This window comes from Eschrichtius robustus, chromosome 4 (assembly GCF_028021215.1).
Source record: "Eschrichtius robustus isolate mEscRob2 chromosome 4, mEscRob2.pri, whole genome shotgun sequence".
In the NCBI taxonomy this organism is placed as follows: domain Eukaryota; kingdom Metazoa; phylum Chordata; class Mammalia; order Artiodactyla; family Eschrichtiidae; genus Eschrichtius; species Eschrichtius robustus.
Window position 1 is genome coordinate 65474538 of NC_090827.1, and position 144179 is coordinate 65618716.

General features: G+C 35.7%; 1 protein-coding gene across 1 annotated transcript; it reads left to right on the plus strand.

Annotated features, from left to right (window-relative positions):
- The first annotated feature begins 55967 nt into the window (after window positions 1-55967).
- TMPRSS11F (transmembrane serine protease 11F) lies at window positions 55968-106576 on the plus strand. Its single transcript, XM_068541983.1, is given in 11 exon segments — window positions 55968-56458; window positions 72100-72251; window positions 82504-82622; window positions 89344-89411; window positions 91710-91873; window positions 93807-93832; window positions 96432-96631; window positions 100393-100563; window positions 100565-100650; window positions 102212-102354; window positions 106418-106576. Coding segments are annotated over 11 exon segments (1779 nt in total).
- The last annotated feature ends 37603 nt before the right edge of the window (window positions 106577-144179 follow it).

Here is a 144179-nt window from a genome sequence, read left to right on the forward strand (position 1 = left end):
CTAGAAAAGCTAACAGGTTGCTACAGAGTATTTTCTAGTTTTTTGTTAATTGGTTGCTTTTTATAATTTAGATTTTTATTTCTGGACCCATGCTATTATTTCTGAGGTCTAGAGGCCCTGTAAAGTCTCTGTGAAAGTTTCAGAAATTTGGAAAAAAATAATCAAAGTTCAGCAAAATTTTGCTTACTTTTTAAAAATAATCACTCATAAGAATACTACCATTTTTGTTCTCTAATAGTGTAACTAAAACCATATTTTCTAACTTGAATGTTTTTTAGAAATAATTTTAAAATCTGAATGCCATTATAGATTTTTAGAATAATGTACCTTACAACACAGATCCTAAATTAGCACTTGACAAACTGCAGTGGGCCCACAAAACTTAATAGATTTTCAAGTGAGTTCCTTTCCACGGACTCTCGGCTTTCCTCGAGTTCCAGAAGAAAGTTGTTGGTGGAGGCCATTTGCTTCATTTGATCATTAATTTCTTTGTTCCTTATTCACAAGCCTCTCCCTAATAATTTAAAGTCCTCTATGAAAAAAAAAAAAAAGGTTTACCTTTATATGATTTGAGGAATTTTGCTTTGGAATTTTTTTTAACACTCTTCACTGTATAACAGAAATCAGGTTAATCCAATTCAAATGGTTGGAAATGAAGTTTTAATAAATTAAAACTACTGTTTGTAATACTTTGCAGTTTAACTGCTAATGCAGTATCAGAATGTGGTTATAGGGAAGTCTAATCTAGGAAACGATACCTGGTATGGGCTGTAGGAGATAAATTAAAGTGAGATTGATGTTTCAAAATTGTGAATAATGTAGTTACCATCATTTTTTAACATTATTGTAATTTGATTAAGGTGAATGGTTGATTATACTAGAATAGCAATGAGCCCTTCTTTGAAGTAAATTCAATCCAAAAGTGAGTCAGGTATAGTTTAGTTAAGCATATGGAGTTGGTTAAATTCATTGAAGATTAATTTTTAACCTATTCTCTTTGTTAAATGAGGGGTTCATCCAAGAACTCAAATTCCTACCTTTAAAAAAAATTATGGCCAAACATTTTTTTGATAGACGAGAGAGTAAATTGTTTCGTGAATGGACTATTTTGGATATTTAGAACATGATTTTAACAATTTCAGCTATTATTAAAAAATAATAATCAATCTTTAGAGTCCATACATCATATTTACTAGAGGAGAGATTGAATAAATCATAAACTCTTGTGATCTTTTAGATATAAAAAATCTCCTTAATTGTTTTTGACGGGAAGAAATTCACAATGAAGGGGAAAAAGCAGTATCAGTGCTATAGTCAACAATATGTACTCTTTAGAACTCTCAAGAACATCTAAAAGGGGTCTTCCAAGAAAAGCATTTTATAAGCTGTAATATAGTGATTATTTGTATAGAAACCATCTCAGCTACTTTCTGTACTATGTACATAACTTAGGCTACATAGTGTTTGAGTCCCTCAAACTAATATTCATGTCTCAGAAAGACTAAGCTACCAGGCTAAGTTACAACCAGCTAATCCAAAGCAAATTTGAGACTTCACTATCACAGTAAATTTTTCTACTCATTAGAAGACACAAATGATCAGATATTAATAAGGTTATAAATATTGTTATTATTTACTTTAATTGTATACTCCTTTTAAAGTGTGATTTATCTAGTATAAGAGGATGAGATTAAACAAATGAATTCCAGTATAAAAGCATACATGGAATGTGGGGAGTTTCTTTGAAGAGCTTTGAGAATGTTGGCTCAGGGAAACATTAATTAACAAGTCATCAAAAGAGATAGAAGGAAGAGTAGGATTAAGAACTGAGAACAGAACAGAGAGGAATAAGACCGGGTGGAGTTGCACAGGTGTGGCATAGGTACTTATTACTCATTTTTAAAGGATCTTCTCTACCTAAAAGTTAATTAGTCCTGGAGGGATAAGAACAAAAATGTTCTCCTGCTCATAGGAAATATCTAATTTGCCAAATATATCCACTGCTTACAAACTCTTCTGTTTTGTAAGTTTTATTTAGGATAATGAAGAGATTGAAGAGATTGAAGACCTAGTTGAGGCTATTTTGAAACTTTAAATCAGATTTGTGTGTGTGTGTGTTACAGCTCTTCGTCCAAATGGACTATTTCATGACATCATGTATTTCAAGATATGAAGAATAACTAATATCCAAACCTTATAAAAATTAGACTAAGGGTGGCCATATGACCTAACCCTAACCCTAGACCACTCTATCTGTATGATGCCAAGTTACAATATTTTCTGATTATTTTTAATCTAATTCATTGGTTTTGATGATGAAACGTATCTGTTAAATTATGTTATACAAATAATCCTTGTTTATTGTCGAAACATTAGAATGTATAGTTAAAGAAAAAGTAAACAAAAAGAAAAAAGTCTACCCATAATCTTATAACATGGGAAAGTTGCAATTGACATCATGTTTTCTTACACATTTAATTAAACATATAAATGATGTTATATATTTGTGTTTATAAATCTATATATGTCCATGTAGATGATGTGGCTTTAGTTTGCAAGGATAAAATCAAATCACATGTAATGTTTCATAACTTTCTTTGGATAAATAAAAAAAGCAAATCAATTTCTCCTCATCAACATGAGTACAAAAACCATGCTATTTTGCTCACTGTTGTATCCCTAGCAGCTAACATAGTACTCCAGGATGATTTGTTAAATGAATGAGTATTAGGGTCTATCTTCTTTGACACATTTGAGGCTTCTATGTTTTAAGCTAATATAAAGACCTGATGTATAAGTTACAGATTGTGTTGTATGAGTTGGCAGAGAGACAGGTAGATTTAGAATATTTATCATCTGATTTGAGCCACTTTCCTCCTTTCGTAGGTACAACATATCTTCCCAGAGAAGATCTTGGCCACTGTGGATGACAATCCTTATTTTTCTTGGAGTGATGACAATCTTGGCAGTAACTTCGGTCTCCTTGTCCATTTTCTGGCAGTTGGTCAGTATTGACACTTCAATTTTCACCCTTACTACTAAATCTCTTTTAACTCTTAGAAATTGACAAGAAACAACAGAAATGTTAAATTTCTTTATGGAAACTTTCTCATCTACTTACTACTTTATTTCAACATAATAACTTTTTATATTATTTGACACCAAAGTTTATAATATTTTGGAATCAGATGCCTCTTTGATCCAGTCTATAAGTTATATCAACAGCTATGGGAGTATGGGCAAGACTGAAATGCTCAATACTTTGATGCCAATATTCATTGTCAATAAAAGTGCTTATATAGTAGGTTTGTAGTTAAGTTGTACATCTTTTAGTAAATATACCTCAAACTTTGGAGATCTCTACTCTTCTTGGCTCATTTCTGATATTGGTTGTTAAGATATAATTGATAAGCAGCAATGGATAATCCACTAATGGGTCTTCTAATAGTGGATAGTCAAGAGTAGTTAAATGGCTGAATGCTCATACTAACTTGATCTTATTTTTAATAACTTTTATTAACCCTACATCCAGAAAAGCATGTTTTTACAGCTTATTTTTACCTTTCAGAAAAGTAAACCCTTAAATCTGTGTAACCATTTAATGTTTTTAAAGAAATTTGATATCCATTATTCTGCTTGATCCTCATACTAATCCTTTGAGCCTGGGAGGGCAGGTTTTACTATTATCCTTATTCTCATATGCAAGAAACTGAGGCTCAGTAAAGCCAAGTGACTTCCTAGATATCACAGGCTTTTAAGTGGCATAGCTGAGCACAAACCCACATCTTAATACTTTAAGTGTATTATTCTATTGACTTTATCATGATTTTTCTGTTTTATTCCTCTGAAACATATCACCCTATACAATAATGCAATGTGGATACATTTTGCTTGATTCAATGAAAATTCCAGTTCTCTTCCAACCTAATCTCTTCTCCTTTGCTTCTTCCCAACCATCTTAGTTTCAAATTTAAAAACTTATCCTTCAGAAGCATAGTGGTTGCTCACAGTCTCTTGCCTGCCATGTCTACCCACAAACTCTCTGTAGTCTGAATCTTTCTATCCTCTTCTTGACTCTACTCATTAAAAACTAACTTTATTCACATAATTTCCTTATTGATAGTGCTCTGAGTTTTCCAAATCAAACTCTCATAAAGAAGCCCTGTCAGGATGTTAGTGAGGACCAGTAGCTTAACTAGCTATCCTTCCAAAATATAGTTTGCATTTAACATTGTTTCTTCTTCTGGAGAAACAATGACTTAGTGGAAAGGAGTGATGCAAAAGGGAGAACTACAGGAATCCTGGCTTGAGCAGGAAGTGTGTGGGATGAGAATTTACTCTTGAATTTCTCTATATGATCAACTACCTACAATTTCAGATACAAAGCTGGACGAGCTTATATTACCTGAAGTTAAATTAGTTGAACTGGGCTTCTTGAAGTAAAAATAGACACTCAAACTCTGTTGTAAAGGTTGTTTGAAGTCATTTTGGAAGATGGGTTTACTCTAGGATTCTGGCTTAGGAGCTAACACAATCTTTGTTAATATTGAGAGTAACTAGAGTTGGATGAGAGCTAGGGGAATCTCTCATTCAAGTGGTAGTAAATTAATTTCCCTGTCTGAGTATATCCATTGAATATTAATTTTGAGATAAAGATATGGAGGGACTTGAGGTCACTTCCTATTTTAAAATTTTCTAAGTATTTCCTTATTTCACAGGAAAGACTTACTATTACCAAGGTGATTTTCATATTTCTGGAGTCACATACAATGATAATTGTGAAAAAGCAGTTTCACAAGTCAGCACAGATCTGAGCAAATATATTGAGACTAAGGTAAGTCAGAGATTTATCTTACTAATTTTATTATAAATTTGATTGAAACATGTGGTGGCGTTCTTTGTTTTTTTCTCTTGACAGATGTCTGATGCATTTCAAAATTCTGGTGTATACAAAGAATATATCTACTCTCAAGTCATGTACCACAATGTTCATTGCAGCACTACTTACAATAGCCAGGACTTGGAAGCAACCTAAGTGTCCATCAACAGATGAATGGATAACAAAGATGTGGCACATATATACAATGGAATATTACTCAGCCATAAAAGGAAACAAAATTGAGTTATTTGTAGTAAGGTAGATGGACCTAGAGTCTGTTATACAGAGTGAAGTAAGTCAGAAAGAGAAAAACAAATACCATATGCTAACACATATACATGGAATCTAAAAAACAAAAACGAAACAAAAAATGGTCATGAAGAACCTACGGGCAAGACGGGAATAAATACACAGACCTACTAGAGAATGGACTTGAGGATACGGGGAGGGGGAAGGGTAAGCTGGGACAAAGTGAGAGGTGGCATGGACATATATACACTACCAAGTGTAAAATAGATAGCTAGTGGGAAGCAGCTGCATAGCACAGGGAGATCAGCTCGGTGCTTTGTGACCACCTAGAGGGGTGGGATAGGGAGGGTGGGAGGGAGACGCAAGAGGGAGAGATAGGGGGATATATGTATATATATAGCTGATTCACTTTGTTATAAAGCAGACAGTAACATACCATTGTAAAGCAATTATACTCCAATAAAGATGTTTAAAAAAAAAAAGGAACTTATAAATGAGTTGCATGAGGCCTGTGGGCTTGAGGGTGTTTATCTCTACTATAAACTCTTTTGTCTGCACTCTTGTAGTCAGCCTACTATGTTAGCTTTGCCAGATGCATATCCTTGATCTTAAATTATCTATAGCAGTGGTTCTCAAACTGTGAGCTCTTAGGATCGATTTATAGGCTTCAAAATTATTAAGAACCCCAAAGAGCTTTTGCTTATATAGGCTATAACTACTGATATTTATCATATTAAAAGTTAAAACAGAAAAATATTTAAAATATTTAATCCACTTAAAATAACGATAATAAACTCATTACATGTTAATATAACAGAATTTTTATTTAAAAAATAGCTAGATTTTCCAAGACAAAAATATGAGAAAAATGGCTTGCTTTATAGTTTTGCAAATGTCTTTAATATATAGCTTAATAGAAGACAGCTGGATTCTCATATCTGCTTTTCTATTAAATTTGTTGTTTTGGTTAAAGTATATGAAGAAAATCTGACATTTACACAGGTATGCAGTTGAAAAAGGGAAGAGTATGGCAATAATATTTCTAGATATTCTCCATTGAAAATATTACTCAACAAGTGGTAGTTTCTTCCAATGTGGAATTTAACCTTATCAATGAACTTCTGGTGCTGTTATATTAAAATCCATTAGAATACCTTGTATTTTGAATGAATCTTTTATCCATAAGTGATTTTGTTACAGCATTTATTAGTCATTTTGAGTTATTCATATGTTCCAAGTATTGACAGCTTTCATTATATAATACCAAAAAAATCATATTCATCAATATCAGAACCAACCTCATCATAAAGTCTTTCATTATCTGGGGGCTGCCAAGTTCACAGAGGCACATATACATTTACCACAATTCTAATTTTTCACAATAAATCTCAAATTTTATCATTAACAACAAATATTGTTGGTTGTTTTCCTTGTTTACTTTATACATTTACTTTACTTTATACATTTTCAAGATAATGTCTACCAAATACTGATTCTAAATAACCATAGTTTTCAGTCATTCTTTTCAAATAAAATGTTGTTGCATGACAAAAGTGGTGACTTCAGCTTATAAACTGTACAATTGCTCAAGTGCTTTCACTCAAGATAGCCGTTTTAATTTAGTATGCAGCAAAAGTGCTTATGTGTACTTCTCATTTTGTCATTTAGAATATTACAAAGACAGATATTGAGTGTCAAGATTTTATACAACTTATAATTTTTAATGTTTCATTCAGGGCATTCTTGATGAAACTTGATATTTTCCCCTGTGAATATGTGGCAGTGAAAATACTATGATACAATGACTCCTAGTATAGTTTGATTCCACTAACTTAATTTGTTAAAGTACTAGCAGTTTTAGTGGTTACTGCTTTCACACCATTGGTTTGATTTCACAGACCTCTTGAAAGGATCTTAGAGACACTCAGGGGTTACCAGACCACACTTTTAAAACCACTGATCTATGCTAATTGTTCTCAAGGGAAGTGTACATAACCAATTCCAAAATAATCTTATCAATCCATACAAAACCAAAAATCACTAATCTATATACTCATGTATGACAGAAGCATGTGGAAGAGGCAATTAACCCAGAAAGGGGGATGAGGGCAATCAAAGGTTTATCAGAGGAAGTGCCCCTGAGATGAACAAGAAGATGAACAAGAAAAATCCAGGAAAAGACTTCCTGGTAAAGGGGTGGAGGTGCTTGGGAATGGCACCCAAAACAGAGAAAACACATTGTCAAACACCGTGACTGGACATAGCATCATGTATTAGTCAAGATAGGCTAGATTATATTGTGCTAATACACACCTAAATCTCCATAGTTTAGCACATCAAAATTTATTTCTCCCTCATTGACTATTACCAGTAGGACAACTCTCTAAGGCAGCTGGATCAGCAACCCAGGCTTCTTTTGTGTTGTGGCTATGCCATGTGAACATGTGGCTCCAGAATCCACGGCAGAGGAGGAGAAAGCTGCTAATAATAGCTCCACTAATAGAACTGAACAAATATCCACTAATGCTCCTAGACCATTAGCCATAAGCCCTCAAATGTCCCCTTCTAACTTTAAGGAGGCTGAGAAATGTGAGAGAGGGCTTGGATATTTGGAGAGCCTTACATTTCTATGGCTTAACCTATTTCCTTAAAACAGATCCCTGGCACACATAATTTCTAAGAGTAAAGAGTTAAGGGCTCTGTTAATCAACCAGAATGATGACTAGTAGAAAGATCCACACTGCAGTTTCAGACCAAAAAGGAGTATAAGTAGAGGAGGGGAGATCAGATAAAAAGCGAGAGATTCTTTATGGTATAAAGATCAAAATCTCCCTCTGATATCGGAGAGCTAACTTTTTTCTTTAAATGGGTAAAAGAGGGAAAGAGAAACAGGTACTATGTAGAGAGAAGTCTAGAATTACACAAATTTATATCATAATGCTAATAAAAAAAGTTATACTAAACTACTATGTAGTTTGTCCCTACTGTGCAAAATATGCATAAAAAGACTAAAAGGAAATACAGGATGATTTCAACAATTAATTCTGGTGATATTTCTATTTTCCATAATGAGCATGTTTACATTATAACCAAGGGAAAAACTTAAGTTTCATTTTAAAAATGTCAATCTAAATGATACATTTTCTACAAATGAGTCTGATATTGAGATGAGATATTCATTAATACAGTGAACATACTTTCCCCCACCTTAAGTTGGGATGTGTGGCTTGATATAAATTTGACAAGATTGAAAATTTTGCATTAAACAGTCTTGGAAAATCATATGGCTGCATAGCCACAAAGAACTGAAAAGCTGTAATTATTCTTCTTTAAGCTCAAATGGGACATATTTCTATATATGTATATATACATAACATACATATAATGTATATATAGATATACATATGTATATATGTACATAATGTACATATATATATTTTAACATACATCCTTGCTCTCCACAGAGGTGTTACTGAAATTTGTGTTAATCCAATTTCTGTAAACTGAATTATGTTTTAAATTACCAAAATAGCTTGGTATTTAAATAATGCATTATTTTGAATTATTTTTCTGTAAAAGATATATATATATATGTATACACACACACACACACACACACACACATATTTGCTTAAAGGATAATAAGCATCTCATTTTTACCTCTGAAATCTGGGCTTTTTTTTTTTTTCTTTCTTTTGCAAACAGGAGAGAACACCTATGTTCTATCATTTCTCCCAGCAGAGCACTACAACCCAAGCATCATGCTTCACAAATTCAATCTTTATTTTGGGTAAACGAGGAATATAAGCTGAGATGATTTGTGCATATTCTTATCAATTTGTGTCAGATGTCAAGTGTGTGGAGACAGCTAACAGCCCAGAGGGCAAACAGTTTTTAATGAGGGTGTCATCACATCTAGGGAAGGTTAAAAATGGTTCTGGGAAGAAGCACAGGTTAAGTTCATTTTTTAAAATCCACTCTTGCAAAGGACAATATCAAGTTCCATGATAAATAAAGATATATCTATTACGTAACGGATTCTGTTCTAAAAAACTCATGATCTAGTGAAGATAAAGTATAAATACCCAGCAAACTCAGATGCAAGATAGCTGTAATAACTGCCAGTTTTAGACCTCTAAATACCATTTCATATCTCTGGACACCCCTGAGGCAGACGCCCCTGCAGGAGAAGACAGGGCACAGCGGTGCATGTTTCTTCTTGCACTTCATGCCCAGGGGACAGCAATTTTTGAGGAAGTCAGTGCAGATCTCTGCCTGAGGGACACGTAGACATGCCTATAGGGACAGTAGCTGTTACTGCAAATCCCCTGAGGCAGGGGCAGTGCTCTCCTCAGTTGCACCTGCCCAAGTGGATGTAATAAGTGCAATATTCCTCCTTCTTCTGTTGCTTCTGCCTGGCCTACCAGACGATGGCTGGCTGGCCTGGCTAGCCAGGGAGCAGCTGCAGGTGCTGGTAGGCTCCAACCCACCTGCGTGCAGGAAGGGCCTGCTGCCCCCAGTGCAGGTGGACCACCAAGTATTTTCTGAATTTCTATTTGTTCAGAACCATAAACATTGTTATTGAATCTGTTGAAGAAGTACAAAATATGTTTGCTGCCTACAAACTTGGGGAGTATAAACTAAATACTACATGAAATACCAGTGGACAAAGCAAGGCAGAACAAAGTTGGGAAGTGTACTTTCTGTAAGCATTCTAAGATGGTAAAATCATATCAAGATGGAATAGTTGTCCCAGAATGATTTAAAGCATGGATGTCAGAATCATCAGACCTGAACTGGAATTCTGTCCCTGCTGCCCAGCTGTATGAATTAGACAAGTTTCTTAAGCTCCACAAGTCCCCATGTCTTTGTCTACAAAGTAGGAATGATAATAGTACCAAGGCTCATAAATAACATAACAAATGTAAAGTATTTAACACAGTGCCTAGTGCCCCACCTTACGCGTACGCGCGCGCGCACACACACACACACCCGCCCCAAATGGTGATCTATTGTTAGAGAAGCTTTAGGGAAGTTTAGGCCTTGATGTAAAGGGAGAATCTGGACAGGTAGAAACTGTGGGAAAAGGCTGGCATTTTGGGTGAGGGGAATGATGAACTTGAACAAAGCAACGATGGTGGCACATTTGAGCACACTAGGAAAGAAATGCACATTAGGGACCATAGGGATGGGATCTGGCATATGGGGTTAATCTAGAGAAGTGCCTCTCAGTTTTGGAGCCCTAAAGGAGGGAGTGGGATGTGTAGCTATCATAAGGAATCCTCAAATCTATTAGTGCTCCAAACAATGCCTTAAAGTGAATAATATGTATTACTTCCCACTTTCAAATATGTATAGATGCTATTGAAATTCATAAAATATAAATTTATTTAAAAGAACTGTTGAATTAAGGCTATTTTAACATTTATCAAAGAATACCATTCTTCAGGTCTCAACTTAAATCTCACATCCCCAGAGATTTTTCTCCTCATTCCACTACTTGAAATAGTGCCCAGGCCCTCATCACTTTCTGCCCTCATTTGCTTTGTTTTTTAGCAACAAAACCAACCTGGAATGATGTGTTTATTTGTTTACTCCCTGTCTCCTCTCTTTGTAAGCTACCATGAAGGCAAGGACTTTGTCGTATTCACTACCAAAACACCAGCACCCAGAACAGTGCCTCTACATGGTGGGCCTCCAGTAAATATTTGCTGAATAAATGAACAAGTCTACAAAATACTAGATTCAAATGCATGCTACAAGGCAAATACATTATGTTATATGCATCATCTTTGTCTTCTCAATGAATAATTTAAATTAAAATAGCAGCAGAAGACTCTTCACTTCCTCTTTATAGTCATCATCAGCCCTTTGCATGAAATGACAATTTCTTATTAATATAAGAGATGTCACAGAAGAATTGGCCCAATTATGACACACATAAGAGGGAAATGAGTCTTTGTTCTAAGAGGCTGCAGCTTAATCATGTGAAAGAACATTGCTTTTGAGATATAAGTATATGACTTAACTATTCATTTCAGTGCTCAAATGATAAAGACATTAACCAGAGCTTCCCCTAACCTCAGACAGGTTAAACCTCTGCCTTATTTAAAATTAGGTAATATGTATTGTCACTTGGATGCCTAGTCGTCTATTACCAATACATTTTGAACTCCTGCAACCCCAGACACCTTAAGAAAATGATCGCATGTCATGATATTGTTTAAAGGCATGATAGAAACAAGATCTGTTATTATATATTAAACAAGCAGGTCATCAAAGGATATACTGAACATTTGATGAGAAATTTGGTGTGATCCAAAGTACTCAATATATAGTATTATGTCAGGAGGCATCTGAATTTTTAATATCAGTGTCATATTATTGTTCCCTGGTCATGTTTGTTCATTTCCCTGACCTTTATTCTGACATAATTAGATTACCGCTAATTGTAGGGCAAAAGTTGATAGTTCCATTAAAGTATTTTATGTTACTGAGCTTCCTCTCCCAAGAATTTGACAGGGTTGTTTTCACTTCATTGTCTTCCTATGAGAAGAATGTGAAAATAGTGGTCATGCTGTGCTCTTTTCTTCTCTCTAGTCTGATTTAAACACATTACATTAGCAAATTTGCTCTGGTTATTTGGCCACAAATGAACGGTATGCATTAGTATAAATCAAAAGAGTAATCAAATAAACAATTACACATGGGATAACCTGTTTATCTATATACTCACCTATTACTACATCAGAGTTTCTGATATGTCTGTCCCTAAAACATCCTAAACTCTACCTCTTGCAAATCAAGTAAGATTTTTTACAGTGCTAATGACTTGAATAGTTGCACGTATAACTCCCTTCCACCCACCAAACCATCTGTTAACCTATGAAATTTGTCATGGTTCTCCTAGTAGGTCAATCTCATCTACTTTCTTGGAGCCCAGTAAATATGATTCTTCTGTTCCTCTTCTATCTCTCAATAAATTAACTTTAGGTAAGTCCACAAAGATTCTGTTTCTGCAATTTAAAACTATTGCTGATCTTTTTTAATAAGGTGAATAGGACTTGACTCTAGGCAGAAACCCTAATCACAGGGGATCTTAGGATCACCAACTATCTTAGTCTGGATTTCTTAGAAAACAGAGCCTGAAGCAGAAAGCCTTACTTTGGGGTGTTTGCAATTCTAGGGAAGAAAGTGTGAGGGAAAGGGGCCAATGAGCAGGGAGGTATGGAAAGCAAATGCAATGAGGAAGATTACCAGTCTGGCTAGAGTTTTATATCAAGCTAATACAATATCTTCAGAATATCTATATGAGCTACTGTGTTTCTGCGTAGACTGACCAGGGAGAGAGAGGAAGAAGAGTTTATCCACCTTCTCCTATCTGCCTTTGAACAAAGTTCACCATATAGTGAATCAACAGTGACACACTTTTAGGTTGTACCACCTGGTCCTTCCAGTAGCCATGGGAAATCTAAATCCCAAGAGAGCAGTGACAGCATTCATAACACCAGCCACACTGCATGAGGTGAGCTAGTGAGCTGAAGCGAGTCAGTGATACTGCCTACCTGTCCATGTATAGGCTTCAATCTCACAGACGCAGCTGGGCAAGCCAGTGCACCTCCTGTGTGTCTCAGGCAAAGGAAGAGCCCAAATGGGAAGCATGAGGTGTAGTGTAAAGAATGAGACGACATGTTGTCAGTCTTGCTTGAGAATCCCATGAACGAGGGACTGGGAGCAGTCACCTCGATGTGACTACCTGGCCAAGCAAGCAGAATACCATGAAAACATGGCTCCCACCATAAAGACATCAGCAAGCTTTCCTCCAACAGAGTCTGAAATTCCTCTTCTATGGTCTATGCTAATGTGTAGGTGCCAGGAAATCTGGAGGATTATTAGGACCAACCAGAGAAAACTATGGTCTAGAATCCAAAGGTTGAACAAAAACTGGGTCTAGTCATAACCCAACAGAGCTGGAAGGGAGTGAGCTCATGAAAGAGTATTGCGGCCATTATAAGAAACCCCCCCCCCCACTATTTATGGAAATTAAGCTTGTAAAAGAAGTAGGGGAATAAGCCACTCTTAATTCTTACCTGTTCAAACTAAGTTCATTAAAGATATCCAACGATTTTACAGTATTCACTAAAATGAGGCAAAGTAAACCAAAGCAAGTAGTACCCCAAAGAATACATACAGATGGCCAACAGGCACATGAAAAAATGTTCAGCACCACTAATCAGAAGAGAAATGCAAATCAAAACCACAATGAGATATTACCTCACACCTGTCAGAATGGCTATCATCAAAAAGACCACAAATAATAAATGTTGGGGGGGATGTGAAGAAAGGGGAACCCTTGTACACTGTTGGTGCGAATGTAAATTGATGCAGCCACTGTGGAAAACAGTATGGAGGTTCCTCATAAAACTAAAAATAGAACCACCATATGATCCAGCAATTCCACTCCTGGGTATATATATCTGAAAAAAAATAAAAACATTAATTTGGAAGGATATATGTACCCCAGTGTTTATAACAATATTATTTATGATAGCCAAGATATGGAAGAAGCCTAGGTGTCCATCAACAGATGGATGGGTAAAGAAGATGTGGTATATATATATATATATATATATATATAGTATACTCACACACGTGTGTGTGTGCACACCCACCCACACCCACAATGGAATACTACTCAGCCATAAAAAAGAATGAAATTTTGCCATTTGAAACATCATGGATGGACTTGAAGGGTATTATGCTTAATAAAGTAAGTCAGACAGAGGAAGACAAGTACTGTAGGATATCATTTATATGTGAAATCTAAAAAATAAAACAAACTAGGGCATAGAGCAAAAAAAAAAAAAACCAGACTCACAGATATAGAGAAAAAACTAGTAGTTACGAGTGAGGAGAGGAAAGAGGGGAGGGGCAAGATAGGAGTTTGAGAGTATTGAGAGGTACACACTACTATGTATAAAATAAATGAGCTACAAAGAAATATTGTAAAGCACAGGGAATATAGCTAATATTTTATAATATCTATAAATGGAGTATAACCTTTAAAAATTGTGACTCACTATGTTGTACACCTGAAACTTATAGAATATTGTAAGTTAACTATACCTCAATAAAAAAGGAAACAGTACCTGCACCATGGGAAATGTGAGGCACTGTGAGGTAATGAAAAGAAAACTACTTGGAAGTAAGAAAAACTGGATTCCAGTCCCAATTTTGTTACTCATATTGTGGCTTGAGAAGTTTACTCAACTTCCCTGATCTCAGTTTGCTTTCCAGCTTTGTGCTGTACACTTCACAGTGATGTGAGGATTAAAGGAAACGAAGTACTGAAAATGTTCATTACAGCAAAAGGAAATCAGCAAATCTTGTTTAAATCAGAAACTGCTCTTGAACTATATTTTGTCACAACTTTTTTTCTTCTCCAATATTTAACTTCACATGCAACTATGTATACTAGTATCTCTCACCATCTATGTGACATTAATTGGTTGGATCTTGCTATGAATTAGTTATTTTGCTTTGAATTAGTGAATTAGTGAAAAATTCAACTGAGGTGTTACAAACATTCTCTGAAGAATGATTGTTCTCAGGCATCAATATCTGGGCACTGACAATTACTCCTCAATAACAGTACTTAACTATTTATTGGGCACTTCTTATGTAACAGGTGGCAACCTAAGTGCTTAATATAGGTAATCTCATTTAACTTCCTAGTAGCCCTATGGTAGAAACAGGTCAGCTACATAATTTGTAGGGCCTAATGAAATGTGAAAATTTGAGGTCCCTTAAGCTTTTTCCTCTGAAAACATCTTATTACTGATAAAACATAATAGGGATATTGGTGTTGCATGAGTAACCTTATAAAATAATAAATGGCAAAATATATAATTATTGCTATCACAATAAATAGCAACACTTTGTAATATAATTGTTATAAAAATTTGGGGTTTACTTTTATAAAAACTCATTTGTTAGCTTATTAAAATTTATACTTTTATCAATCTTGTTTTCAACTGGTATAATTAAAATTTATGTCAGTAGCTCTTGGCAAGATCACAATTTTTTTTCTTTTTTAAAAGGTAAAAAATTTAGTTAAAAGTTTATTTTAAATAAACGTAATTTTTGACAGTTGTAGGTTTACAGAAAAGTGCAGTGTCCGTGTCCTCACACAGTTCTATTGTTACCACCTTACATTAATATGGTTTATTTGTTATAATTATTGAACCAATATTAATACATTATTATTAGATAAAGTCCATACTTTACTCATATTTCTTCAGTTTTTTTTTCCCTAATGTCCCTTTTCTGTTCTTGGACCCCATCCCAGCTACCATAGTATATTTAATTGTCATGTCTCCTTAGGATCATTTTGCCTGTGACAGTTTCTCAAACTTACCTTATTTTGATGACCTTGATAATTTTGAAGAGTACTGGTCAGGTATTTTGTAGAATGTCCCTCAACTAGGGTTTGTCTAATGTTTTTCTCATGATTAGCTTGGGGTCACAGGTTTGGGGGAAGAATACCACAGAGGTACAATGTCATTTTCATTACATCATTATGTACCATTTACATGATTTATTACCGTTGATGTTGACCTTGTTCACCTGGCTGAGGTAGTGATCGTGTGGTTTCTCCACTGTAAAGTTACTCTTCCTCCTCACCTTCCCAAAGGGTACTCTTTGGAAGGAAGTCACTCTTTGCAGCCACCCTTAAGGAGTGGAGAGTTACATTCCACTTCCTTGAGAATGGAGTATCTACATAATTAGGAATTCTTCTACATGAGAGATTTGTCTCTTCTCCCTCACTTATTTTTTTTTTCCAAGCATTTACTTATATCAGTATACACTCATGGATATTTATTTTGTATGTTGAGTTATAATCCAATACTTTGTTGCTCAAATTGTTCCAAATTTAACTTTCGAAGCTCTTTTTTTTTTTTTTTAGTAAATTTATTTACTTATTTATTTATTTATTTATTTTTGGCTGTGTTGGGTCTTCGTTGCTGCGCACAGGCTTTCTTTAGTTGTGGCGAGTGGGGGCTACTCTTCATTGCCGTGCGCGGGCGTTTCATTGCGGTGGCTTCTCTTGTTGCGCAGCACGTGCTCTAGGCGCACGGGCTTCAGTAGTTGTGGCATGTGGGTTCAGTAGTTGTGGCTCGCAGGCTCTAGAGCGCAGGCTCAGTAGTTGTGGCGCACAGGCTTAGTTGCTTTGCGGCATGTGGGATCTTCCTGGACCAGGGCTTGAAACCGTGTCCCCTGCATTGGCAGGTGGATTCTTAATCACTGTGCCACCAGGGAAGTCCTAGAAGCTCTTTTAGTTGCCTCCTGTGTCCAAACTAGGTGACATACTACCATCACTGCTTTTGTTTTGTTTTTTGGGGGGGTTTGCTTGTTTGTTAGCACTTTCTTTCTGGAACTACAACGTATTGTAGGCTCATCTTATGTATTTTCCTGTCCCAGTTCTAAACTCAGCCATTTCTTCATGGAGCCCTGGTGCCTTTTATTGGAGAATGGTATTAGAAATCAAGATCTAAGGAGCTAAGTATGTCTGTGGCTACTGTGTTTCCTTGCTTCTAAATCCTCTCAGCTGAAAGGAGGAAATATGCCTACATATATACATACATAGTATATACATAGTAAATATATGTTTGTATACATATGTGATATACACTATGTATACATATTTACAAGCATAGTGTATACGTAGTAAATATATGGGTGTATATGTATATATATATCCAGTGTATATGTGTCTACAAATATCTCTCTGTGTAGCAATTTGTATCCATATTAAACTAAACATGAATTCATAAATCTAATCCATTACCACATGGATCATTCTAGTCTTAACATTTTTGAGAATTTTTAATTTTGAGAAGGCTCTTTTCACTGATGCGACTGCTACTGGACCTCTTAAGAGTATTTTATACAATCTGACATCATTTAGATAAATTTCTAATAAATTATTTAAAAATATATGTTTTAGTATCTCTAGAGCTGATGATTCTCACATAACTAAAAAGATTTTTCTAAAAAGAGTTAACTTTTCATAGAAATCAGTTCTGAGTAAGTCTGAAATTAATTTTAAATTCGAATTTATACAATGAAATTTTAATGTTTCTTCAGACATTTCTTGTAACTTGTGGAGGCCATACAAAAAATTGAAAGTGGCATCATGATTGTATATAATTCAAAGTGCCTATACAAAGAAAACTTAATTTTTAAAATTTTTTCATTAATAATCACTTCATTCAAAGTACCATGTGAAAATATAGTTTTCTTTTCCATTGAATGCAATGATCTTTAAAGATAATTTCTATTTCTAAGACTATAGGTATTTGTTTTGCAATGGTGGAGCAGTTTTCAAAATTGGAGACTCTATACTTTTTTAAGAATTCTAATAACTCCCTGATATACTTTATTGCAAGGTCCATGTGTATGACTTTATTTTGTAATAATTTACTGGGAAAGTTTATTGATTGAATGCTTGCAGTCCTTCTGACAAAGCTCAGGCTAGAGAGTTAATATTTGTGCAGACTTTGCAGGGAGAGCTCTGGAACAGAAAGATGAGCTGGTCTTCTACCACCGTCTCATCCCTGCGTCCATGTGAGGACCTTTCTTGGGCAATGGCCACTACCACTGCTACTGCTACCTCTATTGCTGCTGCCACAATTGTCACTACCAACCTGAACCAAGGTCCCATTCTGGCAGCCCACTCAGACAGGCACATGTGCTCCAGACAGTGAGGCCCACAGCTTGTCACCTATACTGCCTGTGGTGCCTTGGGACTTGAGCCTACAGATGTGGACACTACTGCTTGATCACAATCATATGTGCTCACTGTTACCCAGTGTATTGACTCTGCTCATGCACATGTTCACAGTTAAAATAACTAAGAATTTCAAGATGGCACAGTAGAACATTAAACCAATTGGGAGCCCTTCTGGTAGGAAGTCTCCTGTAAGACTATACAAGTTGTACTCTCATGAACCTGTCAGTAGGATAGAGACTCTTAGTAGCCTTATTAAAAAAAATTAGAAAACTAAGGTTTGAAAAGTCACCTGCCCAAGGTTATATAGCTAGTAAACAGCAGAGCTAGGGATTAAACCCAAATATATCTAATCCAAAAATTAAATTCTTAGTTATGTGCTGAGCCATATAGAAAAGCTCACTCCGTCTTAAACTTCTGGTTGGTCACAGAAACTGCTGATGGCTTATTCTGTTGAAGCAGTAGCACTGTCTTTCTATAGGGTAATGTCTTATTCCTAATTCCAAATAAAAATAAAAATTAAAAAAATAGGTCTGTGGTACTGACATCTTTAGTAGAGTAAATGTTATAAAATGAATGAATGGTTGTGGATGTGGCTTATTCCTTCGATTACAGTGGTGGAGGAACCATATAACCCACACTCCAGGGGTGCACTAATCAGATTTGAATCCCAGTGCGGCCACTAACTTACTAGGTGACCTTGGGCAAGTTGCTTAATTTCTCTTTGCCTTTTTCTCCCACCTGTAAAATGGTAGGAAAAATAATACCTATCTCATAGGGTTTTCACTGAGAATTTAGTGAGTTAATTCCCATGAAGCACTTAGTAAGCTGCCTGGCATATATATTTAAGTACTTAATAAATGTTAGCATTTGTATATCTTTAAATTTTTATAATAACTTTATATTTGTAGGTATGAGGAGTGAAGAGAAAGAAAAATTCGGGCATAACTCAAAATTTTAACAGTGATTACCTCCAGGTGATGAGACTGTGGATATAAAAGTTTTCTTTATACTCTTATGTATTTTCAAAATTTTGTATAACATATATACCAATATTATTATAATACAAAGAAAAATAAATTCTATTTTAGAAACATAAAATAATATTTCTTACACCTACTCCACCTGGAGTCATCTACATTTCATCCCTGTCTCTCTCCACACAAGCACACACAAACACACACACACACATACTCATGACAATACACATCCAGAGAAATATATTCACAGATCAATCATACTCTGTTTAATTTGAATTTCAGTAAACAAAAAATAGTTTTTTAGTATAAGTATATTCCAACTATTGCTTGTCCTTGCAAATAAATGGCTCAGCTGGGTTTCAAACCTGGGCTGTGCAGCTGTGGAATGTGGGAGGATGTCAAATATGGCATAAAATATACTTACACTAAAAAAATTATTTATTGCTTATACGAATTTCAAATTTAACCGGGCTTCCTACATTTTATCTGTCAACTTAACTCCTAAGAGCCCACTGATAGACTAATGCTGATTTTCCTCCCTTTTTCTAACCAGATCTAAATATAACCAATGGAATGAATTTTTTCAAATCTTTTGATTAGAGTTGGCAGCTCAATATTACTCAACAAAAATAAAACAAAATGCTTCAAGATTCAAACATATAATTTTTGCTCCCCCTCCAGCCCTGAGTTCTTGTTCTATCATATACACAAAACACGCAAAACCACACACTCAGGAACATTTCCCTCCTTCTCCACCACCTCATCTCTTCCTCATCATAATGACCCACCATTTCCATTCTTGTGGTCTATAATATTTTTTTAAGGGAGTGAAGGAAACAGAACTAAAACATCACACTAAGGAAGTAAAGTAAAATAGTTTGAATCAGAGGAACATATCCTGTTTTTCTTGTCCCTTGTGTCTGTGAGGTGTTTTTTTCAATTACTTTGTGAGTCATGGTCCTTCCTATGCTTTGTTGAATCACAAATAGTCCTTAAGTAAATGCTCTAGTGTCAGTTGTTATACTGATAAAGAACTTTTTTTTTTTTTTGAGAGCTAAATGAGCCCTGAGCTGAGTTCTTCATTCCTTTGCTGCTTGCTTCCTTGCTTATCATTTTCACTGGTTTCTTTTCAGTTGAAGATTCAGACAACTTGGTTAGTTAAGACTGTGACTTGCAACTTACCCCAGCTGTTCAAACTATTTATCTTGGTTGTATTTCCTTTTAAATTGGTCAACAACTATTTGCCATTTGGGTTTCTACACTATCTTCTTCCCAACCCCATCTTTCTGTGGCATTCCCTCTTTTTAGACAAGAGAGTCATTTGAATTTTCAAAAACTGCCCTTCAGAAATGCTGACATGAGTCAGTCATTTCCATCAGGAAGTCACCAGATAGACCTGTGAGGTCCCCTATTTACTGGCTGGGATTTGACAGTTCTTACACCTGTGGAAGTAGACGCATAGGCGAGAGAGATAAGCAGTCACAAATACCACCTCTTCACAGCCCTTGCTTAAATTATGGAAAAGAAGCATATAGAAAACTTTAGTAGAGAAGAGACCAACATCTATCAAGATCTCTCCTCAAATTAATAGCTGACATAGCACAATGGATAAAGCAAATGTTTATAAGTTAAAATCTTGGCTCTACCACTTACTATCTGTGTGACTTTGAGTTTATTAACCTCTCTGAGCATTGATTTCTTCAACTTTTAAACGAGGATAGTAATACTTACCTCCAAGTGCTCTTGTATGGACTAGAAATGATATAAAAAAGCCCATGACACATGATAGAAACTCAATAAATAGCTTTTATCTTGATTATTATGGTCTCCTAATCAGAAATTTAAGGTTGAAAGTTGTTAATATAATATTTTCTTATATAAGTGGAGATACCATTGCATCTGTGAATTTCAACGTTTTCATGATTTGAATGTGTTCAATATAACTGTTCTATGAGAAAATGAGAGTAACAGTGATGTGTCATTTAACTATTCCAAAAGGGCTATAAGCCATATGTAATTTCATCACAAGAGAAGAATCTTTCAGTGTTACTTACAATCTTAGTCAGGAAAAAACCCAAAGGTACTATAAATGTCAGTCTTGTTTTGTTCTCTCATACTGATCTTCCCTGTAGCCTGACTAAGATATAAATTAAATACATTCATATTGTGGTGGCTGTCTCATACCGTAATTACTTAATGACGTTCTACGTGTATGATTTTTGACTGCAGACTTATAATTTTATAAATCTAATAATTACATTATTGCCTTTAAGAGAGGAAAGCAAATGAGAGTTTATTATCCAAGAAAAAATCCTGAGAGTTTCAGAAGCAAGATCTTTATACTAGAACACTCTATTTCCAGTAAATTTCTTGATTAGAATTCCCTGTGACTACAATGATATATCAAAGGGTAAATCACACTTGAACATGGAAGCCTGGATTCAAGGAGGTCAAAAGAATGTCCAGTTGAGGGTCTAGATGGGAGTGGGGGTAGCAAAAAAAAGGAAAATAAAACAAGTGACTAGAAAATCTAGTGGTTTCCACACTTTATGAAAAATAGGAGATAGTATTACTCTCCAGAAGAGTCGACTCAGTATACTATAAAAAGCACAGTATTGTGGGATGTCAAGGTTGGTAAAGTACATATAATAATATTTTTAAAATTACATTACAGTGCTTTTATCTTTTGTATTCTTTTGTGCATGAACAACCCCCTATCCTTGGAGCTGGAATTTTTACAGTGAAAATTTTGTTAAAGAAAGATGCACCTTTTAAAATCCATAGTAGGATTTGTTTTAGTTGCGAGAAAACAATAATTTTGAAAGCCAAGCTTTGTAAAGGAAGAAAAGTATTTTCCAAATTCTTTTAGCTCCAATTATGACTTTTAGAGCCAGGCCTGGACAAGATCATTAAATTACTTCCACAGGGTAGACAGGATATTTCTTCCTTCTTTAAACCAAACTTTGAGGCTTACTGCCTCAGGGAAGGAAGTTATGAAGCAAGGTGATTCTACATTGGAGAAAAGGAGGAAGTGAACACTCCATTCTTTCTGATTGGGTAAATTGTGTGTGGAGGAGGTAAGAAACAGAGTTGGGGAAGAGAGGTTAGATACACATGTTTTCCTGTTCCTTCTTGAGGTAGAATTCCATGAAGAGTGGAGAAGCAAGTAAAAGTAGGAATGGGTGAGCCCAGGAATGCTGGGACTGTAATAGCAAGGGGAAGCTATGAAGGTCTAGGAGAAGCCATGTATGTGGCTTTGCTGAGCTTGATAAAGGAGCGATGTTGCACACTGACAGAGCAAGGTAAGTCTATAGATAAACCTGAGGCTTGGGACTTCCCTGGTGGCACAGTGGTTAAGAATCCGCCTGCCAATGCAGGGGACACGGGTTCGAGCCCTGGCCCGGGAAGATCCCACATGCCACGGAGCAACTAAGCCCGTGCACCACAACTACTGAGCCTGTGCTCTAGAGCCCATGAGCCACAACTACTGAGCCCGCGTGCCACAACTACTGAAGCCCGTGCGCCTAGAGCCCGTGCTCCGCAACAAGAGAAGCCACCACAAGAGATGCCCGCTCACCACAACGAAGAGTAGGCCCCGCTCACCACAAGTAGAAAAAGCCCCCACGCAGCAACGAAGACCCAACACAGCCAAAAATAAATAAATAAATAAAATTATATTTTAAAAAAAAACCTGAGACTTATTCCCCATGGCTTATTCAGGGTACAAGGGGAAAAGTTGTTCCCATGTATGCCAGTGATGAAATGTGGAGATACTGAGACCTGGACTCAAAGTGGCTACAGAAAGAAGGGAGTCAGAGACCTGGAGCAAATGGTCAGGACCAGACTACAGTGGTGGGTGCCATCATGCTATCCCCAAGGCTAGCTGGGCAAGAAAACCTCACAGTTGACCAGTCCATGGACCAGACCAGAGAAGAGAAAGGGTCAAGAGAATGCCCATGACCCTGAGGTCCCCACTGCTCAGCTGCCTTAAGTCACAAACACTATTTACTCATATATCAATATATTTGGAGAGAAGCAGGGGAGGAGTAAGAAACCAAGAAATAAAAATAGAGTAAAAATGAACATTTACCTGAAGATCAATCTTTAAACCAGCCTAATAGGAAGTTGAACTTTGAATTCAAGAAACTAAGCCATCCCAGTTAGGGCGTAAAAAGTAGAAAGAATTTAAGTGAAAAGACATAGGTATTTCAGTCTCACAGCACACTGCCCAGGGCAAAGGAGCATCTGGGGAAAGATGGCATCTTTGACAGAAAAAGAAAATTAACCATATTTCTTTGCATATCTGAGTGTAGTAAGTAGTGTGGATCTCAGTACATCTTCTAAAATAAATAAATGAAGAATGGAGGAAAATACCTAGAGCTGAATCTCAAGCTACAGTCCCTCCTTGTACCTACCATCTCTATTGTATGATATTTATGACATATCTCCAAGTTAACTTTGCACCATATAAAAAGAAATCAAGGGCAATAATGAATAGATCCCCACAAACTTAATCTTTTACAAGCATCATTTCTCAATGGGGAGAAATGGGGACTCAATCAAGTCCAAACCATTTGATCATGAATGCAGAAAAAACAAACAGCAGGAAAGAAGGTCAGATCTAACAAAGCAAGCATCTAAAACATGAATTAATAAAGAGGAAATAGTGAACACTTGACCCATTCCTAATTTTTAATTTGATTTTACATGAACATTAAAATAATGATAACTATATCACTTGATCATCAATTGTTTTCTTCATAAACGTAAAAGTCTTGAGATAGCCATTTTACAAAAAAAACTCTATTTCTTAAACAGGAATTTTTATATACTTAGAAAATGCACAATTAATATTTGATTTAGACAAATTATCAAACATTTTAGAATCTGTTTTATAGGTTATAGAGTCTAAATTATTAAAGAAATATGGAAGACCACTGATTTGACAGGATGTAAGCAAAACTGAAACTTTTCAAACTTGCAGCTCCAAGTTCTAGAAATTTAATACAGTTACATAACTCAATTATACTTATCTGTTAGTATTAACATAACCATAATTATCCAGGAATGTTTATTGTGTTCTAATAGACACAAAATTGTACCAACTGCTTTTTAAAGTTAATTTGAAAAGATACAATTTCAACAAACTCAGCCAAGTTGATTCCTTTCCCTGAACTTTAGACGATTATCTTTCCTTCTTTTCTGTTATGGAAAATAACGTGAAGACTGTGGTTTTCTTTTTGGTGTCATCTTCATTAGGGTTTTCTCTTTCTTTTTCTTCTTTTTTAAAAAATAGTTTCAAAGTTAGAGAAAGTTGCAAGAATATTACAAGAAATTTATTTTCTCTGCACCATTTGTAACATGCAGTCATCATGTTCAATTACTCCAGTGTAGGTTCTGTAGGGTGTATTTCCTACAAAGTAGTGCATTGTTCTAGAACAGTAAAATCACCAAAATCAGGAAACTAACATAAATACATTACTACCTTCCAATCCAAACACCCCATTCAAGTGTCATCAATTATCCCAACCACATTCATTATAGCCAAGGGACCCAGAATCACATGTTGCATTTAGTTGTTTAGACTCATTCAATCTAGAAGAGTTCTCCAGTCTTTCTTTGACTTTCATGATTTTGAGATTTTTGAAGACTATAGGTCATCTTTTCTAAAGGCTATTTCTCCAGGTGAGTTTTTGCATTTTTGGCAGAAATGTCACAGAAATGATGTTGCCGTGTTCTTGTTACATTGTATTAAGTAGAATACAATTTCATTTTGTCCCATTGCTGGTCACATTAATTTTGATCACTTGACTAAGAACGTGCCTTTCAGGCTTCTCCACTGTAATAATTTTTTTAACTAATAGATAAATTTTGGGAAATACGTTTAGTCTATGCAAATATTCTGTCCTTCATCAACCTTTACTTACTAGATTTTGTATCCACTTATGTTTTTTTGCCTGAATCAATCATTGCTATGATCGTTGCCAAGAGATGATTTTTATAATTAAATCATTCTTCTCACATTCATTGATGGATATTCCACTATAATGTACAACTATTTCTTTTCTCTGTTTCTAATAAAGAAACATGAATGTAACATTTAGTTATTTATAACAGTATTGCTTTGTAGCTTCCTATTTTACTTAATGGATTATAATCTGTTACTATAATCATTTATTTTGATACTACAATTATCTTAGATTTGACCAGAAGGGACCCCTTCACTCTGGCTTTTGTGCCTTTTTGACATGTTCCTGTAATTTAGTACTTCCATAATTTCTGGCAGGACAAAATGTTCCAAGCTCATCTTGTACTTTATGTGAGTCAGCCTTGGAGTCAGTTGTTTCTCTAAAGATCCCTGGTTACCAGAGTGGAGAATGGTATTTAGAAACCAAGATCTGAATGCTAGATGTGATCATTACTATTTGGTTTTTGTTTCTACCAAGCCCTCTTAGTGGACAGAGCTAAAGAACATATGTATATCTATAACTATCTATGTATATGTATATACATATTTACATCTATATTTCTTTATCAATATATTAAAAAGTATGAATTCATTGCAATACCTCCAACTTCAATCTAAAATTGCAAGGTTCACTCAAGCTTTCTCCCTTTTAATAGTTGTAACTCCTTTCTCCTACTGTGAGAAAGCTAGCTCCTATTATCCTCGGTATTAGTCAAGCTACTATTGAGTAACCAATTACCTGACTCCTGGACAGGCTGCTGCTTCTGCTTACTACTTTCCACTCCTGAGCCCCCCTGTGAATACACTCTGCTGGGCTCCAAACTTGAGCCAGGCTGCTGTCACTGGCACCTCCCTGTATGGATGCCCTCATCCCAGTTGAGCTCTTTTTAAGCCTCCACATATGGACACCTACTTTACCCAGACCCATTTAATGGATTTGGAAGTGAATTATTAAAGGAAGAAGGAAGGAAACAACCAAGGAAGGAAAGAGGAAAGCAAGGAAGTAAGGAAGGAAGGGAGAAGCACATGCTTAATAGATTTTTAAATCAAGATCATGTTAACATTTAGAAAGACTTGAGGAAAAAGTTTGTACTTCCCCCAGCAGTATATGAGACTGTCTTCTCCCCATATCTGTGCTAAGATCTGATATTAAAGAGATTTTTAAATGCTCATTTAATGGATACAAATGATATATCTCTAAATTTAGAATTCCCTGATTTCTATGGAGATTACATATTTTCCCATGTTTATTGGTCATTTTTGTTTCCTTTTTTTCTTGTATTTTTAATTTACTAGAAAATAACAATTCTTTATAGAAATTTTGCTCTAAAGCAAAGTAGAGAAATAAGGCAATGGCTTGGGGCGGGGGGTCCAAGGATTTTCTTTCTTTCTTAAAAATGGGTTTACCCAACATGTTTGTATGCTAAAAGGAACAATCCAGTACAAAGTAGAAAAATTTCTTACGCAGGAGAGCAAGGCCATAAATTGCTAGAGTGATATCCTCTGATAGACTAGTGGAGATCAGCTCTAGGGTCCAAGAGGAAGAGCCTCAGATAAGAACAATTGATCCATGCATCCACAGAAGGGGGAAGAGGGCAGAATGTGTGGATTCAGATGAAAGCAGATCACAAGATGAGAGTGGAAAATTCACTTATATTTCTTCAGTAAATTAATAAGGTTATAAGCTGACAGAGAATGAGGAGGAGCTATTAGAAAAGAATAGAAGGTCTGAAATAATTATCTAGGAGTGTGAGTAGGAATTGAATAGAGACATATAGTATGATTATTAAGCAGCACTCTGGGGCCCCTTGAAGTTAGCATCATGAACTTAAAGACAGAAGAGAGTTGAGAGTGTATATAGGGAAGTTTTTATAAAGAAGGACCATGCAACCTCAGCTGGGCAACAAAGGAAATGAGGACTTGATATGCGTGAGAGTCTGTTGTAGCTATTTATCAATAGCAATACCTGGAGGTATTCTTTTTTTTTTATTGATAACAACTTTATTATTTATTTATTTGTTTATTTTATACAGCAGGTTCTTATTAGTTATCTATTTTATACATATTAGTGTATATATGTCAATCCTTATCTCCCAATCCATCCCACCACCACCCCCCACCTCACAGCTTTCCCCCCTTGATGTCCACACATTTGTTCTCTACATCTGTGTCTCTATTTCTGCCTTGCACACTGGAGGTATTGTTAAGAGACTTTTTAAGGCAAAAAAATACTAAATGAGACTATTTCAAAAATAATTACTATAAAATATTTTTTACAATGTATAATGAATTACATTTAACTTATTAAAAGTTACCTAGTTAGAGGTTCAAAATACAAATAGGCAATGGCCAGAACATATATAAACATGTAACTCTGACCCTTTGCCTTCAGCAACCAGCCCCAAAAGCCAAACCATTATCTGCAACAACCAGTCCACGAGGCCAAACAACAAGCAATCAGCCCCAAATAACTTGGACTTGATTAATAATTTGATTAATAACTGATAACTTTCCTAATATTTTCCCTCACTTCCAACTTAGGACTAACCAGAGAAAGCTAAATATTCACTCCTTATCTGATTAAATACAATGCTTCACTTCTAGTTAGCCCTCCTATAGTTTTCCCATGCTAACAGCCTCCAATCAGGGCATATTTGAAAACTTTTTTATTTTTTTTAATACTATAAAGCTTCCCGCACTGTGCTTACTTTTGAGTTTCTGCCAAACACAAATGATGGTGGCTGATTCCCTTTCTATAGCATGCTTTGAATAAATAGCATTTACTTGTTTTCATTTAGTTGGTCTTTGTTTATTTCTATACTACAGCTACATATATATGTATTTTTTTAATTTAAAAAATATTATGTAGTGTAGTTCCAGCAGTAAGTTCCAGTGTTTCATTATTAAAGAATTGTTTAAACATTGGCCACTAAGTAAAGCTAGTGGATCTGTCTCAAAAATTAGATATTATATATAGTGTTTATGTACAAGTCCATATGAATGAGTAATTGATTAATCCATTATTTCAACAATATTCACAGCTATGTGCTAAGCAATGTTGTAAGCACTGGAGAGGAAACAATCCATGTTTTCATTCTATTAATAAATTGATAAATTAATATACATGTATATACACACATATATATTATACATATGTATGATATATGCACAGAGGGAGTACAGTAACAAACTATAAATGCTAAGTAAAAGAAGTAAGCAGAGGTTGAGGATAGAAAGTGATGGGATCACTATTTTAGACAACATGGTCAGAGAAGTTCCTTTGATGAGGTAACATCTGAGCAGATGTGAAAGAAGTGAAAGAGCAAGACTTGAAAGTATTTGAAGCAAGAGTTTCAAAGGAGAGAGAATAGAAATTACAAAGACTGAGGACAACATGTCTGGAACTGAGTGAAGATGAGGTTGGAAATATCAGAGAACAAGAAGGGAAAGACTGTGTATGAACTTGTATGTTAAGAAAAGACTTCAAATTTTGTTCTGATTGTGCTGAAAAAGCATCTGAGTGTTTTATTATGCAACTAACCTTATTATGCAAGGCAGCAACATAACCTGACCAATATTTCAATAATATCACTCTGATCATTGTATACAGAATAGACTGAATAGGGCCCATTATGGAAGCAGTGATGCCAGTTAGAAAGTAATGCAGTAATTCAGATGACTAATCATCAGATCATTGATTATGGTGGTATTGGTGAAGATGGTGACAAATGGTCAGATTTGAATACACATTTTGAAGGTAGAAACTCTAGGATTTTCTAACGGATTGGATGTGGAGAAGAGTCTAGGATGACTTCAACGTTTTTGTCATGACCAACTAGGTGGAGAATGGTGCAGTTTATAGAGATTAGGAAGAGTTGGAAGAAGCAGTTACGAAGGTTAGGGAGAATTAATTGTTAAATCTGGGACATATCAAGCATAAGATGCTTATGTAAAATACAAGTGAGTATGTTGAGTAGAGATTTAGATATGAAAGTCCGGAGTTCAGAGAAGAGATAAAGACTGGAAATGTAAGTTTAGGAATCATGAACATGGAGAGTATATTTGAAACAAAGGAAGTATCTGAGTCAGAAAGTAAGTGTGATAGATAAGATATCTGAAGGCTGAGCCCTGAGAACTTGTAAAATTTAGTAGCTGGGAAGGGGTAAAGGATTCAGCAAAAAGGTTCCGAGATGTTGCCCTATAATGAGCATTTGTTAAGGAGTCATATAACTCTTCGCTGATTCATGTTTCAAGTATTAGATACAATCTACTACTGTCAAAGGTGCACTAATAGCATAGTATATGGTAGTCTGAACATATCTCCTTTGTTAATTAGCAATAATTTAAAGCCAAAATGTAGCTACAGATTATTTCCTTGGGGTATTTACTCAATAACCTTTTGAATTAGGTATTTTAATCAGGCACTAAAGGTACTGTGAATAATTTATGTAATGATAACGTCCGCTGAATTCTTTAGTGCTTAAAAGTGTGTCTTGCAATAGTAGGGACTGAATAAATATTAGTTCCACGCTGTAATGTTTCATCAGCAGATATTTAATAATTACAAAGCCATTTTATGTACTAGCAAAGAACACTCTAAAAATTATTACTGTAGGGTATATTTTCCACTCATTTTCTTCAGGAGTGTAAAGGAATATGAGTGAGAAAAAAAGGTATTCCTTGAAATAAGAATTTTATACCCAAGTTCTTTCATCAACATTTTCACTTCTAATTTACTGTAAGGCTTTGGGTCAAGGCTTTGGTCAAGCTGCATAATCCTTGTATAGAGTAGGCATAATGTTTTCTTTCTATATGTTGGGAGCTGTGGGACCTGATGGGATATGTGCTGTCCTCAGAGCTCTCTGGAAGAAAGCCAGGGATAATAACTGTGGTGATTATAGGTGTATTAGAAAATGCCTCAGTTAGCCGGCTATTGTTTTTAGCATCACCTTATGATTGGCTAAAGAAAGATGGCATGTGAGCTTCAGATTGTCAAGAACCATTTTGAAACCATGGCCCATACTTGACTCAGATTTAAAGAGTCAGGTCCTGGTCAAGAAGGAGGTTAACTCTGTATTGTCTTTCATATATTTTCAGATTTCAGAGGAAAGATTCCAGAGTTTCATCCCAGGGTCATTTCCAACAGCTGCCAGCCAAAGAAGTAGATGCTATCTAATGTCAGAACCACTTCAAGATCATAAACTACAAGGTATGGAAAACAATATTTACTGGGATTAATGCATATTTCAAAATCTATTTCTTTTCCTCCTTATGCCCTGTTATGGCTTCCTATGGCATGATGTTTCCTAAATTTACTTCTATGTTTACATTTTAAAATCTGCCTTGTTCAAATTTTGTTTTCTCTACTTGAAACTTAAATGAATTATTAGGCATTTTCAATGTATTGCTTAGAAGTCAACTTTTAGTCAATTAAGAAAATATCTTGGGAGGTTTAAAATGGTATTTGTTCGGTTTGAAAAGTCTAATTCAGTGTTTCTTAAAATGGGTACCATGGACTCGGGTATCCCTGAGACTCTCATAGGCTGTTGACATCAAAACTAAAGTATTTGTGGTTGCTCTGTGCTGAAACTTGTACTGATAAAGTCAAAGCAATGATCGTTAAAACTGTTAGCATCTTAGCGCTAATCAAGGCAGTGGCACCAAACTGTGCCAGGAGTCATTATATGATTTGCTTTTAAGTATTCCAGAAAAAAAATTTCTAGTTTCACTTGAGAATGTTCTTGATGGAGCAATAAAAATTAATTTTATTAAATCTTGACCACTGAGTACAGATTTTCTTTAATATGCTAGGTAACAGTATGAAAAACATGCATAAATACTTCTGCTGTATTCTGAAGGACATTGGTTGTCTTGAGGAAAGTTCTTGGACATCTGAGTCGAAAGCTGAAGTGCCTGCTGTTTAACACATAGCACCGTTTTTACTTGAAAGAGCAACCGACAGACAAAACCATGGTTATTTAGACTTTTGTAGACAGTTTATTATAAATTAATAAAGTGAGCCTGTCACTTCAAGGGAAATAACTAGTAATGTGTTGTTTGTGATAAAATTCAAACTCTCAAGTGAAAATTAGAATTTTGGAAAACTAACATAATCCCCTGTAAATTGAGAGCTTTTATAATGAGGTTGGTGCTGATATTGTATAATGAAATGTGTCAGCATTTGGGAGATCTGCATGACTGTGTGAACTAAGTAAACCAATACTTTATAAATAGCCAATGCATGATATATTTTACAAAATCATACACATTAAAAGATCCACTCATAAACTGACGGAGATTGAGGGATTTTTAACATAACAAAGTACAACAATTTCATTGACGTGGCTTCGTATTCTACATTGCAACAACTAACCTCTAAGAAACTACCGCTTTTCAAGATTTTGTGTAGAATCAAAGAATATCCACAATCATTTGAAAAGGCTATCAAGATACTCTTTCTTTCCAACTATATCTCTTTGTGAGACAGAATTTTCCTAAAATACTTCAGTCAAAACAACACATTGCAATGAAGTGAGTTTAAAAGCAGATAGACATAAAATGAGATTCACAATTCTGTTTAAAATACAGTTTTTAAAAAAATAAAAATGTTATTTTTAAATGGCTGATTATTTTTATTTTAAATTAATAAATATTTAAAATTTTATAGTTTTAACTTTAATACAGTAAATATTGTTAGACAGCCCACATAAACCATAGCTGTTTAGCATTCTCAATAATTTTTAAGGGTATGTAGGGGTCATGAGAACAAAACATCTGAGTACCTTTGGTTTAATTCTTTGCAAGGGAGAAGGCAGCCATAACAGACATATATAAAGATAGGGTGTTAATTTATTAGCCTTGAAGCTAGATTTTTAAAATGTATAAGTCCATAAAAATGCTATCTGTTATTTTTTCATTTAGTGACTCTGTCCATCACATATTTAACACAGTGATTATACTGTGCAGATCAGAAGCTTTAAAAAAAAAAAAGCTTTAAAAAGTATAATGCTAGTGCTTCAGGTGGTATTTTTTGTTTGTTTGTTTGTTTTAATTCTTATCTCCTGGTCCCAGGCATTTAACACAATCATTTCCACAACCACACTGAGGATCTCTAAAATATACATACATTTTGATGACCAAAACTTTGTGTGACCCTAGTACAAGTCATCTTAGGTTTGTCATAGATCACATTATTAAAATCATGTAAGTATAATTATTTTGGAATAGAAAAAGACATCAGAGATGATGTAGTCCAAACTTTCTTTTGGCAGAGACAGAAATAGAGGTCCAGAGAGGGGCAGGTAACATATAAGGTTATTGCGTGACCAATTCTGAAACTGGAATCTGGTTTCCTAGTCGAATACTCTTTTCACTATATTGCTATTTATTCTCTCCAGATCTCCACCTTCTGATATGTGAAATCTTTGATCCTGAGTGCAAAATATTGAATTACAATGTTATAGCAATTCCATAGACCTAAACCAGTGATCTTCGAAACTTTTACCCACTCCTTCAGTCCACTAGGAGGGCCCAATTTTGTTAAGTTATTGTTTTGAGGCATTAAATTAGAGGTGGGAAGATTCAAGTTGAAAATAAAATTTGGAACTTTAGCTTAATTTTCCAGGTAGTTCTGTCCTAGCTGTTGCTACCATATCTGTTTTACAACAAAAAAATTTTTTTACTGTGGTTATTTGAGTAACATTGTTAAATTACAGCCTCTGAGAGATTATAGATAAGAAGCATTTGAAGAGTCATGATCTGAGGACATTCGGAAGTTTATACCTAAAGGAACATTTGAGCATTGTAATCTTCAGAATTTCCTCTGTTCCTTCTCTCATTTTCTTTCATTTTTAAATTGTTTTCTGCCCATTTTTTCTCTTCTCTACTCCTCCCCTTTCCCATCCTCAAACCTAAAATGAATTAACAATTTTTAAAATGTTACATTTATTCAATAATTGTATGTTGCCAGTTTTCATACATAAGAATCATCTTAGCCTTGTATAAATATGTCTATCTTTTGTAATATTTTTGTGCATATCTTTGCAGTATTTTTTTCTTCTTTTTAAAATGTGTATAGTTTTCTCTACATGGGTCTTGCACACTTCTTAGGGCTATTACTAGTTATATTGTATAATTTTTGTTTTTGTGAAGGAATTGATTTTGTTATTATTTATAGTTGGCTAATATTGATAAAGTTATTAAGTTTGGTATATTTATGTTTTGAATCAAGTCACTCTGAAATATTTTATTAGCTTAGTAGCTTTCCATTTACTTAACTTAGATTTTCTATGCAGAAATAGTATTTTTACCTACCAAACTTTCAATAGTTAAATGTCCCTTTACAATTTCCTGCCATATTGTATTATATCATGAACATACAGAAAACTGTTTAATAGTATTTAAATTCTTCATTTTAAGAATGAGAAAAGTCATGACTCAGAGGAAATGATAACCTATGTTAATACTGGCTGGTAAAAATAAATATGCATGTTAATCTGTAATCAATCCCTATTGAAATAGGCTTAAGGTCATCTTCTTACTTGCAACAAAATAACTGAGTGGTGGGCTTCCCTGGTGGCGCAGTGGTTGAGAATCTGTCAGCCAATGCAGGGCACATGGGTTCGAGCCCTGGTCTGGGAAAATCCCACATGCCGCGGAGCAACTAGGCCCGTGAGCCACAATTGCTGAGCCTGCGCGTCTGGAGCCTGTGCTCTGCAATGGGAGAGGCCGCGGTAGTGAGAGGCCCGCGCACCGCGATGAAGAGTGGCGCCCACTTGCCACAACTGGAGAAAGCCCTCGCACAGAAACGAAGACCCAACACAGCCAAAAATAAACAAATTAATAAATTAATTAATTAAAAAATAAATAAATAACTGAATGGCTACTCATGTAGAACTAAGAATAAATCACCTTCTTTTAAACTTTATCAATATGTTTGATAAAATTTCAGTTGTTTATAACAAACTTCTGGAAATTGTAAAATAATGATTAAATCCCTGTTTACAACTGGTCTCTTCCTAAACCAAAGAATGGATAAGAGAGAATAATTTGTAATCTTTGAGACGTGTCATTAAGCATAAATTTCTAATCTTGCAGTTAATGCGTGATCTAACTATAGCTTTCATGAGGAAATCCTGACCAGTCAACATTTGCATTATGACTGGTTTCTTTCATGAATTACGGGCATAAAGAAACTCCTCCAGTAAGAAGTACTTGAATTATGCATAGGTAGTGAGAACAATAACTAAGGGATCAGTACATTCACTAAGAGGAATGAAACAAAACACATGGTTTAGAAAGAGAGGGAGATTAATGAACTTTAGTGTTACGTGAATTTGGAGTGGAATAAGAAATTGGCCAGAGTTGAATGAGAATAATTAACACGTTATTAGATGAGGAGTAGAGTTGGGGGAGAAATTGAGAGATGGTGCTCAGGTCGGGCCAGACTTGGGAATAGAATCTTCAAAGAGCAAAGGTGGGGAGTCTTTGGGTGATATCCACCTCTCATCCTGGACATTGGCTTTGATATACTATTATTTCTGTAGTCTATGCCTATGAGTGTGGAGGTCAAAGAAAGTAAATCAGTTTCTTAAATTCTGTTTTTACCCCTCAATATCGGAAAGTCTAGTTTATTTCCAATTTTGTATTATATCTAATTCACAGGACCCCAGGGGAACTACTTAATTCATTCTAGAACAGTTTCTTGGTGGTTCTAATTTGGATGGCTAAGGATCAAATTAGAGAGATAGTTTTCAAAATCAGTGCCATTACCTGTTAGTAGTAAAGATGACTAGTGAAACATATATGTGTATCTGTGTGGGAACTTTGCTGCGATATAAAATGTATTTTTACTGTGGAACATAATAAAAATCTGGGGGGAAAAGCTGCACTAAGATGTATCAGAATCCTCATTATTGACCAGGAAAAATTTAATGCCCACAAGGATAACTTTAGAACATGATGTAGGAGGTAAGGTAGGCTGGGGACATTAGTGGGAGTAGTCAACCCCCAGCAGGAAGGAATATTTTATTAATGATGTTGTTTAGAATTGCTGGTGCATGGTGACAATAATAATTGCACCAACTTTAATCAGTTTTCTTTTGTTTTAAAATTCTTTACAGACAATGCACTCCCCTTATTTCCTATATGCAGAATAGGCAGCTTCTACAAGCCCTGACTCTAACCTTGGTGAACCACTGTTTTAGAGTGGCAATGGAAGTTCCAAGTTATTACATACCAGAGTCAGATTCTTATCAAGTTATCAATAAAGATTATAAGCCACTTATGAATAAGACACAAGCCACTGTAAAAACTAAATCAGCCACCAATAAAGGAAGAAAAGTGTTTACAGGAAATGGTTATCCTGACTTTCTATTAAGTATAACTTATTAGAAGATTTTTTTTTCTTAGCAGCTAAGGAAGACAAAGTTATTAAAGAGTCCTGGAAAGCTAACATTTTTCATATACAACATATTTTTTACTTCCACCTTCAAAGTAAAAAGAGGGAAAAGATCACAATTCCCACTTCCAGAAGTAATGCAGAAGGTAAAAAAGAGTTGTAGCTCAGAATGGAATGAGACGAATCAGCCAGTGAGTGTTAACTGGCCACCTACTATGGGTCTACACCAGACACTAGAAGACATCACAGAAGCAAAAGATCCAGTTTTCTGTCTTTAGGGGTTAATATTCAAAACATATAAACAGTTCATAAAACTCAATATAAAAAACAAACAACCCAATTAAAAAATGGGCAGAAGATCTCAATAGGCCTTTTTCCAAAGAAGACATACAGATGGCCAACAGGCACATGAAAATATGCTCAACATCACTAATCATAGAGAAACGCAAATCAAAAGCACAATGAGATATCATCTCACACCTGTCAGAATGGCTATCATCAAAAAGAACACAAATAACAAATGTTGGTGAGGGAAAGGGGGAGGAGCAAGTTAGGGGGAGGGGATTAAGAGGTACAAACTACTATGTATGAAATAAATAAGCTACAAGGATATATTGTACAGCACAGGGAATATAGTCACTATTTTATAATAACTTTAAATAGAATATAACCTATAAAAATATTGAATCACTCTGTTGTATATCTGAAACTAATATTTTAAATCAACTATACTACAATAAAAAATAAAATAATATAAAAGTTATGTGCTATTTTTCTTTTTCTTTTACATGATGAAGAAATTGAGGCACAGAAAGACTAAATGACTTAACCAAGGTCACAAAGTTAGTGGCAGAACAAGAATTTGAATCAAAGCATCGACACTCAGGAACTGCACTTTAAACTATCTTAAACAGTTAGAGATTTGATTAAGGAGGTAATAATTGAATTGGGCTTTTACGAAGTGTCATCTTTAAGTGGGAGAAAAGAATAAGGATAACACCCCAATGGGAAGGAGAAATTACAAAGTCATGATGTGATATATTATGGGAAATAAAGTTTGGATGAATCTGATTCTTAGAGGATTTTGAACTTCATTGAACAAATTCTTGATGAGGTGGAAAATAGTGAGCTAGTAAAAGATTATTTTAATAGTCACACGATGAAAGCCATGTTTATGGACAGTTAGTCTTTAATGAGCATGAAGGTGAATTGGAAGGAGAAAAGAATACGAGTCATGGAGTTCATCTGGAAAGCTGTTATAATATGTAAGCTTTTTTTCTGTTGCTGTTCATGAATTTGGCCATTCCTTGTTCACTGGCCATTCCAGTGATACAGGGCATTAGTTATCTAATCTTCATGATGATGGAGAAGTACATACTCTCTAGGAAGGCTTGGGGAAACCCTTCCTTGTATCACTCTTTGGCATAGTATTATTGGCCACCCTGTGATTTTGCCATTTGATTTTGATGCTATCACTATACTCATACAAATTTTTTTTCTCTCATAAATTTATTTATTTTTGGCTGTGTTGGGTCTTTGTTGCTGCACGTGGGCTTTCTCTAGCTATGGCGATCAGGGGCTACTCTTTGTTGCGGTGCACAGGCTTCTCATTGCGGTGGCTTCTCTTGTTGTGGAGCATGGGCTCTAGGCACGAGGGCTTCAGTAGTTGTGCACGTGGGCTCAGTAGTTGTGGCTCGGGCGCTCTAGAGCGCAGGCTCAGTTGTTGTGGTGCACGGGCTTTGTCGCACCGAGGTATGTGGGATCTTCCAGGAGGAGGGCTCGAATTCGTGTCCCCTGCATTGGCAGGTGGATTCTTAACCACTGCACCAACAGGGAAGTCCCCTCAGACAAATTTTTTAAAGAAAAGTTCTTTTGGTGGAAGAATTCTCAGCTTTAAGAAGTTTGTGTTATTTTAATTTTTTCCTTATAGGCTACCCTACTATCTAGCATTTGAACTGCTTATCAAGTTGCAGATTAGGCTCAAGTTTGTCTCTTTTTAAAGATGATAAGTGTTTGTCAGTCAGTAGATACAGACTGTTACCATATAATCCCAGGAACATACATTCTTAAACTTCCTTGTGAAAAAAGTTGACACAGCTCTTACAAAGTCATTTACCTATAAGACCAATTCTTTTTAAAGAACTACATTGAAAGTACCATAAACTGTAGATACACTAAAAGTATAACAAAAGAATTTCCAAAACTTTGACTTGAAGTTGATGTAGTATTCTAGTACAACTGAACCTACTAATATTTCGCCAGGAGTTAAACAATTTTCACTGAAAACATTTTCCAATAACATCACCCAAAGAGTGAAATTAAATGGCTATTTGATTATTAGAAACAGACTCTCAGTGCTATTGATATTAGTTAATTCACTTCAGTATAACCACTTGCATATCTATGTTCCCAACATTTAGGTAGATGATAGATCTCCAAGTATAAAAAGTGAACTCTACATATAAGAATGCAGAAATACATTTTACAATTACTTGTTAAATAACTCAAGTAGCAGTATTTTTGAATATAGAGAATGCTTAATTATAAAGAATAAAAACTGAAATTTTATAAGATTTTGTGACTTCAAAAATTTCTAGGATATAAAAATTGATATCTTCATCTTGGATGTTTACTTGATTCTACTATTCCATAGTTGGAAAATAAAAACCTCCAAAACCATGAGGAGACCATTTAAAGAACACTGTGTAAGTTAGTTTTTGAAGTCTCACTGTACTATTTAAAACTGATAATTTGTTTTAGCTACCAACACAGATATTTATTAGCAAGGACATTATTTTAGTACTTTATATTTGAATGATAATAGAATATGTCTACGACTTTAAGGTGGTTATAATGAAGTAATTAAACTATTTGTATTGAAGTACAATAATTTCTCTTATTTCTAAAGTATATATTTTACCTGAAAATAAAACTTTTTCTAAAGAAACAATTAGGTTATGAGAAAAAAATTACTGGCTTGAACATTGGTTTGAACAACTCCAAGATCTATTCTTTGAGATTTAAAAAATGCACATATATTATGTTTTGATCTTCTTGGTTCCAAAATTTAATAAGCAAATGAAATGATCCATGGAGATGAATTAATCTTAGAGTAAATGTTCCTCATTTTTCTTGCCTCAGTTGTCTGGACAAATAGTATCTTCTGATTCTTATGATATGTTAGAGAAAGACCTCTTAGCCTCTTTATCCTTAGGCCAGGGATGCATTTATTCTAACCCATAGTACATGTTTTTTTCCTTGAGGGCGGCCTCTTTCTTCCATGTTATCACTCTTGGCAAGGTGTGATCCTCCACTAAATCCCCATTATGTTCTTTCTTCAATGGCAAAGTAGTACATTGATTGCCTTAATAAGTGTAAGGTAAAACTTAAGGTCAGCATTCAAACCTTAGGCTATTAGTAAGTATGAGGTTAAATTATTTCTTTGTGATGACACTACTTATTATGTTCATAAATTTAATTTATTATAAAATCTGAATTTGCAGGGAAATGTACACAAACTTTTTATAGAATCTATTCTAAAAGGTGTGTTTTTCTATTCCTTTCTTTTATTTGGGGCACTGAAGAAACATAACATGATCAGTTTGGGAGTGTCTTAACTTTCCCCTTGATGTCCTGGTGTAATGTCATCCTATTGTTAACTTTTTCGCATTGATGCTTTGCATCATACACTCATAGCCTTTTTTTTTTTTTTTTAACATCTTTATTGGAGTATAATTTCTTTACAATGGTGTGTTAGTTTCTGCTTTATAACAGTGAATCAGCTATACATATACATATATCCCCATATCTCCTCCCTCTTGTGTCTCCCTCCCACCCTCCCTACTCCACCCCTCTAGGTGGTCACAAAGCACTTAGCTGATCTCCCTGTGCTATGTGGTTGCTTCCCACTAGCTATCTATTTTACATTTGGTAGTGTATATATGTCCATGCCACTCCCTCACTTCGTCCCAGCTTACCCTTCTCCCTCCCCCTCATAGCCTTTTGACTGATAATAAATCAATCAACAACACAGTAATAGAAACCAGTATGGCACCTGCCCACATGTGGCAATGTGTACTGAGAGCGTTGTGAACCAAGGAAATCAAATTCACCTGTAGTAATTTTACTTCTATAGTCACTACTAATGTCTGTCAACCTTCAGAATTAGCTGATAAAGTTATCCAACCTTATAAGGAATATTCATTTAAAAATCTTCACATGATACATTAATTAGAACCAAATACATCAGTGTCTTTATTTATTACAATTAAAGCAAGGAACTAGAGACACTATGTTGCTACAATGAGAGCCATACAGACAGAAGAGTTTAGAAAATACCCCTTTTGAAGTCTATTGAAAACAATTAGCAATATAGTACTACTCCCTGACAATAAAAATGGGAGTTGAGAGAAAATAAAGTACCTAATTTTTGAGGGCTTTATTATTATGGGCCAGACACTATGTTAAGTCCTTTACACTTAGTATCTCATTTCAACTATGAACAAGTACTATCCTCATTTTACAGAGAGAAACTGAGATGCAGAAAGGTTAAGAACATTCCCAAGTTCACACAGTTAGTTGATGACAGTGCCAGGAAGTAAACCCAGGCATACTGGTGTACTGCCCCCCACCATGGTAAAGACACTAATACGAAGAATAAAAATGAGTTATTTTACATATTCACTAAAAGCAGAAGGAGGGAAAAAATAAAAACAATCAAAGAAATAGAACTTACAATTATATTTACAAATATAAATAGCTGAGAATATTTTATGAATTTTAACAAATATCAATTATGAGACAATTTATTAATGAGAAATGTTAATATAAACATTAAAACCATTTTAAAAGCATATTTGTACAATGTTAATTTCAAGTTAGCACAGTATTACTATATAGAACATTAAAATAATAATGGGTTATAGTCATATACTAAAATTAACATAATTTTTCTATACCTTTTTTGTTAGGTTTTTATAATTATTTACTTTTGAAAAAAATCAAGTCTCCAGAGAACAAAAGTTGCTTTTGCTAAGTTAAACTATAATTTTCAATACAGTTAAGGTGATTTGGTTTTTGTCAACTACTTATTCAGAAATTTTTATTCCTTCTCAAAATTATATTGTCACGTCTCTTTGTCATATTGTTTATGATTGTACAAGCTGACAATCTACCTCAGTTTTTCCATTTGTAAAATGTCTTGGGAAATATATTTCATATTAATGTCTTAGTGGAATATTACAATGAAAGTGTTAAGATTAGATTCATATTGTATTTGTACTATTTTAGATAAAGGTACTCTGTATGAAAAACAAAGATTCATGTTTAAAGTCTTTTTTTTTTTTTCTTTAATAGTTCCTGGCTCTGAGCCTTTAAAAGCAGCTTTTAAAACTGTAATATTCATCCTGCAACTTCACTGATCTTCATTAGAAGTTCATGTATTCAGGCTAAAATCTCTGTGGATGAATGCAGTAATCTAAAGTGAGTATAAATACTGAGGTATTCACACACACTAAATGAACTAAACTATCCCTAATGATGAGAAAGGAGAAAAAGAGTTTGATTTTTTAAAATTTTCTTTTTTTGCCTTTTTTTGGGGTAAATAATTTCAATAAAATCTGTTATCTTTAGAGCTACAATGAACAGTATTAGAAAAAGCTAATACAGTCCTAACATTTTACTTATGAGGAAAATAAATCCCAATGAGCTAAGCAGCTAGCTCATTATCATACCACCAAGGTAGCAAAGACAAGCATCCTGGCCCATAGACCAGATCTTTTCCACACCACCACGTCTCGTGGTTGGGTCCCTCAAATGAGAGAAGATGTAACAATTCTAATGAAGAAGTATGAAGAACCGTCAATGTTCTCTAATGTTTTGTTGGTTTATTTTTTTTAAAACAAATTGAGCCCACACCTCATGCTGATCATACTTCCCCAACCAGAAAAGTGTAGCTCTCTGAATCATCGCCGGTTGACATTGTGTGCCCTCTACTGCTTGGAGCTTCTCTACGAAGGTATTGACAATTACTTCACAGTGTGGAGCCAGCTGGCACAAAATTCATCATGTTCTTATCAGGCTATTTCCAGGCTGCAGACCTCGGCCACTAAACCAGCCAGACTTGTTTCCTTTCTCGTTGCCAACGACTCTCATTATTTTCTACCTTCCCATCCCTGACTTGGATGATAAAGATCAGATGGTGACTGAATAGAAGCTGCCCCAGTCCTGGGTCATGATGTTAGGGTAAGTACTCAGCTTTCCTCCGTCAGGGTTATCACTGGGGACAGAGGTTTATGACTGACTCCTGAGACAGGCAGGACAGATGTTGGTTGGTGGAGAGTGCTTTTAAAATGAGTTTTTCATGTGTGTTATTGTACCTTGTGTTAAAGTTTTATTTTGTTGTTTTTAAATATAAGAATTTTTTTAAACAAAAGGAGCCAGTGTGGTCCTTTCCTTCTAAATGGTAGAAGTAGAAATGATATATAGTAATAAATTGTATTATATTTAAACATTTAGAAAAATCTATGCTTCAAAGAATAAAGTATTTAATATAGTTCATTTAATTACTTCAGTATGATTAATAGCTTGGTATAAATTTATGTCTTATGTTGCTTATTGAAGTATATTCTGGGAAAAGTTGAAATATAAATGTAAGACGAGAACCTATTGGAGTTTTTATTTCTTTAACTCTAAATAATAGAAAGTATGGTAGCAATAGGAGTACTGTATCTATCATATGAATGAAATGATGAAACTAAAATATTCATATGTAAAAAATTATCTAATTAACAAAATCTAGACTCTGTGACATTAATCATAATTGAACTCCAAAATAATTGATTAATTAATGAATTTAAGGTAAATAAATTTATATTTAGGTAACTTTAGCTATTGTTTTACAGGCTCATAAATGAATAACTGATATTTGATGAGAGTAATTTTGTTCAAACTCCTCCTTAGTCTAACCTTGCTTTTCAGAGGTTCTTAATCTCTCTATAGACACCAATTTGCCACATGTTCTGCATTGACTGTTTCAAACTTAATCGTGATTTTGTGATAATTATAATTGTACAATCATTTGATTTTGTCTTCAATTAAATATAATACTTTAAGCCTTTAGACTATGACACTTAAATAATAAGTAAGTATTCTTTCCCTCCCTAATTTACTGTCTATCAGCTTGATTCTCTTCTTCCCAATTTATGGCATCATCTCTACTCACTCACTTTTCCACTTTGAAAGTATTGTTACAGACATATGAGATTTCTATATTGAAGCCTCATCAGCTTTGATTCACAGTTTATAGTTCTGAGGATTTTAAGTATCTTTCTAATTGGATTCCAGATCAGTATTATTTTTAACACAGATATTCTGTCTAAAAATATGGATTGTGCCATAGAAATAAGATCAGATGATTAGGCAGTGGTTCATTTAATTCACTTCTAAAGGTATTTTTGCCCAAGGGATCTAGTCTCTCAAAGAGTGACTGAGTTAGATATGTGATGGCTTCTTAGCAGAAGTTGTTTCTCATTGGTGTAGTGGAAGGAATACTAGCATGAGCTTTAGATGTGTTCTAGATCCAGTTTTGGACAAGACACTTACCTCTCAAGACTTCACTTTTATCTGTAAAATATAGGGAGATTTTACAAGAAAATAAATGGGGGCTGGGGGGTGTTGTTGACATTAATGGGACTTGAAATATTTTTTGTGGATGAGCATGAAGATATTTTTGGTTTATTGGTTTATAATTTGGGTATTTTTATATTATTCATTTTGGTTTTTTCTTTGTTGTATTAAATAATAATGAAATAATATCTGACTTTAATATTGTTATGGTTTTACTATATTGTAAGTGGTAAGTGTATTATATTGTGGAACTGTAGTTTTAAATAGATGATTATGTATATGCACCACACTGTGATGTAGAACATTTCTTACCATGGGTCATGGTCAAAAATATTTTTTAAAACACTGCATTAGAAAGCCTTAAAGTTCTTTTGAATACTTAAATTCTATGATTTCTAAAGTGCTAATAGCTAGTTAATATGGAGAACATTAACTTCCTTAGGGCTTTAGAGAACCACTTAAATTATCCTAGAGTGTAGATTGTTTTTTCATTAGTCCCTATATCTGGTGCTCTCTACAAGTGAGGCACAGATAAGAGAGATGGTTACCAGAAAGTAGAGATCTTAGAGGCAAGAGGCAAATCAATAAGCCACACCCTGATGGCATGATCTGATAAATGTAAAAAAAATGTATAAACAAGGTGCTATGAGGGTGCTCAAAAAAAAATCTCATAAAAGTTTCTCTTAATATGTAATGATTGAGTTTAGTTTTAAAAAGCAAGTAGGAATTAGTTGGAGGAAAGAAGGTATTCTTGGGCTGAGAGAACATAGCCCTTGCAAAAGTCAAGAAACTTGAGATACATTCACAGACGTTGGAAATTATAAAAAGGAAACTGAAGTGATAGACTATGAAGGACCTTTTGTATCAGATTATCATCTTTGAACTTTATTTGAGAGTAGAGCAAAAATTTAAACAAGAGGAAGAAATGATGGAATTTGCAATTGAAAAATGTTAGGTACTGATGAACCTAGTGGCAGGGCAGGAATAAAGACGCAGACATAGAAAATGGACTTGAGGACACGGTGCGGGGGGAAGGGGAAGCTGGGGCAAAGTGAGATTAACATTAACATATATACACTACCAAATGTAAAATAGATAGCTAGTGGGAAGCAGCAGCATAGCCAGGGAGATCAGCTCAGTGCTTTGTGACTACCTAGAGGGGTGGGAGGGAGACTCAAGAGGGAGGGGATATGGGGATATATGTATGCATATGGCTGATTCACTTTGTTGTACAACAGAAACTAACATAGCATTGTGAAGCAATTATACTCCAATAAAGATGTATTTAAAAAAAAAAAAGAAAGAAACGTTAGTGCAGACCACCAGAGCAGTGTCGTGGTTCTACTATCTTCTGGGTACAGTTGCAGAACTAAATGAAGGGAGTGGCAAGGAGAATATCTATGCACATATTGTTTCTTCTGCTTATAATGAATGTTCCTTCTCAAATTAGGTGATACCCTATGGTCTTCCTACCCTCATATCTTACATCTTAATTATTCCTGAAGCCATCCTATTCAAACTTGCATAACATATGGTATATACTTCTGCTGGCACTTCTCTGTATGATGAATTATTTGTTTACAATTATGTCTCTCTAGTTAAACAGAGAGCTGTCTGTATTCCAAGCGCTAAACACATTGCTTGGCCCATTGTAGACTTTCAAGATTTGTGTGCTGACTTAACATATGCCTGAAGCCAAAGAACAGATACTAAGAAAAGACAAAAGGCCAGGAATAAATGAAAATTTCAAATTTGCTTTTCATTACATATTTGTTCAAGAAGACCTATGGAATAGGTCTTGAGAAACAGTAATTCAGAAGGTAAATAAAAAGCTGAACAGTGGAAAGAATTCATTCAAAGTAAACTTATGTTGTGGTGCTGATGAGGATTTATGGTAGAAGACGTGAAAACATCAAATAAATGCTTATGGACTAGATTTTATAGTTTTGTTTATTTGTTTAATCAACAACTGCTTATTATTTTAGCTTAAGTGTAATAATAGCACACTATACACATGCTATATGTGCATATCTACATATATTATATATACACATGATATGTGTTGTTCATATAAATGTGTAGGAAGACAGCATAAAAACCAGTATCTTGACCAAAAAGATAAGTCTGTATTGCTTTGAGCAGTTATTTGCAGTAGTCTTTGAAAAAGATGTTGTGTCCTTGGAATACTGTGGGGCTGGATGTGTTAGGGTAGTGGGTAAATAGTTAGGGATGAGGAAGTTTTCATACTCTTGAATCATATATTCATTATATAGCCTCATATAATGATTATGAAGCACTTGAAACTTTAGCATTTCAGGAAGCTTAATATTTAAAATTCAGGTTCAAAATCCAATTTAAAGACAAATCAGACATGTTTTCATTTGTTGTTTTGGATTCTGTACAATATATTTTCTTCTAATAGTGTAAACTAAACTTTGACTCAACTGATTCCCTGTAGTTGCCAGTATTTAAAATGTATTGACTTGTCAGTAAATTATTTTGCAAAGTTCTTAAGATTTTATAATTAATTGCTTCTTACTGCTCAGAATTTGAAATTAGGCTACTTTGAGGCATTTGACAATTTATATAATGTTATCATTGGGTGAAGAGAGAAGCCCATATTTCAGGTATTTTATATAAAATAAAAATTAATTAATCTAAAATATACAGCAGTATGATCTACTAGTGAGAACCATGTGAAATTGCCCTTTGTGTAGGTTAAAAATGTCTGAATACCAGAAATTTCACATGGTTCAAACTTATCAAGTCTCTTCCAGGTTTTGTTTAATTTATCCTAGAATATAATATATTGAATGAACAATGCAACTTAATAACATGATTTTAAAACCTGTCAAGGCAACTTTTGAAAAATCCTTCATACTACCTAAAAAATACTAGCTTAGACACTAGAATGTCAAAACATCTTGCACACATCTCCCAGCAGGTGAGATAAAATAGAGCAAGTTGGCAAGAATTAAGTCCTGAAAATAGAAAAAATAAAATCTATTGCAAAACAGAGTGTAAGGTGTGTCTAGACACTATTGTAAGCAAAAAAAGGGAAAATAGTCCAGATAATCATGTGATCTGCAAAATATCAAACAACTGCCTCAAGTCTTGAATCTTTCCTTCTCATACTTATTGACAGATTCTTGTTTATGCTCTGCCCTGCTTTTCATAATCAGCCAAATAAACTTGAATAGGCAGAAAGACTTAAAATGAATGAGGTCTTTGCACAATATGGCAGTGTCAAATCATATGTGAAGAACTGACAGTTTCATCTTGATGAAACTTTTAAAACATAGACTAAATATCAGGTCAGTTATGTTACTCCCATGCTGAACTCACTGATATTTTCATACATATTTTCACACTGAAATCATGATTTCAGCCATAAGTATAGACCTGAATAAGTTGTAGAGACCAATTAAGAATTGAGTTTGACATATTAGCGTAGACTTCACTTTGAAATTACGTCAATGATCATCTTAGCTCCCCTCTCTATTAAGTCAGTGAGGCATTTCCTGCCCTATAATGACCCTACTACCTACCTTCTTCTCCCTATAATTCATCCTTCCATGATCATCTCTCTTCTTGGTGGTTACTACTCCCTGATTATACCTTTATTTCCAATCTCAAACTTCAGTTGCTTTAGGTGGTACTGGCCACCATTTGTGCTGCTGGTAAGGTAGAGGAAAGATCAATCCATTTTTTTCATTACTTACTTATATATCATATCACTTTTAAGAACATATTAACTCATGGTGTATTGTGAAACAGTACTTGGGTTATTATCAGATAAAATGGTTGAGACAAGTGCCTTTACCTTTTCACATTTTCAATAAAGTTAATGCAAGAAAGATGTCCTCTTCAGAGGAAAACAAAGACTTAGTTCCCTTGCCTTTCATGATTCATCTTTTTGGGGGCAACTACTCCTTGCTTAGGACTGATCCTGTGTTCTTTACCCCTTGGTCTAACAAGAACAGCAAGAAATACGTGAGTATTTAATACTTCCTTAAAATTGTCAAAACCATTCATTTCTCCTTGTTTTAATTTATTTAGCTGGTGAACTGCCATCTCCCTCTTACTGATATTTTTTTTCCCCTTACTTTTATGTTTTTACAGTAGGTCCTTGTTGTTTATCTATTTTAAATATAGTAGTGTGTACTTGTCAATCCCAAACTCCCAGTCTATCCCTCCACCCCCTTCCCCCTGGTAACCATAAATTCATTCTCTAAATCTGTGAGTCTGCTTCTGTTTTGTAAATAAGTTCATTTGTATAATTTTTTCCTTAGATTCTGCATATTAGTGATATCATATGATATTTGTCTTTCTCTGTCTTACTTCTCTTAGTATGATAATCTCCAGGTCCATGCATGTTGCTGCAAGTGGCATTATTTCACTCTTTTTTAGTGGCTGAGTACTATTCTATTGTATATATGTACCACATCTTTATCCATTCTTCCATAGATGGACATTTAGGTTGCTTCCATGTCTTGGTTATTGTAAACAGCACTGCAATGAACATTGGGGTGCATGTATCCTCTTGAACCATGGTTTTCTCCAGATATATGCCCAGAAGTGGGATTGCTAGATCATATGGTAACTCTAATTTTAGTTTTTTAAGGAATCTCCATACTGTTCTCCATAGTGGTGGTACTAATTTACATTCCCACCAGCAGTGTAGGAAGTTTCCCCTTTCTCCACACCCTCTCCAGCATTTATTGTTTGTAGATTTTTTGATGATGGCCATTCTGATTGCTGTGAGATGATATTTTAGTTTTCATTTGCATTTCTCTAACAATTAGTGATGTTGAGCATTTTTCATGTGCCTCTTGGCCATCTGTATGTCTTCTTTGGAGAAATGTCTGTTTAGGTTTTCTGCCCACTTTTTGATTGGGTTTTTTTTTTTTTTTTTTGGATATTGAGCTGCATGAACTGTTTGTAAATTTTGGAGACTAATCCCTTGTTGGTCACATCATTTGTGAATATTTTCTCCCATTCTTTGGGTTGTCTTTTCATTTTGTTTGTGGTTTCCTTTGCTGTGCAAAAGCTGAAAGCATTTCCTCTAAGATCAGGAACAAGACAAGGATGTCCACTTTTGCCACTTTTATTCAACATAGTTTTGGAAGTCCTAGCCACGGCTATCAGAGAAGAAAAAGAAATAAAAGGAATCCAAATTGGAAAAGAAGAAGTAAAACTGTCACTGTTTGCAGATGACATGTTGCTATACATAGAAAATCCTAAAGATGCTACCAGAAAACTATTAGGGCTCATCAATGAATTCAGTAAAGTTGCAGGATACAAAATTAATACACAGAAATTTGTTGCATTTCTTTTTTTAATTAAAAAAAATTTTTTTTCAGAGTTGCCATAAACCTTCAATTTGCTAAAAAACAAACAAACCACAGTATCTGTGAAGCAAAATAAAGTGAATTATAATAAAACAAGGTCTGCCTGTATCTTCTTCTAGCTCCATAAGTAGGTTTTATATCTCTCAACATACAAGCTCCTATAGAATTCAGTTTTTTTAAATTATAGATACATTTTTTTTCACCTCAGCAAAGACATTGAGTTTACTTGAAATTTCTTTTTATGATCACCTGCATTTTCTTTTTTTTTTTTTAACATCTTTATTGGAGTATAGTTGCTTTTGTAGCATTTCTATACACTAACAATGAAAGATCAGAAAGAGAAATTAAAGAAACAATCCCATTTACCATTGCATCAAAAATAATAAAATACCTAGGAGTAAACCTACCTAAGGATACAAAAGACCTGTACTCTGAAAACTATAAGATGCTAATGAAAGAAATCGAAGACGACACAAAGAGATGGAAAGATATACCATGTTCTCGGACTGGTAGAATCAATATTGTCAAAATGACTATTCTACCCAAAGCAATCTACAGATTCAATGCAATCCCTATCAAATTACCAGTGGCATTTCACAGCACTAGAACAAAAAATCTTAAAATTTTCATGGAAACACAAAAGACCCCGAATAGCCAAAGCAATCTTGAGAAAGAAAAACAGAGCCAGAGGAATCAGGCTCCCTGACTTCAGACTATACTACAAAACTCCAGTCATCAAAATAGTATGGTACTGGCACAAAAACAGAAATATGTATCAATGGAACAGGATTGAACGCCCAGAAATAAACCCACACACCTAAGGCCGGTTAATCTACAACAAATGTGGCAAGACTATAAGATGGACTAAAGACAGTCCCTTCAATAAACAGTGCTGGGAAAACTGGACAACTACATGTAAAAAAATGAAATTAGAACACCACACACAAATATAAACTCAAAATGGATTAAAGACCTAAATGTAAGATCAGATACTATAAAACTATTAGAAGAAAACATAGGCAGAACACTCTTTGACATAAGTCACAGCAATATATTTTTTGATCCACATGTAAGAGTAATAAAAATAAAAACAAAAATAAACAAATGGGACCTAATTAAACTCAAAAGCTTTTGCACAGCAAAAGAAACCAGAAACAAAATGAAAAAACATTTTAAAAGGACATTAAACATTACTTGTAACTGATCTGTAACAATATGGAAGATATGGCTTATTAGCTGAGAATTTATTCATTCACAAACTTACGGACTTTGAATAGATTTTTTGATAGTGTTATGTATACCTATTAATATTGTGGGGATCTATTTGTCCTCACTCTCTCAGGACCCTCCATTAGTTGGAAATTTGCATGGCTGAGGTAGAGTTGCGGTTTATTATCAAGGAACATAGTAAAGCCAATTGTTGCTGTATTCTTGCCTTACTACCCAAGTCAAATAGTTGAGCTAGGTACTTTTGCTGATATCTGTAAGCTGGAGTTCAGATTTAAGCATCAATCTACATTCCTTCAAATTAAAAACAAAATTTTTTAATTTCCCTAATTTTGTTAAGTGGATCAGGAATTCAAGAGCACTGATGTGCATATCTCTAAACTAATAAGGATAAGAGGTGCTTTATTAATGATTGTCTTTCTGGAAGTGATTTAATAAATTTTAAATAAGATGCACTTTCATTCAACAGGCTATGTATTAGGATGTGTTCTAAATGCCTGGAATGGGATTATTTACTTTAATTATGTGTTTTCCGTTCAATTAGAATAAATGAAATAAACATTATTTAGAATCAAATCTACCTATTAGAATTGCATTTTCTTTGATTCATGTTGCATTTGCCAATGCTAATGTTAAATCTATAATGCTTAACTGCATAGGGGAAACTTCATGGAAACTAGATTCCAAATGCTGCAGTATGTTTAATGAAATATGGCTATTATTATGCATACAGCTATTAAATAAGCTCTTTTTTTCTGGATGTAATTCTTTTTCAAAACTTTATCTACAGCCAGATGTAACACCATAATAAGTTGATTAATGGATTTTCATGCAAATAAAGAAGGGAATTTATGTTGATCTATTTATGGAGATAAAAGTAGGATCTATCAGAATATGGAATTCAATAATAGAACCCTAGTCATTCTTACAAAGACAAAATTTAGTACTTATATTGTTTAAGCTATGCACACAGTTTGTCAGCTTTCTTTAAAAGCTGAGGAGACAAAATTTAATTATTCTGTGTAATTCCATATCTATGAGGTAAGTATTTTTAAACTTCTAGGAATTAGATGATTTTACTACAACAAATAACTATCAGTTAACTACTTAATGCATACTTAGACCTTCAAAAAATAAAAAATGGCTTTTTCAAAAATTATAAATCTAATGAAATAGCATTTGGGTTGTATGATATTTTAGTTCATTAGTCAATGATAAGGCAGCTCAGCATTTGAGGGGAAAATTCCATGAATGAGAAGCTCTTACATTTCTTTGTATGCAGCACTCTAACTTACTCATTACCTCTTTCATACATGGCACTTCAGAAATGTGACAGAAAGATTATTCTGAGGCATGTTAATTTTGTTAATTTAATATGCAGATTATATTAGTTGTAAATGAGAACACTGTTGATATCTCTTAACTAGGACATTTAAATCTTAATCATATTGCCAACGAACACATCAAAGAATGCTCAACATCATTAATCATTAGAGAAATGCAAATCAAAACTACAATGAGATATCATCTCACACCAGTCAGAGTGGCCATCCTCAAAAAATCTACAAACAATAAATGCTTGAAAGGGTGTGGTGAAAAGGGAACCCTCTTGCACTGTTGGTGGGAATGTAAATTGATACAGCCACTATGGAGAACAGTGTGGAGGTTCCTTAAAAAACTAAAAATAGAACTACCAAACGACCCGGCAATCCCACTACTGGGCATATACCCTGAGAAAACCATAATTAAAAAAGAGTCATTTACCAAAATGTTCATTGCAGCTCTATTTACAATAGCCAGGACATGGAAGCAACCTAAGTGTCCATCAACAGATGAATGGATAAAGAAGATGTGGCACATATACACAATGGAATATTACTCAGCCATAAAAAGGAACGAAACTGAGTTATTTGTAGTGAGGTGGATGGAACTAGAGACTGTCATACAGAGTGAAGTAAGTCAGAAAGAGAAAAACAAATACCGTATTCTAACACATATATATGGGATCTAAAAAAAAAAAAAAAACATGGTCAGAAGAACCTAGGGGCAAGACGGGAATAAAGATGCAGACCTACTAGAGAATGGACTTGAGGATACGGGGAGGGGGAAGGGTAAGCTGGGACAAAGTGAGAGAGTGGCATGGACACACATACACTACCAAACGTAAAATAGATAGCTAGTGGGAAGCAGCTGCATAGCACAGGGAGATCAGCTCGGTGCTTTGTGACCACCTAGAGGGGTGGGATAGGGAGGGTGGGAGGGAGACGCAAGAGGGAAGAGATATGGGGACATATGTATATGTATAACTGATTCACTTTGTTGTAAAGCAGAAACTGACACACCATTGTAAAGCAATTATACTCTAATAAAGATGATAAATAAATAAATAAATAAATACATAAATAAATAAATAAATAAATAAATAAATCTATCTTAATCATAGCGCCTCTCTCTGAATTGGATTGCAAAATACCACTGAAATGCAAACCTTTATACCAGTCAATCATACAGGAAGCTAAGGAAAGAACACTGGTTGCTTATTGAAAACAACTGTGTTTTAAAAATACATACTTACGACACAGATGTAGAGAATGGACTTGAGGACACGGGGAGGGGGAAGGGTAAGCTGGGACGAAGTGAGAGAGTGGCATGGACATGTATACACTACCAAATGTAAAATAGATAGCTAGTGGGAAGCAGCCACATAGCGCAGGGAGATCAGCTCTGTGCTTTGTATCCACCTAGAGGGGTGGGATAGGGAGGGTGGGAGGGAGACGCAAGAGGAAGGAGAAATGGGGATAAATGTGTATGTATAGCTGATTCACTTTGTTATACAGCAGAAACTAACACATCATTGTAAAGCAATTATATTCCAATAAAGATGTTAAAAAAAGAAAAATAAATAAATAAAATACATACTGATGCATTTAGTTATTTATTTTAGCAGAGACTAAATAGCAATAGCACATTCTCTTTGGCATCTGTGAGGTATATATGTGTATATGTGTGTGTGTGTGTGTGTGTGTGTGTATGTAAGTATTTATATAAAATAGAGTTGTATTCATTTCAAGTTGAATTTATTGTAAGTGATAGCATTTTTTATAACTATTTGGTCTCTGAATAGGAGACAAAATTTTGAAGATTTTTTAAGGGATGGCATGCCAAAAATATTGAGCATCAATAAATGTAGAAATTATTTGTCAGAAGTTTGTGTGCTTAACCATTTATAAATTCTTTTTTAGTCATTAAAACTAGTTTAACTCTGCTTTTGTCCCCTAAGATATTCTCCCAAACTCAGTTTCAAGTAGCAGAATTTGATTTCTCAGGAAGCATTTTATGCTCTGTTGAGTAAGAATGGCTAACATTATTTTAGTTCAAGAAATGGACTTGAGTTCAAAAAAAGAATTTATTGAGAGGCCATTGAGCTATCTTATAAAATTTTTAAAAAATTGACATGGGAAGTATGGATCCAGTCAGCTGTGTGTGTTATATAGAAGGGAAGGGAAGATTTGATAGGCAATTTCTTATAATTTAGCATTTTTCTTTTCAATTTCTCTTTTGCCAATATTTGAAAAGAGAACACCTGGGTCATTTTTGAGGACAAAACATGTCTTTTCTGTTACCTGATCTGAGTTCAAAAACCTAATGGAAAAAACTCTTGTTGCTTTCTTGTTAGGTGACAGGTTACTCGTCCACAGTTTCAGGGGACAAAGTGGAACCTTAGACCAGGGATTCTTAATTTGATTGTGGGGAGTTACTATGGTTGTTATTAGTTGATCTTAATTATATGTCAAATGTTGACCCTCCTTGGCTTCCTGAAATGCTGGCAAGTTGTGAATCTGAGGTTCATTGTGATTCATATTCCTAGTTGAAATTTTCCAAGTCAACAAAATTTTCTAAGTAATGCTATGCAAGGGCCTTTTGGAAATATAAAAGAAGCAGAAAACACACCTCTACCCTTTAGGATTTTACAACCTTGGAGACGTAAACTTTATACACATAAGGAAAAAATGAATTAGCATGCAATCAAGGAGTGAACACTGTAATAGACTATTAAATACAGGTGGAAAAGATAAAAGAATATTAATAATATGCCAGGATGTTTATATATAATCATCACAGGTAGCATTTCTAGAATTTGTATACCTTTTGTCTATATAGTTATTCCTGTTAATATGGAGTTTTTCTAACATTTTCATAATTACTACGTTTATTTATGTATTTATTTTTTAACATCTTTATTGGAGTATAATTGCTTTATGATGGTGTGTTAGTTTCTGCTGTATAACAAAGTGAATCAGGTATACATATACATATATCCCCATAATGTGATACAACTCTGTATATTTACATTATTATTTCTTAATAAACTTTATATGCTATAAAATTGGCCAGATTTATGAAGCTAATTTTCCACACTCATACACAAAAATTTTTGTGGAATAATTTTGCATTTCTTTTTGTAGTAACTATATGCTGTTTTCTTTCATGCTCACTGTGTTTCGTACACAGTGGTCTTATTTCAGTAACATGAACTAACCAAGCTTCTACTCATCTAACACATGCTGCTTCCTCTTCTTGGGCTGCTCTTCCCTGTAAGCTTCACCTAATTAGATAATCCTTCAGGTTTTGGTTCAGATGTCCTCAGGAAACCTTCCCTGATCCCTTACTCCATTTTTTTTTATTTAAAATTTTTGTGGAAGTATAGCTGATTTACAATATTCTATTAGTTTCTGATGTACAGCATAGTGATTCAGTATTTTTACAAATGATATTGCATTAAAAGTTATTCTAAGATAATGGCTATAATTTCCATGGCTTTTAATGCTATTGTAGGTGGTAAAGGCATACCTCATTTTATTTCGCTTCATTTTCTTGTGCTTCACAGATACTGTGTTTTTTACAAATTGAAGGTTTGTGGCAACCTTGTGTCTAGCAAGTCTATTGGTGCCATTTTTCCAACAGCATTTGCTGACTTTGTGTCTCTGTGTCACATTTTGTTAATCTCACAATATTTCAAACTTTTTAATTATTATATTTGCTATGGTGATCTGTGATCAGTGATCTTAGATGTTACTATTGTAAATGTTTTGGGGCACTACAAACTGTGCCCATATAAGATAGCAAACTTAATTGACAAATGTTGTGTGTTCTGACTGCTCCATCAACTGGCTGTTCCCCCTTTTCTCTCCCTCTCCTCAGGTGTCCCTACTCCCTGAAACAAAACAATATTGAAATTAGACCAATTAATAGCCTCCAATTAATTAGCCTACAATAGCCTCTAAGTGTTCAAGTAAAAGGAAGAGTCACACATCTCTCACTTTAAATCAAAAGCTAGAAATGATTAAGCTAAGTGAGGAAGGCATGTTGAAAGCCAAGACAGACCAATATCTAGGCCTCTGGCACCAGTTAGCCAAGTTGTGAGTGCACAGGAAAAATTCTTGAAGGAAATTAAAAGTACTACTCCAGCGAACATATGAATGATAAGAAGCAGCCTTATTGCTGATATGGAGAAAGTTTTAGTGGTCTGGATAGAGCAAACCAGCTGCAACATTCCCTTAGGCAAAGCCTAATTCAGAGCAAGGCCTTAACTCTCTTTAATTCTATGAAGGCTAACAGAGATGAGGAAGCTACAGAAGAAAAGTTTGAAGCTAGCAGAGGTTGGTTCATGAGGTTTAAGGAAAGAAGCCATCTTCAGAAAGTGAAAGTGAGACGTGAAGCAGCAAATGCTAATGTAGAAGCTGCAGCAAATAATCTTGAAGATTAGCTAAGATAATTCATGAAGGTGGCTACACTGAACAACAGATTTTCAATGTAAATGAAACAGCCTTATATTAGAAGAAGATGCCATCTAGGACTTTCATAGCTAGAGAGAAGTCAATGCCTGGCTTCAAAGCTTCAAAAGACAGGCTGATTCTCTTGTTAGGGGCTAATGCAGCTGGTGACTCTAAGTTGAAGCCAATGCTCATTTATCATTCCAAAAATGCTAGGGCCCTTAAGAATTATGCTATATCTTCTCTGCCTGTAATCTATAAATGGAACAAAAAGGCTGGATGACAGCACATCTATTTATAATATTGTTTACTTAATATTTTAAGCCCACTATTGAGATCTACTGCTCAGAAAAAAAGATTCCTTTCAAAATATTACTGCTCATTGACAAGGTACCTGGTCACCCAAGAGCACTGATAAATAAGATTTATCATTATTAACAGATTTTATTTTATAATCATTTTTATTTTATTATTATTTATTAACATATCCGTTCTTCAGCCCATGGGTCTAGGAGTAATTTCAACTTTCAAGCCTATTATTTAAGAAATACATTTTGTAAAGGTATAGTTGCCCTAGATAGTGATTGGATCTAGGCAAAGTAAATTAAAAACCTTCTGGAAAGGAATCACCACTCTAGATACCATTAAGAATATTTGTGATTCATGAGAAGAGGTCAAAATATCAATATTAACAGGAACTTTGAAGAAGTAGATTCCAACCCACATGGATAACTTCGAGGGGTTCAAGACATCAGTGGAGGAAGGCACTGTAGATGTGGTAGAAGTAGCAAGAGAACTAGAATTAGAAGTGGGGCTTGAAGATGTGACTGACTTGCTGCAATCTCATGATAAAACTTTAACAGATGAAGAGTTGCTCCTTATGGATGAGCAAAGAAATTGGTTTCTGGAGACGGAATCTACTCATTGTGAAGATGCTGTGAAGATTGTTGAAATGACAACAAAAGATTTAGAATATTACACAAACTTAGTTGATAAAGCAATGGCAGGGCTTGAGAGGACTGACTCCAGTTTTGAAACAAGTTCTAATGTGGGTAAAATGCTATCAAACCACACTGCATGCTACAGAGGAATCATTTGTCAAAGAAAGAGTCAGTCAATGTGGCAAACTTCATTGTTGCTCTATTTTAAGAAATGGCCACAGCCACTCCAACCTTTAGCAACCACTACTGTGAGTCAGCAGGCACTAAAAGCAAGGCAAGACCCTCCACCAGCAAAAAGATTACAACTCACTAAAGGCTAATATGATGGTTAGCAACTTTTAGCAATAAAGCATTTTTAAATTAAGGTATATACATTGTTTTTTTTTTAATGATAATGCTATTGCAAACTTAATGGGCTACAGTATAGTGTCAACATAACTTTTATATGCACTGGGGAACCAGAAAATTTGTGTGACTTATTTTATCATGATATTTGCTTTATTGCAGTCATCTGGAACTGAACCTGTAATATCTCTGAGGTATAATTGTATTGCATTTATAATTTCAATATTCATTCATTCAATGCTGATATATGGAAATATAGTTTGATTTTTATATGTTTTCTGCTATCCTGTGGTCTTTATAAGCTTACATACTAATCCCTTTCTGGTCGGTACTCAGATATTTTCTATATAATACGTTAATAAAGGCGGTTTGTTCTTTATCATTCTGTATGTTCTTAATTTCTTTTTCTTGCTTCATTGAACTAGTTAGGGCCTCCACTATGAATGAGTGATGATAGCAGACAACCTTGCTTTGATCCCAATCTTAGGGGAAAGCATTCAGGTCAATATTCAAATGTGTGTGTGCTTTGTTAAATATTTAATTTCCAGGAACACAGACTCCTTTTAAATATCAAAAGTCACTACAACATCTGGTCATCACATTGCCATGACTCTGTTTTTAATATGAAATGGAAGCATTTCTAAAAGAGACTAAAGTGACATTACCCCTTTAATTATTATTATAAGCCTATAGAATAGGTTTTGAAAGAATGAGTTTTCAATGTTAATATGACTACCTAATTTCCATCTGTAGTTCCATAAAGTGAAACTCAAACTAATAATTTATTATATCAAAAACTTTACTAAAATGCTCATTGATGCAATACTTTTGTTACATTAGATTTTTAAAAATTTAAATGCAAATTAATGGTGATCGAAGTTGGAAAGTTCTCCTCATGAAGAGGAGCCTTTCATGTGACATGACCATCACTCTTGAGATTGTTCTAGTACCAACTAAAGGTTATAATGTAGGTACTCCATAAACTGCTTCCAGTTAAATTTTTAGAGTTAAAATATATGTCTGAGTAAATTTAGAAGGGGAGCTATTTCCCATGGATGCTGACTTACTGTATTGAACAGAAAAAAAATGAGTGTTAAATCAAAACTTCTACTCTTGAGAAACTTATATTATGCAGCTATGTGTTTCTTGTTTAGCTGTATGAACATTTGAAAAATAATTACAAACAACTGAATATATTTTTGACACAAACTTAGAGTTCAACCTGATAAAAAGGTTTATGCTATAAAATACTGAAAGAGCAATAAATGATTCTTTATAGGAAGGCAACTGATAAGTTAAAGGTTAAGCTCATTTATTCATCATCAGATAGCTCCTTGATATCTATCATGTATCTGGTATTAAGTTAACGTATTTTAATGGAGGATACAGAAAATAAGCAAAAATAAAATATATATAGTAATTTTGGTAACGATAAGTACAACAAAGAAAAATGAAAAAGAATAAAGGGATAGAGAGTGAGATGGACTATTTTAAGTTAATCAGAGAGTCCTTAAGGTGAGACCTGTAGATATCTGGGGAGGGAATATTTCAAGCAAAAGAAGAACCCTTCAATGCAAAGATGCAGACTTAAAATTTTTTTAATGATTCAGAGTAAAATATTACTAAGCCAGAATAACTGGGAGATAAGACAACTTCAATTATGAAATATTTGCAAATGTAATTATACACATATGTAATATCTAGAACTGGGCTACCAAGATATTTCCCATGCATGTAAATTTAATTTAGTGGTAAGGATGAGATTAAATGTTATTTCTGAACTGTTTAAGAAAACAAACTTCTTAAATTTGTTTATTCAAAGTATTTGTTTATTCAAAGTAAAACTTCAGCAGGATTAGGAGACTCTGACTGAGGCTTTATTGAGTTGGTTTTTACACAAATCAACATGCTTCAGTCAACTTCAAACCTTTATTCCATTATGGCCAAATTCTTAGGATTATATATTATTCTTATTGGTATTTATGAGTTAGTTCCAAATAGTATTCAATAAAATAGTGACTAGTGAAACCCCAGTTTATTATCTAGAAGCAATCATCTAGGATATTTTTCTTTGACGTATAAGAATACAGCTGTATAATATTTAATTTAGTGAACAATATTAGAAATACAAATATTCTGAAATTTTATTTCCTAAAGAGCAAATTTTGAGTAGGGAAGATTTATTAATATATTTAACATATATTTATGAACTCAGTGAGTGATTTAAAGAAGAATGTCACAGATTCTGCCCTTTAGGAAATTATTACCTAAAAGGGGTAGAGAAGATTATTAGTATAACAGATAATTAAATAAAGTAGAATATAGTATCTACGTACTCACTCAAAAAATGTTTATTGAACAACTACTATATACCAGGCACTCTGCTAGACACAGGAGATAAAACAATGAGCAAGATTGGTACTATCCACGCCCTTTGGAATTTACAGCCTAGCAGGGGAGGAAAAGACATTAACATAAATAAAAATAATATTTGATTATTTATTATTAATCTAAAGTTGGAGAGATAGAGGTCACTAAGGGAACATATATGCAGTAGGGAGAGCACAACATATAACAGAAGAATATTAACCCCAAAGATGTTTGGAATTATGAAGAGAAAGATCATTTTTAGCTAGGGATTCAGAAAGCCTCCATGGAAACATATTTGAGCTGGATCTTGAAGGGTGGGTAGGACTTACGTCTGGGGAAGAGGTAGGAAAGAGCAAAACTGAGGGAGGCCATGGCTTGAACAGAATCATTCAAGTGTGTGAGCATGTTCAGGGAATTAAAGATAGTTCGGTAGACAAGCTACTGGGAACTTTAATGAAAACAGCAACCAACTGGCTGAAAAGATAGGTTTAGAGCTATGAGTGAATGTCTAGGCTTGATTTAGGAGACAGCAGGTAGCTGAAGAGACAGTTAAGTGGAAGAAACACCATCAAAAATGAGATTTCCAAAATATCTCTGTTCACAAGGTGCTGGGACAGACTGCTGGGAAGAAAAAGTGAAAACAAAGGGAGTAGCTAAGATTCCATTATGACAGTTCAGTAAGGACATAATGAGGCAGGCATTACCCAAATCTCTGGGTTTAATTAGCAAAGGAAGATATGTGGAATACAGAAATGATTTGAGACTTAGAATCATAGTCCTGAATTTAAATTCTTGTCCCAATTCTTGCCAATCTTACCTAATCCAAATTAATCTGAGCCTTAGGTTGATTTATTGTTAAATCAGGCTACTAATAACTGCATGAAAGAATTGTTGGATGAATTTGAGATACAACGTATCAACTGCTCAGCACCATGATGGCAGAGAGGATATGTTCCGAAGTGGAAGTCACAGAAATCTGCCCTCCCCAAGGTGGCATTTGGGGAGTACCATTGAAAGAATTATAGTTTCAATTTGATGAATAATAATTATAACACTTTCATTTAACTGACTGCCTATTATTTGTCAGGCACTGTGCTCAGAATTTAATTTATATTAACTCAATACAGTCCAGAAAATGAGAGCCATTATCCCTCCTTTTTAGATAAAGAACAGAAAAGTTTATCAAGAAGTTGTAAAGGTAATAATAAGTAGTAGAACCTACTGCCACCTGCAAGTATTGGGCGATCTATTTCATGGTCTCTTAATACAACAGGAAAGAATGTCTGAGTTGTCATAACAGTAGTCATAATATTTTTGTAAAGAGAATGTGTTTATTAAGAGATTCAATGTAAGAGAAGGAATAATTTCAGAAATACTAAACTGACATGAGTGAAAATTGTGTTAGTAGATGTATAAGCTTCAAATGTAAACTAGGCCAACAAGGTAAAATCAGGGAAAATAGATGCATTCTGGGGTTATAGTGCTGAGATTCAATTATGTTACAGCATCATGCTTAATACAATATGGAATTTATATAGAAACCATATCTAATTGGTAAGCTTCACCTAAATAAGGCATTAAAAAATGGGATCAAAATGCACGATGGCCTTGATTATTTTGAGGGCACTTAATACCATGTCTGACAAATGACTGAAGAGTTGTTACTCTCCATTCCTATCCTTGGACTTCTACTAGAGCTGTTTTATGTTTCAAGGCAAGAAAGTCAGATAAGAGTGCAGAAAAATATTCCATTAGAGTGAGAAGCAAAATAAAATGGCAATATTGAAAAGGAGGAAAGATAGTTGGATTCAGTTATTCCTGGGAAAAACAATGGGTTTTTAAAAAGATCAGCAAAATTAGTAGCATTTTAATAACAGCAAAAACTTTTATGCATTTATGGTACTTTACATATATTGTCTCATTTTATTTTTATAAGACATTTATGAAGTAGATACTATTATACACATTTTGCTTATTAAAAAAACCCTGAAGCACAGAGAGATTAAATGTCTTGCCTAAAGTCACACAGCTAGTAAGCATTAAGATGGGATTTAAAAGGGAACAGCTGGACTCCTGAGGGTACTTTTAATTACTATAGTATACTATATCTCAACTCAAAACAAACGTTACGCTCTTTAACAGACCATACAGTAGACCACAATTAAAGTCCACTGTTGGTGATTTACTTCCACTGTGTCATATATAGGGCTAAACACTGGGGAAGAAGGCTCTGAGTCTGTGGATATTGCTGAGGTTCAAAGGTTCCTTTGTGCACTCAAAACTGCATTTAAAATAAATACTGTATTAGTTTTCTGTTGCTGCTTCTCTCCATTAACATGTGTGTGTCACTGTGTGTACATGTCACTGTGTGTGTGTGTATGTGTGTTTTAAGGAAGTTTGTTAACCTCAGTTAACCCATGTCATTAAAGAGGTATTACTAACCAGGGGCATTTCCAGAAATGAATGCTCTTTGGCAAGAAGTGGAGAGAGAGGAATGTGCCCAAACAGAATATATAATGTGTATCTATGCTTCAGGTTGAATTTAAGTATGTTAAGACATGTGTAAGACATAAAAAGAATTCCCCTTAGGGCTGCTTCCATGAGAAAACCTGATTAGCACATAAATATTTATGCTGCACATGGAGGAGTGTACCTTATTTACCTTAAGCTTCGTTATTTACATTTCTTTAGTCTAGAATAGTCAGATATTTAAATTCTCATCTTAATGGCATCAGTTATCTGATGGATTCACTTCACCTACTTCAAATTAATTAAACGGGTTTTCCTGGTAACATTTTAATAACATTAAGAACAAACATAGAAATATGCCCAAAGAGAAACTCATGTAAGAGTGATCGTAAGGATTTGAAAAATATTGGTCACACTTTATTAAAAGATTTTTATATAGTTTTCACAAAATAACTTCTCTTTTGTACTTAAACCCTTGGCCAACTCATCTTTCTTTCCTTTGTGTTACTGAGTCAAATTAATATATGACTTTATTCAACAAAAACTCTTGGTTCTCTATTTCTAATTTTGAGAAGCATGACTTAGTTGGTTGATTTTTTAAAACAAAGCCAAAACCTTAGATTCTGAATGAAAAAAGCATACTTACAAAATTCTCAGAGAGCTGTGCTTTCATCATTTATTTTCACCTGTTGTAAAATTCCTATTAATATTTCTCAGTTACTGATAGATTATGAGAAATGCTTACTCAACATGTCCCTTATTGTTTTCTCAAGGCAGTAAGGGGATTTGGCCATTGGTGGAAAGAACTGGAAATGTTCACCTGATTTTAATTTATGTGACAGAAGGGACCTAGATGTGTTCATCAGCAAATACCCAGTCCTATAACTGTGCTGGCCGTACAGTAGGTGTTCAATAAGAACTTGTTGAATGAATTACATGTGACAGAGGATTAGATCCATTTTATATGATCCTAAGGAAATATAACTAATGTAATGGATATAAAGTTTAGGAATGCATTCCTAAAAACCACTGTCAGGTTATTTAAAGGTAAAAGGAATTTCCTCAGGAAGTCAGGAAGGAAGGGTTTCAAGAACAGGTTGGCCAACATTATAGCAGTGATATGATAATGGGGACTGTAGCATTGGTGATTGAGTGGATTAATTATAAGTTATGTTTAACTATGAATTCTAAGCTTCTATATGGATTCCAAGGTAAAATCAAGTAAGGAGTCTTTAAATCCCTACTCCCAGACTTACAAATACATTCGTAACTGCAACTGGGCTCAGAGGACGCAGGTCTCTCTGTCAAAGACTGTTTCTCTAGATACCAGCCTTTCCTACCTCTTCTGAGGCCCTGGGACAGAGAGGGAATAAATGGCTCATGTTTATATCTACTGCTTGTCTTGTTGGTTCTTTTCTTACAGGTCAAAGCCTCCCCAAGATTTTCCTATGTTGAAAAGATTTTATAGAGGGACACTTGAAAAGTGATTAGGTGCTCCCCGGGTGTATGGCAGGTAAAGGCTGGAGAATCAAATATGAGAGATGAGAAGGGGCTGTGTGACAGATCAGGCTGCCAAGAACTCCATCATGAGGGACCTTCAGGTTGCGCTAAAGAATTTGTATGTCATTGTGAAAGTCAGCAGTTAATTCTTGCAAATGTGTCTCAATGGGGAAATTACATACTGGTAGAGTTCTGTGTACCCTCTCCATCGCAGAACAGCTCTGTCTCAAATCGGTGTTGTACATCAGAGTTCCAAAGAAGCACTACTTTGAGAAAGAGGTCTCAAGGCCTTCAAAATGTTTTGTTCCCCTGCTCAGGCTAAAACACGTCAGAATCCTCCTTCCTTCTTCTCTTTCTTTCACATTCTGCAACTAATTCATCGGCAAAGTCTGTCAGATATGCCTTCAAAATACATCCTGAATCTAATTATATATTCCAATCTCTTCACTGCCAAAGTCTCACAGTCCCAGCCACCATCATCTCTCATCTGAACCACTAACCAGTTTCCCTGCTCTCACCCTTCATGCTACCCCCAACACCACCACGGAGTATTCTCCGCAGAGTGATTCTTTTAAAAGGACCATTACATTCCACTGATCAATACTCTATAATGGCTTTCCTTCTCATTCAGAATAACATAAAAAAGTCCTTAACATGGTCTGCTAGGCTATGAACTGGTATATGACTCTCTTTGACCTTATCTTTTCCCCTTTTCTGCTGGTTCACTGCACACTGGCCATATTGACATTGTGGCTCTTCTGCAAACACCCAGTCTCCTCCCACTTCAGAACACTTGTACTTACTGTTCCCTTTGCTTACAATACTTTCCCCTCAGATATCTGAATGATTCCATCCTTCGCTTTGTTCATATCTCTGCTTAGATGTCACCTTTGCAGAGAGGTTTCTCCTGATCTCTTTAATCCCACCTCATCCCTGTTCATTTGCTATCCTCTTACCTGGCACTTTACATTTATGAGTAGACATTTATTGCTCACTGCCTTCTCCACCAGGAGATGTGAAGGCAGAGAATACATCCTCACTCCTGCTATTTCTCTACTATCTAAAATAGTGTCTGAAATAAGTAGATCCTCAATGAACATATGTTGAATCAATGAATAAAATCAAAGGTGTCTTTTTAACAGTGTGCTTGATAGTCATAGTAACCATAAAGTCTTCTTGAGGTGAAAAATGGGATCATTTTAATGCAATTTTCATAGTCATCCAGAAAATAAAAGATTTTGAAATGCCTGGCATATCTTTGAAGGACATGGGGAAACAGTAGAAATGTTACTCATATTTGTAACATAAATAATGAAGTTACTAAATATTGTTGCTTGTGTAGCTGCTTTCAGAGGTAGAGCTGACCTTGCTGATATTATAGCATGGAAGGAGGTTGCTTCTGGATGCTTACAAAATGGCAATTACGATTTTGAAGGGCAGCTACAAAGGGGAGTAGATCTTATGCTGGCTCTAGAACTCATAGGTCTTAAAAAATTTTTTGGAAAACATGAAATTGTTGTCACTGATATCCTGAAATATCTTACATGCTTTTATATTATGTTGCGCTATGTAAATAAGATTTAATAAGACTAACCTCCTGCCTCCCCCTCTTCCCTCTACATATACAGCACACATTCCAGTAAAGGATCAAGATGCTATGCAATTTCTGCCCACACTCTGCAGCTTTGCCCTCCTCCGTTGCCTGCCAAACCAGTCACATCTGGCCGATAGGGAAGATAATTTTGACAACTAACTCATACTTGAAATTCCCCCAGTTTCCCCCCACTTTGCCAGCTCCTTGTGCTTCTGCAGTCACTTATGCCATTTACAGAATATAATCACATGTGCCTTTGGTACAAAACCAAGGACATTTCTTGCCAGAGTCCTTTGATTTATGGTTTTTGTCTTTGAAATTCTTATCAAGTTCAAGGCAGATTTTGCCTTGTCATGAAAATACTAGTGTCGTCACTACTTGGATAGCTAGATCATTTAAGTGCTGCATCAATACAATCAGTTCCTCTTTTTTACTACCCATCATTTTGCCAATGTTTTTGACTCATGTTTTCCAGTGTAGCCAAGTCTTTCCATAGAAAGAAGTCTCCTGAAGAGAACTGCACTGCCATAAACTGAAGTAAATTAGACTGTTTAAACTGGTTTCCCAGATTCTCTTAAACTCTTTTCACTTCTCATCTTCTATCTGAAATATGTGAATTGTTCTCTTTTGTCATTTTTATCAATTTTTCTTTTGAGTAGTAGTGGAAAATGCTATTAATCAGGGAGTTTTCTTTGACTTTCAAATAAATCCTACAGTCATATTTCTGTTTCAAAAGGTGCTTTCATGATAATGAGAATTTGTTCTGCTTGTAAGCAAGGAGTAAAAGGGGCAGCATGTTAACCTGTATCACATACTGGAGAACTCCCTTTATCTTTCAAGTCCTGGCTCAGCTGTCATATTATCTGAGAAGTCTTATCTGTACCCATTTCTGTTCCTTTCCCAAACAACTTTTATTATTTGATCCTCTGTTTCCTTATTACGATAGTCAGTAAATCTATTATTTTCCTATGACACTGTGTTGATTTTATTATTTTATGTCTTTCTACTCTACCATAAGCCCCTTGAATACAAAGTCTATGTCATTGTTGTTCTGTTTTTAAATGTTTGTATCCCCAGTGTTTGGAATATATTAGGCATATAATAAAATGTTCTTAAATAGAATTGTAATAAGTATAACAAAAGGACATGTAACAACCCTGCTGACCAGATCATGGGTCATGTAGTTCTGGGTGTACTCCAAGCTCAGTACTACCAGAGCTTTGTCTGGAAACACCTGACGTATTTTACATGAATAAACAAATTGTATTATTATTAATATGTAGTTTTAGGACCTTTACCATGATCTCAGTAGTCACATAGTAAGACTGTGGGAGAGAAAAGTACTGGAAAAACTTCTAATCTATTTAGAGTTTAGAGAAAGTAGATAATACCTGAGTTTACAAAGCTAAGGACAAGCTTTGTCTCTGAATCCACAAATAAAGTACTGTAGTGCCTATATCCTAAAAGTCTCTCTTATTAAAAATTAAATGTGATATATATACATACACACACACACACATATATATTGGGTTGGCCAAAAAAGTTTGTCTGGGTCCATTACATCTTACGGAAAAACCCAAATGAACATTTTTGGCCAACCCAATTTATATATATATGTATGTATGTATGTATATATATATATATATATATATCCCTGGAAAGCAGTATATTACAATTAGCTCAGAGAAGCTGAGAAGTAGCCAATTAATGCTAAACCAACACACAATTATTCAATAATCTCATAAATGCCTCTGGTGAAATAACCTTAGAAAATCAAACACATGTACATGCACGTGAGCGTGCACACACACACCAACTATATTATGAAGTCTGGAAATGGGAAAAGTAAGGCCAATACTTGTATTTCAGTAATGAGCTGGTTCAAATAATGAGCTGGTTCAAATCCCAATTTTATAACTGAATAAACTAAAGCACTAAGGGATTAAGTTTAAAAAGGGGCACAGAGTACTGTGCCAAACCATGTGTTATAAAGTGTCTCAAATTAGTGGCTGAGGGGCTTCCCTGGTGGCGCAGTGGTTAAGAATCCGCCTGCCAATGCAGGGGACATGGGTTCGATCCCTGGTCCGGGAAGATCCCACATGTCACGGAGCAACTAAGGCTGTGGGACACAACTACTGAGCCTGCACTCTAGAGCCCGTGAGCCACAACTATTGAGCCTGCATGCCACAACTACTGGAGCCCGCGTGCCACAACTACTGAAGCCTGCACGCCTAGAGCCCGCGCTCTGCAACATGAGAAGCCACCGCAGTGAGAAGCCTGCGCACCACAATGAAGAGTAGCCCCCACTAGCCGCAACTAGAGAAAAGCCCATGCATGGCAACAAAGACCCAATGTAGCCAAAAATAAAATAAATTAAAATAAAAAATAAATTAAAAAAAAATTAGTGGCTGCAGTCGTACCAAGAAAAATAGACAGGCAGAAAATAAATCCTAAATATAAAGTTTAAATGTAACGCTTTTGTTATCTGACTCTTTAATTATGTCACCCAGAGTATACCTGGTAGTGACATTTGGTGATTAAGGATGTTTTACTATAGCCTGGGGATATCTCGCTCATCATGAGTGTCCTCTTGTGACTTGTAGAATCCATCTTAACCAGATATGCTTACATATATTTCAATTTAACTCTTTAAAAGGGAACAAATGGATTAACTTTGAAAATTCTGAAATAATAATTTAGGTACTAATAGGCTATCTTACACATTTTCATTGTCATGACTTATTTGTAACTCATTGTTCTTTAATCTGGTCAAAAATACTATGACTTTTCTATGTAGTTCCATATTTCACTGGATTTTGAACAGCTTTTATTCCATGGATTCTCACATTAAGATCAAGAATCTAAAAGATCTACCTACGCTGAGGCTTGAGGGGCTGGGACATGTCTTAATGATATAACAATTGCCCCAATGTGCCTGACATAAAAGACACCCATTTATTTATTTATTTGTACATAGAAAACAAACTTATGGCTACCAAAGGGGAGAGGGAGGGAGTGACAGATTAGGAGTGTATTATTAAAAGATATAAACTACTCTACATAAAATAGAGAAGCAACAAGCATCCACTGCACAGCACGATACTCATGCCATTTAACGCAAGATATAGTGAAGGTAGCCTACTTCTGCACAGTGCTTCTTAAACTACACTAGTTAGAACCCCAGTCGATTTTGTCATATTAAAAGCCTCCATTTTAAGAAAAGTTCAGTAAAGGAAACTGTGGAAAAGCAGCTGTGTTTCAATTGCTTAAATAAACTTAAAATTCAAGACTGAACTGGCTGTAGGCTCTCTCAAGTAAGCAATTGTCTTATGTCCAATTACGAGCTACTTTTGATATACTAATTATAGAGCTCATTACAACCAGTGATTGGGAAGGGGCAAGCTTTCTCACCTGTTTATTTCTCACCTGTTTATTTAGGTATGATTACAGTGCTTATCATCAAAAAGCCTGCCTCTAAAAAAGGATGTAACTCTCTGGCTTAATTGCTAATCTACCAAGGTGTCATTTTGGAGGGGGGCAGTAGTAGAGGTTATATTTGCTCTCTAGATCAAAACATTTGTGAGACTCTCTAGAAAGAAAGGTGTAAGACTGAGCTTTTTTTACATACATCTTTTTGGTCTGTGATAACATAATTTATCCGCTGTATCTAAGTCACAAGAATGAAATAGCAGCATATGCTTAGATAGAGGAAAAATATAAATAGGAGCTACCTCTGCAGTAATATAGAAGGAATTTCTTCTGCCAAAGAAACTGAAATGTTTCTATTATTAACAATATTTTAAGCCAGGAAACAGTTCATTGGTTTATAACTGCTTATCCATGATAATTTTTTTAATGGCCAATTCCAACTGGCCAATTTATTTTCTAATGCAAGCATTTTGCATACTTTCTATCTGCCAGAAACAAACTTGCAACTTCCTATACATTCTCCTCATACTTCATCTCAGCATAAATATTACCTTCGAAGAGAGGACTCCTTTACTCTTTTCAAGTAGTCCCCCTCTCCCTACCTAATCTATACAGTCTTATTTTCGACCACAGATATCTTATTCATCTTCTTCATAGCTCTTACCACAACTTTTAAGGATCTCTATGCTTACTAGTTTTATCTTTCCACTTCTAGACTACAAACACTATGACAGCAAGGACCATGTATTTTCACTTTACTCACTGTGTATTCAATAAATATTACCACCTAAAACATAGTGTTTATAAAATAATTGTTTAGTAAGTATTGAAATAACACATTTTAGAATTCTTTAGCTTTTGTATGCAAATGATTTTTCTGGATGTAGGACCTAGACTGCAATTCTTTCATTCATCATTCACTTATTCATTCATTCATTCAAAGAGCAGCAACATTTATGTGAGGAATTATGTTAGGTATTAGGGTTAGATGCAGAGTAGTAGAATAATCTATTATTTTTCTCAAATAAGCTTATGGTTTCTGACAATTTCTATTCATATAGTTCTTCAGAAATTATGAAATATCTCATATACACTTTCTTAAAATCCTTACAACCACTTTGGAATGTGGGGGGATAGTATCACCCTAATTTAATAGACAAGGGATTCTTAGAATCAGAGACATCAAGATAAAAGGTCAATATATGACTGAAGACTTGAACCTTAGATTTCTGCTGCTGAATTTCATGCTTTTTCTAATACCATTTCCATATGTACTTCATTTGTGTAACCACTCAAATTTTACATCTATTCATGTTACCAAAAGACTTTAGTTCCTATATTTCGTTCCTTTTAATGCATTTTTTAAAAAAGAACAAGCTTAGGCCTAATTCTCTGTTTTAAACAGATGCAATACTAGGTACCATAAAAGGCTATAAAAAGTTCCATTTATCACCAGAATCATATTCAATGAATAAAAAATTGTAATGTACAAATCAGAAGAAACATACAGGAATAATATAAAGGGATTTTAAATGTGATTAAAATAAAACAATCTTTTTTCAAAATTTGAACCAGTTGTACATTTTTAAAAAATCTAATTTATCATAGCCAAGTTCTCAAAGCTCATTGTACACTTAACACTGCCTTGAATGCATTTTGTTTATTATGCTCATACAAACATTTCATAACAGACTAGCTAACAAATTTCTTTAAATTTTCTGAATACTTTGTTGGGTTTTTACGACCTTATTTTTCCCTATTGGGGTAAACACCACTACCTTTGCAATTAGCTAGTGTCTGCATATTGCTCCCTCCAGCTCTACTTCAAAACATGGAAATGAGTATTTGGTAAAACTTATTTCAGCTTCCACATGAGAAAAAAGTCAATATTCCAGTTATAACAGACTGAGAATAGCTGATTACCAGACAAAACTCATTTTAAAATTAAATGTGGCCATGATAAAAAAAATCTCCTTTACCATGATAGTGTTATCATGATATAATATAACATCACCCCCATAGATTTGATTTTTGTCATTTCTTGCTTCTTGAAGTGCTCAGGGTACTACAACCAAATTGACAAAGCTTAGGGAAAGAGGAAGTAAGAATTTTTAAAAATTGCAGCAACCAAAATATCTATAAACTAAATAATCAAGAATACTTAATGCCAAAGATTTTGGAAATGGAGACCTCAATTATCAGTGAGTAGGAATGCATTGCATGCACGGACATAAGTAACTTTTTAATTGTTTCTGGGCTGTGTGATACCAATTTTAATAGTTACTTTTATTAGAGTTATGCAAACAGGTGTTTGTTAGTGACACAATTTAAATAAAATGAGTCAAAGAGAAGATATAAAATGGATACTTTCCATTTGGCTCAGACCAAGTATGAGGAGAGCATATTGCTCTTTATTAACAACATTTATGTCTACATTGGAAACACTTTCTTTTCATTAAATTTTCCTGTGCCTGGAGACACAATCATGGAAACAAGGGAGCCATTAATCTTTTCATTGTCCCACAGCTAAGCAGTCAACAAAGCTCAAGGACTAGAGCTAAATCCATCTCCTCCTCTCCACCCCACAGGCCATAGCTTTAGTTCAGGCCCTCACCCTCTCTCTCCTGGACCTGCAAAATGACCTCTAAACTGGTCTTCCTGTCTGCACTCTTGCTGTAATTCTCATTCATACCTCTGTGATTATTCTAAATTCTCAGCCTAACTAAAGTTTTTATTGATTCCCCACATCCTGCAGAGTCAATTTTAAGCTCTTTACTTTGGGTCATAAGACTCCTCATGAGCTGGTCCAGCACACCAGCCTTACCATATCCTCTTTCTAGTACAACAATGCTGTGAAAGACTTGCAATCATGGATATACTTTGGGAGACCATAAATTCTTTGAGGGCAAAATCCATATTTTATGCATATATTTTTCCCAGTACTAATTATTAGTGATAAATGCTGTTTCATATCCCTAGCGTTTTTTATTTTATTTTTGTTTTTCACACATGCTATTTTTTCTCTGTTTTTTTCTCCTTTTTTATACCTGGAGAACTTTTATCACTCAAAGTTTCAATCATGTTGCTTTCTTGATAAAACTCCCTGACACAGCACTCCAAGAGGTTGTTTTGTCTTCTTGTACAAAGTTTTATTTTGGCACAGTTCACACTATATATTAATTACTTGTTTCCATGTCTGTAACCTCTTTTAAAGTGTGAGTGTCCCGCAGGCAAGGACTATGCTTTAAAATCTTTATACCTCTTGAGCTCTAGAATAGTTCCTGAAACACTATTATAATGTGGTAGATATTATTCTTAAGATTATCTCATTTAATGAATCAAGTTTAAATAAATATTTGTAAGATAAAATTAAAAACATAAAAACTTTTCCAAAAATTTCACTTGCAAAATAATAAATATTGAATCCTATTTGGGGATTCAGAAAAGAAAGAAAAATAAATAAATAAATAAAATTTTTTAAGTAAAAGAAAATAAAGTAAAAAAAAAAAAAAGAAAATAAAGTAAATAAATACCAGGTCTCAAGTGGAGAAAGATAATTTAAGTGGCTTAAGATGTATTGGGTGAGCAGGTAGTGCATGAGTTGGGACAAGTTAAGAGACAAATGGAAATGAAGAGTCTTCATGGGGACTGGAGTCTTATCCAGTACAATTTGCAATATGTGGTTTCAATGGAAGGTACTAATAAAAATGTGAAGAACTCTGATCAGGACTTCAAGAGTAATGTTGCTACTTTTAAAACAAGCCATTAAGAAAAATTTTAAGGTCATTAAAAAAGTATACGTATTAAAATCTTTTAATCAAGTGACACTGATGAGATTATTATATAATTTTGTTGCTAAAATTTCCTTATTAAAATATGAAAATGTTATCTATAAATTATCTTTTTATTAAGTGAGCATTTGTACTTCACCACCCAAATTTCAAATTGCCAATATGTTAGACAAAATATAGTGGGAAGATGTTCTCATTTGAATGTCAATATCAGTAGAGCTTTAACTAAAACATACTGGGACTGGGGTGTTAGGGGAGGGTAAACAAACTAAAAACTTGTGTTCTTTTCAAAATCTAAGTATCTTATTGTTAATTAGCAGTAGAAACTATTTTCATAGAGGAATATAGCAAGAGGACATAGAGTAGTACCATAATAAATTTTTTTTTGTCTTACTGTTTTTCTTTCCATTATCACAGACCAGGTGAATTTTCAGAAGCTGATTACCCATGAGTTGAATATCAAAGAAGACAGCAATTTTGGGAACCTATAAGGCTATCTCTTTTCACATTGGCAATTGCAGCAATCATAGGAATTGCAATTGGTATTGTTACTCATTTTGTTGTTGAGGGTAAGCACCAAGGTCACATTTCTATTGCCTAAGTGCTCCATGACTTAACATCTTGAAATTCTCTGTTGTATAAAAAATTCCATTTGCATGCTATTAGTATTTTAATTACTAATCTTTTACTGATGCTAAATTATAGTTTGCTCCTATATTTAGCCCAGTGTTTCATATTTCCAGCCAGTGAAGTTTGCAATATACATTATTACACGAATAGACACATCTAAAACAAATACATATTTAAAAAGAGAAGGAAGAATGAAAAGATTATCTTTAGAATAAAGACAAATCACATCATGTGTTGAGTTTAATATACTTTTTTCAAAATCAATGTATTAATGAGTTGTCCCAAGAAAAGCTAATGATACGAGAAGAGTTACCTGAAAAAATCTTTAAAGGACTGAAGATTAAATATTATTTTTGAAGGAAAAAGACATTGTTTTATGACTGAAGGAACAAGAGAAAACTCAGAATTCGGCACTAGGTGCAAAAATGGATAGTCAATACCACAGTTACACCAAATGACAATCAATCAAGGTCATTTACCTTTGTCTTTGGTATGTATGTTTATAATCATATGTGACTGAGACTTTGCCTAAAATTTTACAGAATTGTATGATTCATAACAATAAAACCATACTTGAAAGACTTCCTAGGAAGAGAGGAAATATTGTCCAACATGCTCAGCTTACCTTCCCACACACTTTATTGGAGGATTGATAATATCCATTTCTTAAACTCTCATGAAATAAAAGCATAAGCCACATTACCTTCTGCAGTTGTGTCTTTCTTGTTACTATCTTCTTGGGTTAAAAGGTAGTGAAGAAATTTTGTGTTTAAAATGCCCTTCAAATAAAACTAAAAGCTGGTTCTTTGAGAGGATAAACAAAATTGATAAACCATTAGCCACTCTCATCAAGGAAAAAAGGGAGAAGACTCAAATCAACAGAATTAGAAATGAAAAGAAGTAACAACTGACATTGAAGAAATACAAAGGATCATGAGAGATTACTAAAAGCAACTCTATGCCAATAAAATGGACAACCTGGAAGAAATGGGCAAATTCTTAGAAAGGTATAAACTTCCAAGCCTGAACCAGGAAGAAATAGAAAATATAAACAGACAAAGCACAAGCACTGAAATTGAAACTGTGATTAAAAACCTTCCAACAAACAAAAGCCCAGGACCAGATGGCTTCACAGGCGAATTCTATCAAATATTTAGAGAAGAGCTAACACCTATCATTCACAAACTCTTCCAAAATATAGCAGAGGGAGGAACACTCCCAAACTCATTCTACGAGGTCACCATCACCCCGAAACTCAAACCAGACAAAGATGTCACAAAGAAAGAAAACTACAGGCCAATATCATTGATGAACATAGATGCAAAAATCCTCAACAAAATACTAGCAAACAGAATCCAACAGCACATTAAAAGGATCATACACCATGATCAAGTGGGGTTTATTCCAGGAACAAGGATTCCTCAATATACGCAAATTAATCAATGTGATACACCATATTAACAAACTGAAGGATAAAAACCATCTGATAATCTCAATAGATGCAGAAAAAACTTTCAACAAAATTCAACACCCATTTATGATAAAAACTCTCCAGAAAGTAAGCATAGAGGGAACCTACCTCAACAGAATAAAGGCCATATATGACAAACCCACAGCCAACATCATTCTCAATGCTGAAAAACTGAAAGCATTTCCTCTAAGATCAAAACAAGACAAGGTTGCCCATTCTCACCACTATTAGTCAACATAGTTTTGGAAGTTTTAGCCACAGGAATCAGAGAAGAAAAAGAAATAAAAGGAATCCAAATCAGAAAAGAAGAAGTAAAGCTGTCACTGTTTGAGCTGACATGATACTATACATTGAGAATCCTAAAGATGCCACCAGAAAACTACTAGAGCTAAACAATGAATTTGGTAAGGTAGTAGGATACAAAATTAATGCACAGAAATCTCTTACATTTCTATATACTGACAACAAAAAATCTGAAAGAGAAATTAAGAAAACACTCCCCTTTACCATTGCAACAAAAAGAATAAAATACCTAGGAATAAACCTATCTAAGGAGACAAAAGACCTGTACGAAGAAAACTATAAGATACTGATGAAAGAAATTAAAGATGATACAAACAGATGGAGAGATATACCATGTTCTTGGATTGGAAGAATCAATATTGTGAAAATGACTAGACTACCCAAAGCAATCTACAGATTCAATGCAAGCACTATCAAACTACCAATGGCATTTTCACAGGACTAGGACAAAAAATTTCACAATTTGTATGGAAACACAAAAGATCCCAAATAGCCTAAGCAATCTTGAGAAAGAAAAACGGAGCTGGAGGAATCAGGCTCCCTGACTTCAAACTATAATACAAAGCTACAGTTACCAAAACAGTATGGTACTGGCATAAAAACAGAAATATAGATCAATGGAACAGGATAGAAAGCCCAGAGATTAACCCACATACCTATGGTCACCTTATCTTTGATAAAGGAAGCAAGAATACACAATGGAGGAAAGACAGCCTCTTCAATAAGTGGTGCTGGGAAAACTGGACAGCTACATGTAAAAGAATGAAATTAGAACACTCCCTAACACCATACACAAAAGTAAACTCACAATGGATTAAAGACCTAAATATAAGGCCACACACTATAAAACTCTTAGAGGAAAACATAGGCAGAACATTCTGTGGCATAAACCACAGCAAGGTCCTTTTTGACCCACCTCCTAGAGAAATGGAAATAAAAGCAAAAATAAACAAATGGGACCTAATGAAACTTAAAAGCTTTTGCACAGCAAAGGAGACCATAAACAAGATGAAAAGACAACCCTCAGAATGAGAGAAAATATTTGCAAACGAAGCAACTGAAAAAGGATTAATCTCCAAAATATACAAGCAGCTCATGCAGCTCAATATCAAAAAAATGAAAAACCCAATCCAAAAATGGGCAGAAGACCTAAATAGACATTTCTTCAAAGAAGACATACAGATTGCCAACAAACACATGAAAGGATGCTCAACATCACTAATCATTAGAGAATGCAAATCAAAACTACAATGAGGTATCACCTCACACGGGTCAGAATGGCCATCATCAAAAAATCTACAAACAATAAATGCTGGAGAGGGTGTGGAGAAAAGAGAACCCTCTTGCATTGTTGGTTGGAATGTAAATTGATACAGCCACTGTGGAGCACAGTATGGAGGTTCCTTAAAAAACTAAAAATAGAACTATCATATGACGCAGAAATCCCACTACTGGGCATATACCCTGAGAAAACCATAATTCAAAAAGAGACATGTACCACAATGTTCATTGCAGCACTATTTACAATAGCCAGGATATGGAAACAACCTAAGTGTCCATTCACAGATGAATGGATAAAGAAGATGTGGTACATATATCCAATGGAATATTACTCAGCCATAAAAAGAAACGAAATTGAGTTATTTATAGTGAGGTGGATGGACCTAAAGTCTGTCACACAGAGTGAAGTAAGTCAGAAAGAGTAAAACAAATACCATATGCTAACACATATATATGGAATTAAAAAAAAAAATTGGTTCTGATGAACCTAGGGGCAGGATAGGAATAAAGACCCAGACATAGAGAATGGACTTGATGGCACGGGGAGAGGGAAGGGTAAGCTGGGACGAAGTGAGAGAGCAGCACTGACATATATACACTACCAAATGTAAAATAGACAGCTAGTGGGAAGCAGCTGCATAGCACAGGGAGATCAGCTCGGTGCTTTTTGACCACCTAGAGGGGTGGGATAGGGAGGGTGGGAGGGAGACGCAAGAGGGTGGGGATATGGGGATATATGTATACATATAGCTGATTCATTTTGTTATACAGCAGACACTAACACAGCATTGTAAAGCAATTATACTCCAATAAAGATGTTTAAAAAATCATTAAAAAATTAAATATATATTTATACAAAAAAAAAAAAATGCCCTTCATCTTCAATACCTCACGTGTCCAAAAAAGGAAAAAGTAAAGGGATAATACTAATAATGGCAAAAAGTATTTTAAAAATGTCATAGAGGTTGTGTTAGGCTGAATAATGTCCCCACACCCCCAATACAACTGTGACTTAATCTTTGTAACCTACGAGTGTTACCTTATATCACAAAAGTGACTTTCCAGATGTGATTACATTAAGGAATTTGAAGAGAGATTATTCTGGATTTTCCAGATGGGCCCTAAATGTAATCCCAGTATCTTTATAAAGGAGAGGCAAAAAACTCAAAGAAGGAAGAAGTCTATGTGACAACAGAAGCAGGGGGAGAAGGGAAAAATGTGATGCGTGACTACAGGCCAAGAAATGAGGATAGCCTCTAGAAGCCAAAAAAGGCAAGGAAAAAGATTCACCCCTTAGATTCACCAGAAAGAAAAAATAACAGGTCTTGATTTTAGCCTTGTAAAACTCATTTCAGACTTCTGACCTTCAGAGCTGTGAGAGAATAAATTTGTGTTGGTTTAAGCACTGAACTGGTGGTAATTGGTTACAGCTGTAATAGGAAACTGATACAGAGGTTAACAATCAAGAACTTGATAAATCTGTCACATGGACTTTCCATGCAGCTCATTGAGAATAGCATGAATAAGGATGGAAATTTAGTAGAACAAAGGAGAAGACAGTCTGACAGAGGATAAACAAGTAGAAGGGGTAAGATAGAGGGATATAAGATGACACGCATTTCAAAAAAGTTATGTACATTGTTTTATAGCATAAGGAAATCAAAACCAAGTCAGTGAAGGAAAACACATTCTAGTAACCAAGATAACACCAAGAATAATTATTTTTAAAATGTTAATTTTAAAGAGTAGAGATAAATGGATCTGAAAAGCAGGAAATTAAAAATAATGAAATACATGAAATAACCAAAACAGAAGTAAAGATTTTAGCAGACTTGATGGTAAAACTTACATCTCAAGGATTGAAGTGTGGTTGATGAAGTTATTTTTATCCTGAGGATCTTGATAATTATAAATGACAAGTTTTCACTGTATTATAATTGTGACCAATTATCTACTCTTTAATATATGGGCAATTAAAAAATAGGGTGACTTTTAGAATATGAATGATTTGTTGATGCCCTTCAACCAAAGACCTCCAGGAACACATCTGTAGTTGAACAAGTTGGGTTATTACCTGATGCAGGGAAGGAGAGCACGTGCCATGGGGAACCACAGGGAGCTTAGTCAGAGATTGTTAGAAAGGATATATTAAAGATTTGGGTGATTTGGGGGAGAGTTCAAGGAAGTAGGTTTTTTTGCTGGATTGGATGCTGTCAGGAAGCTAGAATAATTCTGTGATTTGGTATTCTAATAAATCTCATCTGAAAAGCAAAAGCTGAAGTGATGCTAAAGCTGTAAGTGTTAGAGAAGCAGTGGTCATAATAGAATAAGGAGATGTTCTGTTTTTTTTGGGTTTTTTTTTGCTTGCTTAGATGGTGCTTTTGAGTTCAGACATATCCATGGAATAGTCTGGTTTTTGTCATCATCTATATGGTCACGGAGTGGACCTGTCTAATACTGATGTTCTACGAAATTGTTTCTGTTCAACACAAGAATACCAAGGCCTGGGCGATAGCACAAGGCCCAGGGGCCACTTTTTCTCTTTGACAGGTTTTATATTTACAACCCCATAAATTCTTGGGTATCACTTTACAAGATAATTTCTGTTATTAATTAAATATTAAGTGCCTGACAATATCTCTAACTTTTCGTTACTCATTATGATAAAAAGACTGACGAACTGTTGGATTCTTATTTATCCTTGTGATTTTCATTTGGACCCTCTTGGGAAAAAAACATTTTAAAATGAAATTATATTTGAACATTGAATAAATATAATAACATTATACATATGTTTTGAACCTTGTTTCTACTCAATATTGTTCAGGAGTCATCCATCTTACTGAAGGTAGCTTAAGTCCGCTTATTTTCAATATCGACTGATATTCGTTGTCCTAAACGTGCCATAATTTACTTATTAATTTGTCGTTCATGGACTTTAGGTGGTTCCAGGTTTTAGGCATTAAAACAATACTGCTATGAACCTTCTTATATATATATCTTGGTATGTATAAAAGGGATCTTGGTATCCCTAGTCTAGGGAACATACGTAGATGTAGAATTGCTGGGTCACTGGGCATGTGCTTTTTAAACTTTATGGATAATACCAAACTGTTTCCTACCAGCACTATGTGAGAGTTTCCATTGCTCCACATACTCATCCACATTTGTTACTGTCATACCTTTACATATTTGCTAATTTGGTGTAGACTGTAGTGTTACCATTGTAATTTTGTGTTTGCCTGATTACCAGTGATGTTGGGCACCTACCCATATGTTAATTAATCATTTAGATTCCATGTTTTTATGAAGTGCCTGTTTAAATCTTATCCCCATTTTTTGAGTTATCTGTCTTTTTTTATTGATTTGGATAGTTTTTTCTATATTCTGTATATAAGTCCATTGTCAGTTGTGTATGTTGCAAATATCTTCTGCCAATGAAAAATATCATGGGATATATATACATATATATTATTACATACACATTTAATACATATATTATTAAATATATATGTGTATATATGTATATTTGTATACACACATATTTAATAATGATACCTTCATAATTGTGTAAGATCTTTTAATATTGATGAATAAAATCACCACCATCACCATTCACATGAAATATGACATTAACTAGAAAAATTCAAACATAGAGTTTGCAAATTATCTGGGTTTTTTTTTTTTTAGTGACCTAGTATTATATAGTAAGTTATATTTTTCAACAAAAAATTGTCATGATCCAGATTAATTTTTTTCAGCATTATTTAGGATTACTTATTATATCTTTTGTTATGGGGTAAAAACAAATCTGTTTTGTAAAAAGTTGCATTAAATGTTTTGAAGAATTTAGTCTTTAGAGTTTTATTTTCACAAAATCCAGAAACTTAATTTTCTAAATTTTTTTAAAGTTTGACTTCTTGAAATCTGCAAATGAAGTCTGAATTGGGGTAGCATCATTTGTCTTCCCATTCTGCAGGACTGGTTCCACTTTCAGGAAAGTAGGGAATATACTCTTTCATGAGATTTAGAGTCAAATGAACCTTAGCTTTAATCTCAGGCCCACCACATACTAGTTGGGTGATCTTTAGCAAGTTACTTTTCTACTTCACTAAGCTTCAGTCAGTTAAAACATAATTTTTATAAGGAGAAACATAAGCCAAAATAATATCAGTTACTTCTAGATGCTGGGTTATAAATTATTTCTATTCCCTTATATATACTTTTCTGTTCCTTCCAGAGTCTCTGATATAGCATTTCTAGTCTGAAAAATGTTTTAAAATGAAAATTAAACAAAAATTAGGATTAGAACAGAGTCTGTGATATATGATATCTACTATATGATATATGATAGCTATTATGCACTTATTAAATGTTGAATATTAAAATAATTATTAACTAACTCATTGCATTATAAAAAGCTTAAGGTACTGTTCTTTTTACTCATACTACCCGAAATAGTGCCTCCTCTTCAAATGCAAAAATTTTATAACAATTCCCTCAAAGAGTTGACATACTAGTGGGCTAAAGTCTATCCACATTATGTTACTGTGGCAGAGTTCTTCACAGGATAGTACAGCAGCGCACTTGTGAAGTCCCTACCTAAGGCTGAATATTCCAGAGACCTTCCTCGATAAAGAGTGATGCCATGGATGGGATTTAAGCAGCGGAGAGGTCTATGAAAAGGGCATTCCTGGGAAAGGGTATTACAGGTGAAAGGGATGACATAAGCAAAATCTTAAGAAAACTGCATGATGAATGCAGACAAAAGCAAGCAGTCTGCTGTAGTTTCAACATAAATCATAACAGGAATGTGACAAAGAATATGCTCAAGAGGTAGACAGGATCTACATCAAGGAAAAACTTTGTAGTTCATAGTGAAGAGTTGAGATTCCTTCCCAATTGGCCATGGAGAAAAATGGAAGTGTTTTAATTGGAGAACTGATATTGTCAAATTTGCAATTTAAAAAGATCATTCTGGGGCTTCCCTGGTGGCGCAGTGGTTGGGAGTCTGCCTGCCAATGCAGGGGACGCGGGTTCGGGCCCTGGTCTGGGAATATCCCACATGCCGCGGAGCAGCTGGGCCCGTGAGCCACAATTGCTGAGCCTGCGCGTCTGGAGCCTGTGCTCCGCAACAAAGAGAGGCCGCGGTGGTGGGAGGCCCGCGCACCGTGATGAGGAGTGGCCCCCGCTTGCCACAACTGGAGAAGGCCCTCGCATAGAAGCGAAGACCCAACACAGCCATAAAATAAAAAAAATAAATTAATTAAAAAAAAAAAAAGATCATTCTGCTACTATGTGGGGAATAGATTTGAGGAAAACAGAATATGAGGCAGCATACTAGTTAGAAAGCTGTTACATTTTCCAGACAATAAATGACAAGGGAATAAACTAGAGCATTAATGGCAATAGAATTTGTGGATAGACAATGGATTTTTAAAATTTAGGAGATGAAATTTTCAGAATCTGTTGATTAATAGGAAGAGATCAAAGATTACTCCAAAATTTCCAGTCTGAGTCATGAAGTAGATTGTAATGACAGAATTTATGATAGAGAATCTAGATGGAGGACTTCATTTTTTAACAGAAAAGTCATTTTGTTTTGGATAGACATTAGCTGGGTTAATGAGGATCTGAATTAAGGATGTAGCTTTTCTAGGTGGGATAAGGGATTTGAGAGATATTAATGGGTTGCACCCATAGATCTTAGAGACTGAAAGACTGGATGTTGCAAATGAGAATTAAGCCAAGCTTTGGGTGAATATATGGATGATGGAGCTGTTCAGAAGATAGAAAACAGAGGAAGTGAAACAGGTTTGAATCCTGGAAGAGGTAAATGATTATTTCCCTTTGGAAATATTACATTTAAGGTGCCTATTGGATGTCCAACACATAGTTCCCTGAAGATAGTTGATAAAGAATTTAAACTCATGACAAAGTTCTGGTCTGGAGATAAAAATTTAGGAGTCATCCATTGTTTAAGTAATTAAACAGGGGATTCATTGGACTGAGCTGGCTTTAATGCCTTGGTAGCCTATGTAAGCAAACCAAAACCTAAGCCAGGATCAATGCACACAAATCCAAGAAAATTAAACTTAAGAACAACCAGTCACAAACAGCCAACTGGACTTTCCCAAATAAGGCAACTGCTTAAGTTGTAGCCAATCAAATAATTTCTTTGCTTTACTTCTGCATCTTCTCTATAAAAATGTCTCCCCTAACTCCTGTTGGTAGCGTGCTCCTAACCACTTTTGGTTTGATACTGCTGGATCTGAATCTGTGTATGCTCAGATAAAGTCTTGAAAATTTAAACGTGCCTCAGTTTATCTTTTAACATCAACAAATAGCTGATGGCTGAGGCCATTATAGTTAGGATAAACAGAAGTTATTTAACATGACCAGGCCAAGGCTAGATCATTGGCTGGCTAAGGATAGAAGTAGAAATAAAGAGTTCTCCAAGGTAACTGATGAATGGCTAGGAGGAAGGAAGAAAATTAGAAGATGGCTTCATAAAGCCAAAGATGAGATTTCAAGGAATATGATTAAGGCTGCTAAGAAATCAAGATGATTAAATAAAAAGACCAAAAGAAAGGTGACCATTAGATATAATAACTGTTGTCCTTGACAATGGCAGCTTCAGTGGTGTGTTAGGAGTAAATTACAGAGAATTGAGAAGTGAATGAACAAAAAGAAAGTGAAAATAATAAATATAGGTTTCTATTTAAGTAAGTTTATCAGTAGCATAGGAAAAAAGTGATAGCCTGTTTATATATCTTCATAATACAGCTTAGCTATGATATACCTATATTATAATTCTTTAAGGAAATTGATAGTTTTTACATGACTGTCAGCAATTGCTTTCAACATTTGACTTTTCATTGTATGTTGCCTAACTGTGTGAAAATTTTTATGTGCATAAACACTGTAAATGGGTGTTCTGAAAGTACACTTTGAGGCCTGAATTTTCTATTTCAGCTCAGTGCAATGATAAAATTACAAAATATTTGAAAAAAATGACTACCATAAATTTTGTACTAAGAAATAAGCTGCATTATAGTACACCTATTTCCTGGGGGTGGGGGACAAGGAATTGATCATGCCTAAGCATGGGTCTTTTGTTTATTTTTACCTTTCAGATGATAAGCCATTCTATTATCTTGCCTCTTTTAAAGTTACAAATATAAAATACAAAGAAAACTATGGAATAAGACCCTCAAGGGAATTTAAAGAAAGGAGTCATCAGATTGAGAGAATGGTAAGCCCAATAGAAATTTTGAAAGTTTATAACTGTGTTTTTCTGCCTGACTTTGAATGTAATTGTTATAGGAATTTAGCTGGTCCATGGCTCAATTTCTTCTTCTATAAAATGAGGATAATATAGCATGTAGGTCATGTGGTGTGAGGATTAAATAACTTAATGTATGTAAAATATTTAGAGTAACGTCATGCACCATTAAATGTATGTAGATTAGAGTAGGCAACTAATTAGCACCTGAGGAAATTGTTGGTTGAAACAGATAGTCTCCCTAATTTTAAAATCTTGATTTTCTTTCTTAGCTCATTTTCCTTAAACTTTGTACAGATAAGAATATAGGACTGCCATGTTTTGCCTCACCACTTTGTTTACTTTGCTTTTAAAACACATAAAGGGTCACATACAAGGATATGTGGCTATGATTCTTATCAATATCAAATTTAGTTGTGTCCCTCAAGTATTTTGATTTTCCTTGAAAACTTAGGCAATTATCAAGGCATTTCTAATTTTTTAAGGTATATTAGGCAAGCTAAATCCTTGTCTATCACAGCAGAAAGTCAAATAGAAGAGTCTTCCATTTTTGTTCAATGAAAACATGTCTATGGAGACTATAGATTTCTACAGTAAAACCCAGGATGTTAGCCTAGAGTGTACTCCTTTAAGCTTATGAGAGTTACTCTAGAACAAAGAAGTAATGGGTCTATAGAAAGTGACTTAATTATTATGATTTTTTATGATTAGCTATAGTCACTATCTCTTAATTCAAGGATGAGGACCTCAGCACTCCCACTCTTTACTCATTGCACTATCCTTTCTCAGAATTATTAACAACATAGGAAAGTATTTACATTTGATTTGGTTATTTATCCTTATATAGCTTGATTCTAAATGTTGAAAACCAACACTGTTTTCATTTCCACAGCTATTTAAATAGGGTTTTTCATTTAACAGGGCAGTGTTTTTTACAATTCTCTTGCCACAGTTCTTTTTCTTTTTTTTTCATTTTATTGGTAGGTGGCTTTATTCAGAATTATGTTTAGATTATTTTATTTTTTAATTGAAATATAATTGATGTATAACATTATATTAGTTTCTGGTGTACAACATAATGATTGATATTTGTATATACTGAGAAATGATCACCACTATAAGTCTAGTTAACATGCAACACCACACAGTTACCATTTTTTTTCTTGTGATGAGAAATTTTAAGTTAGCAACTTTTGAATATACAATACAGTATTATTAGATATAGTCACCGTGTTATACATTACATCCCAAAGGACTTATTTATTTTATAACTGGAAGTTTGTACCTTTTGACCACCTTAGCCCATTTTGCCTATCTCTCACCCCTCAACTCTAGCAACCACCAATCTGTTCTCTTTCTATGAGTTTAGGTTTTTGTTTATTTGTTTTGTTTGTTTGTCTTGTTTAGATTCCATATAAGTGAGATCATATGGTATTTATCTTTCTCTGGCCTACTTCACTTATAATGCCCTCAAGGTTCATCAGTGTTGTCACAAATGGCAAGATTCCATTCTTGTTTATGTCTGAATAGTATTCCATTGTATGTATAAGCCACATTTTCTTTATCCATATATTCATAAATGAACACTTAGGTTGTTTCCAAGTCTTGTTTACTGTAAATAATGCTGCAATGAACATGGGGACATGGGGGGGGGTACAGATATCTTTTTGAGATACTGTTTTCATTTTCTTCAAACAAATACCCAGAAGTGGAATTGCTAGATCATATGGTAGTTCTATTTTTAATTTTTTAAGGAACTTCCATACTATTTTCCATAGTAGCTGCACCAATTCACATTCCCAACAAAAATGTATAAGAGTTCCCTTTTCTCCACATCCTCTCCAACACTTGTTATTTGTTGCCACACTTCTTTTTTTTTAAAGGAATTGCTTTATTTTTATTTTTATTTATTTATTTATTTATTTATTTATTTTTGGCTGTGTTGGGTCTTCGTTTCTGTGCAAGGGCTTTCTCTAGTTGCGGCAAGTGGGGGCCACTCTTCATCACGGTGCGCGGGCCTCTCACTATCGTGGCCTCTCTTTTTGCGGAGCACAAACTCCAGATGCGCAGGCTCAGTAGTTGTGGCTCACGGGCCTAGTTGCTCGGCGGCATGTGGGATCTTCCCAGACCAGGGCTCGAACCCATGTCCCCTTCACTGGCAGGCAGATTCTGAACCACTGAGCCACCAGGGAAGCCCCTCCTCCAACTTCTACATTCTCCTCCTTGCTCACTATTCTCTGCCCATAATGGCCTTCTTTAAGATTAATTACACATTGTCTTCCTTCTACCTGGAATTGCCCCATGATCCTATTCTTTTTGTCGCTTACTTCTTCTGATCCTTCATGTATCATGTTACCTCCCTGGAGGTAATTATAGACCCCCAGCCATTATCCTATGTTACCTTACTATACTAGTTGCCTTTTGTATTTTGGGTTTTTTTTTTGGCCACGCCATGGCTTGTGGGATTCTAGTTCTCTGACCAGAAATTGAAGTGGGCCCTTGGCAGTGAGAGTGTGGAGTCCTAACCTCTGGACTGCCAGGGAATTCCTGCCTTCTGTACTGTATTTAGTTTTTTATTTATTACCTTCTATCTCTGTATTCTATATGCCCAGGGACCATAACTTTTTTTTTTCTGGCTGAGTTGGGTCTTTGTTGCTGCACACAGGCTTTCTCTAGTTGCAGCAAGCAGGGGCTACTCTTCGCTGTGGTGCACAGGCTTCTCACTGCGGTGGCTTCTCTTGTTGCAGAGTACGGGCTCTAGGCACGCTGGCTTCAGTAGTTGTGGCTCTCAGGCTCTGGAGCACAGGCTCAGTAGTTGTGGCACATGGGCTTTGTTGCTCCGTGGCATGTGGGATCTTCCTGGACCAGGGCTCGAACCCATGTCCCCTGCATTGGCAGGCGTATTCTTAACCACTGCGCCACCAGGGAAGCCCGGGACCATAACTTTTTGTTCATACTCTTTAACCAGTATTGTCACAGTACCTGAAACATAGGATACTCCTAATCAGTTGTGTTGAATCACTAAATAAATGAGAAAAAGAGGAAGTGACAGGGTATAGTGAAAGAGTCTTGAAGGGATGCAAAAGCCAGCATTTTTTTTTTTTCTTCATACCATTGATGAAGATTAACCATAGTTGGAGAATCAATCAATTTAGGAAAATGTTACTGTGCACATCCTTTGTGCAAAGCTGTGAAAAATGCCAAGGTCTACAAAGTACAGTCCTTTCCTTATTTGGAGTATACAGTATGGTTTATATATGGAAGTTTATGCATGTAAGATAATACAAAAAGCAAATTTAGGTAACAAGATGATATGACATATGAGAGCTTACAAGATGATATGATAATATGAGAGTTGCCACATTGCAGAATATAATTGTCAAATATTGGACTCAAACAATCAGTATTTTAGTGGTTCAGAGGAAGTAAAAATCCCTTTGAGCTAGCAGGACGTTTTCTTGGAGATGAAAGAGAAAAGCAATCTGTTTGTTTGTTTTTTTGTTTTTTGGTATATTTGTCCTCTGCTGGTATATATTCCTCTGAAAGGAACAGGAAATCTGCAGAACTTGTCTGACTTTCATGGGTGGACCCGGAAAGGGATTTCCTAGCTCCCATCTGATCTTCCATGAGGACTTAATCTGCATGCAGTTCCCAGCCAGAGGGAAGGCACAAGTTCAAGCTTGCTAAAGACAGTAACAGGGTATACTATTAGTCAGAGCCACACGTATTGTTTCAAACATGTTATTTTGGGTTTTGATGATGGAGTTCAAACCAAGGACTACAACTGGTATCTGATTTTAAGGTGAACATTTCATATTTCATTTTTCATTTTACTATGGGCTTAGAAACTATCTTGTTTTAAATGGAAGAGCCTCTAGTAATCTATTCTTAGGTTTGGACCATTAAAAAAAGGAAGGATACAATTAACTTTTGTAATTTGGACTAAATATAACATTTACTTATATATACTGAGCTCCCAATAGAAAAATATAGACATGAATTAAACTTTTCCAGAAATTGGTTACAGCAATGATTAGGTGTCTGAAAAGAAGTGGTTCCCTTAGCCCTGTTAAACTAGCAGCAGGAAGAAGTAACCTCCCTGGAGGTTATCTTTTATAAGGTTTAGATTCAGGAAATAAAAGGTGCTTTGAGGCCTTCTTTCAGGGCTTCCTGCCCCAAGACCTCTCTGCCCCCACCAACCTGAACATCTGTCATCAGGCATATAAGTAACTCAGGGTTGTCAATGTCACTTAATGTACTTAAGAACACAAGATCTTGAACCAGGTATCCTGGGTTCACATGCCAGAACCAACCACCTCCTATGCACCCTTAGACATTTAAGTGTCTTGAGCTTCAGTTTCTTCATCTATAAAATGGGACAGATGAGAATAGAGAAAATACTCTTCTCATAAGGTGGTATGAAGTTGACAAAGAAATTGGTCCAATGCCTACCATGTAGTATGGACTTAACACATGTAAGCTGTTATGAGTAGTTATACCAACACTGTACTGTACCAGAATCTACCTATTTTTAAAAATAGAGGTCGACTCCTCAGGGAGTCTTATTAATAGGACCATGGTCTTATTAATATCACATTTTAGTTTGAATAGACTCTTAGTGCTTTCTTATACTCTGATATGAGAATCCTGATCCTTTCCCAAAGTGCCGTTATGTACACAGTTCAGAATTTCAGAGGACATTTATATAACGTGCTGGAGATCTTAAAATTAGATTATTCTCCTTGTTCCTTGAGAAATGGAAATGAAATGAGTTCAGAGAAGCTTAGTGAAATTGTAAGTGACATAACTCAGAACTGTTCCATACTCCTGGAATGACTACTCATGAAGGCGGGGAGGGGGTGGTCACCACTGGAGTCTTCTGGCTTCCACCTTGCTTTAGATTCCCATGGAGAACACAACATTGTAAAGCAACTATACTCCAATAAAAATCAACTTAAAAAAAAAGAAACTATAAAAAATAAAAAAAATGTTTTAATTAAAAAAAAAAGATTCCCATGGATTTCTACTTACCCTTAGCAACATGACTTGCAGATAAAGCTAAAACAATGTGCCATTATCTTCTCTCCTTTATGATATTGTCAATCCTTAATTCATTTACTCATTTATTCATTCATGTGTTTATTCATCAAATATGCATTGAGTGTTTACTGTGGACCATGCAATGTGCCAAACACTGAAGATAGAAAGATGAATCAAACACACTCTCTGCTGTCACACAGCTCACAGTCCAGAGTGGGAAGGACAATTGTAAACCAGTGTGATAATTGCTACAATAGAATCATGTGCAAGACGCTGGGGTGGCCCAAATAAAGGAGTATTCAACTTTGTTTGAGGAAGGCAAGTCAAAGACAACTTAGGTGTCACTGGAGAATAACATAAGTGTCATTGAAGAAATTTGCCTGGGAAAAAAAGTGTACTTTAGGAAGAGGGAAGTGAATGTGCAAAGTTGTAGAGGTGTGAACCAGTCCAATGGGATTAGGAAAGAACAGGTAATTCAGTAGATAAGATAATAGGCCTTGAAGGTAGGGGTGGGGTAAGGCCAATGAAGGGATAAGATTGTGGAGCTCACACTGAGAGACAATGGCTTTTAAGCAGGAGTGTAATATACTCAGATTTGTGCTTTAGAGACATCATTCTGGATGCTGGCATTGTGGGGGAACAAGTGAGGGGAGGAAAGACAGAGCTGAACCACATAAACGTGCCAGTGAGGGGACCACTTCAAAGGCCCAGGCACAGGTTTCGAAGGAGCTGATTTTAGACCATAGCAGTGCAATTGAAAAAAGAGAGGTAGATTCAATATTCAGGAGATAAAATCTACTGAGCATTGTTATTAATTTAGAGGAGTCAGGGAGAGGGAGGAATCTCTTGGGGAGGGAGAAAATATTCCCTCTTCCCAAAGGATGTAGTAATTAGAGGGCAAGATTTACCACGGAAGTGGGCCTTACATAAACTTACATGGACCTGCAATTTCTGACTTCTGACTCTCAGTCCAGTGCTTTCTTTGCCTCTTAAGGCAGTGCCTCAGTAATCTTTTGGGAATCAGGTCCCTTCAGGAGATCAGTTCACTGAATATTCAAAATCCTTCAATGGTTCAGACTGGAAAAAGCAAGTAATAAATTGCTGGCAGTATGAAGTGTGGTGAAACATCCTGCCTGCCAGACAGATGATTAACAAGTGAGGGTGTCGAGTCTCATGACAGATGTTGTTACATGTTATGTCAAATGCTCTTATAATGAGATATTCATTTAAAAAATCAACAAATTGATATCAATAGGAGACTAGATGCCATATTCAAGAATAAGGCAAATTGAAAAATAGCACAGATACTTTAACTCATTTGACAATAATCAAAATGAACAGTATGAATAGTTTTTAATATGCCAGGCAAGGTGTGATATGTGTGATATACATTATTTCATTTAATCCTCAAAACAACTCTATGACGTAGATAATGCCGTTATCTCATTTTATAGCAAAAATCGAACAATTGTGGTGAGGTTGTTCAGTTTTACAAGAACTAGAACCCGGTTTTGTCTTACCACTGCAAATAATCAGTTCACAAGTCTGGGAATAAACCAAAATCCTTATCTTTGCTTCAAGTCTCTAGATAAGATGAGAAATAACACTTTTCTTAAGACTAATACTTACTTTAAATTTTTTTTCTGTTCAGATGTCTAGGATATTTCAACATTCTTCCGGAGAGGGTTGGTTTATCAAATCACATGTTATCAAATTAAGGTATGTAAACTTGGTTTGCTTCTTCAAACTGGTACAGTTAGGAAGCATTTGATCAGCACAATTGCTCAGCATCCCTGATCAGATCTTTGCAGGAACACAAAGATTTCATAAATTTTGAGGCAGCTTATACTGCCTAGCCATTTCCCAGTCATGATAGAAAGATATAAAGTGCTCTATGACAAGAGGCAAGGTCAGTTATTAGATTAAAAAAAAAGGTATTCTCCAAGAGAAAAAAATACAGGAAGATGGTGCTGCTGATACATCCTGCTCCTTAAATCAGGGAATGAGTAGAATTTAGGCAAGCTCTTTTTTTTTTTTAATTTTTATTGGAGTATAGTTGCTTTACAATGTTGTATTAATTTCTACTGTACAGCAAAGTGAATCAGCTATACGTATACATATATCCCCTCTTTTTTGGATTTCCTTCCCATTTAGGTCACCACAGAGCATTAAGTAGAGTTCCCTGTGCTATACAGTAGGTTCTCATTAGTTACCTATTTTATACATACTATCAATAGTGTATATATGTCAATCCCCATCTCCCAGTTCATCCCACCCTCCCCTTCCCCCTTGGTATCCATATGTTTGTTCTCTATGTCTGTGTCTCTATTTCTGCTTTGCAAATAAGATCATCTATACCATTTTTTTAGATCCCAAATTATGCGTTAATATACGATATTTTTCTCCTTCTGACTTATTTCACTCTGTATGACAGTCTCTAGGTCCATCCACGTCTCTACAAATGACCCAATTTCGTTCCTTTTTATGGCTGAGTAATATTCCATTGTATATATGTTCTACATCTTCTTTATCCATTCCTCTGTTTGTGGACGTGTAGGTTGTTTCCATGTCCTGGCTATTTTAAGTAGTGCTGCAATGAACATTGGGGTACATGTGTCTTTTTGTAGACCAGCTCTTTTTGATTGTCCTCACTTTAAGCCCACCCAACAATCAGACTATGATTTTCTCTGCAATAAGGTTTACCTTTAATGCCACTGCATTTTTATTATTTCTAACGTCTTTTCATTTTATGCTCTGATAAAAGGCAATATACATAAATTGAACATACACGTTGTCAAAGACTAAAATAAATTACTAGAATTCATCCTGAATGTGTTTTAATAGAATGTCCAAAAGGCTTGGCATTTAATGGAATAATATATCTTGTTTTCTATCAATTTTGGTGAAAGTTTTAAACTTTTGCTGTGGATATCAATCAATATACACACATACATATATATATACATACATATTATATATATACACATATGCTATACCTGTATATACATGTATATATATATACATATATATATTTGTAATATTTATTTGCTTCACTTTTTGATGGTAAATATATATATGGTTAAGGAACCCATGCCTTTTCTTTCCCTTTCCCCCTTCCTACTTTCCTTCCTTCCTCCCTCCCTTCCTTCCTTTTTTTTTTTGTATATTTCAAATTAAATTCATTCTCAAAAGGCAACTAGAGGCTTTCTAGACCTACACATTAGTGTACATTTATACATTTGAACTTATCAAATGATTTCCTTTTATAACTGCTTTCTTTAATCATCCATGTATCAAACACATATTAACTGACTACCAAACCCCAAAATACCAATGGCTTAACACAATAACGGTCTATTTCATTTCCATGGTACAGTCCAAACAGTTAGAAGTGGCAGCAGGGGATGTAGGTGCTGGTTGGGATTGTGGAATGGACTTGCCCAATGAATCGTCTACGTCTGGTTGGCAAATAAGGGAAGAGTGCAAGCATAGAGCGTGGTACAGGAGGTCTTTAAGGGCAAGGCCCGGAAGTGGGGTACATCATTTCTTCCTGCATTTCATTGTCCAGAGTTCACTAGAGAGTTTCAATAAACTGCAAGGAAGGCTAGGAAATGAAATCTAGCTCTTGCTCTGAAGGCAAAGGCAACTGGGTTTGGTGAATACAAAGCCTTGTCTCTGCCACACCACTACTGAAGAATAATGACCTTGGTTACAACTGTGTCTCAGAATGCCTTAAAAAGAAAATCATTTAAGTGCATGTGAAGCATGATTTCATGAAATCTCCTTCTCCCACAACCTCCTCTAGACGATGAGCTAAGTTAGGGGTGAGAATAATTTTGTTCCAGCTATGTATCTTAGCCGGTATTCCTAGAGATAATTTAGAAATCTGATACACACATATGCTACTCACTATGTTTCTTTAAATTTAGTATGAATCCTAATATATAAAAACAGTTAATGGTTAGAGAAGTCGCTTTATTATGATTATCTCTGTTTATCTGCTTTTTTGCTCTTCAGGCCAGATGAAAACGGTGTGAACATTCTTATGGTGCTCATGTTTCAACACCCATCTACTGATAGTGCTGAGCAAATCAGGACAAATATTGAAAGGATTCTATATCAAAGTCTGAAGACAAAACAGTTGCCTTTGACTGTAAACAAACCATCAATTACACTCACATGTAAGTCCTTTTACCATCTTTGTGGTTCCCTCCCTTCACAATCCTCTTTTTATTTTTCATAAGAATTTAGGTCAAAGTATTCTCTCATTTCAAGAATTCACCCCTGATGAACATACGTCAGTGTGGAATAAAGCTAAAATAAAAATTCACTATGAGGTAAAGTTTAGTTTTATGATTTTTTTCATATTTGACTTGGGCATTGCTATGGGTTTTTAATTTCCCCCCATATATGTATTATCATGTTGGATCTTTTCAGAAACATGAAAGGGTAGGTGTTATTTCCACCATTTTAAGGAAACTAGACTCAAGTAAGATGTCAGACATGGGACTAGCAAGCCTTGGGGGAAGAATTAAAGTACAGGTATCCTGACTGCCAGAGGTCTTTACTGGTCACTTATGGGGGTTAGCTTCTATAGTATCAAAGAAACAGACATCTTTATGAAGGTTGACCCCTGTTGGAAGAACCATTGACATGAACTGTAAAGAGGTTCTCTAGTTTATTTCCAATTGAAAACAATTTCTTATTCATCTCCTCATTGATTCCTCACAACACAAACTCAGAAAAGTTGTCATTTTATTTTCCCCCAAAAGTGGAAGAAAATGAAGTTCAAAAGGTTATGAAACTAAAACTACCTCACAACTAGTTGGAAACCAAACTGAGAGACATTTCTATTTTTCTATGCCAACATATAATTAGAGAAAGTAAAATAATGTGTTTCAAATAAGATTGTAAGTGCCAAGGTAAGGGACTGTGTCTTTATATTTTCTTACTCCTCCCCCTGAACTCTAGTATACATCTCACAGGCATTAGGTGTTCCAGCTCTGTTCACTGCTTCCAATTAAGTATTTCCAAGTGTAGTTACTTCTGACTTAATACCAAAAAATAAGGCTTGTCCTTTGGACCTAGAGTCTTTTCCCCTCCCAGCAGCCATGAATTGAAGAAACAGATCATCTAAAGTGAATTTCTCTATTGTTAGACATCAGGAAAATCCTTTAAATACATTTTGAGATAGAATCTCCACACATAATAGTGACAACTTCTTCCTGAAGTAATTAGAAATGATGTAGAGTATGGTATCCACCTTTATTTTTAATCAATTATATTCCAAAGAAAAATATGACATTTTCCAGAACTCTATAAATGGCAATCTCAAACTAAATCTCAATTCCTAATAATATAATTTCCCTAATACATGATTATATAAGCTAAAGTAAAATATCCACCATAAAAAATGTTAAAATTGTAGAGTTTCTTATTTTACAATTTTTAAAAATCATTTTTCAGCCTTCTTGGTCATGTATACTGACTTGTTACTATAAAGGTTGTTTTAATATCAAAATAACGATATTCTATGACCATCCTCAATAACCAAAATTCTACCACATATATTTTCTTCTGCCACATACATAGCTCTCATTAAATGAAGAGAAGTGAAATGTCCAGGAAATCTATTAATCTATTAATATTCTTTTTCAAAATATCATGTTCCATTTTATCCCAATATTACAATTATTTACCCATCACTAAAGACTCTTGTTATATTTTTACTATTTCTCATTCTTGAGTCTTGATTTAAATTCACCTTTTTGCTTGCTAAACTCTATCCTCAAGTTATTTTTTTTCTCTTTTGTTTCTTTTTTTTTTAACATCTTTATTGGAGTATAATTGCTTTACAATGGTGTGTTAGTTTCTGCTTTATAACAAAGTGAATCAGCTATATTCAAGTTATTTTTAAATAAGAAAATTATACAGATGGTATATTTTCTGAGAACTTGCATGTCAGAATCTCTTTCTACTTCCTTTTTCTCATTTTATAGGATTATTGGACCATAAACTTTCCCAAATAATTGTATATACATTATTGCCTTTTATTCTAGTGTTTTTGTTATAGAGTAGAAGTCTAAGGCTGGTGTGATTTTTATTCTTATATAGGTTACCTTTTTGGTTTCTGGATGAAGGTAGGAAATCTTTATCCTATAACTTTTTTTCTTTCTTTCTTTTTTTTTTTTTTGCCAAGAGATCTAGATGTGGTTGTATTTGGCACTAAACTTTGGGAAATTATGAGCATTTTCAATGTGTACACTATTTTTTTTCTCATTCTGGAAAAATGTTCTTCCTCTATAAATCTGATGATTGACTCTGTTCCAATTGTTCTTTTTTTTCTTCCTCAGGAACACAAATGATTTATTACCTGAATGTCCATTTTCTGCTCTCCATGTCAATCATTATTTCTAGTTCCAGCTCAGGTTACTTTCCTCTGCATTCTGAAAGATCTCATCAGATCTATACTCCTGAAAACCACTTATCTCTGTTATCTGGTGTCACTTTTTCTTTTTACTACTTTTACGTGGATTTTATATCTGTTATGACATTTCTGTAATTTTTTGAATTTTCTTTAGTGACAGACAACTCTTTCATTATGTGTACTCTTATCACAGCATATTTTCCCCTTATGTTTGGCTACTTTTGTTTAATAAGATCATGTTTTCTTGCATATCTTTGCTGATACCTAGCACATGTCCTAAAATTTTTTGAAGAAAACTTTCTGAGATATGTCTGTCTTCTGAGTTTATATATCATCTGATTTAGAGGACCTTAACCATGCGGTACAGTTAGATGCAGGATTAATTTCTGATCTTACAAATAGAGTATATGAAAACTACATCAACCACCCATTTTAGAGTACCACCAGCTCCAGCATTCACTGGTGCCAGTGCTCTTTCTTTCTCTGTTTAAATTGCTTTTCATTAGTCTATTCCTTGTGTGATAACAAAATACCATAGATTGGGTAGTTTATAAATGGCAGAAATATATTTCTCACAGTTCTGAAGGCTAGAAGTCTGAGATCAGGGTGCCAGAGGGTCCGGTGAGGGCCCTCTTCTGACTCAGACGTCTTGCTGTATAGTCAAATGGTGGAAGAGGCTAGGGATCCCTGTGCACACTCTTCCATAAGGCCCTAATCCCATTCATGAGAGCTCCACCCTCATGACTTAAGCACCTTCACCTACTAATACCACCACCTTTAACGGTTAGGATTTCAACTATAAATTTTGGGGTACACGTTCAGACCATTTAATAAAATAACTACATTTTCATAGAACTTTTCATCTTTCCTGTGTCTCTAGATAGGATGGTGTGCTGGACAGTGTGGCTTCTTTTGAACACACACAGAGAGAAAAGACTTGGTGGGTCACAGTTGGATGGTTCAAACTATAGTTTCTATTTGGCTAGCTTTATTCCCTGGGCTGGGGAATCACAACAGCGGTGGCTTTGTCGGAATTGTTGGGGTTCTCCACACAATTCTGGTTCAGGGATATAGCTTGGGTAATCTAAGAAGTTGCTTTTTAAACCAACCAACCGAATACTGCAGTTACTGAAAATTACTACCAGAATTTATAATTTTTCTTATCCTTCCTTAATTACTGGTGATTTTTCTCCTTTTGCCTTTGAACAATACCATAGACTCAATTTTTTTCTTCTGCAATATGAAGATAATAACATCTAACATAGAGGGTTGTTATAAAAATTAGGGAAAATATATGTAACACTATGTACAGGGCCTGGCTCATAACTAGTAGATATTATTTTTATTATTATTATCTTCATGCTTACTTTAAGGGGAAGTTGGGAGAGGAAGTATTAGGCACTACTGATATGGCACCATATTAACCTAGACACTCTATTTGTTCAATTTTATGGTCACCTTAAGCTAAAGCTATTTAACACTAAGGGAGTTATGATAAATTTGTAAATATGATTTCAGGCAACTATTTTTTACCTGTTTTTGAATAAAACCCCTTTTTGTAAAAAAAAAAAAAACTTGTATTCTTAACAAAATATAAATAATTAAAAAGCACATTAATAAAGTATGCTAATATACTTTCAAGTATTACTTAAGGTTGATTTGAAGTCTAATCAATTGAGGGTTTGCTATCAGGGAATCAGAATTTTTTTTTAAACTAATCTTTTAAATCTTAGAAAAGCAAAAAAGTCATTGTATTTAAGACTTAAATTTCAGTGCTCTTCAAAGACAGTCTACAGATTCATGTCAAGGCAGAATCATGACCGACATTCAGTGTTGGGCTCTCTCTCAGTAGTAAGAATACAAGCTTTGATGTGGATCCTTCTAATTTTATATACAACTCTGTCACTTACCAGCTGGGTGACCTCCAGTAGTTTACGTTCTCCTCCAGAGCCGAGTTTTCTCATTTGAAAAGTGTTTTGCTATAAATGTATCTGAAACCCTTAGCAGAGGATCTATACATTTTTATGCTCAGTAATTTATCTACCTACCTATTTATTCATCCATATATGCTTCATATGGAGACCGAAGTTAATTCCTGGTTTGGATGCCTTGAAATGTTGGTAAGTATTTTCTGAACCTCAATAGGATTACTAGGACCCCTACAGAATAACCCCAGAGACTGAGTTCTAGGAATGGGTTAAAGAATAGCAGGTTCAATGGACTGTCTAACCATCTGCACGCAGTGCAAATCAGGATGTGCTTTTTTTCCACTCCTTTTCATGAAAACAAACTAACGCATGTTTCTGTGACAGACTGGAATAAGGATGACATTTTCATACATGCCATTATCAGCATCCTCTTCTACTGAAAGGATTGTCCAAGGAAGTGAAACAGCTATGGAAGGGCAGTGGCCATGGCAGGCCAGCCTCCAGCTCATAGGGGCAGGCTAGCAGTGCGGAGCTAGCCTCATCAGTAACACGTGGCTGCTCACGGCGGCTCACTACTTCTGCAAGTAAGTTTATTACAGCTGTTGCTAGTCTTCCTTACTCAGTTATTAATTACCGTCAATTTAGTGCTGGGAAGAGTCCAATCTCACCAGCTTATCCTCTACTCCATTCTGGATGGACCCTGTCCCCTAAATACATTATGGTTGCTCTACGCCCCAATCATACTCATCCCCTCACCCTTCTCTCCGTATCTATCATGTTTGGTTTGCATCATTCTTATGGCTCTTACCACATATTCTCTTGTAGCATCATGACACCAGTGTGATCTTTTCTACCATACCATAAATTATTTTAGTTTAAAGACTATTATACATGTAACAAATTTAAACTCTTCTACCTATTTAAAGAGAAAATTCAGCCACTTTAAAAAATATTATTGCATCTATCCTCCAACTATCAATATCCACCATTACTTTAGTTAAGTGATGAGAAAAAAATCAAATAAGGAAAAAGAAAAAAATCAAAGGTATCACTCTTGAAGCTCTCCCTTCCAATTGCATTATCCAAGAACTGTGTGGGCTATTATGGACCAGAGAGGTGTGTGGATGGTGAGAGAGACCAGCCAGCCTTTATCACTGCCCTCATAGTATGTAAGACCAGTCATACACAACCCAAAAGGAGTTCTCTGCTTGGGCTTTCACAGTTGTAGCTCTTAACACTCAGCTATATCACTTCACATACACAGACATGCACAGGCACGCTACTGCCCCAAGATCAGGGACACACTATCTTTTCTCCCTGAGGTTTCACCATCAGGGTACAGAAAGTTTTTCCTTTTAAACCCTCAAAAGACAAAAGCTCTGAGTAAAGCCCTGGCCAGTGGCACTGTTCACACACCCTTTCAGAGGAAACTATCCTTGGTGTGTCTAGGATGTGCTTGATCATCCTTCTGCAGTAACACCCAAATTGTTTCAAGATGCCTACACCTTTATTTATGGAGCAGATGTGCAATGAGAATGACCTAATGAATTTAAGGTGATTGTCTGTCACTCTCTCATGAAAGAAGAGAAAAGGGACTCACACAAATTCACAACCCCGAAAATAACTAGCATCATGCCTTAGGTAAACTTGAGTCTCACTAATTTTTCAAGGCTTTCTGATTTTTTTTCATGTTTACAGAATCCTCCAATCTTCACACTTGTGTTTGGGAGTGTCATCTATTTTGCTTTATAACTGATCTTTGCTTATATAAATTAAAAATAAATAAGCCCAGAATGTCAATGCATTTAGTGAAGAATATAAGCTATAATGACTGAGATACATTTTCGGCAGGTCCAGTGCCATCTCTGTGTGTTGGCAGACCTACATGGGGATCGGCCATTGAGTTTGATAAAATAGAGATAACTGGTGACCTTGATAAAAGAAATTGTGATTATATGATGGGGATGGGAATGAATTCAAGAGAGAAAAGAAGGAGAAGGATTGGATGTAGTGAGTTTAGATGCCACTTTCAAGGAGTTTTTACATAAATGGGAGCAGAGAAATTTGACAGTTGGGGGTGGTTGTGGACTCAAAGGAAGGATTTTTTAAAATATGAGAAATGTAATAGCATATTTTATGCCAGTAATAATAATAATATAAAAGAGTTGGGAAAGGTAATGATCCTGGAGAGAAAGGGTTCCATTTCGCAGGTGATATAATTTCATGTAACTGCATAATGCAGTGTACTGTTGTGAAGGAAAAATAAGGATTCTTTGAAGGCAATATCACAATTATCCAAATACTTTTAAAATTTTTATGTTTTTTTCCTACAGAATTAGTGTATTTTTTAAAATTTTGTTTAAGACAAATGTTAGTATTTTTATGTCCATGAAAAAAGATCCCAGTCTTTGTGAAACAAGAGTGTGTACGGAAAAAGTTCTTGACAGGATATCATGAGACCTAGGCCATCTCTCTCTGACAGTAACCAGGTGGATATGTGACTTACCTGGGCAAGCCATTTAACTTCTTAGTAAGTCTCAGTGTTCTTATCCACAAAACATATTGAACTGTGCCTACGACTGGAGACTCCCTTTCTGGTTGCTGATGCATGAAGAGATGGGTATTCCTGTTTTGTCCACTCCATTAGCTTACAAGCTCCTTAAGGACTGAAGTAACATATGTCTTCGTAGCTTCCAGAATTCTAGTTTTCAAATGAATGCTTCAGCTCTAAGACTTCTGCTTTGAATAAAATCTTCCTTTAAAGTGTAAATAAGTAAAACAGATGAGAGGCACTTCCCTGGTGGTGCAGTGGTTAAGAATCCGCCTGCCAATACAGAGGACACGGGTTCGATCCCTGGTCCGGGAAGATCCCATATGCCGTGGAGCAACTAAGCCCATGCACCACAACTACTGAAGCCTGTGCTCTAGAGCCCATGAGCCACAACCACTGAGCCCACGCGCCACAACTGCTGAAGCCTGCGTGCCCTAGAGCCCGTGCACCACAACTACTGAAGCCCCCACGCTCTAGGGCTCGCATGCCTCAACTACTGAGCCCGCATGCTGCAACTACTGAAGCCCACACGCTTAGAGCCTGTGCTCCGCAGCAAGAGAAGCTGCCACAATGAGAAGTCTGCACACTGCAACGAAGGGTAGCCCCCGCTCACCACAACTAGAGAAAACCCGCGTGCAGCAATGAAGACCCAACGCAGACCAGAAAAAAAAAAAAAAAAAAGATTATATACATAACCAAGTGGAAATTAAAAAAGAAACAACAACAGATGAGAGAGGAGCCCTCCCTATATCCCAATACCTCCGCCCCTAGGCTCGGCCTGCTCATCCCTGGGGCAGTGCAGAGTACTCTGAAAACCACTGATCTTTCAGGTTTTTCTTTATACTTAAAAGTTTATGATTCACCAACACAGTAATCCTGCATGAACAAGGAAATCCCCTTTCTGAATTCTCTTCTGTGTGATTTCCTTTTAAATAATTTTCTTCTACATAGAGAATTTCAAGTTTCTATATATTTCTAGTCATTCTTGAAAGGGATAATTAGACAAAGAGGGAACTGGGCTTTAGATTAGAATAGGGAGGTAAAGAGATGATAGGAGTAGACAGAATTTGCTTGTTATGTAACCTTGTGGTAGAGAAAAGCATCTGTGTTAAGGAAGAGCCTCAAAAATAGTAAGAGGGACTGACTAGGCCAGGTCAAAGATTGTGGGAGCACTAACAACATGACACTGAATAGGGCTGTTTAGCTCTTGAGTATTGGGACAGGGTATGGGCCTTGGGTGGAGAAACAATCCTGTGTACATATGAGGGTTTGCGAAGCAGACAAATTACACTTTATCTCAAAGATCAAGGTAAGACCCAGTAAACAAGAACTGACAGGTGAGTCATAAAATAAGAATGGATGGAGTGTCTCATACAGAAGGAAAATACCTCTTATGCTGCATAATATCCAAAACAAATCAAAATTAATTTCTACATACTTCACTGAAATTATAGAAGAAATCAAATTTGAAGAGTTTCTAATAAACAAGGAATTAAAATATTAGAAACTAATTGTATAGTACCCATTACTATTATTATTCCAAACATAGCATGGAATTCCATTTAGTCACTGTACTCTCTTTAATTTTAGAGTATGTAAAATATTTTAAGGGCTTTCATACTCTCATTTGTATCAATATTTTAACCTCTTTTTTCCATAAGGTCATCAACTGCAAATTCTCTCACCCTAGGGATTTTTCAGGAGCATAATTCCAATAGTTGGGGAGAATATGGTCTCAATCATTTTTCAAGGATACAGTTAAGCATCACACATCTTACCCTTTATATTTTGCAGACATAAAGACCCAAGTCAATGGATTGCTACTTTTGGCACAACTATAACGCCACCCACAGTGCAACGAAGTGTGAGGAAAATTACCTTTCATGAGAATTACCATAGAGAAACAAATGAAAATGACATTGCTTTGGCTCAGCTTGCTACCCGAGTTGAGTTTTCAAATGTAGTTCAGAGTTTGCCTCCCAGATTCATCCATAAAGTTGCTGTCTAAAACAAGTGTATTCGTCACAGGGTTTGGATCCATTGTGGATGATGGTGAGATGTTCAACATAATTTACTTAGTACAATTTTATCCTGGGATCTAATGAGGCATCTAGGGGATACCTCTTTAGACTCTTCATTAAAATGTGGATGTTTCTGGGCTTCCCTGGTGGCCCAGTGGTTGAGATTCTGCCTGCCAATGCAGGGGACACGGGTTCGAGCCCTGGTCTGGGAAGATCCCACATGCCGCAGAGCGGCTGGGCCCGTGAGCCACAACTACTGAGCCTGCGCCTCTGGAGCCTGTGCTCCGCAACAAGAAAGGCCGCGACAGTGAGAGGCCTGCGCACCGCGATGAAGAGTGGCCCCCGCTCGCCGCAACTAGAGAAAGCCCTTGCACAGAAACGAAGACCCAACACAGCCAAAAATAAAAATTAATTAATTAATTAATTAAAAAAAAAAGTGCATGTTTCTAATGTGTATGGCTGTGAGAAGAAAAAGGTACTGTGGGTTAAAAAGTAACAGGAATCAGATACCTGTCCTTGAGGAGTTCACAATTAATTGGAGCAGTGGTGAGGAAAGGGAGAGGTCAATAACATGATGAAAAGAACAGACTGTTTTAGATAGTATAAGAAGGAACAAAATGCTATGGGAGTACAAGGGAGTAAAGGATTACAAATTGTATATTTGCCAGATGTAAACACTTCCGGTTAGCATATACTTCATATACTTTTTTTGGTTTAAATTCTTCCTAATTTTAATGAGGATATATAATGATCATAAACATGAAAGTGTTTTGTGAATGTTTTGAGACTCAGTTGTGCAGTATTCTCTCCTCCTAACCACTGGCCTTGCTCTCTGCTGGCGTCATATTGTTGGTGTATCTTGGGCATTTGTTTTGTTTCTCATGTTTTGAAACACCTGAAGTAACATGCAGGGGTCCCCCACCCCCAGGCCGTGGACCAGTAGCGGTCTGCAGCCTGTTAGGAACCGGGCCACACAGCAGGAGGTGAAGAGCGGGCGAGCGAGAGAAGCTCCATTTGCTGCTCCCCATCGCTCACATTACCGACTGAACCAATGCTCACATTACCGCCTGAACCAATCCTCCCACTCACTGGTCCATGGAAAAACTGTCTTCCACGAAAATGGTCCCTGGTGCCAAAAAGGTTGGGGACAGCTGCTATACAGCATAGAGTAGGGCAAATAGACCTGTGCAGCTTGTATCCTGGTTTCTTCTTGAGTAGCTTTTGGAAAATCAATGAACTTCTCTGAGCCTCAATTTCCTTACATGGAAAAATGTGAAGTTGGACAAGATCAGTGTGATGAACCCTCTTCTCATGAAAAAAAAGGGCATACACACACAATATTGCATGTAGTTTTGAGGGTTCCAATAACTCTTGAAGAGCCACAAATATGATATAATATTAGGTCATGTATGTGTATTGTTCCTTGCATGTAGACATTTATGACACAGGAAATAAAATTAGGCAATAATTAAATAATAAAACAATCTTAATGTTTTGCTCCTAGGAATATACAATTTATGTGTCTTCTGAGTCTTAGATATAGCTCTATTCAAAGAACATGTTTTTCATTTTTACATTTGTTTGTGTAATAGGACCTACACAAAATAGACTTCAGCAAGCCAGGGTGGAAACCATAAGCACTGATGTGTGTAACAGAAAGGATGTGTATGATGGCCTAATAACTTCAGGAATGTTATGTGCTGGATTCATGGATGGAAAAGTAGATGCATGTAAGGTTAAGTCCAAAGTCAAGGTCAAAACTTTAAAAGGAAAGTTTCTGTTAACTATTCCTAATTTGGGCATATACTTTACCTGGGAGAAAAAACTGACATGAATTTTACCAAAGACTCAGTTTGCTTAAATAAACATGATAACAAAAATGATTGTACTGAGTGTTTACTACGCCAAAACAATGCTAAGCACTTTCTATACATTATTTCATTTAATATAATGAGATTGAAGCATTACTATAATTATCCCTATTTTACAAATTAGGAAATTAAAGTCTATTGCTCCAAATTTCTGGTTCACACAATAACTCTTATGCTCTATTGTTATTTTCTTAAACGAATTTGTAATCGAAAGACAGAGAAACCTCTCCTCTGAAGACCACTTTATTCAGCTCTATCATCATCTCTCATGCATCTTGTTTTTATTCCCCCACCTCCAAATCTCTCTACTTTGTCCCTTTCATTCTTTCATGACTGACACCTGAAACAGATTTCGTCTCTATCCCAAGGCCTGCAATATTAACGTCAACTCATTTAAACGCTGGATTCTTAGTTCCTAGATCTCCTAACCTCCAGTGATCTTCACTCCTCCTCAGTCACCTATTCTTAGGGTCACACCTTGAGCTTTGTCACCAAAAACTATTCCATTTCCAGCAACACTAAATCCCCAAGTCATCCTATTTAACAACAATCCTCAATCCTTCTGCCTGCTTTTCAACTACATCTGTTTCTTTGGCCACACTCTGTTACACCCCAACCTTCCAACCCTCACCCCCCAACATACACAACTTACACATATATTCTTTGTGTCCCTTCTCTGTTTTATTTTTATCTTTAGCTCTTGCACCATTCAGCACACAATATATTTTATTTAACTGGCTTATTATCTGTCTCTTTCACTAACCTAGAATGTGAGTTCCATGAAGGCACACATTTTAGAGCAACTATTTTATTTTACTGCTGTATTACCAACACCTAAAACATTGCCTGGCACAAATATTTGTTGGCTGAATATCATCCTTCTTCAATTTCATAGAGACCTGTAGAGCACAGCTTCTCTGCTATTTCACATCCCATTAATCCTTTCCTTTCTTCCACCATCCACTTGTCCAATTTAGATTTCACTGTGATCATTTTTTTTTTTTTGGCCACGCCTTGCAGCATGTGGGATCTTAGTTCCCCCACCAGGGATCAAACCCCTGCCCCCTGCAGTGGAAGCATGGAGTCTTAACCACTGGACTGCCAGGGAAGTCCCCGTGATCATTTTTTAAACACTTTTGCTAATACCCCAAGTCCACCTGATGCCCTCTCTTCCCAGTATTTCTGTCTGACAAAGTCCCAAACCTGGAAGAACTCAATTATTTAGTCTCTCTCTCTCTCTGCCTGTATCTGGGAAGTCAAATGCTCCTGGAAAAAATACAAGAGAACCCATGGTTACACTATAGGTTCCAGATAACAAAACTGACAACCTTACTCTTTTTGTTAGTTTGTTTTTTTCTAAATCTACCTTTCTCTGAATTCTTCTGCCATTTTCTACTTCCCTTAACTTCCAGTTTCTCCTGCCTGTTCATTCTCAACTGATAATTTTGTTTCCCAATTTTCAAAGAAAAATGTAAGTCAAAAGAGGGGAGTTTCCTCATGTTCCCAGCACCAAGCATACAGACATGCCTTCATCCGGACCCTTGTCATCCACCTTCAGCTTAGATTACAACAGAGAAGCTGCCTCTTCGCTAAGGCTGGTCCCTTCTCCTTTGCTCCATTTCTTCTTCTTGCTGGCCTTTAGGGAAGTTTACACTGGCAATTATGTCCTCTCTCTCTCTTTTCAGACTCAACATTTCTCTTGTAACTAGATCCTTCTCTATTCAGATCTCTTAAGTTAGGGAAAAAAAGAAATAGCCAATACTTTTTTGACCCATAATGCCTCCAGCTAGCTTCCCATCTTATCTCTTTACCACCAAATATTTGCAAAAATGTCTCTACCCATGGTCTCAATTTCCTCACCTCCCACTAACTCCTCAAACCATTTCAGTATGGTTTCTGCCCTATTACTTCATCAAAATCTCTCTTCCTGATGTTTTCAATGAACCACTAATGACGCTATACAAATTTTTTGGTCTTCTTTTTTTTTTAACCTCTTAACAGCATTTAAAAATGCTTACCACTCCCTCTTTCTTGAAATATCGTCTTCCCTTGGCTTGGAATGATTTTTATCCTACATCTGTCTGCTCCTTCTCTGTCTCCTTTTCAGGCTCATTCTCTTAATCCCATCTAATACATGTTAACCTATCCTATGCCTGTTTCTTTTTTCACTCTATACTTTCTCCCCAGAGAATCTAATTCTCTTTCATAGCTTCAATTATCATCTTTTTGTTGATGTTTCATAAATTTATACTTTTAGTCCTAACCTCCCTTTTGATCTCCAGACTTATATATTCTATTCCTACTTGGCAGCTCCAGTTGGATGTTTCTAAGGCATCTCAGATTCAAATATTGTACCTGATTCTGTTCTTATTCCCCTCCCCACCTGATCTTCTTCCTATGTTTTGTATCTCTATGAATGGCATCCCCTTTCATTATGTTAAATAAGCCAGAGTCTAGAAATCATTCTAATTTCTCTCTTTATCCCATATCCAATTGATTACCTAATCCCATGGGTTTTACCTCCTTAAATCTCTCTCCACCATCTCTTGCCTTTCTCTCTTCTCTCAACCTCTCTCTCCTCCCCTTCCCTTCCCTCCACCCCCCAACCACATTAACCATCTAGTTTATCTCCCTTATATTCATTCTTATGCTCCTTTAGTGCATTAGTCAAATGAATGCCAGGACACTTTCTAACAAGATGTAATCTGATCATGTCAACCCCCTCCTTAAAATGCTTAAAATTTCAGTGGTTTACCTTTGTTTTTATCTTATGATAAAAATCAAAACCGTCTGTAAAAGACCCACAGGGCTCCATATAGACTAGTCTCTCCTTACCTCTATGGCCTCATTATGTACCACTTGCCCCCTTGCTGTCTTCTCTCCAGTCCCCCTTTCTACAGGCCTTTGCATATGCCAGGCTCCTTCATGCCCAGAGCATTTGTCGTTCCCTCTGCCTAGAACACATTTCATCCACACCTTTCTTTTCATGACTTACTTCTCTTCCTTTAGATACCAGCTCAATTACATCTCATCAAGGGAAACATCCCTTTCCTCCCTGACTAGTCGAATCCCCCTATTGTATGTTTCCATAGCACTTATCACAGTTGTCATTTTGCATACGTGTAGGCTTATTTAATATTGTTTTTTTTTTAACCTAAATGTCAAGCTCTATGAGCATAGAGACTGTTCATTTTTGGTCATCGTTTTATCCTCAATGTCCATCAGAATGCCTGAGACACATAATAGGAATTCAATAAATAGCTGATAAAAGAAAAAATAAATGAAGGAGGTGGAAGAGGCACAGAGAGGTTACCCTGTATATCTTACCTCAGGTCACACAACCAGTAATTAATAGAACTAGACCTGAAACTTGGGCAGTTCAACTACTGAGACCACAATTTTAACCTCTACACTTACAACTGTTTATTTACTTAATCTTCCTTGATCCAAAAGAGATTTAAGAAGGTCTATATAAAATTCAGAAAGCAAACATAAATTAGAACTAGGTGAGTAACAGAAAAGGAGACCAAGATTAGGTCCATAAAATACAGTCAAGCTAAGACATTCAGAAGAGATCACAGAAAATTTCCGCCTATGCACAAATACCAACCTCATGTTAAATATTTTAGATAAATGCTTACTAAACCCCATGCTTAAAGGGTCTAATAAAACTAGCAAAAAAATCTAGGGATGCTGAACCAGAAATAATGTAACCATTCCATATGAATGTTAGTCTTTCTAGAAGACAATTCACTTTAAAGTTTAGCACAAAATTTTAACTCAGTTGAGAGAAACATCATATAATCTATCTCAGTTTGCTGCATGTTCTGTGTACCACTTTCCATTTTTCCTGTGGAAGAGAGATGATTGCAGTGACCTTCCTACTGAATTAAATGTTAACAATTTTAAATATATTTTTTTCTCTAGGGAGATTCTGGTGGACCTCTGGTTTATGATAATCATGACATCTGGTACCTTGTCGGTATAGTAAGTTGGGGACAATCATGTGCTCTTCCCCAAAAACCTGGGGTCTACACAAGAGTGAGTCAGTATCGAGGTTGGATTGCCTCAAAGACTGGTATCTAGTGTGAATTGATCATGAATTTTATCCATGGCACACAGAGCTAAAACTCTTGCATATTGTGTATTATTTATATTCTTGTGGTTTGAATTAGTGCTTGTGCTGGATGTCAAGAAGTCCTTCAGAGTCAGACCAATCTAATATCATGAGGTGGACTTTGTGTACACGTGACAGAAGTATTTCTCTACCCTAAGCAAAGAAGACACAGCAAATGACAAGTAGCACCAACTCCTCACTCACAAGAGAAACTGTGATCTTATTAATCAGATGAATATTTATAAATGGTTTCCCCCAAGTGAAGATGGGGAACATCACTTTCCACAGGATATGAAGAGCCGCCAGGGCTGTCAAAATCTTACCTCATACAGTACTTGGAGCACTTGGGATTCATACAGCAAAATATCAAACAGCAATCATCCCTGAGGATTCAGGGCTTCAACATTCTAGGACTGATGACTGGACATTCAATGGCTAGAATGGAGAAGTGTGGGATTTGTAATATAATTTGAACTCTAACCTGGGTTTATAAATAGTAATACAGATCATTATCATTAACCACGGGAGTCGCCGTTTAAAAGATGTTTAAATGTATCTGAACTTGCTGTTAACATTGGGTTATACACACAAGCACTAGCTTCAGGATGCATGTTGTATTGTTACTAAGCATTTCTGATTTATTCTTTAACAGCATCTTGCCATCCATGCATCATTTGGAGTTAGACCAAAAAGGAGAATAAAGGCAACTCTTGGGAACACTCTTCCATGAGTAGAAGATAAAAGGAACCAATGGGACCTAGGCTAGAAGAGTTGAGTTTCAAATGATTAATAACAAAACAAGCACTCTAGATTTTTGATGGAAGGAGACGTCCAATTATTTATTTAGATATACCTACATTAGCATATGGTGCTTTTATAAGTCTTCAGTTCTCTGACAAGTCAGATGCCTACCAGAATGTCAGGTTAGGAGAGTTGATTTGTACAAAGCACTTAGGATAGTGCCTGGCATATATTGTACATTATATAAAGGTTTGTTATAATGGAAAGGAATGCCTCTATGAGTTTTAAGGTAAATAAACTTAATTTGTCAAATGAGTGAATGACGTTGGGGCTTAAACCAGCCCCAGGTCTAGGGGTGGAGAGCACAGGCTTTGGCACCAGGCTGCCTGAGCTTGAACATTGGCTTTGCCACGTATAAGTTGTGTGTCCTTAACATCTCTGTGCATTAGTTCTTTCATTTCTGCAGTGAGAATAAAAATAGTACCTACCTCAGATCATCATGAGGATTAAATGCATGCTTACAAATAAATTACTTGGAACAGTGTCTGTACACAGCAGGCTCTCAATATAGACTAGCTGCTATCAATTATTATTCATTTGTTTAGGACTCAATAAAACAATATACTTTTTTAAAACTGTATCTTTCTTCTTTAAAATCATGTACTTGATTTCAGAATACTTTAAATTACATTGGAAAAAAAATTAGGTGAATTACTAGGTTTTCAAAATCACTTTTTATGTCTCATTAATGTATGTTGAACCAAGGCTTCTTATACACAAGTAGTCATAGGATACAAGGTCATCTGTCACCAGGGTTGTGACTACAGATGCAGCTGTATTCACATCCAGGTCTCAAATGTAAGACCTCAAACACTAGACTTGTTGTTCTGATTTATCGGACAAAAATTTAGCCTCTTAGTTTCTTTAATAACTAAAACTTTTAATTTACATATATATGTGTTATATGTAGTATATGCAAACAAGATAAGTATAACTAAAAAACTCCTAGTTATTATTTAATATCAATATTAAGATATAATAAACATGAAAGGGTCATTATACACACTTTCAAAAAGAAAAGGTCACCAAATTTCTGAGTTGATGACTACTAACAATTAAATATCAATAGGAAAAACAGAGTAAAAATTTAAATTCTTATGCTTCCTTTTGTACGTAGAGAAACAGCCAAAGCTTTCTGGAGAATATTTAACATATTCAAGATGCGTTTGACTGATGATATATCTTTTTTTATGTTAAAGCCTAATGCATCATTTGGTAAAAACAAGAAAACAAATCTGTCTACAAAAAAATTATTTTCTACTAATTAATTTCTATAAGAATGGATATATGCTTTTGTGTACCTCTATTTATATTTCAGAAGACTGTGATAACTTTTTGCAAATGTCTGTGAAACTATATATACTTATTTAAATAATTATATGATTATTTTAATTCAACTCAGTGACATTTTAACACAAATGAGAAATGCAAAAGGCTACAGGAAAATCTAAGAAATGGAAAAGTAGATTTTAAAATAGGATTTATGTGTCCTATTTCTAGTTTGATCCTGACTTATTGAGCGGTGTTATGGGAATCATGCGATAACTTTTGACTCATGTTTTCCATCTACCATAAGGGACATTAAGCTATTTACCCCATGGCATTGTTGTGAGGCTTTCCTGTTGAATAATAAAGTTGAAAAGTCAAATATTTAAAACCTGCTCAAAAAATGCAAAGTATATTATTGCAAACTGATATCAGTACAGATTATAAAGAAGGTGACTTTTTTGTTTTAGTGTTAGCATGTTTATTTATCAGTAGTATTGCTTGGTGAATTTTACATTATATTGTGGTTAAAAAAAAAACCTGGGTTTTGTCTCTTATTCTGTGAATGCTATAATGATATATCTTTTCATAGGGAAAAAACCCTACAATTTGTCTGACTCGTTTTAAAAGACAGGTCAAATCCATTAGGTTGACAGTGAATGATAACAGCACATAATCTCTGTGGAATCTTGATAGAATTTGGGGTGCCATGAGAAAGAAAGGGTTAGTTTTTAATACTAGAGTAAGAATTGAACCAAATTTTTTGCAATGCTTAACCACTTCTCAGTTAAATCTTCATGATTCAATAACAATAAGAACAAAAATATATTAATAGCAATCACCCAGTGAACTTATTGCTTTGTTCATATATTTATTTGACAGAGAGGGGATGTGTGCAAGGCATTCCTTCGTGCCATCATGGAAATGAAAAATAAACTTGTTACAAATTATTGAAGTTAATGCTAGAATTATAGCTGTTAGAGCTGGGAGAGACCTAAAAGACTGTCTATATCAACCTCCTTTTTTGACTCATGTGAAATCAAAGCCAAGAGAATTTCCCCAAAGAATACAGTAGGTGATAGCCAGTAGAGGAACAGAATCCAGGAGCTCTTTCATCCAGTTCAGTCTTCTCTCCACTACTCTGTGTTATGCACATTCACTAGCCAGGGATATTGCAGCTCTAGAAGTCACTGGCATTAACTGATTGTTGCCAAACTGATGTTTCTCCTTGGAAAAAATGTAAGTTAAACTCACATGGTGTTTAGCAAAGTACACCATTTAACCAAACCAGTTTTATGGTTAAGACAAACAATACCACTTAAAACTATATCCAACTATACCTAAGGAAATGAAGGATGATTTTAACAAAGGCAAAGCTGCAGAGCCAATTAAATCGGCAGGTCAGAACACTCCATGGAAAGTTTACCCTCCAAATCTATATCTTACCCCATCCCTTTCTCACCCTCCACACTAAGCTTTATAATTATGATGTAATTTAAAGACTTGATGTGGTATAAATTATATACCATATTTCAAAATGAGGAGCAGCAAAATAGTTCAAACCCTGCTGAAGCAACAAAAGTTTGTTTTGAACTTTGCTCTTTTTTTTTTTTTTTTTTTTTTTACATTTTTGCAAATCTCTTTAATGTTGGGCTTAATGGAAAACAGCTATATTCTTATATTTGCTTCTGCAATCTCTTGTGACATCCCATGTCGTATGACCTCTGGAAAACTCTACACTTGTGAGTGAATGAGCATGAAAAAGACAAATGCTGTGTTAATATTATGAACATAGTTTTGATCGCACAGATCCCCTGATGGAGTGGATTCCCGGACCACACTTTGAGAACCACTAATCCTAGGCTATTAGAGCTTCTGGTTGTAAAACTACCTACCTCCCCAACCCTGACCTCCACAACTAGTGTTTTGCTTCACCTTATTTACTAGAGAGAAGTGCTGTTTTTAATGCCTTATTAGAACATCTGTTTTATAAACAAAACTACAGGAAGCACACTAAAATGCAGCAAACTAAAAAGTTTTGATTAAGATGATCTTGTAAATACTTACAGTAAACATTCTTTTACAGGTTTCAGTATTTTTCTTGCCTGAAAGTTTTAACTATGGCTAATAAGAAATGAGAAAAATGTAATCTTGTCACACAATTAAGAAGAGAAATACATCTTTACTCCCAACTGCCCTTATCCTGTCAAAGGGAACTTAATCTATCTCCTCAAGATGTTTGAGGCTTTCCTCTTGAATAATAAATTAAAGTCCAAATTCAGAGAATGTTTCAAACTGTTTGAAAAGTGCAAAGTATATTATTATAAATTGGTATCAGCACAGCTGATGCTGCACATGCACTAAGATTGTCATTGTTTTTATACAATGTCAGCATTTTCATTATCATTAGTATTGCTTTATGTATTTTGCAAATACCACTGTTTTGTTGAAATTATATTTAGCATTTTCTTGAAGAGAAATAATATATAATATAGCTCATATGGTTAATATTAACTTATCACAAAAAGAAAAGTACCAAGCAAGTCAAATTAATTGTTGTTCACTTGATAGCTTTAAGACTGAATATAGTCCCAATTCATTTTATTTACAGCATATTTTACGACAACTTGTTGGAGAACTCTATAATCAATCACTGTATAGCATAGGGAACTCTACTCAATACTCTGTAATGACCTATATGGGAAAAGAATCTAAAAAATAGTGGAGATATTTATATATAATATATGTAATATATTATATATATGTATAACTGATTTGCTTTGCTGTACACCTGAAACTAACACAACATTGTAAATCAACTATACTCCAATAAAAATTTAAAAAAAGAAAAAATCAACTGGGAACATTGTTAAAGCTATTACATAGCTGACAATGGAAAATACCAAAATCATTCCAAAGTCAGAATTTAACAAAGTATATTTTAAAGACTCTGCTAAGTAATATCTTAGTCTACATTCTGAATTATTAAAGATTCTTTAAGTCACAGAGCTATGTAATTGTGAGTATGCTAACCAGATGTCATAGGTTTCCTGTGAAATTCTATTTTTATACATTTTCTTCCATTGTCAGAATCTATGTCCCAACTTTTATTTAAAATTTAGTTTTGGAGATGAGGAGATCATCCTGTTAGATCTTTCTTCTCTTTCCATTCCCAAATGTCAGTGCTCTCCATGAAAGATGTTCAGATGCCCCCCTAAGAAATGTTTTCAGGAGGAGAAATTTCAGAAATGCATAGGATTACCTTCCTAATGGTTTCAGCTACCCTTCATCTGTGTTAAAAACAAGTACTTTCTGCTGAACCTCAAACCCATATTTTCCTGTTTAGATCTAGGTGGAGATTACTGAATTCTTGGGATAATTTTTTAAATCCTCTAGTGTTTGTCCTACAAGTTATAATCCTTAGGGAAAGAGGATTAGGAAGTTGAATGAATAGGCTGAAAGGCACTTTGAAGAAAAGAAGAATTTAAAAGTGGAGAGGAGAAATAAATAGAATCTGAAAGTTAAAGCCATTGGAAAGACAAATATTAAGCCGCAGCTACTTTATAAAAGTTTTGTAGGAAAAAAAATAGTTGCATTACAGAATAAAAGTTTTTTTTAATTAAAGGAAATGAATGGGATTTACTTATCCCACCACACACACACACACACAAAAACCCTGTGGGAACATTATAACTAATACTTTTTAGAGGGAGAGGGCACACAATTGTATCAACTTATAACTATTTTTTTTTACCTTCCTATTCTTGTATATATACCTACATATATTTGACAAAATTGACATAATAGCATATATAAAATTATGTATTTCTCCATCTGACACTATATATTTTCCAATGACCACATGTTTGGTATTATTATCATTTTTAATGGCTATCTTTGAGTTGATACATTAAATAGTTACACCACATAGACCTTGCCCAGAACATTAGGATAGCAACCTGCTAGCAACTAAATTTTATACCAGGGTCATGAATCATAAGGTATGGTGTCCTACCATTCCTCACTCCATGAATCCTCTTGCACTGCACCAAATGAAGACCACTGTGATCACCTATCCTTACCTCTGCTTTGCTTCTTTCTCATAATGCCTGTGGTTTCTTCTCCCTCTCACTACACTGCTCTTTGTCTTTCCCACTGGTTTAACACCTCACTACTACCCTTTTTCTCAGCTGATTCCACTTAATCTTTCTTGGTTTTTTTTTTAATCAAAATGTTCCTATACCTTCAACCTTTCACAGAATGCTCCCTCAACCTCTTACTCAAGTCTGGATGTCCCTATCTAACACACCCTTTCATTGTAACCCTCTCAAGTGATTGCTCTTTCTCCCTGGCTCTAATACTAAGTCAAAATTCTTCCAACACCCATTTAAAAGCTTCCAAATATTTGTGTAGTCTTCCAACAATTACTGCTGCACAATAGTATAAAAATATAAACTATTTTTAGTATATAGGCTCATGCCTCTAACCGTACCACATATTGCCCCTTCTAATCACTTCCAAGCTCTGGACACCCCCCACATTAACTGAGGTACTAGGCACCTGCTCAGAATGGACCTATGTATCTGACTCCTATCTTCATTGTTGTCAGTTTCAACATCCAAGTAGATAATCCACACCTAGCCTCAATTCTTTGAACTCATAAATCCAAATGATCTTAACTTCTTTTCCACTTCCATCATCTCCTTCTGAACTGTTGGAAGAACCTCAAAATGATCTTCTTTCTCTAAACTTGAAGTCCTATAGTCCATGTCCCTGCATTTCTAATATCAAATACCCCTAATTTCACCAACTCCTACAGAAGATGTACTTAATCTAGAAAACTCCTACAGAAGATGTACTTAATCTAGAGCACAACTTGGAAAGGAAAAAAATCTTCTTTATCTTCACTAACTTTTAACAGAAACTTACTATTTCTTTCCATTATAAAATAGGCAAAAAAAAACCCCTACAACCCAGTAACATAAGTTGTATCAGTGACTTTGTCACCAAGCGAAATCATAGATATTTTAATTTCATTTAATAGTTGTTGCATATGTATCAAAATATATTTATTCTCATTGCAACTTTGAAATTATGTTATTAGACTCATTGCTAAATCCTGTTATTTAATATGTTAAAAGAGAAGCATATTTATTTCTATTCAAAAATTTCAAAACTATTTTGATAACTACATCACCATATATTGGTTTTAGTATAATTCTATGTATTTTATTTTATGCTTCTAAAAACATCATTATGAGAAGGGGTCCATAGTCTTCACCAGACAGCCAAAGATGACCATGGACGTGGCATAAAAAGAAATTAAGAGACCTTAACCTATAGGGTAAATACAAAACATAGTTTCTAGATGTACAAAACTTCCATGATTATCCCCTTCCTATTTTTCATTTTAATCTCTCATCTTGGCTTCTTTCCTTTTGCTATTCTTCTTAATTTTCATTTTTTAAAGAGGTATTCTAGTGCTCTAAACACACTATAATGTTTCATGTACACACGAATCCCTTCACATAAAATTTCTTCCCTCCTTATCACTTTAATAAGTTTGCATTCTTGAAAGAGTTGTACCAACTGACTATACCCCCAGAGTATGTGAATGTTGAATTTTTACTAAATATCTAACATTATTAAACATATAGTTTAAAAGGGGGAAAACAATCATTTTTTTTTCAGTATTGTGGTAGACAGAATTCTTTTTTTTTTTTAAATCGTCCTCCAAGATCTTCTGCCCTAATCTTACTATAATTATAATGAGAAATCATACCCATGCTTATGTTACATTACATGGCAACAGGAGTTTTGTAGATATGATTAAGGTTACTAATCACTTGACTTTGAGTTAATAAAAAAGGAGATTTTTCCAGGTGGGTTTAAGTCTAATCCTTTAGAAGTAGAGTCCCTTAGAAGCAGAGAGTTTTCTTTTCTTGGTAGCAGAAAAATCAGAGATTCCAAGTGTGAGAAGATGCACCGCTGTTGGCCTGAAAATGGATGGGACCATTTACCAAGGAATTCAGTTAGCCTCCAGAAACTGAGGGAAGCCCAAGATGATACGGAGCAAAAAAACAGGGACCTTAGTCCTTCTGAAATGAACTTAATTCTACCAACAGACTAAATATGCTAGCAAGTGATTCTTTACCACAGCCTCCAGATAGAAACCCAACTGAGCCCACATCTTGCTTTTAGCCTTTAAACACTAAGCAGAGAACAAAGTTGGGCCCACCTGGACTTCTGACAAACAGAATAAAAACAAATAATAAATAGCTGTCATTTTAAGTGGTTAAGATTGTAGTAACTTGTCATACTTTAATAAAAAGTTGACAAAGGTATAGAATTTTCATTTATTAGCCAATTTGAACATTTTCCCATATGTTCATTTATTCATTGTAATTTTATGTGCCTGTTTTGCCAAAAACTTCTTCTCAAAACAAAAGAGGAATTGAAATATGAATTTAAATGTTGACTGTCAAATTGACTAAAAGAAAGATTCAGTAAACATTGAATATCAAAGTATTTACAGAGGTGCTAATAAGTTCATTCATTCAAAGATGTCACAGTTTCTGGCCTCAAATCTTCCACTGTCTAAAAGGAGGAATATTTTGAAAATAAAGAAAACTAAAACTAGGTTCCTGCTTGAAGGGAAAGCATGGGTCAAGGGCTATTTGGACAGTAGGGAAATTACAGGCAAACATCCAGGAGGAGTTATCTTAGAGCATAGGCTTTCAGAGTCTAGGGACCCTGTGTAATAAGATTCTAACTAAATGTCTTGAATCTTACAGTGAGGTGGATTTTTAATTGAGAACTGTATTACAGAGAAGGAAAACAATATTCTAGGCATGTGGGCAAAGACCCAGTGGGGGAAAAAAAAAGATCTGATGGACAGAAAAGAAAACTCAAAGTCAATAAAAGTAGGCACTGCTGTAGTTACAAAGGAAATCACAAGGAGAGTTGGGGAAGTCCTTGAAAATGGCAGTTGGCACAAATACATTTTCACTTTCCCACCTTAAAGTTGGATTCCCCTTTAAGCAGATACAAAAGAATTACTGGGCCAGACCCAGACATGTACCATTGCACTAAGAAAAGCAAGTCAAGGGCTATCAAACCTTTTATGAAAATCTCTGATCTTGTTTCACACTTGCCTCTAAAAGGACCTGAAGACCAGAACGTACTGACTCAGAACAAAGAGTGCCATCTCTTGAAAGACAAACACAAAACTGCTCCAAGTATTCAAGGGTTGTGCTTAGGTTTTGGACATTATATTGTTTCTCATTTAATTAGCCAGAACCAGGAAATATTTACTTCCTACAACAAAGATTATCAAGTGATTCTTCACCTCAAACCATACTATTGGTTAAAGTTTACCATCCAAACTTGTTAAACTGGTTTATTTTAAATCCTTAAGTATATTCTTTCTTTAGTCACCTTACAAGTCTGAAAGAATGTCCACATGCTACTCATTTGATGAGAAATCACAAAGAAGCACAGAAGTGGAAGAGTGTGCATTCTCAACAGTGGATGATGTATCAGTAAGTTTAATTTTATTTCATGTTTAAAACATTTGTTTCAGATTTGTGGTTTCCAATTCCGGAAATTATTCTGAGTAGTGAATTTAAGAGTTTTTTTTTTTTTTTTTCTCTACCACTGGAGAAAATATTAACTTGGTAATGTTAATATTCTTTATTTCAGGAAACCATGCTAACAATTTTTTATTTAAGATTTGAAAAGTTTAACATGTTGGATTTTAATTGGAAAATTTAATGTGAAAATGATATAATTACAGAGAAAGGGAGGAAAAACATAGAGCTTGAGGTAAAAGTGTGTAAGTTTGCAGGCATAGAAAGATGGAGCAAGTAAGAAAGTGTTTTCTCACCCTCATCCCAGTTTAGAATATATAATGCTGTGTGTGATCTTTCTAAATTATGCATTTAGTTGATACACTGAAAATAGAAGAAATATATAAGTTGTATAAGAAGTATTATATTTTAACCCGCCTACTGAAATTCATAAATATAATCAAAATGTCAAAAAATAATAAGATTTTAATGTCCTTTGAGAAATTCTTTGCCTTTTAAAATAAAAAATTAAAGAACAATATTAAAGATATTGGTTCAAGATGGCACAGCAGAAGGATGTGCACTCACTCCCTGTTGCGAGAGCACTGGAATCACAACAAGCTGCTAAACAATCATCAACAGGAAGACACTGGCACTCACCAAAAAAGATACCGCACATTCAAAGACAAAGGAGAAGCCGCAATGAGACAGTAGGAGGGGCACAATCACAATAAAACCAAATCCCATAACTGCTGGGTAACTGACTCAAAAACTGGAGAACAATTATACCACAGAAGTCCAACCACTGGAGTGAAGGTTCTGAGCGCCATGTCAGGCTTCCCAACCTGGGGATGCAGCAACAGGAGAAGGAATTCCCAGAGAATCAGTCTTTGAAGGCTAGCGGGATTTGATTGCAGGACTTTGACAGGACTGGGGGAAACAGAGACTCCACTCTTGGAGGGCACACACAAAGTAGTGTGCACATCAGGACCCAGGGGGAAGGAGCAGTGACCCCATAGGAGACTCATCCAGACGTACGTGCTACTGGTGGAGAGTCTCCTGCAGAGGTGGGGGGGTGCAGCTGTGGCTCACTGAGGGGACAAGGACACTGGCAGCAGAAGATCTGGGAAGTACTCCTTGACCTGAGCTGTCCCGGAGTCCAATATTAGCCCCACCAAAGGGCCTGTAGGCTCCAGTGCTGGGTCACCTCGGGCCAAACAACCAACAGGGATGGGATTCAGCCCCACCCAACAGCAGACAAGTGGATTAAAGTTTTACTGAGCTCTGCCCACCAGAGCAACACCCAGTTCTATCCACCACCAGTCCCTCCCATCAGAAAGCTTGCACAAACCTCTTAGATAGCCTAATCCACCAGAGGGCAGACAGCAGAAGCAAGAAGAACTACAACACTGCAACCTGTGGAATGAAAACCACATTCACAGAAAGAAAGACAAAATGAAAAGGCAGAGGACTATGTACGAGATGAAGGAACAAGATAAAATTCCAGAAAAACAACTAAATGCAGTGGAGACAGGCAAGTTTCCAGAAAAAGAATTCAGAATAACTGTAGTGAAGATGATCCAGGACCTCGGAAAAACAATAGAGGCAAAGATCGAGAAGATGCAAGAAATGTTTAACAAAGACCTAGGAGAATTAAAGAATAAACACCTAGAAGAATTAAAGAACAAACAGAGATGAACAATACAATAACTGAAATGCACAATACACTAGAAGGAATCAATAGAAGAATAACTGAGACAGAAGAACGGATAAGTGACCTGGAAGACGGAATGGTAGAAGTCATTGCTGCAGAACAGAATAAAGAAAAAAGAATGAAAAGAAATGAAGACAGTCTAAGAGACCTCTGGGACAAAATTAAACGTACCAACATTCACACTATAGGGGTCCCAGAAGGAGAAGAGAGAGAGAAAGGACCAGAGAAAATATTTGAAGAGATTATAGTTGAAAACTTCCCTAACATGGGAAAGAAAATAGCCACTCAAGTCCAGGAAAGGCAGAGAGTCCCAGGCAGGATAAAGCCAAGGAGAAGCATGCCGAGACACACAGTAATCAAATTGACAAAAATTAAAGACAAAGAAAAATTATTAAAGCAGCAAGGGAAAAATGACAAATAACATACAAGGGAACTCCCATAAGGTTAACAGCTGATTTCTCAGCAGAAAATCTACAAGTCAGAAGGGAGTAGCACGGTATATTTAAAGAGATGAAAGGGAAGAACCTACAACCAAGATTACTCTGCAACGATCACATTCAGATTTGATGGAGAAAGTAAAAGCTTTACAGACAAGCAATAGCTAAGAGAATTCAGCACCACCAAACCAGCTCTACAACAAATACTAAAGGAACTTCTCTAAGTGGGAAACACAAGAGAAGAAAAGGACCTACAAAAACAAACCCAAAACAATTAAGAAAATGGTAATAGGAACATACATATCGATAATTACCTTAAATGTGAATGGATTAAATACTCCAACTAAAAGACACAAGCTTACTGAATGGATATAAAAACAAGACCCATCTATATGCTGTCTACAAGAGACCCACTTCAGATAGAGGGATACATACACACTAAAAGTGAGAGAATGGAAAAAGATATTCCATGCAAGTGGAAATCAAAAGAGAGCTGGAGTAGCAATACTCATACCAGATAAAACAGATTTAAAATAATGTTACAAGAGACAAGGAACGAACCTATATAATGATCAAGGGATCAATCCAAGAAGAAGATATAACAATTATAAATATATATGCACCCAACATAGGAGCACCTCAATACATAAGGCAAATGCTAACAGCTCTAAAAGAGGAAATCGACAGTAACACAATAATAGTGAGGGACTTTAACACCTCACTTACACCAATGGACAGATCATCCAGACAGAAAATTAATAAGGAAACACAAGCTTTAAATGACACAATAGACAAGATAGATTTCATTGAAATTTATAGGACATTCCATCTGAAAAGAGCAGATTACACTTTCTTCTCAAGTGCACACGGAACATTCTCCAGGATAGATCACATCTTGGGTCACAAATCAAGCTTCGGTAAATTTAAGAAACTTGAAATCATATCAAGCATCTTTTCCAACCACAACGCTATGAGATTAGAAATCAATTACAGGGAAAAAACGTAAAACACACACACATGGAGGCTAAACAGTACATTACTAAATAACCAAGAAATCACTGAAGAAATCAAAGAGGAAATCAAAAAATACCTAGAGACAAATGACAATGAAAACACGATGATCCAAAACCTATGGGATGCAGCAAAAGCAGTTCTAAGAGGGAAGTCTATAGCTATACAAGCCTACCGAAAGAAACAAGAAAAATCTCAAATAAACAATCTAACCTTACACCTAAAGGAACTAGAGAAAGAAGAACAAACAAAACCCAAAGTTAGTAGAAGGAAAGAAATCATAAAGATCAGAGGAGAAATAAATGAAATAGAAACAAAGAAAACAATAGCAAAGATCAATAAAACTAAAAGCTGGTTCTTTGAGAAGATAAACAAAATTGATAAACCTTTCGCCAGATTCAAAATGAAAAAGGAGAAATTACAATGGACACCACAGAAATACAAAGCATCATAAGAGACTACTACAGGCAACTTTATGCCAATAAAATGGACAACCTTGAAGAAATGGACAAATTCTTAGAAAGGTATAACCTGCCAAGACTTAACCAGGAAGAAATACAAAATATGAACAGAGCAATCACAAGTAATGAAATTGAAACTGTGATTAAAAATCTTCCAACAAACAAAAGCCCAGGACCAGATGGCTTCACAGGTGAATTCTATCAAACATTTAGAGAAGAGCTAACACCTATCCTTCTCAAATTCTTCCAAAAAACTGTAGAGGAAGGAACACTCCCAAACTCATTCTACAAGGCCACCATCACCCTGATACCAAAACCAGACAAAGATGTCACAAAGAAAGAAAACTACAGGCCAATATCACTGATGAATATAGATGCAAAAATCCTCAACAAAATACTAGCAAACAGAATCCAACAGCACAGTAAAAGGATCATACACCATGATCAAGTTGGGTTTATACCAGGAATGCAAGGATTCTTCAATATATGCAAATCAATCAGTGTGATACACCATATTAACAAATTGAAGAATAAAAACCATATGATCATCTCACTAGTTGCAGAAAAAGCTTGTGACAAAATTCAACACCCGTTTATGATAAAAACTCTCCAGAAAGTGGGCATAGAGGGAACCTACCTCAACATAATAAAGGCCATATATGACAAACCCACAGCCAACATCATTCTCAATGGTGAAAAACTGAAACCATTTCCACTAAGATCAGGAACAAGACAAGGATGTCCACTCTCACCACTATTATTCAACATAGTTTTGGAAGTCCTAGCCATGGCAATCAGAGAAGAAAAAGACATAAAAGGAATCCAAATTGGAAAAGAAGAAGTAAAACTGTCACTGTTTGCAGATGACATGATACTATACATAGACAATCCTAAAGATGCCACCAGAAAACTACTAGAGCTAATCAAAGAATTTGGTAAATTTGCAGGATACAAAATTAATGCACAGAAATATCTTGCATTCCTACACACTAACAATGAAAGATCACAGAGAGAAATTAAGGAAACAATCCCATTCACCATTGCAACAAAAAGAATAAAATACCTAGGAATAAACGTACCTAAGGAGGTAAAAGACCTGTACTCAGAAGACTATAAGACACTGATGAAAGAAACCAGAGATGACACAAACAGATGGAGAGATATTCCATATTCTTGGATTGGAAGAATCAATATTGTGAAAATGACTCTACTACCCAAAGCAATCTACAGATTCAATACAATCCCTATCAAATTACCAATGGCATTTTTTACAGAACTAGAACAAAAAAATCTTAAAATTTGTATGGAGACACAAAAGACCCTGAATAGCCAAAGCAAACTTGAGGGAAAATAATGGAGTGGAGGAAGCAGATTCCCTGACTTCAGACTATACTACAAAGCTACAGTAATCAAGACAATATGGTACTGGCAAAAAACCAGAAATATAGATCAATGGAACAGGATAGAAAGCCCAGAGATAAAACCATGCACCTATGGTCAACTAATCTATGACAAAGGAGGCAAGGATATACAATGGAGAAAAGACAGTCTCTTCAATAAGTGGTGCTGGGAAAATTGGACAGCTACATGTAAAAGAATGAAATTAGAACACTCCCTAACACCATACACAAAAATAAACTCAAAATGGATTAAAGACCTAAATGTAAGGGCACACACTATAAAACTCTTAGAAGAAAACATAGGGCACACCCTTTGACATAAATCACAGCAAGATATTTTTGACCCACCTCCTAGAGTAATGGAAATAACAACAAAAATAAACAAATGGGACCTATTGAAACTTAAAAGCTTTTGCACAGCAAAGGAAACTATAAACAAGATGAAAAGACAACCCTCAGAATGGGAGAAAATATTTGCAAATGAATCAAAAGACAAAGGATTAATCTCCAAAATATATAAATAGTTCATGCAGCTCAATATTAAAAAAACAAAGAACCCCATTAAAAAATGAGCAGAAGAGCTAAATAGACATTTCTCCAAAGAAGACATACAGATGGCCAAAAGGCACAATACAAGCTGCTCAACATCACTAATTACTAGAGAAATGCAAATCAAAACTACAATGAGGTATCACCTCACACCAGTTAGAGTGTGCATCATCAGAAAATCTAGAAACAATAAATGCTGGAGAGGGTATGGAGAAAAGGGAACCCTCTTGCTCTGTTGGTGGGAATGTAAATTCGTACAGCCGCTATGGAGAACAGTATGGAGGTTCCTTAAAAAACTAAAAATAGAACTACCATATGACCCAGCAATCCCATTCCTGGACATATATCCTGAGAAAACCATAATTCAAAAAGAGTCAGGTACCACAATGTTCATTGCAGCAGTATTTACAATAGCCAGGACATGGAAGCAACGTAAGTGTCCATCGACAGATTAATGGATAAAGAAGATGTGGCCTCCCCCCCCCCAAAAAAAAAGATGTGGCACATATATACAATGGAATATTACTCAGCCATAAAAAGAAATGAAATTGAGTTATTTGTAGTGAGGTGGATGGATTTAGAGACTGTCATATAGAGTGAAGTAAGTCAGAAAGAGAAAAACAAATATCATATATTAACGCATATATGTGGAATCTAGAAAAATAGTACAGGTGAACCGGTTTGCAAGGCAGAAATAGACACACAGATGTAGAGAAGAAACGTATTGACACCAAGGGGGGAAGACTGGGGGGTGTTGGTGGTGGTGTGATGAATTGGGAGATTGGGATTGATATGTATACACTGATATGTATAAAATAGATAACTAATAAGAACCTGCCATATAAAAAATAAAATAAAATTCAAAACAAAGAACTTCCAATACTATGTTGAAACATGAAAAAAGAAAGAATATAAGAATAATTTGTACATAAGACTATAAAAAGTGAGAAGCAAAAAAAAGTGAGAAGCAAATAAATAATTCTAAAATTTTTGTTTTTTAATACATTTGAAAGGAAGTCTATAGATAAATCTTAAATCTGTTTAACCCTCATTCCTCTGTGTGATCTATTCTTCCTTTTTCTACATTTGGAACATTAATTCTTCATAAACAAATATGATGTCAATGAGTACAAACTGCTCAAGGTAATAAGGGAATTACAAATGTCTTTTCTAATGACTTTTAACTAGAGTTGCACTCTTTTCTTCATTGCTAATAATTGTATATAAAACTCAAACACATTGATTTCTGGACCACAACCCCCCCAACAAATTCTTTACAATCACTCAAAATGTTCCCCTTTTCCCCTGTTCACCTTAGAGCCACAAATTAAGGTTTAGGTTGTTAAGAAACATAACAAATCAAACAAAAACAACTTTCACACTTAATTGCCTGTATTTCTAGAACTGGCACACACTAGGATTTTCTTTTCAGATGGACAGTAATATAAACAGGATGATTACTCTTAACATTATTTTTATTTTTACTTCAAAGTGTTTCTAACCTGTAGGAAAAAAAATGGTGATTCCACACCAATAAAGGTAATTCAATTAATCCATTTATTTTTTAAACTTCAATATCTTTAATAGTCATGTATTTACTCAAGAACTACCATGTACCAGTCACCATTTTTGGCATTGAAGGGATGGGGATAAATAAACATAAAGTTTTAATTCAGTTTATTTTAAGGCTTATGTAAATATCAATTCTGGTTAAATGTTATAGCTGGGTAATGGCAAAAGAAATCTACCGGAAAGATAAGGAGAGAAGTGAAAGTGACATAAAGAAAAAGAGACAGGAAAAATAGGCTGAAGTAAAAATCTGAGAAAAGCAAAAGACTTACATCTGGTCAACAGACTAAGAAACCATTTAGACCTCTCCATTCTTATTACTTTTCCTTTTCAAGATTTTCAAAATTTTCCCCTCCAGGTCCAAAATCTTTAAAAATCCAATGGTCCCATTCCCTATTCAGACACATCAGTATGCCTACTCAATAGGTTTTTGACAAATTGACTTTGGCTTCCTTGGCTTTGTGGCTCACAGGAATAGTAAGGGATGAGGGTACTGGGATGAGTGGAAGAGGTGCTGTTAAAAAGCTATCTCTGCTCTTTCCATTGATGATCCACACCCCAGTGTAGTTAAGTCTCAGGGTTTTCTCCATTTGGAATACTACACAAATAAACATTTATTTATTAGTTTTCGTCACCCATGACTAAAGTGAAGAAAATATATCTTATTTGTTGTTGTGCATGCCAGGACCAAGTAGAACACCGGGCACATAATATGTTAGTTGAACCATTTAATTGTTCTTCAGATTTATTTGGGGCTAATTTCCAACTAACAACTCATCAGCTACTGGTTGTTTGGATTTCTCTATTATCTTAAAATCCATTTAACTGGATTTCATACTACTTTTAAAGACTCCTTTGTACATAGAAATATTTTGACTACTTTTCTAGTAAGCCACTCTGTATTTAGATATAATGATATATATAGGTGTAAATATATTTCTAATATTTAGTCCCTTTTTCTTTCCTAAAAATGAGCTACTCTGAAATATATTTCTTGGATTATTGCATTCCTACAGTGAGGTTCTGAATAATATTACATTTCTCTTTACCTCACACAGAAATATGAGTTTCTTTTCTTTTTTAAAAAAATTAAGATATAGTTGTCATATAACCTTATAGTTTCAGGTGTACAATGTAATGATGCGATATTGTGAAATGATCACCACAATGTCTAGTTAACATCTGTCATCATACATAGTTACAATTTTTTTTCTTGTGACGAAAACTTTTCAGATTTACTGTTAGCAATTTTCAAATATAAAATACGGTATTATTAACTATAATCACCATGCTCTACATTACATCCCCATGACTTATTTATTTATAACTAGAAGTTTTTAGCTTTAGACCCCCTTCACCCATCCCCCACCCCCACCTCTGGCAACCACCTAGAGTCTCTTTTCATGTAGTAACACCTGTCAGTGGATTTTAAGTTATTTAAAATAAATTAAAATTGATTGTTTCAATCAATTTTGGGTTTTATTCCAATAAGCATAAAAGAACTCTGCCAAGTGAAAACATATCAAAGTAGAAGTCAGGGCCTAATGATTTTAATTTGAAAACCAAACTTGTCGTTTAAATGAGAGGTTTCCCTCAGCTTCTGTAATAGTGTCTTAGGCTCTAGGACTTCAGCATTGTCAGTGTAGGACTAGGAATAGATACCAAAAAAATGAGACAACAGGTGGCCCCCAAACTGAGTAAGAGTAAATTAATATCTCTGAAGTAACATAATTTCAAGTTTTAAAATGCACTTAAAGCTTTACCAGAACTTTTAAAATCATACATATTTTTAAAAATAAGACTTAAGATACAAACATATCTGTTTTAACTATTAAGTATTTTTACAGGAAAATATCATGATAGATTGTCTTTAATTTAAATCTCTTCTGTTTTAAAATGTTTTTAATCTTGGTAAAATTGACACCCATATTATAAGGAACACTGCAATAATGACCATCCCTCTGGCTAATGTTTGCATACATGTAAAATTATTTCTTTAGGATAAATTATCTTCTGCACTTTCACAATTTCTGGAGTGCCATCCCATGCTTAACAAACTACTCTATGTCCCAAATATATTTTTTCACTGAATATTGCAATATACGCCTGCAAAATTCAAATACAGTTCTTTCCTATGGACACAGCATTTTTTATAGCCCTCTCAAGTATGAGTTTATTATCAAAGATTGTCTTGTCCTCCTCACTCCTTACTGTCACCTTGGATCATTACTTTCCACGGCCCTGTAAACTGCCTTGTTCCTTTGAGGCTCGCACAATTCTGCTCTCTACCCCTTTCCTTCCTTATCACTGTCCTCGTGGACCTATGATCATGCCTTCCATTTATTAAAGACTGAAACTTGTTCCCCCATCTCGTTCTCTATTCCAAGTCCTATATTTACCCTATGTAGCTTCAGTGTCCGTGTGGTTGATCTCCAACATTGCAAGCATTTGTTTCCTTAACTGTCTCATCACTATAATCTTCTCTTCAAATATTACTCTCATGCCCACACCCTAGACTTTGACATGACTTGGAATTACTCTCTCTGAATCATAACTTTGGACAATGATAACTATCCTAACCTTCCTTCTTACAGTCTTAGTTACTTCTAGTGCATAATGCATCCTTTTTTAAAAAAATTATTATTCATTGGCTTTTCCAGTCAATGAATTCTTCATATCCTTCAGTTGCTACCTCCACCAAACACACATACACACACAATCATCTTTTTTTCTGTCATGATCCTTAGGTTCACCATTCCAAAAAATTTTTCAATGATGTCTTAAACTCTACTAAATTCTCTTGTCCCGTATTTCCTTCATCATTCATACCTGGATAAATTCTAGAGAGAACATAACTATCTGAAAAATGGCTTACCTCTGCCCAGACAGACCACTGAGTAATGCAACAGATGTGCACGAAGTACCAGTTCATCTGAGTCCCCAGCTCACTAACTACTATTTCTACTACATCCCCTTACTCTATACTCCGGCTTTCTATGACTGTTTTCAATTTCTCGTTTTCAACTTCTCAAACTTCCAGTTCTCACCACCTGTGCTCTCATGTTTCTAATACTTCAAATCAATGATCAATTACATGAGAATTCCTTCAACGTCCTGACGTCAAACTAACAAACCTACCTATGTCCATTCATACTCTCAAGAGGATGACTACCGTTTATCCAAGCTCTCCAATCCATTGGGTTGAACTGTATGAAATTGTCAGTATATGACCACTTTTGTCCTACACAAATGGCAATTTCATATGTGTGAACTTAATAGTTGAAAATTCATGATCCTTCAACGTGCTCTCACTCCCTCTTGCAAGAACACCAGAATGACAACTGGCTGCTGGACAATCATTGAAAGGAAGACACTGGACTTCACCAAGGAGGATACCCCACGTCCAAGGATAGAGGAGAAGCTACAGTGAGACGGTAGGAGGGGCGCAATCAGAGTAAAATCAAATCCCATAACTGGTGGGTGGGTGACTCACAGACTGGCGAACACTTATACCACAGAAGTCCACCCACTGGAGTGAAGGTTCTGAGCCCCACGTCAGGCTTCCCAACCTGGGGGTCTGGCAACGGGAGGAGGAATTCATAGAGAATCAGACTTTGAAGCCTAGTGGGAATGGAGTGCAGGACTTTGACAGGACTGGGGGAAACAGAGACCCCACTCTTGGAAGGTGCACACGGAATAGTGTGCACATCGGGACCTGGGGGAAGGAGCAGTGACCCTGGGGGAGACTGAACCAGACCTATCTGCTGGTGTTGGAGGGTCTCCTGCAGAGGCGGTGGCTGGCTCTGTTTCACCGTGGGGACAAGGACACTGGCAGCGGAGGTTCTGGGAAGTACTCCTTGGCGTGAGCCCTCCCAGAGTCTGCCATTAGCCCCACCAAAGAGCCCAGGTAGGCTCCAGGGTTGGGTTGCCTCAGGCAAAACAACCAACAGGTAGGGAACCCAGGCCCACCCATCAACAGTCAAGAGGATTAAAGTTTTACAGAGCTCTGACCGACACAGAAACAGTAAGCTCTACCCACCACCAGAGCCTCCCATCAAGCCTCTTAGATAGCCTCAACCACCAGAGGGCAGACAGCAGAAGCAAGGAAAACTACAATCCTGCAGCCTGTGGAACAAAAACCACATTTACAGAAAGACAGACAAGATGAAAAGGCAGAGGGCTATATACCAGATGAAGGAACAAGAAAAAACCCCAGAAAAACAACTAAATGAAGTGGAGATAGGCAACCTTCCAGAAAAAGAATTCAGAATAATGATAGTGAAGATGATCCAGGACCTCGGAATGAGAATGGAGGCAAAGATTGAGAAAATGCAAGAAGTGATTAACAAAGACCTAGAAGAATTAAAGAACAAACAGAGATGACCAATACAATAACTGAAATGAAAACTACACTAGAAGGAATCAATAGCAGAATAACTGAGGCAGAAGAACGGATAAGTGACCTGGAAGACAGAATGCTGGAATTCACTGCTGCGGAACAGAATAAAGAAAAAAGAATGAAAAGAAATGAAGACAGCCTAAGAGACCTCTGGGACAACATTAAATGAAAAAACATTCACATTATAGGGGTGCCAGAAGGAGAAGAGAGAGAGAAAGGACCAGGGAAAATATTTGAAGAGATTATAGTCGAAAACTTAACTAACATGGGAAAGGAAATAGCCACCCAAGTCCAGGAAGCGCAGAGAGTCCCATACGGGATAAACCTAAGGAGAAACACGCTGAGACACATAGTAATAAAAGTGGCAAAAATTAAAGACAAAAAAAAATTATTAAAAGCAGCAAGGGAAAAATGACAAATAACATACAAGGGAACTCCCATAAGGTTAACAGCTGATTTCTCAGCAGAAACTCTACAAGCCAGAAGGGAGTGGCATGATATACTTAAAGTGATGAAAGGGAAGAACCTACAACCAAGATTACTCTACCCGGCAAGGATCTCATTTAGATTTGATGGAGAAATCAAAAGCTTTACAGACAAGCAAAAGCTAAGAAAATTCAGCACCACCAAACCAGCTCTACAACAAATGCTAAAGGAACTTCTCTAAGTGGGAAACACAAGATAAGAAAAGGACCTACAAAAACAAACCCAAAACAATTAAGAAAATGGTCATAGGAACATACATATCAATAATTACCTTAAACATGAATGGATTAAATGTTCCAACCAAAAGACACAGGCTTGCTGAATGGATACAAAAACAAGACCCATATATATGCTGTCTACAAGAGACCCACTTTAGACCTAGGGACACATACAGACTGAAAGTGAGGGGATGGAAAAAGATATTCCATGCAAATGGAAATCAAAAGAAAGCTGGAGTAGCTATACTCATATCAGATAAAATAGACTTTAAAACAAAGAATGTTACAGGAGACAACGAAGGACACTACATAATGATCAAGGGATCAATCCAAGAAGAAGATATAACAATTATAAATATATATGCATCCAACATAGGAGCACCTCAATACATAAGGCAACTGCTAACAGCTATAAAAGAGGAAATTGACAGTAACACAATAATAGTGGGGGACTCTAACACCTCACCTACACCAATGCACAGATTATCCAAAATGAAAATAAATAAGGAAACAGAAGCTTTAAATGACACAATAGACCAGATAGATTTAATTGATATTTATAGGACATTCCATCCTAAAACAGCAGATTACATGTTCTTCTCAAGTGCGCATGGAACATTCTCCAGGAAAGATCACATCTTGGGTCACAAATCAAGCCTCAGTAAATTTAAGAAAATTGAAATCATATCAAGCATCTTTTCGGACCACAATGCTATGAGATTAGAAATCAATTACAGGGAAAAAAATGTAAAAAACACAAACACATGGAGGCTAAACAATATGTTACTAAATAACCAAGCGATCACTGAAGAACTCAAAGAGGAAATCAAAAAATACCTAGAGACAAATGACAATGAAAACATGACGACCCAAAACCTATGGGATGCAGCAAAAGCAGTTCTAAGAGGGAAGTTTATAGCTATACAAGGCTACCTAAAGAAACAAGAAAAATCTCAAGTAAACAATGTAACCTTACACCTAAAGAAACTAGAGAAAGAAGAACAAGCAAAACCCAATGTTAGCAGAAGGAAAGAAATCATAAAGATCAGAGCAGAAATAAATGAAATAGAAACAAAGAAAACAATAGCCAAGATCAATAAAACTAAAAGCTGGTTCTTTGAGAAGATAAACAAAATTGATAAGCCATTAGCCAGACTCATCAAGAAAAAGAGGGAGAGGACTCAAATCAATAAAATCAGAAATGAAAAAGGAGAAGTTACAACAGACACCGCAGAAATACAAAGCATCCTAAGAGACTACTACAAGCAACTCTATGCCAATAAAATGGACAACCTGGAAGAAATGAACAAATTCTTAGAAAGGTATAAGCTTCCAAGACTGAACCAGGAAGAAACAGAAAATATGAACAGACCAATTACAAGTAATGAAATTGAAACTGTGATTAAAAATCTTCCAACAAACAGAAGTCCAGGACCAGATGGCTTCACAGGTGAATTCTATCAAACATTTAGAGAAGAGCTAACACCTATCCTTCTCAAACTCTTCCAAAAAATTGCAGAGGAAGGAACACTCCCAAACTCATTCTATGAGGCCACCATCACCCTGATACCAAAACCAGACAAAGATACTACAAAAAAAGAAAATTAGAGACCAATATCACTGATGCATATAGATGCAAAAATCCTCAACAAAATATTAGCAAACAGAATCCAACAACACATTAAAAGGATCATACACCACGATCAAGTGGGATTTATCCCAGGGATGCAAGGATTCTTCAAGATATGCAAATCAATCAATGTGATACACCATATTAACAAATTGAAGAATAAAAGCCATATGATCATCTCAATAGATGCAGAAAAAGCTTTTGACAAAACTCAACACGCATTTATGATAAAAACTCTCCAGAAAGTGGGCATAGAGGGAACCTACCTCAACATAATAAAGGCCATATATGACAAACCCACAGCAAACATCATTCTCAATGGTGAAAAACTGAAAGCATTTCCTCTAAGATCAGGAACGAGACAAGGATGTCCACTCTCACCACTATTATTCAACATAGTTCTGGAAGTCCTAGCCATGGCAATCAGAGAAGAAAAAGAAATAAAATGAATCCAAATTGGAAAAGAAGAAGTAAAACTGTCACTGTTTGCAGATGACATGATACTATACATAGAGAATCCTAAAACTGCCACCAGAAAACTGCTAGTGCTAATTAATGAATTTGGTAAAGTTGCAGGATACAAAATTAATGCACAGAAATCTCTTGCATTCCTATACACTAATGATGCAAAATCTGAAAGAGAAATTAAGGAAACACTCCCATTTACCATTGCCACAAAAAGGATAAAATACCTAGGAATAAACCTACCTATGGAGACAAAAGACCTGTATGCAGAAAACTATAAGACACTGATGAAAGAAATTAAAGATGATACAAACAGATGGAGAGATATACCATGTTCTTGGATTGGAAGAATCAATGTTGTGAAAATGACTATACTACCCAAAGCAATCTACAGATTCAATGCAATCCCTATCAAATTACCAATGGCATTTTTTATGGAACTAGAACAAATCATCTTAAAATTTGTATGGAGACAAAAAAGACCCCGAATAGCCAAAGCAGTCTTGAGGGAAAAAAAAGGAGCTGCAGGAATCAGACTCCCTGACTTCAGACTATACTGCAAAGCTACAGTAATCAAGACAATATGGTACTGGCACAAAAACAGAAACATAGATCAATGGAACAAGATAGAAAGCCCAGAGATAAACCCACGCACCTATGGTCAACTAATCTATGACAAAGGAGGCAAAGATATAGAATGGAGGAAAGACAGTCTCTTCAATAAGTGGTGCTGGGAAAACTGGACAGCTACATGTAAAAGAATGAAATTAGAATACTTCCTAACACCATACACAAAAATAAACTCAAAATGGATTTGAGACCTAAATGTAAGACTGGACACTATAAAACTCTTAGAGGAAAACATAGGAAGAACACTCTTTGACATAAATCACAGCAAGATCTTTTTTGATCCACCTTCTAGAGTAATGGAAATAAAAACAAAAATAAACAAATGGGACCTAATGAAACTTAAAAGCTTTTGCACAGCAAAGGAATCCATAAACAAGACGAAAAGACAACCCTCAGAATGGGAGAAAATATTTGCAAATGAATCAACAGACAAAGGATTAATCTCCAAAATATATAAACAGCTCATGCAGCTCAATATTAAAGAAACAAACAACTCAATCCAAAAATGGGCAGAAGACCTAAATAGACATTTCTCCAAAGAAGACATACAGACGGCCACGAAGCACATGAAAAGATGCTCAACATTACTAATTATTAGAGAAATGCAAATCAAAACTACAATGAGGTATCACCTCACACCAGTTAGAATGGGCATCATCAGAAAATCTACAAAGAACAAATGCTGGAGAGGGTGTGGAGAAAAGGGAACCCTGTTGCACCATTGGTGGGAATGTAAATTGATACAGCCACTATGGAGAACAGTATGGAGGTTCCTTAAAAAACTAAAAATAGAATTACCTTATGATCCAGCAATCCCACTACTGGGCATATACCCAAAGAAAACCATAATTCAAAAAGACATATGCACCGCAATGTTCATTGCAGCACTATTTACAATAGCCAGGTCATGGAAGCAACCTAAATGCCCATCAACAGACGAATGGATAAAGAAGTTGTGGTACATATATACAATGGAATATTATTCAGCCATAAAAAGGAACGAAATTGAGTCATTTGTTGAGATGTGGATGGATCTAGAGACTGTCATACAGAGTGAAGTAAGTCAGAAAGAGAAAAACAAATATTTATATTAACGCATGTATGTGGAAGCTAGAAAAATGGTACAGATGAACCAGGTTGCAAGGCAGAATTTGAGACACAGATTTAGAGAACAAACGTATGGACACCAAGGGGGGAAAACTGCGGTCGGGTGGGGATGGTGGTGTGCTGAATTGGGCGATTGGGATTGACATGTGTAAAGTGATGTGTATAAAATTGATGACTGATTAAAAAATTTAAAAAAAAAAAAGGAAAAGAAAAAAAGGACATGCCTAAAGCTCAGTATAAGGAATTATTAGCCACATGCAAATCCAACCTCCAAAAAGGTTTCAGCTCACACCAGTCAAATGACCATCAGCAAAAAAAAAAAAAAAAAAAAAAAAATTCATGATCCTTCAAATATGCTCTCTATCTAATCCTCCTCCCAACTTCAGGGTCTCTACTGGCTAGTTTATACCACTGTAAGTATACCCAAACTTTTCCATTCACAAGAAAAAAAAACTTTCATCAACCCCATACACCTTGATAATTTCTCTCTCTTCCCATCTATAATCTAACTCATAAAAAATTTGTTGAGATCCATTGTCTCATCTCCTTTCTTCCAATTATTCCTCAAACCCCTGACGTTTCGTCTGTAACTCCACTGCTCTGTTTCTTTTCCTATTCACTGAATCACCATGATTCACTATGTTTAATCCAATGGGTATAATAAATTTTTATCATATTTGATTTCCCAACCACATTTGACACTGTGGATCAATGTCTCCTTGAATATCCTTTATCCTTTGTTATCATATCACACATATTTTCCTCCTTATTTCTTCTGTATTTTACTCTGTGGTTTTCAGCCTTCTTCATTCTTTGCCAATCTTCATTCTTTGCCTATATCTTAAATATTAGCCCTCTTTAGGATTCTTCTCTTGAGTCTTCCTCCTTTCCTATTATTTCAATTAAAAAATATTCTTTAGCATCTACCATATTCCAGGTGCTAAAAATACAATGATGAATTTGACACAGTACCTGACATTTTTAAATGGTAAAGTAAATTGCTAGATTGAAAGGAATGCATATTTAATGAAATTTATTCATGTTGATAATTAACCTACTCATTTTCATATTTGTAATATATAACTTCCAATTTGTCATTTGATTTTTATTTATGAAAAGTTGATATATAGAAGATTTGATGCTATCATTAGATTCCCCGCCCCCTTTTTTTTTAAGTAGTCGAATTATTAATTTTTCCCTTGGTAACTTCTGCCTCCATATGTCATTGTTAGGAAGTGGAGATCTCATTCATAAATAAGATGGCAAAGAGTGAAACTAAGCCAAGATCAAGTGGAATTAATTTTTCTAATCTCTTAGCTCCAAGGAGTTTATAAGCAAAGGCAATAAATAACCTAAAACAGTAAAAATAGACAATTTAAACAAATAAGGCAGTTTTTAAAAGGGGAGTTTTCCTCCTCATGTGGTATTTAAGTAGGACACAATATTTTTTAGTTTTTGTGAATAGCGTTGATATAGTACACTACTTAAATATCCCTGTGGGAATAAGTAATGTGCAATAATTATTTTATTTTATAGATGTAAAAAAGAGTAGTTTGTAGCCTGAAATTACTATTGCCTAATCCATCCACAATTAATCTTGTTTCACAAATTCACAGTACAAGCTATATTCTTTTTACCAGATCATTAATCATCTAAGGGGAAATGACTGCCAAATTTCCTAGGTATTGACATATTACTGAGTTAAAATGCAATCTCAGTTCTGAGGTTTGGTAAATGAACCAGACAATTTCAGGTCATACATAAGGATCATAGTGAGTGAATACTGAGAATATTTCTTATGCCAGCCAAGAATCTAAATAACACTAAGATGAGCTCAGTGCTATTTCATTTCAACAATAACACAAAAAGGTACTCAATTACTGCCAAGGACAAGAATTGTAACTGAACACATGGTAGAAGGATAAAAGAAACCTGGTGTCTGTTAAGGGGAAGAGAGAGAGAACAATAAGTAGTAAAAAATATGATACTATTTAGAACTTAATAAATGTTAAGCACAGGTATAATCAATGTACTTTAGCAGCATTACCTAAAAAATAAAGCTACTATGTCAAACTCAGTATTTGGTGGATGTCATTGCTTAGGGACTGGCTATATTAAAAGTGGATCCGGGTCTGGGCAAGATGGCGGAAGAGTAAGACGCGGAGATCACCTTCCTTCCCACAGATACAGTAGAAATACATCTACACGTGGAACTGCTCCTACAGAACACCCACTGAACGCTGGCAGAAGACCTCAGACCTCCCAAAAGGCAAGAAAATCCCCATGTACTTGGGTAGGGCAAAAGAAAAAAGAAATAACAGAGACAAAAGAATAGGGACGGGACCTGCACCAGTGGGAGGGAGCTGTGAAGGAGGAAAGGTTTCCACACACTAGGAAGCCCCTTCGCGGGCAGAGACTGCGGGTGGCAGAGGAGGTAAGCTTCGGAGCCACGGAGGAGAGCGCAGCCACAGGGGTGCGGAGGGCAAAGCGGAGAGATTCCCGCACAGAGGATCGGCGCCAAGCAGCACTCAGCAGCCCGAGAGGCTTGTCTGCTCACCCGCCAGGGCGGGCGGGGGCTGGGAGCTGAGGCTCGGGTTTCGGGTCGGATCGCAGGGAGAGGACTGGGGTTGGCGGCGTGAACACAGCCTGAAGGGGCTAGTGCACCACAGCTAGCCGGGAGGAAGCCCGGGAAAAAGTCTGCAGCTGCTGAAGACGCAAGAGACTTTTTCTTGCCTCTTTGTTTTGCGGCACACAAGGAGAGGGGATTCAGAGCGCCACTTAAAGGAGCTCCAGATACGGGCGTGAGCCGCGGTTATTAGCGCGGACCCCAGAGACGGGCATGAGACTCTAAGGCTGCTGCTGCCACCACCAGGAAGCCTGTGTGTGAGCACAGGTCACTCTCCACACCGCCCCTCCCGGGAGCCGGTGCAGCCCGCCACTGCCAGGCTCCCGTGATCCAGGGACAACTTCCCCGGGAGAACGCACAGCGCGCCTCAGGCTGCTGCAACGTCACGCCGGCCTCTGCCGCCGGAGGCTCGCCCCGCATCCGTACCCTTCCCTCCCCCTGGCCTGAGTGACCCAGGGCCCCCTAGTCAGCTGCTCCTTTAACCCCGTTCTGGCTGGGCGGGGAACAGACGCCCTCAGGCGACCTACATGCAGAGGCGGGTCCAAATCCAAACCTGAACCCCGGGAGCTGTGGGAACAAAGAAGAGAAAGGGAAATCTCTCCCAGCAGCCTCAGAAGCAGCGGATTAAAGCTCCACAAACAACTTGATGTGCCTGCATCTGTTAAATACCTGAATAGACAACGAATCATCCCAAATTCAGGAGGTGGACTTTGGGAGCAGGATATATTAATTTTTCCCCTTTTCCTTTTTTTGTGAGTGTATATGTGTATGCTTCTGGGTGAGATTTTGTCTGTATAGCTTTGCTTTCACCATTAGTCCTAGGGTTAGGTCCGTCCGTTTTTTGTTTTTTTATGTAAAAAAATTTTTTTTCCTAATAAATGTTTTCTTAATAATTGTTTCCTTATTTTATATTTTTAAAAATTAAAAAAAAATTTTAAATAAGTTTTTTCATATTTTTTATTTTAAAAAATTAAAAATTTTTTTTCTTAATAAATTGTTTTCTTAATAATTTTTTTCTTATTTTTTATTATAAAAAATTAATAAATCTATTTTTAAAAATGAAAAAAAATTTTTTCTTAATAAATTTATTCTTAATAATTTTTATTTTTTATTATAATAGCTTTATTTTATTTTATTTTATCCTCTTTCTTTCTATTTTTTCTCCCTTTAATTCTGAGCTGTGTGGATGACAGGCTCTCGGTGCTCCAGCCAGGCATCACGGCTGTGCCTCTGAGGTGGGAGAGCCAAATTCAGGACACTGGTCCACAAGAGACCTCCCAGCTCCACGTAATACCAAATGGCGAAAATCTCTCAGAGATCTCCATCTCAACATCAAGACCCAGCTTCACTCAACGACCAGCAAGCTACAGTGCTGGACACCCTATGCCAAACAAATAGCAAGACAGGAACATAGCCCCATCCATTAGCAGAGAGGCTGCCTAAAATCATAAGGCCACAGACACCCCAAAACACACCACCAGACGTGGACCTGCCCACCAGAAAGACAAGATCCAGCCTCATCCACCAGAACACAGGCACTAGTCCCTTCCACCAGGAAGCCTACACAACCCACTGAACCAACCTTAGCCATTGGGGACAGATACCAAAAACAATGGGAACTACGAACCTGCAGCCTGTGAAAAGGAGACCCTAAACACAGTATGATAAGCAAAATGAGAAGACAAAAAAACACACAGCAGGTGAAGGAGCAGGGTCAAAACACACCAGACCTAACAAATGAAGAGGAAATAGGCAGTCTACCTGAAAAAGAATTCAGAATAATGATAGTAAAGATGATCCAAAATCTTGGAAATAGAATAGACAAAATGCAAGAAACATTTAACAAGGATGTAGAAGAACTAAAGAGGAACCAAGCAATGATGAAAAACACAATAAATGAAATTAAAAATACTCTAGACGGGATCAATAGCAGAATAACTGAGGCAGAAGAACGGATAAGTGACCTGGAAGATAAAATAGTGGAAATAACTACTGCAGAGCAGAATAAAGAAAAAAGAATGAAAAGAACTGAGGACAGTCTCAGAGACCACTGGGACAACATTAAACGTACCAACACTCGAATTATAGGGGTCCCAGAAGAAGAAGAGAAAAAGAAAGGGACTGAGAAAGTATTTGAAAAGATTATAGTTGAAAACTTCCCTAATATGGGAAAGGAAATAGTTAATCAAGTCCTGGAAGCATAGAGAGTCCAATACAGGATAAATCCAAGGAGAAACACGCCAAGACACATATTAATCAAACTGTCAAAAATTAAATACAAAGAAAAAATATCAAAAGCAGCAAGGGAAAAAAAACAAATAACACACAAGGGAATCCCCATAAGGTTAACAGGTGATCTTTCAGAAGAAACTCTGCAAGCCAGAAGGGAGTGGCAGGATATACTTAAAGTGATGAAGGAGAAAAACCTGCAACAAAGGTTACTCTACCCAGCAAGGATCTCATTCAGATTTGATGGAGAAATTAAAACCTTTACAGACAAGCAAAAGCTGAGAGAGTTCAGCACCACCAAACCAGCTTTACAACAAATGCTAAAGGAACTTCTCTAGGCAGGAAACACAAGAGAAGGAAAAGACCTACAATAACAAACCCAAAACAATTAAGAAAATGGGAATAGGACCATACATATTGATAATTACCTTAAATGTAAATGGATTAAATGCTCCCACCAAAAGACACAGACTGGCTGAATGGATACAAAAACAAGACCCATATATATGCTGTCTACAAGAGACCCACTTCAGACCTAGAGACACATACAGACTGAAAGTGAGGGGATGGAAAAAGATATTCCATGCAAATGGAAATCAAAAGAAAGCTGGAGTAGCAATTCTCATACCAGACAAAATAGACTTTAAAATAAAGACTATTACAAGAGACAAAGAAGGACACTATATAATGATCAAGGGATCGATCCAAGAGGAAGGTGTAACAATTGTAAATATTTATGCACCCAACATAGGAGCACCTCAATACATAAGGCAAATACTAACAGCCATAAAAGGGGAAATCGACAGTAACACAATCATAGTAGGGGACTTTAACACCCCACTTTCACCAACGGACAGATCATCCAAAATGAAAATAAATAAGGAAACACAAACTTTAAATGATACATTAAACAAGATGGACTTAATTGATATTTATAGGACATTCCACCCAAAAACAACAGAATACACATTTTTCTCAAGTGCTCATGGAACATTCTCCAGGATAGATCATATCTTGGGTCACAAATCAAGCCTTGGTAAATTTAAGAAAATTGAAATCTTATCAAGTATCTTTTCTGACCACAACGCTATGAGACTAGATATCAATTACAGGAAAAGATCTGAAAAAAATACAAACACATGGAGGTTACACAATACACTACTTAATAGCGAAGTGATCACTGAAGAAATCAAAGGGGAAATCAAAAAATACCTAGAAACAAATGACAATGGAGACACGATGACCCAAAACCTATGGGATGCAGCAAAAGCAGTGCTAAGAGAGAAGTTTATAGCAATACAAGCCTACATCAAGAAACAGGAAACATCTCGAATAAACAACCTAACCTTGCACCTAAAGCAATTAGAGAAAGAAGAGCAAAAAAACCCCAAAGCTAGCAGAAGGAAAGAAATCATAAAGATCAGATCAGAAATAAATGAAAAAGAAGTGAAGGAAACAATAGCAAAAATCAATGAAACTAAAAGCTGGTTCTTCGAGAAGATAAACAAAATTGATAAACCATTAGCCAGACTCATCAAGAGAAAAAGGGAGAAGACTCAAATCAATAGAATTAGAAATGAAAAAGAAGTAACCACTGACACTGCAGAAATACAAACGATCATGAGAGATTACTACAAGCAACTCTATGCCAATAAAATGGACAACCTGGAAGAAATGGACAGATTCTTAGAAATGCACAACCTGCCGAGACTGAACCAGGAAGAAATAGAAAATATGAACAGATCAATCACAAGCTCTGAAATTGAGATTGTGATTAAAAATCTTCCAACAAACAAAAGCCCAGGACCAGATGGCTTCACAGGCGAATTCTATCAAACATTTAGAGAAGAGCTAACACCTATCCTTCTCAAACTCTTCCAAAATATTGCAGAGGGAGGAACACTCCCCAACTCATTCTACGAGGCCACCATCACCCTGACACCAAAACCAGACAAAGATGTCACAAAGAAAGAAAACTACAGGCCAATATCACTGATGAACATAGATGCAAAAATCCTCAACAAAATACTAGCAAACAGAATCCAACAGCACATTAAAAGGATTATACACCATGATCAAGTGGGGTTTATTCCAGGAATGCAAGGATTCTTCAATATACGCAAGTCAATCAACGTGATACATCATATTAACAAATTGAAGGAGAAAAACCATATGATCATCTCAATAGATGCAGAGAAAGCTTTCGATAAAAGTGGATCCATTTAAAAATTTAAGAAAATCAATTTAGAGGTGTTAGTGCTTATGACAAAAATTGTGATGATTGCAACTGAAATTTGGAAAAAACTTTAGCAACTCAAAGAAAGAATAGTTAGTTTCAAGCAAGACAGAAAATCAACACTTCAAATAGAACACTTGGATGAGGTCTTAGAGATAAGTATATTTCTTGTAAGTAGGGAAATAGGAGAGGGCAATTGTAGACTGGGATTATTAGACTAACAATGCAGAATGCTACCTTAGTTCATGTAATAGGTGTTTTGTTCTTTTTTGTTTTGCTTTTGACCAGGTTGACATCCTCAAGAAAAATGCAAATTACAAGCCCTTCGTTTTAAAACAAATATTCGTTTTATGTGTTTATCATAGCAGGTATTTATATGCTTCAGCAGTCATAAAATATATCACAAACAAGGCAGGAAAATTTCTACAGATAATTTTATTTTTAAGTTTCATTGTTATTATTAATGTGGGCTCAATTGACTAGTCTTTTATGTTCTTGGGCAAATCCCTTTAGCCACACTTTAAAATGAGCCTAATAATATTCACCATGTGAACCCCACATAGATGTTGGGTGGATCAAGTGTTACAGCGTATGCTAAAGCTCTTTAAAAGCTATAAAATGTTATATAAATGAAAACTATTATCATAATCATCACTATTGTTGGGATGACCTGTGCTTCACCCTTACACCCTTGGACTTCACCCTTTGCTCTCCCAAAACTGTTTGGAATAAGGTGGGACAACCCTGAGTAAAAGACCACTCCCTACCTTTTCAGGGGCCCTAAGACTCTCTAGAACCACCCTCATGAGGCTCTGATTACACTGTACAAATTTATCAAACACAGACAGAAAGGACTCCCAACAATTAAGATAGCTCGTCAGGTATATACAAATGCCATTTATATTTAACTGAAGTAATATAGTCACCCTGTGGCATGTATTTTTCCACTGAAATGTGAGGGTGAGCAGTAAGAAACTGGGGACAAAAGAACTGGACAGGGATCCCTTGGTTACCATATGGACAGGAATCTCCAAACGTGTGCAATTTCTATGCAGTGACTGGACTGCCTTGGTCACAGCAGAGTGTACTTTTCAAACCATCTAATTTTGTTCAGCAAGGTCAGCCAGTCACAGCCATTTCTTTGATCATGTCTGAAAACAATAGCTAAACCAAGTGACCACTTACTATCTCTTTTAATTCTCCTAATATCTCTGTAGGGATAATCTGTATTTTACAGATTAATAAACTCAGGCTTTAACAAATGAGGTAAGGTCACATGACTAGTGACTGCAAAAGCATTCTGTCTGAAAACAACCAGGCTCTTTCCACCATACATGCCACTTCTCTTCAGAGAGCCAGTGGGGCTGCTGTAACCAAAGCAACCTCTTAAGAAAAAAGTAATGTGAGAGAAATATTGTTTATTTTCTGTTCAAGACTATATGAGTTAAGCAGGATGGCTAGAAGAAGTAGAAAATCATGTAAAAATGCATAAAATAGTGTATCACGACTTTGTCTTCGAACACCTTCTTAAGATCCTGACCCATAGTAGTGTACAATGCATGCATTAAGATGAAACCCAATAAACAGGTAACTATCAGCTTCTTTCTTGCCCATGAGGTAACAGCAACCTAGAGGAAACTTTCTTATTATGTGATAGATCACATACAAACCAGGTTATGCAGGTGAATGGGAAATTGAGAAAACTACCCGGGCAGTTAAGAGAAAGTAGGAGATTTTCCTCTTAATTATCTAGATAATTGTCTTAATTCTTGATTTCCTCTTCTCAAAATGATTCTGACAAATTGTAGGAGCATAAGCCTAGAATCCAATCTTTTCACTCCATATCCTATACTCTCTTCACTTAAATTTCAGAGTCTCTACAGAAAACACAGCATTACCATTTCAACAAAACCAGAATTTATTGCCCAACTTGCACCAAACACTGTGTCAAGCATTATTGTTAAAACAAGAAAGGCAGAGAACACGGACACAGAAATAAGACATAAAAAAGGCACAACAGGGATGGCAGATGGGTTAGTGGGAGTTTGTGGGTATTCTCTTCTGATTATTTCTATTTTCTCAGTGAAATGAAAACAAGGTCATCAGCTGAGGCTGAGGATGAAAAGGAGGTATTGGAGATTTGAGAACAGAAAGTATGAAATAATTGTTTATTCCTTATACTAGGAGAAAGAGAGAGTAACGAAATTAATATGGCCAGGAAGCCCTGAGGGCCAACTTGATGTGAGCGGTCCTGCATTTAAAATGAGACTCATAAGCATAGTTGAGCATTTTCCCCCAGCCACATTTGTGCAAATGCAAAGTAGGTAGAAAGTTGTATTTCACTAGGGTTGGAGTTTTGCTAGATGATTATGACAAAGTAAGAGAGGACTGCAGGACTGAGGGTGTACACCAGTGAATGAGTATAATGAGGGTTCATAGGATTTACGGTGTGGTGGCCCCCAAGCTGTAAGCTTATTCAGCTTTCTGCTTTCCGGAGAACTGCTTGTCTCTTTCTTGGTATGCACTCCTGACGCTGCGGTATTGAGCGTAAAAAAGGAAAATGGCTTGCGGCCAGTTTCGTTCCAGGTGCCTGCTCTGGATCTAAGAGCCCCTGGTTGTTCCCCAGAAGAAGGACGTGCTGCCCTGAGGGGGAAGTCTGTATCTCCAAAGAATGGCCCATAAGGCATGCTGACGCATAGATAGTGGCGACAGAATTATGTGGAAATACAAGGTTTACTGATTTATTGTCTAATATTCGTTCCGTACTAAACCTATATATACATTCATGCTCTTTGAATAAACTTGCCTTGCAACCATCAGTTGTCTTGGCCCTTCTGACCCCATACTGGTGCTTTTCAGTTCCTTACCCCTCACCGCCAGGAACTTCTAGCTTTCTGCAGCCGGTCTGCGGCATTACGGTGGGTAAGAGACCAATGCCAACATTAGGGTAATTGGAGACAGTGAAAAGATGGTAGGATCCACAGATTATAAATCCCAGTGGGACTGAACTCAGGGTATTAAGGCAGTGAGCTGGAAGGATGTGTCATGGCAGTTGAAGAGTTAGATGATTAAAATTTAGATTATGGAGAAATTGAAGCTCTTGGTAATGACAAGATACAGAGCCTGACTATGAAAGTGCGCAGCTGAGGTAGAGAGAAGGACAAGATCATTGGCACAAACAGTCAGAACATAAAACAGAACATGATCAATACAACAAAATAGACAGCAACAAAGCAGTATAGGAAACTTCAAGATAGTTGCTAACTGGGGTGGGATAGCTGTGAAGAGAACTGGCCCTTAAAGAAGACTTTAGAGCAGCACACTGAAAGGTTTTCAGAAATGGAAATTCCAGCCACTGGGGAAAAGGAGGTTAGAAATACAGAGGAAGAGAGGACATTTTAGGCAGGGGGGATGTTGTGAGCAAAACAGGGGTGGGTAGCTGTAAGGAATAGAATAGCACATGTGAAGCGAAGTACTAGACATTAAGAACCCAAAAGTGAGTTAGACACAGCAAATGAAAGACCCTTCTTTTAACAATGTAAATTATATCAACATCCCTCCCATATTTAAATTTGTCCAGTGGGTTCCTATTACCCTTAGAATTAATAACACCTTGCCATGGGCTTCAGGGACCCCATGATTTGGTCCTTGCTTGTCTCTCTGGCTGAACCTTCTCTACTTTTCCCTGGACCCACTGTGATCCAGCACACTATCGTCATTTCTTTCAGGAACTCAAAAAACTCACTCTTGTTCCAGCTCTAGGAAGTTGTTGCCACTAGGTTGCTCTTTCCCTAGTTCTTCTAATGGCATCTCTTTGGGGATGACTCCCTCCTACCCAATTAAGCACCCTTTCTCCCTGGCCTCCAGTCACTCTCTATTCATCAGTGTGTTTTACTTTCATGAGTTGAACCTTATTCTTTGGTTTGTTTATTTTCGGTCTCCTTCCACTGGCCTTCGAGCCCCATGAGAACAGGAAACTTGTATGTCTGTTCACCATAGTTTTTGCAGCAACAGAATCAGTTTTTAATATAAAATGGGATTTCTATAAATATTTCTTGAATGAATACATGAACAAATGAATGAACACTAATCTAAAGAGTCAGTCTAGGAGGAGCTTCAAGACGGCAGAAGAGTAAGACGTGGAGATCACCTTCCTCCACAAAAATACATCAGAAATACATCTACATGTGGAACAACTCCTACAGAACACCTACTGAATGCTGGCAGAAGACCGCAGATTTCCCAAAAGGCAAGAAACTCCCCACATACATGGGTAGGGCAAAAGAAAAAAGAAAAAACAGAGACAAAAGAACAGGGACTGGACCTGCACTGTGGGGAGGGAGCTGTGAAGGAGGAAAGGTTTCCACACACTAGGAAGCCCCTTCATGGGCGGAGACTGCGGGTGGCAGAGGGGGGAGCTTCGGAGCCACGGAGGAGAGCGCAGCCACAGGGGTGCGGAGGGCAAAGCGGAGAGATTCCCGCACAGAGGATCAGTGCTGACCAGCACTCACCAGCCCGAGAGGCTTGTCTGCTCACCCGCCGGGGCGGGCGGGGGCTGGGAGCTGAGGCTCGGGCTTCGGAGGTCGGATCCCAGGGAGAGGACTGGGGTTGGCGGCGTGAACACAGCCTGAAGGGGGCTAGTGCGCCACAGTTAGCCGGGAGGGAGTCTGAGAAAAGGTTTGGAGCTCCTGAAGAGGCAAGAGACTTCTTCTTGCCTCTTTGTTTCCTGGTGCACGAGGAGAGGGGATTAAGAGCGCTGCTTAAAGGAGC